Source organism: Pinus tabuliformis, chromosome 8, assembly GCF_031772625.1.
Source record: "Pinus tabuliformis cultivar Carrire ecotype Pingquan chromosome 8, CPIR1, whole genome shotgun sequence".
NCBI classification, from domain to species: domain Eukaryota; kingdom Viridiplantae; phylum Streptophyta; class Pinopsida; order Pinales; family Pinaceae; genus Pinus; species Pinus tabuliformis.
In genome coordinates, this window is record NC_142294.1 from 755,743,252 (window position 1) to 755,887,430 (window position 144,179).

Below are 144,179 nucleotides of genomic sequence, written 5' to 3' on the forward strand. Positions count from 1 at the left end.
TTGTGTGTATGGTTACTTGTTATAAACAAGTTACACCACTGATAATAATTTCATTGCTAGAATTCAATGTTAAGCTTAGGCAACATGCCATAAGGCAACTCTCAAACCTCAACTAATACGACAACATAAAAGAGTGCACACTTCACCTATGAAGCAACATAGTGTAGCTATAAAAAAAAAAGAATAAATACACAGTTACCAGCCTCGAGGCACATTGAAAGACACAAACACATACAAGGAAGACTGAATATGCACAATCAATAATTCAATTATGCATTCTTGACATTGGCATGGCATTTAAAAATATTTTGGCATCCAACTAAGATTATGATGGAAATCCCTGACCCTACGAATGACGACAATTTGGCATTTAGTGACTAGAATGAGGAATTTGTTGCACCCATATGTGGTTACAAACATTGAGATCAACCACAATTTACTCCCTTGGTCTTTCATGAATTATTGTGGCCTATTATTGGTGGCTATTGAATTCATTTTCAGCTTGGAATTAGGACCTTACACAAACTTTCACACTGGATCAATATCAGGACAAGCCATGGTGCAAATAGTGAACTCCTCACTGAAGAGGAAGTAAAAGTAGTTGGAGGGAAATAAATCTCCACAAGGATGGAAGACATTTGGCAAGGTAACGAAATGGTTGTTACGAAAATCATTTTAACTCGAGCATAAGCATAATAACTTAGACAAAAAAACCAGTTGCTAAAGTTCAAGCCAAACTTTGTTGCAGTGCCCTACTCCTACCACCATACTAGCATTCAAAACAAAACAAGTCACTTGATTTCATGATTCAAGCCAAAATTTGGTTCAAACCCTTGTTCCTACCATCATTTTAGGATCTATAAAACACGGTGTTGATACCCAAGCATATTGTATATACAATCTTGTTACATAACTGCACCCAACACATTATACACATGTATATACATGTCATACATACACAAGTAAGAGCACATCCACATTTCAACATACAAATCATGAGTTTCTCATTACCCATACTTGATTTAGTATGAATGGACTTAGAAAGAACTCATTGTTTACATGATTATATTTCCTTAAATATACATGGGAAATTGAGCTTGGGATAGTACTCACCTCCCAACATTAGATAAGTTTCCGTTAGACTTCTCATGCAGTTCTCACCCTCGAGCTTACTTCCAGGACTTGATAAAACTATTTTGGGCCAACCTATTTACAAGCAGTCCAGAAAATCTAGAGGTCAGAGCCTCTCCCCTTAATCAGTACCAGGGTCTCCATAGTTTTAACCTCCACCCCAAATGTTACATAGGTTTATCTTGCCTTCTTCAACGTATAAGGCACACTGTTAAGTTCCTTGTGCCTCCATCTCCCTAGTGTAAACACACTCCCTCTTCTGCTTTTTGAATACCTTTTACCCTCTCCTCCCTTTTTTGTTGTCTGAATTCAGGTTGTGGTTAGTTAGAACCCAGTATGGCCCAACCCCTTTAGACCAACCAAAAGTATCCCACCTTTCCTTTGTATAAATATTTTGTGGTGGTTGGACCAGTCATGACTGGTTAATCTTGCAAGCCAATCAAGCTCATTCTATTGGCATTTTTCCCCTTTGCTTGTCATTTGTCATCATTCGAGGCTTGTTCATGTAGAAAAATCTTCTCAATTCCTAGAATCAATTGTCACATTGTCATGCGCAGGTGCCTATGTTTTTCTTTCAAATATTTTCCATATCTACAAGGGTAAAAGTGGCTAGGGATATCATACACAACCACTCCCAAATACTCGAACAAAGATCTTTGCAAAGATAGTAATTGGTTTAGGCCTTAGACATTCAACAAAGTAGGAGCGCAACCACTCCCAAAGACTCAAACATATGAAACATAGGATGTGATATCACCCTCTTAGTCCCTTCTCACCTCTAGTATATATTATAGACAAAACATTGAATGAAAAATGTGTCCTTCCAACCTTCTAGTAGTCTACAGTGACATCTAGTATATTTCCCAAGTAGGGAAGACTAACAACTTTTAGGTTGTGGACACATCAAAATTTTAGGCCCTTCATCTTCAATCCTCTATTTGTGATAGAGCCCATTAGGTCCAAGTGTTGAACCTGGGGCTCTGATACTACTTTGTAACACACCCCTTTGTTTGGCCGTAGGTGGTTATCGTGATATCCAACTCTCATCGTGTAGTTACAAGAGTGGGGTAATATTTTTGTTTTGTTTTAGTTATAAACACATAATTGATAGTTCTCAAATATTATATTTTTACTAAATGTAGATAATCTAATTAAATTAAATAAAACTTGGTTTGGAACCCACAACTTCCTTTTTTCTTCACAACACAAACCAAAACAACAATGATTTTATGGAGAGAATAGGAATAGAAGGTTTGAAGACAATCAAATACTTACAACACCACTGGAGAATTTGCAAGTCGAGTATACAAAGAGTGGAGTATGAATTTAATGTACTCTAAGTTGCTCTCATAAAGAAAGCATGGTTTTGGCATGAAGTGTTGAGCATCTTACAAGGTGAATATTTCAAAATTATAGAAAAGGGAAGATATATATAGAGTTATTATATGTGAGAAGGGATGGAGCTCCTACTGCAGACAAGACTACACATTGAGGCGGGTTAGGGTTAGGGTTATGCTACATTTTTTCCATTCACCATATGTTATGGTCACGCATCCACCTGCTCATCGTCGCCGTTACTGGCTACCATTAGCGATATCGTGACGGTCCCTACTATCCGTTTACCTTTCTACGGCAACGACTCCCCAGTATAACGGCCTTCCCTAGTGTATCTGGCAGCTGGTGCGGACTTTTCATGACTGTCAACTACGGACATGGATATTGACCAGGTTGCTTACTCAGAGGATCCCTTTGCCTCAATCCCCATCTGGACGACTACACCTCCCCCAATACCGGATGTGTCATTTTCTCTGAAACCTGCCTCCTTTGACATTTTCCCCCATACAGTTACCTTGCCCTCGCTTACTGAACCAGGAATTTCATGTCTGGCTAAACCCTTTCCTGATGGCCCCCTCTAATGTCTGGTTTCCGCTACCCCTCCCTCGTCGCCGACATCCCTACATTTCTTGACCCCCTGTATTAACCCGGAGCCCTCTTTTTACCCTTTGAGTTTTACATTGACCCCTCTGGTTGGTATATTTCAACCCATATTCCATCCTCTGTACCAGATATAAACCCTCTGGATCTGCCCCCCAGTCCATCGCACTCCCCATATCTTCTCCTGATCCAAAATGGATCTAACATAGACTTCTAAGTCTATGAATTTTCCTCACAGAGGAAAAATGAAAGTCAAAGGATTCTCTTGAAAATAGTCTCATTACATAGATCTCTTCTCCTGAATCTAACGCAATTTGAATGGGAAAAAATAGACTTTGGATGAAGAAGTTATTGTAAAAAGAAATTTGCCCATTTTCCTTTGAAAAGGAGGCAATTTCTTATAAGTGGGACTTAATGGAGAATATGTGTTCCTTAAGGAAATGTCGCATCGAAAAGGTTCCAAGAGATGACTTAGACCAAAGGCCTTAAGAAACCCAATTAGTGATCTCTGATATATCACATCGAAGGAAGGCCTGCATGCGATATCGGAACCCCGGGCAGAGCCGATTGCAATTGCGATGAAGTGGGTCGGTGATTTGCGAATCGGAAATATCTATATATCGCATCGGAACAATGCATCGGACATGGTACAGGCCTCAGGCTGTTGGACAAAGCGATTGTGATGGGCCGATAGAGATACACCGCTGCGATCGACGATCGGCGATCGGATCGCAACAATGCAGAGGGGAGCACCATACCATGCGACAATGCGATTGCGATATGCGATCAAAGCACAGTCCCGATAGAGTTATAGACGCGATTGCATAAATTTTGAAATCTGGAATTGCGGATTTTCTGTGTATTTTCCTTGTATTGGGTGTTTTGGCCATACACAACACGATATGCGACATGCGATGGAAAGGAGAACCCGATAATATTTTAAGCGCGATTACATATTATTTGAAGTCTGGTTAAACGACTCATGATGTGTTTTTCGTGTGTTTCCTATGTATTCCGGTATATTGATATTTTTGGGATTATGGCAAGGGGAAGGCCAAATGATCGGGTTCCCGTGCCTGCCAGTTCCTTTCCAATTACAAGCTGATTCTTTTGGGAAACAGTCGAGGTTCCAGGCATTAGAGGACTGTAACCAAATGGTTACAAATACACAGAGAATAGAATTAACAGGGATTCACGTAGAGGCCGAGCAAAACACAGAAATCATAGAGAAAGAAGATTCTCGGAGGCTCAAGCAGATTAATGCTCAGAGGAAGCTCGGAGAAGCCCAGAGAAGATTGACATATCCACCAGAGGTTGGAGACAGAGCCTCAGAGACAAAGAGCTCAAAGCTAACTTCTAAGAGCCATGATGCTATAGTGAAGTCGCAAAACAACAAAGAGATCAAATGATCAAGCTATTACTGATGTCTAAAGCGTGTTGAAGACAGAAGGAGGAGTTCCAGAGACAATTAACAGAATTCTGAGGGAGTTGGTGCAAGCTAGAGCTCAAGATAGCTCAGAGCACTGATTGAAGGAGTCTAGTCCAGAGAAGCCTAGATCTGTCTGCAGAGTAAGGACAGCTAGGGGTAAGATGGTATTCTAAGCCCATATGTACAGTTGTAAACCTATGGAGTTAAGTGTGGAACTTGTAAAAGAATTTAAGCCATAATCCCAAAGAGCTTAATCAAGTTGATTAGAGCTCAAGGAGATGTAGCTCAAGATATCAGGGTGAACTCCATATTATATAGTTGTCTCATGTGTTTTCTTATTTGTTGCATTGTATTTACTGTTATGTGTGTTTTACATCAGCATAAGCACTTGAACAGTGTAAAAACAAACACAAGCATACACCTCTTTCAAGCACTTTTAATTCCGCAAATTATCAATCATAAACTAGATCTTGGGAATATATAAGCTTTGGAGTGGGAGAGGTTCTTGTAAGTTTGACAAGAAGCCTTTAGTGCCCCATTTCAAATCAGGTGGTATCAGAGCCTCAGGTTGATTAACCCCACCTTCAAAGAAGGTGATATCAGAGTTAAGTTATACCAGAGCAGGTTATATCATGATGCAGGTGATATCAGATTAGGATGCTTGATTGACAGAGAAATCTATATGCTTGTTTGACTTGAAAGGTGTTCAAACAGTAGCAAGGATTTTGTTGTTTGATTGTTTGTAAACTGACTGTTGTTTGAGTTTGCAGAGGTGAAGGGAAAGCTATTGATAGCTAAGTCCAAGAGAGGACAAGAAGGAAGAAGGGTTGAAGGCATTCTTCTTATCCCAAAGGACCTCAAAGCAATCCTTGAAGCACAAGAGGTTTGTTGCAAAAGGTTGCTTGAATAAGCTCTTTGTTAATCTTGTTTGAAGTTCTTTTGTTCATTTTGATAATGACAACTTCTACAAGTGAGTCCTCAAATTCTCCTTTCTTCACAAGATTCTTTGATGAAGGCATGAAGTAAGACTTGTTCACCATGATGGATATGGTGAGAGAAATGTATGAGGATGAAAGGAAGAGCACCAGACTTAGAGAGTAGTTGAATTCCATGAAGGAAGAGCAACAGTTTCTTTCTAACAAATTGTAGGAAGTGGAAGGCCAACTTCATATTGCAAATATGAACCTGGAAAGGATGCATGAGTTGGAGACACAACTCTTTGTTGCAAAAGAAGCCTTAGTCAAGTATCAGCTTGAAGAAAAGGTAAATAATTCCAATTTGTCTTCAATTTCCTCTAAGAATGTTTATATTGGTTCTTTTAAAAAACATACCACAGGCATAGGGTCCAAGTTAATGTCCAAGATGGGCTATGAAGGAAAAGGCTTGGGCAAACATGCACATGGTATTGTTGAGCCAATAATAGTTGAGGAAAGGCCTAAGTATTTGGGTCTTGGATATGGACAAGCTTATGGAGAAAGTTCCAAAGCTGCTAGGAAGGCCATTGAAACAATCCCAAGAAGGAGTTTCATTTCAAGTCTTCTACCTCAAGAGTGTAAAGATTGTATTCTTGGGGAATGCAATAGTGTGAAGCATACTTTGCAGAAAGAAGGTGTATATCAGCATACACTTGAACCAGAGAGTTATGGAAACTCTAACAGCCTAGAAGAGATTGATGGTGTTCCAAAGGGAGCTACTTCTTCATTCAACTCACCTCCTCATGAAGGCAATAAAGGTGAAAAAGAAAGGTATAAATCTGGTTCTAATCATATTCCTTTTGATTATGTTCATCATGGTAAATTTCCATATAAGTATGGGAAAAGAATTGCATGTTTCTTTTGTGGTTTGAATAACCATAATGTTTCTAGATGTTGGAAGAGAATGGCCACATACAGGAAACTTTTGAAGGAAAAGAAGCAAAGAGCCAAAGGTCCACTGGACAAGGCAAATCATGATGTCAAGAGGATGCACATGTGTTGCACTTACTGCCATAAGCAAGGACATATTGCTGCAAAATGTTGGACTCTGAATCCAACAATGCTTCCATGAAACTTGAAGAAGGTGGAAAGAGAAAATGGTAGAAATGGAAAGAAAGATTCAATGATTGATGTGTTTCAAGATGATTCACATGTTGATGCTGGCGTGCAGACAAAGGAAGGACCTTTGAAATGGATTGGTAAGAAATGGTTAGAGTTCTTATCCAATTAAGATTGCATCTCTATTGATATAATGCATCTATTTGCATTTCTTTTTTAATGAGATGCAAGTTGCAGGTTTTTACCAAGAAGGTGAATGGAAAAAATTGAGTAGACAGACTCACTTTATTGCTGCAACATTATATTCATTTCAGCTTCGAAAGTACAGTGTACTTAAGCGAAATATGAAAGGTGAAATGCATGTATAAGCATGATATGCATGAACATAGGGATGTTGAATATTTCCTTGTATTTGAACATGTATGTGTGATTAACTTGAAGGGTTGATTACTTTGTTGTAAGCATGCATGTAATGTTAATATTGACTTGGAAAAAGTTGATTTGGTCTCCAAGATGGAAATAATGATGAAGTGTTTCATCTTTGAAAGAGAATCCTAAAGTTCTTTTTTTACATGCTTGACTTGAAGGGTCAATTGTTTTAGAGGCATGTTTTATTGGCTTGTTATCTAGTCAATCATTTGTATGCAAATGTAGGACATGGAGGTAATTCACAAGATGTGAAATCTATTTCTTTTGTTGAAGCAGGAGTTTAGGCCATCTAGTTGTTGTCTGTAATCCTATTGTTGTTAACAGTTGTTGTTGACAATATGTCAAACAGGTACAAATGAAAATTTTGTGAAGCAGATGTAACTTCATATTGGTTTGAGCCACCTTGGATCAATGATCAAGGCAGAGAAGTTCAAACTACTTTCTATGACCTTCTCAGCAGGAGTTCTGCAAGAAGTCACGGAGCAAGACAGTGCTTCCCAAGAGGACAAGCACATCCAGGAAGGGAGTGTTCAAAGGCTTTTGTTCAGAGGCACTATGCAAGGCAAGTTTATGGAGGCTGAAAGAAGAGGGTGAGGTACTCTCATTTACTATTCAGATCAGTATATCAGTCTTTTGGAGTTCAAAAGCTTTTTAGTGGGAAGGCGTGATCCAAAATGGATCTAACATAGACTTCTAAGTCTATGAATTTTCCTCACAGAGGAAAAATGAAATTCAAAGGATGCCTTGAAAATAGTCTCATTGCATATATCTCTTCATTCTGAAACTAATGCAATTTGAATGGGCGAAAACAAACTTCGGATGAAGAAGTTATTGTAAAAAGAAATTTGCCCATTTTCCTTTGAAAAGGAGGCAATTTCTTATAAATGGGACTTAATGGATAATATGCGTTCCTTAAGGAAATGTTGCATCGGAAAGGTTCCAAGGGAGGACTTAGACCAAATGCCTTAAGAACCCTTGATTAGCGATCTCCGGTATATCACATCGAAGGAAGGCCTGCATGCGATATCGGAACCCTGGGCAGAGCCGATTGCGATTGCGATGAAGCGGGTCGACGAACGACGAATTGGCGATATCTATATATCGCATCGAAACAATGCATCAGATGTGGTACAGGCCTCAGGCCATTGGACAAAACGATTGTAATGGGCCGATAGCGATACACCAATGTGATCGGTGATCAACGATCGGATCGCAACAATGCAGAGGGGAGCACCATACCATGTGACAATGCGATTGCGATATGCGATTGGAGCGCGAACCCGATAGAGTTATAGACGTGATTGCATAAATTTTGAAATCCAAAATTTTGGATCTTCTATGTATTTTCCATGTATTGGGTTTTTTGGCCATACGCAGCACGATATGCGACATGCAATGGAAAGGCGGACCCGATCGGATTTTAAGCACGATTACATATTATTTGAAGTTCGGTTAAACGGCTCATGATGTGTTTTTTGTGTGTTTCCTGTGTATTCTGATATATTGCTATTTTCGGGATTATGGCAGGGGGAAGGCCAAATGATCGAGTTCCCGTGCCCGCCAGTTCCTTTCCAATTGCAAACTGATTCTTTTGGGAAACAATCAGGGTTCCAGGCATTAGAGGACTGTAACCAAATGGTTACAAATACACAGAGAACAAAATTGACTGGATTCGTGCATAGGCCAAGCAAAACACAAAAAGCATAGAGAAAGAGGATTATCATAGGCTTAGACAGAGTAATGCTCAGAGGAAGCTTGGAGAAGCTCAAAGAAGCTCAACATAGCCACCAGAGGTTGGACGTAGAGCCTCACAGCCAAAGAGCTCAAAGCAGACTTCTAAGAGCCATGATGCTATAGTGAAGTTGCAGAATAGCGAAGAGATCAAATGATCAAGCTATTGCTGATGTCCAAAGCGTGTTGAAGACAGAAGAAGGAGTTCCAGAGATAGTTAACAGAATTCTGAGGGAGTTGGTGCAAGCTAGAGCTCAAGATAGCTAAGAGCGTTGTCTAGTCCAGAGAAGCCTAGATCTGTCTGCAGAGTAAGGACAGCCAGAGGTAAGATGGTATTCTAAGCCCATAGGTATATTTGTAAACCTATGGAGTTAAGTGTGGAACTTGTAAAAGAATTTAAGCCATAATCCCAAAGAACCTAATTGAGTTTATTAGAACTCAAGGAGACATACCCCAAGATATCAGGGTGAACTCCATATTATATTGTTGTCTCATGTGTTTGCTTATTTGTTGCATTGTATTTACTGTTATGTGTGTTTTACATCAGCATAAGCAAATGTACATAAGCACTTGAACAGTGTAAAAACAAACACAAGCATACACCTCTTTCAAGCACTTTTAATTCCGCAAATTATCAATCATAAGCTAGATCTTGGGAATATATAAGCTTTGGAGTGGGAGAGGTTCTTGTAAGTTTGAAAAGAAGCCTTTAGTGCCCCATTTCAGATCGTCTCCTCCCTCATTTGGTTACTTCAAAGGGACACCAACGGGTCTGGAGGCTGACACTTCAAAGAATCACGTTGATGAATAGGAGCCCCCTCTTGAATCCTCCCATGACGTCTAAAATGAAAAGATACCCCAACAAGGCAAGAAATCCAGGTGTGTGAAAGAAAATATCAGGACATTTCCCTTCGTTTCGGTGAAGGCATCAAAATGGGAGATGTGATTGATACAACCGATAGGGTTTTGGTCAGCTGCGTGCAGGGTTAGACTTATTCATCGATCGGGCTCAAACAGTGGATATCAGAGATCTGGGGTCACATTTTGACTAACCTTACGATTGTTCAATCACTGGCTCGGGGATGGTTCACTCTACGTTTCTTGAGGACAGACTACACATCCTAGGTTCTATCTAAATTTTGGCACATTGAACACACCCCAATGTTGCTAAAGAGATGGAGTCCCTTGTTCGATCCGGAACGGGAACAACTTGGTGCAGGGCTCCTATGGGTAAGGCTCCCTGATTTACCCCTACATTTTTGGTCAAAGGATATCTTTCAACGCACCAGGAACGCCCTTGGCACATATCTAAAGCATGACAATTCATACTTATCATCGGGCAACATTTCTTTGGCATGGATACTGGTTCATTTGGACACCAGTTAAGGTTTAGAGGAACACATCACTCTTCATTGGAAGCATTATACGCGCACTCAGATACTGGACTATGAGGGTGTACCCTTTCGTTGTAGGCGTTGTCACAAAGTCAGGCATCTATACAAGGAATGCCCTTTGGTCAAGAAATCCTCTAAACTGGAGCACCAGACGGAGGTTCCTAAAGCCGTCCCTGGGCACCTGAACATCTGATGACCGCTAGCATAGTACTGATCAATGCTGCAAAAGTGACTCAAAAGAAACGCAACAATGCACACTCACAGCCTCCCTCACCTCCTATGACCAGGGCTCGGGCAGCTGTGGTGGATGCGCTCTCTTTGGGTAATTCTAACCCTAGCTCTTTTTTTATTTCCCTCTCTTCCTTTGCTTCTGTATTGGTCACTTATGCATCACAATGCATTTTAACATTTTTCTCGATTCCACACTCTTTAGCTTGCCCCTTGAATCCCCCCCTCTGACTATCTCCTGCACTCCACCCTCCTTCCCGGGTCATTCCTCCTCTGGTGAACAGTCAAAGGCTTCAGACTCTGCTAATCGATCCCACTCCTATAATATTCGATCCATTAATCGCACCTTTCCACCAAATTCTTTGGGTATTGGTTTCATCTCCTCCCCCATACCTGCGAAACCACCTCGGGGTTGACCCTCCTCTATATCCAAGGCCAAGATTCAGGCTGGCATGGATGTTGTTGCTGGCCATCAACTTTCCATTGACCAGGTTCTTAGAGCACAGAACACCCTGGTGTCCTCCCCCTCATGAAGCTACTCTCCTTCAATTTCCGAGGGTTGGCTAGTCCCGCCAAAAAACTAGCTTTTCACAGACTCTTGAATCTTGAAATAGTGGAAGTTATTTTTCTTCAGGAGACTCTTGGATTAGCTGAGCCCACCACTGTTAGGGAAAAGTGTCTATTTAGAACTGCTCTATCCCACTAAGGTGTGACACCTGCCTTAGAAACAAACAGAGAAAAACTACTTTTGTATTTCCTTTATGAATTATAGATAGAGAGGAATAGAAAGAACCAACCTGTGTCTTGCGCTAATCCTTTGATCCAATCCCTCTCTTCTTTGATAGTCTCCAGCTACCTGCTCCCTTGCATGCCCAGCTTCACAAAGTACCTGTAAGATCACAGAAGGAGAGCACTATACAAAGACATGGATCTATATTCATAAACAACTTAAGATCAGATTTAAGTTAACCATACAAATGTAACAAGCATCAATGATACAAAAGCATGGAGGAGAACTCAAATAGCTTTTATTGATAAACAAGAAAAGATCCAGGAGGAGTTACAACCAGTGGTTCCGACCCAGCATCAACCTCCCAGCAAAGAAGCCCCTCTTCACCTCAAACAAAGCATAAATCACCCAACAATTTGATGTTTGTCTCTAGAAACCAACAACAATTCCTTACAATATGCAAAATTCCAGCCTCTGGATCTCTGGGATGAGGGATCCATATATAGATATGTGTAAGGAGGATGAGTCAGCTTGTGATTTGATTAGTGTCTTCTCTCTGTCAGTTCTTGCTTCCACTTGGAGACTGAGGGCCTCTTACTCATCCTTGTTCGAATTCAGTGAGGCAAGTGTCACATGAGAAGATTCTGGAAGCTTCCATTGCCTCTCCACCTCGCGGAATGACACTGCCATTTGTCATTTCTCGCCCATCGCACCCTACAGAAGGGAGTTTTGAAATGCAACGCACCCTCACAGTGCATTTGGGTGAGATGCAACGCACCTAGCCAGTGGAGCAGCTGCAATGATCCTGTTTTGACCAATTCTGACCAGTTTCTGGTGGAGAACTTCTAGGAGAAGCTGTAATATGTTGACCTTGTTCCTTTAGGGGTTAGAACAACACTTTTAGGGACTTAGGAGCCCTTGGTTTATGGACATTTCATGCTTGGTGTTGTAGGGCACAAAAATGTCTATAACAATCACCCTATTACTTGAAGCAATGATATCTGGATGGAATTTCCATGCCTTGGATGTGAATGGGAGATCAGGTGGAATTGCTTTGGGATATAATCCAAAGATGATCAAATTAAACAACATATGGGGTGGATATGGATATATTGGGGCTGGATTTTTTTCATTTCTACTTTGTCTAGATATTAGGATGATCAATGTTTACGGTCCCTTTCAAACCAGGTAACATTTTGGGAACATCTCCCTCAATCTAGACTCCTCCAAGTGGAAAACCTCATATTGGGAGGTGATCTAAACTTCTCTATAGGATATGTTGAATCATGGGGACATAATTCTCAAATTGATTCCCTATCCGACAATTTTAACACTCTGCTCGAGGAGCATGGGTTAATTGATATCCCCTTGGCTCGGCTACAACCAACCTGGAGGAACAGGAGGACTGGGGACGCGATGCTGGCACGAAGATTGGACCGCTTCCTTATCAAGGAATGATTATTAGGACATGGATATATCTACAGACAATGGGTTGGTTCGGGGGGCCTGTCTGATCACTCGCCCATTTATCTTGAATTCAGTGGATGAGTGAATAAGCCCAAAGCACCTTTCAAATTCAATGCTTCATGGTTAAAATACCCTGAGTATATCAGGCTTGTCTCAGACTACTAGAAGGCCCACCCTCCTAGTGCAAGAAGTAACATATCAGAAGGGTTTGCTCATAATCTAATCATCCTTAAGCGCCTCTCTATGAATTGGGCACATAACAAGAGACTGTGCAATGATGAAACCCTTAGTAACATTGAATTAGAGATTGCAAGTTTGGAAGATGAGCATGGGCGTGGCTACCTGTCAGCTGACCATAAGGAACATCTCACATCCCTTGTTACACAAAGGGACAAAATTCTAAAGGAAAGAGAAGAATCGTGGAGGCTCCGGAGCAGAGCAATTTGGCTTCAAGAAGGAGATGACAACACTAAGTTCTATCATAAATTTGCCAATGGACGCAGAGCAATCAACATTATCTGGAAAATGACAAATGAGCAGGGAATCCGGGTTCATTCTTTCCAAAATATGGCCTCTCTTGGTACTACTCATTTTAGGAATCTCTACAAGGCCCCCCGCAATGCTTCCTTAGCAGAAATCATAAGAGTGGCCTGTCTATTCCCTCGTTTCATTGAATAGGAGGATTCAGAGGACCTAAACAAGCCTATATCGATGGGGGAGCTTGAATATACTCTAAAATGGTTCAAGAAGGACAAGAGCCCCGAACCAGATGGTTGGCCTGTGGAGTTTTATACAACCTTCTTTGATATTCTTGATGAGGACCTCCTCAAAATCATTGAAGAATGTTGATCTATGGGAAGCATGTACAGGTTTTCAACTCCACCTTTATATATCTCATTTCGAAATCTGATAATCTGGAATCCTTCAATGGTTTTCGACCAATATCACTATGCAGCTGTACTTACAAAATCATTGCTAAAATCATTGCAAATCACCTCTACCCCATCCTCTCTACACACATATCATCTGAACAATTTTTTTTTCTCAAGTATTGACAGATACATGAAGCTATTAGAATAGCTCAGGAGGTCATGCACTCCATCAAGACTAAAAAACTAAAAGGTTTGACTCTCAAGGTAGATGTCTCAAAATATGTTGATCGTGCTAGCTGGTTATACCTAAGAATGATTTTAACCCATTTGGGTTTTCCTCCGAAATTCATCATTTGGATTATGTGTTGTATAACTAAATTTTCTTTCATTGTTCTCATAAATGGCTCGACCTCTCCATTCTTTCACTCGGAAAGGGGACTCAGACAAGGATGTCCCCTCTCCCCATTACTTTTTTTGCTCATTATGGAAGGTCTAAGCAAACTAATATTGGAAGAATGTAGATTGGGCCGACTACAAGGCATTAAGATTACCAACAACTACATATTGACTCACTTACTTTTTGTAGATGATGTCCTGCTCTTTCTTAATGGTGGTATTGGGGGTTTTTCTGGGTTACACTTTTTGATGACATTATTCAGTATTGCCATGGGAATGGAGATCAACAACAATAAATCTACCATCACTACATCGAGTTTTTTCCCTCATGAAATAAATTTTTCCCTCCATAGGTTCCCCTTCACTTTACACACTATGGATGAAGGCCTAAAATATCTTGGTTATCGGCTAAAACCACAACACTACATAATTGCGGACTGGATATGGTTGGTTGCTAAGATCGAGTGAAGGCTCAACATATGGCATCACAAATATCTCTCCAGAGTTGGTCGACTGGTCCTCATAAAATCTGTACTGGAGGCTACACCTGTCTACTGGATGTCCCTAGCATGGATCCCTAGGGGTATACTCTCAATAATTCAAAATCTATGCTGCAGATTCCTTTGGAAAGGTAGAAAAGAAGGCAGGTTATTTGATTGGGCTCGATAGGATTTGATTGTGCTACCCAAGGAATGGGGAGGATGTGGTATTAAAATTTTGTCACACTTCTATTCTGCCCTTGCTACTAAATTAGGGTGGAAACTTCTCACAACTCGAAGCTTATGGACTATGGTAGTCTCCAAAAAATACATACAACCTCATGGCATTTTGGACTGGATCAGACTACCCACTTGGAATAGAACAGGCATCTCTATTATATGGAAAGTTGTCCTCAACTCTCTTCCCTATATATGGGAAGGGATTACATGGAGAATAAATTCAGGTACTTTGATTAGAGTTGGGTTGGATTCATGGATTGGAAGTGGCAACGCTTACAGGCTCCCACAGGAATTAATCGCACACATCACCAATTCGGGCATCTCTCATCTTGAACATATCGTGGATCCTGAGAACACCACTCTATTCTCACAAGCTTGGAAATATGCTATTCGATCAAATCTCCTCGATATATGGCATCAAGGTTGGGAATCATATATAAATGCACTCTCATAAACACATATCAAGATCACTATAGGCAAAGATGAATTGATTTGGGCATTGGCAAAAAACAGGAAGTATACCCCAAGGAAGGATACCTTAACATTTTCTCGGAGTATTGACCATCAGTACTAGAGAAGTGGTGGAGCCTGGTATGGAAAATTAAAGAACCTCCACGATCTCGATTGTTCATGTGGATTGTGCTTAGGAACAAGGCCCCCACCGGGGACAATCTCATGAAACACTCTTTCAATGGTCCATCTTGGTGTTGTTTATGTAGGAATAGCTCAGAATCTACAGATCATCTCTTTCTTCATTTCCCTGTCATATTGGAACTGTGGAATATGCTTCTTTCATCTATCCCCATACCCCTCTGATGGTAGGGCAATACTGTACTGGACGCATGGCACAACTGGTGGGTGACGGTCAAGCCACACAAGGCCATGAACATCCCTATACTCATTTGTTGGGCCATTTGGTTAGCCAGGAACTAGATCATCTTCTGTAACCATCTTCCTAACTGGCACCTTATCTCTGCCCATGTACAATCCACCTATAATCTTATTCCTGATGATGATCCTACTCCCACTACTCGTCCTGTTATCCCTGAACCTATCGACAAAGACATTCCTTGGGCATACTTCGACGGGTCCGCACAAGAGGAGGGTTGTGGGGGGGGGGGGGGGGGGGGGGGGGGTGAGGAGTTGTACTTTACCTATCTAATTCCCATCTATTCAAAATACAGATGGTGGTGGGGAATGGAACCAACAATTTTGCTGAGCTTATCACCCTCAGACATCTACTCCAATTTGCATTAGAAAAACAGTGTAGAAATTTACAAATTTTTGGGGATTCCAAGATCATAATCAATTGGTTCAACAATACATCTAATTGTCATGCTTTTTCTCTAAGGCATATATTGGATGAGGCACTTAGACTTAAGGCACATTTTGACTCCATTGTTTGTCGTCACATATACAGGAACGCAACCAGATTTCTGATCAGCTATCCAAGGAAGCTGCGATCCGACCTAGAGGTACATGGATGATACAGGAACAGAGGGATGGTGAACACTACCAGTACTACCATAGACCTTATATGGACATCAGAGCATAGGGGCCCGATGGGCCTATTTTATTTGTGTTTATTTTTTATTACCTACTAGTACATATTACTGTTTATAACATCATGATGTATATATTGACAGATACACTATCAACACTCCCACTGGGAGATTTTTTGTACTCAGTTATTTTTTGAAGGGCGAGTCACCCCAACTTACAGCATATGCTATATAGCATCTACAACATGTAATTTTCTTAATATCAATGAAAATTACGATTTTTCCTTAGGGGAAAAAATAGAGTTAGAATATGGAGAAGAGGTGTAAAGGATGTATTTAAATCAATCATTTTTAACTGTTCTAAGAGAGCACTAGCACTCGAGAAGCATAAGCCACGGTGGACTAAGAATTACACCTAGATTAACTAAATACAAACAAATAAAATGTAGGAATCATGTAAGAATATTTGGCCAACTTTAGACCTTAGTGTATATAGTAATTCTAATTGGAACAATTTGATATCACAATGTGAATACTCAATACACATGAGTAATTTTTCATGGATTATATAGTATATTGTGAGATATCAAGGCAAAGTATTTTGTACATTACACAGGAGAAATTAAATTAGAGTAGAATGAAGATATTAACAGGTTTCATCATATATCTTCACCCAAAAGAAATGGAGGGTAGTAAAAGAAAAACTTAAAATCAGAACCATGGCCAAAATAATGCATTAAAACTATGGACACGTAATTAGTGGTTCACTGGTTTCTTTTGGACTTAGTAGGTGTTGAGCCTCAAACCTGCACCTTCCTATACACCCTCTCAGCCTTCTTTTTCCACTTACTTCATCCATCAAGCTGTTAAATCATTGCATTATAGTCTAAAAAGAGCTTCTGACATGGTTTTCTAACTATGCTTATGACTGTTGTTTGGTTTAGATTTTTGTTCAGGCAGCTGCGGAAACTTGTCAATTTTCGCAGCCAGCACAGGTTTCCGCAGCCATTTTGTTAAAGGCTATGCTACAGGTGTCCTATGAAGAAACGAGCCACATGGGCAAGCTACAGGTGACGTGTACATGGAACGTGTCCCTTCAGATCAGCCAAATCATCCATAAACGGTCACGGTCAACAAGGGTCAAAGGCAAAGCCAACCAAGGAATTTAGCGGTGGCACGTCTCTGTTTTGAGCACGTGAAGGTTTACGTGGCACAGTCCTCAGCTCACGGAGATATCGGCACACCTGGAGATCAACCCCGTAACCTGAATCCAGCAGCTACCACTCCGAGGATTTAATGGACATGATGACCATTACGCTAGATCTCGGGCTGAGGAGATCTACGTGTCTTTGGCAACGCAGTTAACAGCATAGGATTTAGGAGTTAGTTACAACACTTTTCATTATAAATAACGCGTTGATAAACGTTGTGTGGTTAAGCTTTTGAGATGTAATTTTGACTGTTGTTATCACCCCACTGTACTCTGTTTTACGTGTTTTGTTGTTGCTTTAATACATGAGAAGACTACTTTCCTGAGCTCGTTTTTGTGACTGTTCATTGACTGGCCGAGGTTGCAGAGGGCCCCTGTACACCAGAGCCTTGTATAGTTTCTACTTGCTTTCATTTACTGTTTTCTTTCAATCATTGCTTGTATATATAGTGTGTTGTTCTAATGATCATTGCTGTCTATATTTCCTTTATGTTTCTTTTCTAACTGTTAGCTGATCAGTGCTTCTTTTACAGGTTTTGTTGTAGGTAGCCCGGGCAGATTTACATATTTTTTTAGATAACTACTGACATATGAGATCATCTTGTCCTTCCTGCTAATTTTCATTTTCTGAAGTTTAATTCCAGCACTGTCATTTTTCAAATTGTGTTTTGCTTATTTATTTTTCTGCTACTTAGACATCATACTACTCATTTGTTTATGGTTTCTTTCTATAGTCAAGTGACTCTATTAGTAAGGAATCAGAATATTACTTATTGTAGTGTGATTTAGTTTGCTTTCTTGCAATTTAGATATCATATTGCTTAACTTGTTCATGATTGCTTCCCATAAGGCAGATTGAGTTGAAGGGTAAAGGATCAGAAGAGTTGAAGTAGTGTGATTAGTTTCCTTTATGCAATTTAATTTCCTGCAATTTAGATATCATATTGCTTAACTTGTTCATGATTGCTTCCCATAAGGCAGATTGAGTTGAAGGGTAAAGGATCAGAAAAGTTGAAGTAGTGTGAATTAGTTGCTTTGCTTTCAGCCTTTGAGTTGCTTTAAGTTTAGTTTTTACTTTCTTTTTCATACAACAGTAAGGATACTGGGCCATTGTCATTAGTCCACTATTTGATACATTTACTTCCTCTTAAGAATTGATTTCATTACAGTTATTTTAGAGCTTTCTTTTTGAACACTTTTAAGTTTGGAAAATCACTGTAGAAATCACCATTACCATCCATACTTAACTTTCATTTTTGCCATCACACACTAGGGAATCCATAAAAGATAAATCCAAAAACAAACTAAAAACTCAAAAACGACAAAAGACTAAGAAAATGGTTATCTTGTACATATAGTACACTTCACTTCGTCAGTTTGCGAATCCCAGATTGACATTTTAATCAGCAATTTAGGACACACTAAATTGACCAAACAGTAGGGGCATCAAATTTTGCAATGATATTCCAAACAACTGATAATGAGAAGGTTAGGATAAGTGTTTCCAAAATTAATGCATGCCTCACCAGGATCATCCACATTTCCAATCAGCCTTACATTTGTATAAGATGATTGAGATGTAGTCTAGTTCTTTTTCCAAAATATATGAGAATTAAATATAATTTGACCTAGAGACAACCACTTTCTTGGCCTGATGCCCTTCTTCATCCTAAGCTCCTAATAGGCAGGCACTATGTCTGATTCATTGAGAGTTCCATGGCACATTTATGCCTGACCATTAATGGCTAATGAGGTAATGTTCTAACGACTTAAGCGTTTTGTTTGATTATGCTCAAGGAATGAGCCCACATCGATAGTTAACTTTAGCACCATTAGTGAGTCCAGATGTAGGTGTCTGATTCCTATCTGTGACCCGAATAGGGGTGGCCTTATTTTATCATGCCCTGCAGAAGTTATGATTGCCCCATTAGCACATGAATAGTTGAATGACTACAGATAGATGGCTTGTAGTTTTTGAAGGTGGGAAAAGACTATGTCAAATGGCCACTGCATTATAGGTCATCATTTAATTCCCTCAGGATTTCAAACAATAGACTGACAATTTTGTTATTTAAAGACTTCTAGGAAAATGTCATCTTGGAAGGGAGTTGTTGTCAGTAACTTCCCTACCTATCCTAGGATAACTGGTGAGTTCAACAAGTATCTAAAAATTGTCAAATATTGCCCATTCTGCTGCAAAAAATTGCACCATTATATATAATGTGGATCCATAGATATGTCCACTGAAAGAAAGTGAGGCCTACGATACATCATTATGAAGTTATTCATGTTCCTCGAAGAATCTCATTTCATTAAACAAATGAAGAATTAAAAGTGTATAGAGGATGGTACAACCACTTATTTGAACTATGTTTTACAAAAAAATCCTTGTAATAGAGAGAGTACAAACAACTATCTTCTAAGTTATATCCTAACATTGTGAGTTCTAAATTATTAACTCAAGAATGTGATACTCCCTCTAGGCAGGCCCAGGCCCTAAGACTGGTTTATGACTCATATACTTCACCATAATCCATAACAGATGTCATACACAGTTTCATGGACATAACAAAAACTACATACATAACATTATAACCTCTGCACCCTGTTATTTCAACATCACATTACTTAACCTGGTAATCACTTTCCAGACATGTATAACAAACAAGATAGATCATAGTTGCATATGACAATGACACACACACAATATGAGCAACCCATTATTCATAATGGATAAGGGTGAACTCATTTAGCAAGGAAACTTATTTTACACATTGTCATGCATGCAGATGGGAAATTGAGTTTGGGAAAGTACTCACCTCCCAACCGCAAGCTAATTGCAATCAAACCTTTTATGTAGTTGCCTCCTCTGAGCCAAATTCCAGGGTGTAAAGGGAATACTCAAGGCCAACAAAATACTATAAGTTAAAATAATATCAGTTGGGTTAGAGAGTTCCAGATACCAAAGAGGTTGCATAGTAGGTTCGAGTCACCTATTTACTCTTGTCTCTACGTGTTGCCTATGTTGCCTTAAGCATAGCCAAGATCCTTGCAGCAATTGGGCCTCCTCTTTGTCTGTGTTGATCCCTTAAACTTGACTATCATCAACACTCGTGTGACTTAAGAAATATGTAAGGGCCAACTCCCATTCTTCATTGGAGATGCACCAACCTGTCATATACTCCCCTCTTCCCTCCATAATATTCCAGCTTCTCATTTCCTTCTCCTCAGTTTTCAAATATTTGTTTAGGGCAGTTATATTTTTTCCAACCTATCTAATCCTCTGGACCAATTAGCCTTCCTCCATCTGTCCCTCAAATGTCAGATTTTTTATTAGTTGGCCTAGTCATCCTTGGTTGGTTTTTTGGTTTTCCTGCCAATTGTTGTAGGGAAATCGTTTGAATGCCACATCATATCTCTCCCCTTTGCTTGCCATCTATTCCAAGTAGCATGTCCTCCTCAGCCTTGTAATCAACTGTCCCTTTGACTCAACCCATGTGCATATATATGTAAATATATATATATATATATATATATATATATATATATATATATATATATGCCAAAATATTACAATATCTAAAAGTGGTAAGGGATATCATAAACAATATCTTGTGTTGGGAATCCATGATGAGTTATAAGGAGATTCTGTTAAATTCTAATTGTACTTTGGGTGGGGAGGGAGGGATTTCAACATTACTATTGACCATTGGGAAAAAAAAAGAGGCAACATTTTTAGAGACCATTTTTATGAAAATATGAAAGGTCTAATCTCTAATTTGGATATCATTGACATAAATCTAAAAAGTTCAAAATATAATTGGAGCAATAAAAGGTTGGGACCAAATATTTTCTAGCCTTGATATTCTTTTTTTTGTGAGTGCCACCTTCCTTGACCAATGCTTTAATCTCTTTGTCTCTCACTTAGTTTAGAGTGGATCCAATCATTGTCCCATCAAGATTTCGGCTACTCCAAAGGAGGATCTTGACCCCTTTCCATTTTCCTTCAGCCTTTTCCAGCTCACTGAATCATACTTTATCAAGGTTTTCTCTTTAGATTGCTCTATTGGGTGCTCCAATATATATTTGGGAACAAAAAATTAAAAGAGTGATGGAGGGGCTTATAAAATGGATAAAAGAAAAGTAGAAGCCAAAGAAAAGAAGGATTGAAGAGAACAAATCTGATCTGGAATATATCCTCCAAGAGATGAGTACAATCCAGTAACAAAAGAAGTGTTAGCAGAGGAAAATAAAAATAAAAATAAAAAATATTGAGTTGCACAAGGTGCTTCAGAAAGAGAAAGAAACATGGAGACTTGAAGCAACAAGCTTACGGCTTAATCTGGGGAGACAAAAACAAAAAAAAAAAATCATATACAAGCAAAAATGAGAGAATGGAGGAATAAGGTAAAATCCATAGAGATAAATGGAGAAACCATCTCTTCCATAGATAAAATTAAGGAAGTAGCCTTCAACCATTTCAATGATATTTACATGGAACAAGGGTAGGTTCCCAATGTAGTCAAATAAGGTTTCTTATCCCATATCCCAAGGTTGGTCACAAAGGAGGAAAATGAAATCCTTATGAGGCCAATTTTAGAGGAAGAAATTAAAAAAACTATATGGTCCTTTGATCCTGAAAAAACGTCGAAATTGGATGGGTTCATGGGACATTTCTTTCAAAAGTGTTGGAATATAATAAAATTTGACTTATGCAGGATGGTTGATTGCATTCAAAAAACATGATTAATGGAGGGTTGCTTCAATTCCTCCTTCTTGGTTTTGGTGCCAAAAGAAATAAGTCCTTCCTCCTTTTTCTAAGGGGACATGAGTCCCTCCTTTTTCCAAGGGTTTGGCCACCAAATCCCAAGCTATGAACAAAAATATAGAGATTTGATAGTCTTCCAAAGGTAAATATCTTTTATTGGACCCTATCTCATAAAAAAAATAAAAAAAATAAAAAAATGTAGAAAAAATCTAATGAAAAAGGGGGATGGCAGGTTCGTCTAGATGTTCATTATGTTTGTGAGCCCAAGAATCCTCCGATAACCTCTTTCTCAGTTGCATCTTTTCTGCAACTAGTGTTTGGGAAGAAGTCCTCTATTCTCTAAGTTGCAAATTTCCCTAGCCAACCTCTATACAATAAATGTTTGGTAATTGGGGAAGGTGTTACCAAGGGTCTTTTATAGGTAAGAAAATATTCAATATAATTTGGGAAGCTCTACCTAAATTTATATGTTGGAAAATTTGGTCAGTGAGAAATAAATCCATAATCCAAGATGAAAAAAGCATATTTTTTAAAGATAGCAGTAAAAGTGTTGGTCCTCCTCATTGAAACTTTCAAGGCAAATGATTTAAGAGGTAATGAAGATCGCAACTTGGATGATGCAAAACAATGTTGGATTAAGTCCCTCCAAGTTTTTGCTGGCCCCGAAAACAAGTCCAAGATTGAGAATTGGCACATAAGACTATCAAGAGAAGAGTTCATTAGATGGATCTCAAAGCAGAAGAACCATGTCCTTGTTTTCATGGGGTTGCTAAGAACAACCCAAGGGTGGAAAGAGTGGAGGGAGGTGTGGGGGGAGGTGATTTTTCACCCTGAGAATCAAGTAGAATATAAAATATGCATGGGCATTGGTTCATTCTACAAAAAAATGTGGCTCAAGCTTACGCCCTCTTTCAAGGCTTGCATCAAGTGGTGTCATTAAAAATTCACAATCTCTTATCATAGGAGATTCAACAAATATAAAATATCACTTATATTTTGGATCTCTTCCTTTGGATGCAACTCTCAAAAACATCTTCCTAAGAATCTTCTCCTTGGTTGAAATCATTTTGAATAAAAAGATATTCCATGTGTTAAGGACAAACAACCAAAGCACTGACCTTATGGAAAATGAAGCATCCAGGTTTGTCAAAGGAGAATTTCTTGTGAATGGCTCTAAGATCTATCCACCCATACCTTAGTTTTGTTATGAAGGGGATTATAAAATTAAAATGGTGTCCCCCCTCCTCATTACAAGGAGAGGCCACATAACCCAATCATGCAGGTGTATTCTATTAAGAACAAGGTGAAGTGGGAGGTCTTGTAAGGAAGCAAATCAACATGTGGATGTGAAGGCAGGTTTGAAGCTCATAATTGATGCATTATGGAAAGGAGTGTGTCGATTAGATTTACGCAACTGGCCATCAGACTTATTCAACATTCCTCTAGCCTTTCAATGGCCATTGATATTTTTATAGATATGCAAGACAAATTCTACCAAATGGAGGATGAAATAGGGGATATGGGCCTAAAATTGGAGGGTATTGCAAAAATATTAGGTATGGATGATGAATCACTAGAAAAAGGCAAATCAATGATTTCCAATGCTAGGATCTTTGCAAATAAAAAAGGAAATAATACTCAGAAGCATGTGGATCTCCCTCCTTTTGGAGGCCAATATTTTATGTAATCATGAAACGCAATTTTTTCTTTTTACTAGGCATGTATTCGTGGTTGTGTAAAAAAATAAATCTAGACTACTAAATCCCCTCATGGGAAAAACTAGATTATATGTTTGTGATTGTACATGACTGTTATGCATTCCATGCATCTAAATTTTTGAGTTCCATATTAATCTAAAATAAATTTGGCACTTTGGTGTGTTCCCAACACAACCCTTTAATGCAAATATATTCTCTCAATTTGGGTCAAAAAAAAATTAATGACGGTTCTCCATTGTTTAATCAAACCTTTCAAATTATTTTTAACATACTTCTCTATATAATCAATTTCTTTTTATTTAGATTTTTTTTAAACAAAATATTTGAATGGACATATTTATTCATATAAAAAAAAAAATTGAGGTGTAAAATAGTTGATTTATTTATTTGGGTTTTAGTCTCAAGTTCAAATCTCATGGGGAGGGGTCGAGGATGAGAACTAATTGTGGGGGATAAAACTATCCCAATGGATGTTCATGCTTGATAAAGTCTCAGTGGGTAGAGTATTCAACTTCTAGTGTTAGACCATACACAACAAAATACTTGATTATTTGTCATGAAAATATTGTGCCCTTTCACTCTATGCATATTTTAGGGTTTGAGCAAGGGATGAGAGAGGGACAATGCCCCATTCTAAAAATACTCACCCACATACAAAGAGAGAATACATAACAAATTACTTATTATTTGTCATGAAAAACTTGTGTCCTTTCAATATATGAATATTTATGAAAACACTCACCCACATACATGAGAGCATACACAACAAATTACTTGATTATTTGTCATGAAAATCTTGTTTCCTTTCACTATATGCATATTTATGAAAACAATCACCCACATACAAAGACAACATACACAACAAATTACTTGATTATCTGACATGAAAATCTTATGTCCTTTCACTATATATGCACATTTTAGAGTTTGAGTAAGGGATGGGAGAGGGGTGATTCCCAATTGTAAATACTCACCCATGTACAAAGAGAGGAGTGTAAGATGCAATAGGAGGGTATGTGGCCTCATAAGGGAGTCACCTTGTTGACCAATACTTTATTGTATTCATGCATAAAGAGAGTTTTAAAATTTTGAAAATTATAGTCAATATATACATATAGGAGGTAGGTGAAATGGGGTAAGGTGGGTTTATATGTTTTGGGTTGGTAAAAAGGGACATATTTAGTAAAATTAAGGGATGTCAAGTAAGAGATTGCCTATAAAGACTTTTATGTGTCTTTATCCAAGGAAATGATATAGCTTTGGCACTAATAATGAAGATTAAAAATACACTACCATGCTCTTATTTCTCATCTATTATTATTTAGATTTATATATTTTAAAGATAAAAATATTTTATTATTATTATTTTAAAACTTTGATGACTTTATATATATATATATATGACATTTTCCCCTTAAAATTAATTTCATTATCTAAGATAATGATGCAATAATTTAAAATGGTAGTTTATTTCACATGAATCTGGTAATATAATTTCAAGAAAAATTGTGATTTTTTTGTTGTTTAAAATACATTTTTGAATGCATAAAAAGATTCACACCTTGAATAACCCATGGGGCGCCCCAATTCTAAAAAATAAACAACCTAAACTCAAGTTTTTGGTTAAAATTAACTAGAAAAAATGCCCTAAAAAAAGGTTATTTCGTTTATAAATTAGACTACGCCTTTTAAAATTGTATTTATTATTTTTAATTTTTTAATACAATTTAAAATCATTTTTCTTTATCATCATTATTTTCTATTTTATGTCAATGCTATTTTAAAAATATGTATTAATAATTTTAAATATTATTTTATATATATATATATATATATATATATATATATATATATATATATATAATCAAAAAATAAATACAAATAATTAATATATTTATAAATAATAAGAAACACTTCGCACTCTATAACCATGTGAAAACATCTACTACATAATGAATTTTAATCACAGAACATAATATGAAATTGGCATGATGATATCTCTTCTTATTATTTGTAATAATGATACTTCTAGCCATAAAATTAAAGTTTAATAGATTTTCATTTATTAAATATATTTAACACTAGCATAGTTATATAAATTAAATAGTTGGTAAATGTGGATACACATCCATTCATAATAAGTATTAAAATATTTTTTTCATAATACATTTCACAATACCCCGATTAAAAAAAACATAAAATTTAATTAAATTATTATTATTACAATATAAAAAATTAACATATAAGTTAAATATATAGGCACTTAGAAATATGTAAATGACTCTTGACCGTGGAGATTTGTTTTTTAATAATAACTGAGAATTTTATATTAAAAGGCTAAGATTTAAACCCAAAAGTTACATGACATTGGTTTGAGGAGAGACTCTCTCCATGGTTCTTGGTTCAAAATGTCTACCAAAATTTCCTTTCTACATTTCTATTTCTTATTAGGCTACAACAACTTTTGTAGCATCTCCAAAAACTATCTATTAGGAAACAAAAAGAGCAATACATTTAAAGGCTGAAGAGAAATTGGACCCCATATTAGGCGTTGTCTTCTTTAGTAGTTTCCCACGGTCGTTGATTCAAATGCCTATTTGTGCCATTTACCAAATGAACCTCCATGATTTTGACATATTTCCTAGTTTCCAAGTTATGATTGAGCTAACTTTTTGTATAGAAAGATATCTTCTAATATCACTTATCAAAGCAAATATTTACTTCAACTGATAAATCCTTATAGGCCATGTTTACCAATAAGACCACTAAGCTTGGGAAATTACTCATAGAGGGTACCCGGAGTTTGAATTGCACAAAGTTTTCCAAACGGGATACTTCCAAACCTTTATGAGAAGTTGGAGCTCAAAGCGAGTTCTATCAAGGTCTAAATTTCGATCACAATAAGACATAGAAGCCAAATAAAATGATTAAGGAAGGCCACGTGTGTGCCACTCTCACTAGGAACCCAGAAGTGCCTTAGACCAACAAACACAACAAAACTAGAAGCACGAATAACAACAGATTTCCATGGAGGGTCCTAAAAATATAACATGATGCAAAGACACGTTTGAATGTAAAACATGAAGGGCTTAGGTTTACCTCTGAATCGTAGGTCCAAAATCCCAATAACCGAGACAATTGAGCTCACAAAGCTAATTACATGTCCATTAATAGTTTCTCCTCTCGAACAGATGTCATTCTTCACTAGCCACCACCTCTTTACCATATCATATCCCTCTATACTATCTTCCCCCTTCATAATTATGGAATTAACATTGCTCTTCACATAATAATCGAACTCTCTCGCCTTATGAATAACAATCGGATTCTCCATGTTCAATATTGATTCAATGCACTAGTTCGTCCTTTCAAGAGAATGAGGAATGATGATATACAAAACTTTCCTTAACATGATTGTTACATACCCTTTAACAGTGACATCAAAACTTCTAGAAGTTGTCTCCAAATAAAGGCACATGTATGTGCCTTCGAAGTCCATGGAACATGCAGAGAGGGGATCCTGAAGCCACCTTTTTATGAAAGCCATTAGATAGGTTAGGGGAGGGACTCATATACTAGCCGACCATCCCACTCAAGGCTTCCCTTTGGGAGAAAAGTCCCATGATTGACTTATTCATCAGTTTTGGAGTTATTTACTCTCAACACATGATAGAAATGGGATCTTGGGATATGGTTCAAGATCTTGAAAATTCTTGTGATTATTTGAGCAAATCTTACATTCTGCGACAGAGTATTTTTTATTATCCTTGATTGATAAGGAGGGAATCTCCTATCACAATAATTTCTTGAGAATTCATTTTCACAACTTGTTTAATCCCTTGAAACATCCTGGGGTAGAGTAATTTTTTATTATCCTTGATATGATAAGGAGGGAATCTCATATCACAGTGGTTTCCTAAGAATTCATTTTCACAACTTGCTTACTCCCTTGAAAGACAACATAGGCTTCGACAACATTATTGGTTGGTTGTCCTAATCCGCAAGCATATTTGTATTCCAGTTGATTCTTGAGATAAAAGAACGCCCTCGTGCTACTGCCACCCCTTATATCTTTAAACCTTCAATATAACAATAATTATATTGATACAATGTTTTATATTCAAAATATTATAATTCTAAATAAATAAGGATTCTTGAACATGGAGAATGGAGTTTTTTAACCTGTAAATAAGATTTTTAAAAATACCATGGCTTATCAATACCACATATCCAAAAAATTATAGCTCTTCTTGATATTTTTTAATTAATCAATTTAATTAAAAAAACATAAAGGACATAAGTACAATTGAAATAAATCTTGACCTTTAATTTGTGAATACTACTAAAAATATTTTAGAATATTCCATGGAGATTAAACCCATACCATTCACCTAATAATTATTAATAATTAAATTTAAAATATGCACACCTATTAACACAAAAAAAACTAATATCAATATAATAAATTATCATTATTGAACATATTTAACATACAAATTTTCATTATCAAACATACTTAACATTAAATTGGAATGAATATAATAAATTTACTTATAAAGCATATAATGAATTCACTTTAAAAATATTTAACATAATTAATGGTTTATATATACTATTCAACATTTATTTTAAATTAAAAACATGTCTTTAAACCTACAATATAACAATAATTATATTGATACAATGTTTTATATTCGAAATATTATAATTCTAAATAAGTCAGCAGAATATCAAGCCTAGGACTTTATGTATTCTAGGCTAAACATAATGGTCATGAGGATAATATTACTTTGAAATTAAAGTACCTGAAGATCCATGTGCACATATGGGAGCGAAAGAAGAAGGTCAATTTATATAAGGAATTGAAGGCTTTGATAGAGGAAATCCGAGAAGTTTGGGAGAATTTGACAAGTGCGCCACCCACTCCACATACTTTAGAAAGATTGAAGGCATTAGAAGAAAGAAAAAAGTGCATTCTGTTGATTCAAGAAAACACTTGGAGATTAAAGAGCAGGGCCATTTGGTTATGTGAGGGGGATTGCAACACAAAATTCTTTCACTGCTATGCATGCCATCGGAATAATATCAACACAATATGGAGCATAAGAGGGGCAGATGGAAATTATGTATATTCCAATGCAAAGATTCAGAAGAAGTGGTATGTTATTTTCAAAACCTATTCAAGGCCAGAGATGGGTTGCTCATCGAAAACCAACTATGGGGCGCAGAGGAATATCCTTGAATGTTCGATATTGAATCAAATGCTGCACTTTTTAGACCGATCACAAAAAAGGAAATTCTCTCGGTACTGAAATCTTTTGCCAGGGACAAATTCCCTGTCCCCGATGGCTGGACAGTTGAGATTTTCTTGCATTTTTTTGAGCTCAAGATTCGTTGTATATGGTTGAATAATCCCGAAACATGAGGTTCATTCCAAGATTTATAGAGTCTACTTTCATTTCCCTTATTCTGAAAGTCACTTCCCCTTCCTCTTTCTTAGATTTCATATCAATTTCTCTATGCAATATTATATACAAGTTCATCTCAAAGATCATTGCGGAGCGGATCAAGGGGACTCTCTCTGTTCACATTTCTAGGGAGCAGTTTGGCTTTCTCCACGATAGGTCTATCCACGATGAAATTGTTATTTCCCAGGAGTGTATTCATTCCATTCAGACTAAAAAGATGGAAGCAGTGGTTATGAAGGTCAACCTACAAAGGGGATACAATTGCATTGACTGGGCTTTCCTCAAGATTATACTTCAGAAGACAGGGTTGGAGATTCAAAACGTTGAATGAATTATGGCATGCGTGACAAAGGCATGGCTTGTTGTTCTTATTGATGGATATCCCACAAAAATTTTCCAAGTGGGCAAAGCCCTGAGGTAGGGATGCTCCTTATCGCCCCTCCTAGTCATTCTTGTTATGGATGGCATCAATAGGAAGATAAACTCGGCAAAGGCTTTGGGGATGTTCAAGGGATTGAAAATGACTCAAGAGGTTATTTAACTCACCTTTTATTTGTTGATGATATTATTACATTTGGGATGATTTCTAGGGCACAATGACAGGCATTACACTACATCTTCCACCGTTTTGAAGAGGCTTCTATAATTACTTCAAATGGTCAAAAGTCTATTTATATCTTCTCATGTGGGAGCCCCACAGATATAAACTATATTGTTGGTTATTTTGGGGTGGGCACCAAGCCCCTATAGGAAGGTTTACCTATTTGGGCTTTAGGTTGAAGCTGACAAACTACCGTTTGGAGGACTGGTCATGGTTGGTCACTAAATTTGATAACAAGATCAAATGATGGACACATCATTAGCTCACACTTGGCGAGAGATTCACTCTGATACAATCGGTACTACAACAATTGGCTATATATTGAATGCATTTATTTGCTTTTTTTTTTTCTCATATTATTTCCAAGATTCGATCTACATTGGCCCATTTCTTATGGTCTGGGGCCGATAGGGATCACAAATTTCACTTAGTTAAGTGGATTTATATATCCATACCAAAATAACTTGGTGGCTAGGGTATCTTTAACACCCCGGTTTTTCGTTGGTCACTGTTAATTAAATCCATTTGGAAAACACTATTTGGTGATGGCATATGGAATGAAATGATTACAACAAAATATCATATGAGAAGGCCCATCATTGATTGGATCGGAATGGGAGAAATTGGGAAAAGGAAGGGATCTTACATCTAGTCGAGTTTTGATAAGATTAAAAGTTGTTTCATTCAACAGATTAAATGGTCATTCGGGAGGGGAAACATGTTGATCATTGGGTGAGACAACATAGTGGGTGTTTCAAATACCACTCGGCTTTCTGAAGGCACATTTGTGGCATTACATCAAAGATGTATTTTCCTTTTGGATCAAGTGATCAGTAGATGGAATGGAATTCATCTGACTTGGTAAGAGGTTATGCATATTGGACTATCTGGGCATGTTGCAATAGAGTAGAACAGTTACACCATAGCGCTAAAAAGTGTTGGTATATGCGGGAATGCGAGAGGAGACACACTTTCAAGGGTTGGAACTCTTAGAAAAGGTTTTGTGGTGGTAGCGAATAATTACAAGTACATCATGAACCTAACATAGGATTCTACTTTGACGCATGGTTTCACTCTATCTGGAAATCGAAATCCCCTCTGAAAATTATTCTTTTCATATGGTTGGTTTGGGAAAATAGAATCTTAACTTCGGACAACCTTTGAAAGCGAGGTTTCCATGGTCCAAGATGGTGTCCTCTGTGTGGTGTCTGTTATGAATATGTTTTGCATATTTTTCTATATTGCACACCACTCTTAAAATTTGGTTTATGATTCTCTCATTTTGCAAGATCTCGTTCAGACAATTTACCTCTATGGAGCAGTGTTTGCGGTGGGGCTTGACCGGAGATGGACTACATCGAAACATTCCACTGTTTATATTCTGGGAAACTTGGAAAGCCCGGAATCATTTCATTTTTCGAGGGCTACAAGTTAATGTTTATAGGATATGTTCAAAAATTCTTGCTTGGTTGGAGTTTATGGAACCTCGTATGTTGACTCCCAAGGACTTGTCTTCGAGGTATATGTCTCCTTAAATTATCTTGTCGACGAGAATTTTTTACAGAGCAGCACAGTAGGGGCGATGTGGTTGTGGAGCATGGTTGTGCATCAATGGTAACTCATACTACAAGTTACATTGGCTTGGAGGGATGGGCACAAACTCCAAGGCAAAAATGGTGGCCCTGTGGGGACTTCTCTGGTTTGCAAAGGAAAAATAAATCCAGGACACCAATGTTTATAGTGACTCAAAGACTATCATAGATGGCATGTTGGGTACAATATCGTTTGATCCTCCAGATCTCATAGGATGGCAGGACCAAATCAGTGCTTTCATCCAAACTTTCCAGAGTTTTGACATTCAACATATCTTCAGGGAATCAAATGGGACAACCAACTCTCTATCCAAAATTGATTTAAATGATGCAAAAGGATACATATATTTTAGCTTTGTCTCTGATGGTGTAGTTCGAGAGGAAGGGCACACTGCTCTCCCATAGCGATGCTCGTGTCTGAACTGTTTAATGTTTTCTTTCATCTTATATGTAGGGTCTTTTTCCTCTTTTTGGTTGTATATCAATGTGAATATTCTAGATTAAAACTATTTTGAAATGTTTTTGGTAGGTGGTGATTTGCATAGTGCTAAACTAATATTGTGATCACCTTGATGAGTGATATGACAGTGTTTTTCTCAATGATTAAGAGTAGAGCTTTATCATTTAATGATCAATACAAAATGTAATTGGTTTTAAGTTTTTAATAAAAATCTAGTCAATTTTTTCGTTAAAAAAAAAAGAAGGAAGGAAGAAGAAAAAAAGAAAGAAAGAAAGTCATGAAAAAGAAAACAGTTCGTATAAAGTAAATTTATTATTTAAAAATTATATTTTTGAGATTTTTAATATATTATAAAAAAAACCTAATATGTAAAATATTAAATTTTAAAAAATATTATAATTTATTTATTTTTAATTTAAATTAATAATAAATTCTAAATTAAATTTAAAGTAATAAATCTTTTCTTTTATTTCAATAAAAATATATTTATATCAATTTTAGTTTATAAAATAAAAATAAAATATTAATATATTTCTTTATTTTTAAGAAATAGAATGTATATAACGTTTTAAAATTATTTAATTTGTTTTGAACTTATGATATTATAAGATATTTGTGAAAGTAAAGTTTAAAGTATATAAATATCATGCTTTTATAATTATTTTAATATTTGAAATTATAAATAATTGATTAAATTAAAATTGAGATTTTATTTTAAAAATATTATTAATAATTTAATATAATATATTTTAAAATTGTAATCATAAAAAGTTGATGAAAGTAATTCTAATTCAACTTATAGGTACATGAAAAAGCATATCACTCGTCAAAACATACTCAAATGTTTTGATAACTTATTTCTCTCCATATTTGAAGCTTCATGAAACTCAGAACATATTGAATCAATTGTAGAAAGTCACTTTTATATTAATTGTCATTTTTATTTCTATGTGGTTCATGGATCAGAGATGGGAGTACTACATCCACGAATATTTGTACCACATTTATTAATATTTGCAATTACATTGACAAGACAAAAATCTCGAAATATTATGTCCAACATTCCCCACTTTAAGTTGAAGGGATGTTTGTAAGCCCAAGCATCATTCTGAATTTTTCAAACTTCAAGATCCTCTACAACCTAGTATCTCAACACAGTTGTATGTCCAGTGTTTCTTATGTAGCTTGCGTCATGCTTCCTATGATAATTATTATCATTTATTATACATGGTATATGTGCTTCTCCTCTTCTCCCCATGACAAGCCAAATATGTTAATTATTAAAATCCATGAAAGTAGTGTCTAAGAAGGAGGAAAGTTATGAATGAAGATGAAATCAAACTCTTTGACGTTTTTATAAATGGATAGTGAAATGACTGATAATGGATGAAGAAAGAAAAGTTGGAAAGGCGGTGATGTTGAATGAACTGTGCTCACGACCTTCCTTGATTAAGTCACCAATGGTCACTGATGCCAAGTGCATCGCTAGAACTATATATGATCCTTCAACAACATGTCCTACCTCTAGGGACAAACAATTTCTAGTGTATCCACTTGTAATTCCCTTTGAGATTCCCTTTCCCAAGGTATGTTAAGTTTTGTCATTATGGATGAGAGTGTATTTTGGTCTTGTTTTAAATCTAATTGCTCTCCGTCTCCCTTCGATTGGTAATCAATAAACCAGAACATCCTAAATAGCTTATTTAGCTGTAGTGAAACTTTTATATATTTTGGCTCTTGTTCAAGCATATTTTCTTATTATTTTTTCTTGAAATCCAATAGAGATTTGTTTGAATCACAACATTGAGTGTTTAATCTACATAATCCAAGTGTCCAAGGGATTTTTCAAGGCATTGAATCTTTATGCATTCAAGAACGCATTTGAAACTGTAAAAAATCACATCCTCGCTCAAAATTGTATTGCTTGATTCCAACCAAAATAGAAAATACTTGGGAGATTTAAACAATGACATTTTTTCAATGTTAACCACATCAAGATGATGGATAGTGCTTTAAACCTCAATCTAAGATACTCTCATTGCTCAAGAATGATGCAATTTATGTTTATGTCATTCAAAAACGTATTAAAAATTATAAAAAATCAGAACCTCGCTCAAAATTGTATCGCTTGATTCGAACCAAAATAGCCAGAATTTAGGAGATTTAAACAACAAGATTTTTTCAATGTTAACCAAGATGATGGATATTTCTTTGAACCTCAATCTAAGATACTCTCCTCGCTCAAGAATGATGTGATTTATGTTTCTATCATTCAAAAATACATTTGAAACTATAAAAAATCACAACCTCACTCAAAATTGTATCACTTGATTCCAGCCAAAATAGACAAAACTTGAGAGATTTAAACGACAACATTTTTTCAATGTTAATCACATCAAGATGATGAATAGTACTTTGAACCTCAATCTAAATTACTTTTCTTTTATTTTTTTCCCAAAAAGACTAAAAAATCAAATTACAATTTATTAAAAAAAACTAAAAAATAAATTACAATTTATTATAGATATTAAATTATAAAATATATTTTCATTATAAGATCAATATCATGCCATCAACTTAGACTATTATTATTAATATAAAAACATATTTATTTAAATCTCATTAAACAACTTTGATATATAACATTTTTGTTATAAAATCAAAAAACACTTTTACATCTTTAATTTCTTATAAAAACACATAGTAAACTAACATATTTAATTTCTTATAAAAATACATAGATATATAACATTTTTGTTATAAAATCAAAAAACATTTTTACATCATTAATTTCTTATAAAAACACATATTAATGACAGAGTCATTCACCTTAGACACTATAATAAAGAAAAAGAAAATTATCCCTTACCCTGAAGGACACAACGGACTGGCATTATGCTTTTTTTGCAGAGGTAGTTATGCGTTTTAGCAGAGGTGGCAGTCAAGTAAAGTGCTTTTTCGCAGAGCTGTCAGTCCAAGAAAAGCAGGACCGTTGAATCCAACAAATATTTATTTGCAACTCTGGTCTGAATCTTTGCCTTTTTCATTCCCTCTCCTCCTCCTCCCATGGTCGCCTATGTTGTATGTGTCGTCTTGTCTGTATGACTCTTGGAGCTCCATGTCATGTCATGTTTGTGTGTGTCTAGTTTGGTCTGTCTGAATTTTGCCTGGTCTGGTTTTGTATGTGTTGTGTTGTGCGGTTTAGTATGTGGTCTGTATGTGTTGTATGTGTTGTGTTGTGCGGTTTGGTATGTGGTCTGTATGTGTTGTGCGGGAGGTGAAGGCAGACATCACATTAATTGAATTTTTAATCAGCAGGGACCAAAGAATTCAATTACAGCTATATATATATATATATTCGAGGAGATATCCACTCACATCCTTCTCAATCCCAGGTATGCAAATGTTTGTACATGTAATCTCATCTCTTTTTATTGGGTTAACCTTCATACAGATTTTAGATTGGCTTGGTAAGTGATATACATTACAGTATTTAATATGTATTTTGTAATTTGAAGCTATTGGCTCGCTCTGCTCAAGTGTTATTGAAATGCCAGGATAAACTTAAATATGAATTGGTACAACATTAGTTTGCGAATCCACAGGCATGCACAAGGATTGAATCCAAGTAGGATTTCTTTGCGTCTCTCTGTTTTTCTGGTTACATATGTTCGAATTTATATCAGTCTAATGAGTGAGATGAGCAGGAACAAATTTGATTTGGAATCGGCCTTTTTCAAGCTGTTAACTGGGTTGCATAAGCTATGGCTATGGCAAACAGAGACTACCCATGTCTTGGTATGGTGCCATAGGATTATTGCCTCTTGCAACTGCTGCAAACTTCACAAGCCCTGATTGGCACAGAATTAAGAAGGTGTTATTCAATCCTCATCCTCTTCACTTGTGGTAAAATCTTGTGTAGTCTCTGTGTGTCTTCTTTTGTTGTTTTTCTGATAACAAATTAATTCAATTTTGTTAAATGCATACAACTAGCTATGCAATTCTGGATGAATTCACATGCCTATTTTTTCTAAAGTTGCAGCGTCTGGTTTGTAGATTTTCTCTAATGGAGGAATACTGGATTATCCCCAATTCGTTTCATAGAAAGATTTGCTGCTCTGTAATAAGGCTGTGTAATAAGACGGAGACTCCACCTCTCTGGTCTACAATACCAGACCAGAGGTTTCACAAATACCAGCGTTGTCGCCTCTGTTATCTATGCTTGTAATATGTCGCGAGGGGAGGGAATGTCGTAAGTATTGGAAGGGAATCTTTCAGAATGTTCATTTTCAAACCCAGCAGAGCAGAGCAGAATGAATCTTAATCTTATTCGTTGTGTGGTTGCATATATGCAGGTCTCTGTGGTGGCTCCCAACGTCCCTGAAATGCATTTCGCAGTTCCAATGGCAGGGGCCGTTATTGTTCTTAACACAATGCCTGCTCTGCTCGATTCAATTCCTGCCTCTTGTCACGGACGGAACCAACCATAAGCTCAACCTCAGCCTGGTACTCAGAGTTAGATCCATCCGTCACAAAGTCTTGACCTCTGCCCGCTGTTGTGTTGCTGAAAATTGAAGCGCTTCAATTCTCTGTTACCCATGCGCGTTGTTGCGCTTCAATTCTCTGTTACCCATGGTTACATGCGCTGGGAAATGTACTTTGACTGGCAGCCCACCAAATGAAAGCTAGACAGGGCATCAGGTCTCTAAGGGTCAAGGATGCGGGTAACATGGGTAGAGATTGGGCGAGATTATGTTATTCGCAGGCTGTGTTGCTGGTTAATCTGTTAATTCTTTTTTTCATATTTTTATGTGCATGACCATGCATCTTGGATTTTACAGGCCATTTTCTCTTTAAATTTTGTTTGTAGTTGTGGGGTTGATTTCTTATTTTTATATTTTTGTATGTGCACATTCTTTTGTTTGGCCGATTAGTTTTTTTTGGCAGGATTTAAAGAAATGGATGCTTAGAAGGGGTTCCTCTGATTTGGATTCTTTTTAGCACTAATCACTAGAATGGCCACGCAGGTATGCTTATTTTATGATTTGTTTTCTTTAATTTGAATATATGTACTATTTAAATAATTCTTTATTAATAAATATTTGCATAATGGGATGTCTTATTTGCTGATAATGGGATTTGCTGATAAGGGGATTGGGTGCATATAGTTCTTGGAGGAGTTTAGCTGTGGTTGGGCCTTTCAACAAAATGAAAGCTATTCAACTTAAAGTTCACACTAAACGAGCCTATGGATTTAATTTTCTTTGGTCGGCAGTTTTGATTAATTAGGGTTTTTTCTATCCAGAGGTTTTTCATCTTTGAAATGGCAGTTTTGATTATTTAGGGTTTTTTCTATCCAGAGGTTTTTCATCTTTGAAATGGCAATTGGTTTTTTCCCAATTTTTTTTCAATTCATCCATAATTTCATTTATAAGAAATGTTTTCAGCGTGAAGTAGCATTGCAGTGCTCTATGTTCCATTATGAACCCATGTTACATTTATGAATCTCTAAATTGGTGGGTGCGGTAAATTGCAGCGGCCCCAGATTAAATTGGCGGGTACGGTAAATTGTAGCAACTCTGGTTGGTACATCGTCGGCTGCAACTACAGCCTCAACTTCAACCCAACACTTCGCTGCAGGTACGGACAATTTCGTCGTCCTTTTCCATAATTAATATCAGTGTCTGAACTTTTAATTTTGGCGTGGGGATATAGAGTTTGTAGGGAAGCCGACATAGGTACTGGTGTTCCAGATATTCTTAGGTTTTAAATTCATTTCTCTTTTATTTGTTCTTTTAATGGACAAGTTTGAGATATCCTGGATTTAGGTTATTAAAAACAGATTAAATTTATAGTTTAAATAATATAGGAACAAAGGATATTTACATTTTAAATGATATATATGTGTGTCTCTGTTCAGGTCTTCTTACCTTTTGAATTCCTGTCTCTTTTTTTAGTTTTTTTATTCAGAGAGTTTGAGATGTGTTTGAAGCGGATTTAAGTTATTAAAACAATTTAAATTTACATTTTAAAGGATATATATGGATATGGTAAGGTAGATGATATGTTTGATTTGATTGGTTATATTTTTAATATTTTTGTTTGTGTTATTATATTGCTGGTAGCTTTGATATTTTTAGGGATTTTCCTTTTCTGATATATTTTTGTTTTAATTGTAAAAGTATTTTTTAATTAAAAATAAACATTTTAAAATCCTTGAGTCTTTAAAATTTAGTTATCAACCATGTTTGACAGCTTTTCAGAAAAACAAGAACAATGACAACATGATAAATTTGAAAATATAATAATATGATTCACACCACAAAAATATTTACGAGAGGATTTTATATTTGAAACAACTGAAATTATAGTGTGATGGAAACAATTATATCGTCTCTCATATAAAGGATATCTGAGCACAGAAGACTTATCATTCATTTGTATCAACATGAGTGCCCACCTTCTTTTCTTGTAAGATTCCCTTCAAAAAGAACGTCCTCTAAAGATATTGGGAATGCTCTAATTAGGTAATGGCTTCTCATTCTGATTGTATTCAACATCTATTTTTTTCAAACCCATTGCCTAGATTAAAGAAGCTATGGTAATCCGATCAAACACAACATGTATAACTTCTTCTGGAGGATGACGTAGAAGAACCTGGGGTTTTCTCCCTTCTTTCTTGGGAAGGTTTGTCTCCATTGCCTCTTTTGATGATTGAGCATATAAATACATCTTATACCAAGGATTTCCTATTACATTAGATGTTCAATCATGAATAGTTTTTCAAGATCAATGTGCATGTTTGGTTACAATGGCATGTTGAGTACTTTGAGCTGTCATGTCAGATTCACTAGCTCCATGGCTGGTTGCATTGTCATCTAAGTATATTGATCATTTTCGGTCATGTTTGGTTAGTTTAGGATCTTAGGTTAGGTCCGGGTTAATATTTGTTAAGTTGTAGTTGGTCATGTTTGGTTAGTTTAGGATCTTAGGTTAGGTCCGGGTTAATATTTGTTAAGTTGTAGTTTTTCCTTTTAGAGTTTTGGTTTTCAACGTGTCTTGGGATACCATAGGTTGATGGGATGAGTCTGAATCATGTGGTTGGAGTTGACTTGGGAACAAGGTTTGTTTTAGGGCTGTGTCATATGTCACTGGTCTTGGAATCCAGAATTTGTGTTTGACGGGTTGATTTGAGTCCTTCACTTGTTTTCAAGTTGCCACTTTTCAAGTTTCTCTAGCATCTGGAGTTCTGGGAATCTCAGCGTCCTGTAGGGATGCTGCCCCAAGTTGGAGTAATTGTTAACCTTTGAATACACACTTAGAAACAAAGACAAAGCCCAGATTTCCAAATCAGCATTTTAAGATCATATTGGTGGAGATGTTTCAGACTTTTACTGGCTGAATTTTGGTATAGATTTCAAGGTGGCTTCATGCTGACTTTGAGGGCCTTTTCTAGCATTTTGGGTCCTCTATTCAAGGTAGATTTGATGGTATCGTTACAAGAGTGGGTAGCATAGGAGGTGAGCTACAACAACTCTCAAATGTGCACTTTCCAAGGAAATATAAGCAACCTCCTTAGGTGAATAATGGACAGAGTAAGGGTGCACTGATGATGGCTGTTACAGGGTACAACCTATTCTGAAAACGGATGGCTACAGCCTATTCTAAAAATGGATTTCATAAGTATGTCAGCGTTTATGATAGCACTAGGGTACAGTCCTGTAGCAGTCAGAAAGGCATAGCTTCTGGTAGTTTCTAATCCTATTTTGGGCAGTATCTTAACAGAATTATATGACAGTCTGACAGCTGATTTGAAAATCTATTTGAGGTGTTGATTTTAGCAGGTTGTGGCAGCCTGGAGGGTGCCAGTATGATAGCAGTCTAGCAGCAATTTCTTTCAAGTTTTCATGTAGTCTTCATGCCTTCATGATGACAGTTAAATGCTTTATGCTTGACTAGAGTGGAGGGTGCATTCCTCTAGAGTTATATTCACCCTTCACTCACCTATTTTAGGCATTGGCATCCTGTCGGATTTGGCAGAAATATGGCAACCAGCTGACAGAGCTGATCTGCAATTATTATGACAGCATTCTGCCAGTTAGTGAGTCATTAGACAAGTTACTTTACCTTTTCTGGGCAGCAATAAAGGGCCACCTTTCATCCTTTTGTGGGCAGCACTTTCACCTTATTTCCTGGAAACACATTGTTAGCATGAAGGTGAGTGAATGCGGAGGTACTCATGCACCATAGGCACCCCATTCGAGGGAGTTGCTTCATTTTTTCTTAGCATATGTAAGGGCGCCTTGACTAAGTTATTTTCCTATTTTTGAGAGAGACATTAATTGTAACTTACCCTTGCTCATTCTATAAGAGAGGGAAGGATAGTGAGACATTTTTTTCATATTTGCCCTTTGATCTTTTTTTGACATCTTTCAACACTTCTTCCTCTCCACTCATTATTCTAGAGACATTGCATGCAGCATAGGAGAGTGATCTTTTATGAGTTTCAAAGAATTGATGACAAATAGATGTCTATTTTTGGTTGTCATAATTAATCTTCTATGTGGAATTGCTTGATCAATTAAATAGCTTTTCAGTTTTCTAATATTTCTTCCAAGCAATCTGTAATTTTAGGGTGAGAATAGAGAAATGTACAATTAGTATGAAAGCCATAGGTTGCTATAGCCTACTTTGGGTTCTTTGAAATTTTTTTAGCTTTTAAATTTATGTCTCTTTTATTTGGTCTTTCTATTATTATGTTTGAAATGTATTGGATTCAGGTTATTTAAATATTTTAACAATATTTAAAACCAATTAAATTTTTTAGGGTGATAATAGAGAGATACACAAATAGTATGGAAGCCATGGGTTGCTATAGCCTAGTTTGTTACTAGTTCTTGAATTTTTTTTAGCTTTTAAATTCATCTCTCTTTTATTTGGATTTTCTATTGTTATGTTTGAACATAATGAATTTAGGTTATTTAAAACAAATTAAATTTACATTTTAAAGAATACATAAGGTATAGCAAGGCAAATAATACATTGAAATCTTCTTTAATTTTTAGCTCACATCTTGGTTATCTATTTGTTGCAGATGGTTTGTTTCATTGAGCACCGATAAGTGGAATAGAAAGTGGATTGTCCGTCTTTATAAAACAAACTCCATCAGAGGTGCTTATTGGTTTTGAAATATATTTATCATTACTATCTCTATCTATGTGTATTTCAACCTAATACTCCCTAATTTCTTTTCCTTGCAGCGAAGAAGAGCACATTACAAGAAAGATGAGTTGTAGAGGGAGCATATGCAATTTTTTGTTTGTTGTTGTCTACATATTTTTGTTTTGTTGAGTTTGAGCATGGCCATGCTTTGTGTTGTTTATTGTGTGTTGTACTTGTGTTCCTTTATTTTTCTTTTTTTCCTCGATTTTTTTAGTTTGGTCTTGGTTTGGAGAGAAATGAAGGCAACATGATGGGGGTTATTGTTCATAAATCAAGGTAATTCACCTTACTTATATGCATTGCATTTTACTTACTTTACTTAAAATAACCTATGGATAATTTGTCACTCAATTTGTTTGTTATTTAATTTATTATATGTTTTATTTGTGTTCTCATGCTCAACTATATAGATCTTCTTTGTGTAGTTACCAACTATAGCTCTACAACTCTACAATATAGGAAGGTCAAATGGTGAAGATACCCTTGACAATACAAACGCGGAACAGGGGATGGGTGAGCAATGCTTTTCTCCTACAAAATAATGTTGTCCTTTAATTTCTTGTTGTAATGTTGATTAACATATAATGATTCCATAAGTGTTGGCACTAGGAAAGGGCGGGCAGGTATGTGTATGGTTAATTCATCACTTTGTTTATTTATTATTTAGTTTTTTCCATGGTTTATTCATGATCTTGTATAAAAATTTAATTTGTGCAGTGAGTGACTAAAATGTAGAGTCTAAAAAGGTTAAGTGGAGAAGATACCTTAGGCAATGTAGAAGCAACACAGAGGTATGTTTGCTATTATGAATAATTATTGTGTTTAATTCTAAAGTTTAACTTTTTATAACGATTCTAATATTTTATTATGTATTTGTTGTAGATGGCTTATTCCATTGATCATCAATAAGTGGTACAAAGTGGATTGTCCATCTTTATAAAATAAACTGCATGGGAGGTATTTATTGGTTTTGAAATATGTGTATTTCAACCTAATTCGCTCCATTTTTTTTCCTTTTAACGAAGTAGAGCACACTATAGGAACAATGATGCGTAGAGCAGATGTTTACAATTTTTTGTTTGTTGTTGTCTACATATTTTTGTTTTGAGCATGGTCATACTTTCTATTGTTTGTCGTGTGTCATACTTGTTTTCTTTTGTTTTGCATTTTTCTCATTTTTTGTAATTTGGTCTGAGTTTGGATTGTTGGATGTGAAAGAGGAAAGGAAGATAGCATGCAAAGAAACTGAAAGAGGTGAGATGGAAGTTATTGTTAATAAATGAAGGTGATTCACCTTACCTATATGTAGTGCACTTTACTTAAAATTACCTATGGCTATTTTGTGACTCAATTTGCTTGCTTTTTAATTTATTATGTTTTATTTGTGTTCTCATGTTCAATTTTATAGATCTGCTTTGTGTAGTCACCAAATACAACTCTACAGTATAGGAAGGTCAAATGTTGGAGATACTCTAGACACTACAAATGTGGAACATGGCATGGGTGAGCAATGCTTTTCTCCTACAAAATAATTCTTTCATTTAATTCCCTATTATATTGTTGATCAAAATATGAATATTCCATAGGAGTTGGCACTGGGCAAGGGCGGGGTAGGTATGTGTATGGTTAATTCATCACTCCTTTTATGTTTTATTTAGTTTCTTCCATCGTTTATGGATGATCTCATATAAAATATTACTTTGTGCAGTGAGTGACTGTAGATGTAGTCTAAGAAAGTTGAGTTGAAAAGATACCTTAGGTAATATAGATACAACACAGAGGTATGTTTGCTATTATGAATAATTATTGTGTTTAACTCTACGGTTTAACTTCTATAACAATGCTAATATTTTGTTATGTATTTGTTGCAGATGGGTTGTTCCATTGAGCACTGTTAAGTGAAATAAAAAGTGGATTGTTTTATAAAACATACTCCATGGGAGGTACTTATTGGTTTTGACATATGTTTATCATTACTATTACTATCTTTGTGTGTTTCAACCTAATTCTCCCCAATTTTTTTCCTTGCAGTGAAGGAGAAAAACAAGGAGAGCACATTGCAAGAAAGATGATTTGTAGAGAGGGTGTTCGCAATTTTTTGTTTGTTGTTATCTACAGTTTTTTGTTTTTTTTTGTTTTTAGTTTGAGCATGGCCATGCTTTTTTTTATTTATTGTGTGTTGTACTTGTGTTCCTTTGTTTTGGTTATTTTTTTTTTTTGGTCTTGGTTTGGATTGTTGGGTGTGGGAGAGAAAAAGATGGTAGCATGTAAATAAATTGAAAGAGATGAGATGGAGGTTCTTGTTCATAAATGAAGGTAATTCACTTGACTTACATGCAATGGACTTTACTTATCAGTTATGGCTAATTTTCTATTGAATTTGATTATTTAATTTATTATATGTTTTATTTGTGTTCTCATGCTCAAATATATAGATATTCTTTTTGTAGTCACCAATTGCAGCTCCACAATATAGGAATGCCAAATGGTGAAGATACCCTAGACACTACAAACGTGGAACAAGTGATGGGTGAGCAATGTTTTTGCCCTACAAAATAATGTTGTCATTTAATTCCCTGTTATAATGTTTATCAATATATGATGATTCCATGAGAAAGGGCGAACATGTGTATGGTTAATTCATCGCTCTGTTTATTTTTTATTTAGTTTTTTCCATTATTTATTCATGATTTCATATAAAATTTTACTTTGTGCATTGAGTGACTGTAGATGTAGTGTCTAGGAAGATTGAGTGGAGAAGATACTTTAGAGAATGTAGATGTAACACAGAGGTATGTTTGTTATTATGAATAATTATTGTGTTTGATTCTAAAGTTTAACTTTTATAATGATTTTGATGCTTTATTATGTATGTGTTGTAGATAACTTGTTATTGATGGGGAATACAAAGTAGATTGTCTTTTTTTATGAAATAAACTCCATGGGAGGTACTTACTGGTTTTGAAATATGTTTATCATTACTATCACTATTTATGTGTATTTCAAACTAACTAACCCTAATATCTTTTCTCCTTTTAACGAAGGAGAGTACAATGCAGGAACAATGATGCATGGAGCGAATGTTTGCAAACTTTTGTTTGTTGTTGTTTACATATTTTTGTTTTGTTCAGTTTGAGCATCACCTTGTTGATTTTTTTGTCGCGTGTCTTACTTGTTTTCTTTTGTTGCAGATGGGTTGTTCCATTGCAAGAAAGATGATTTGTAGAGAGGGTGTTCGCAATTTTTTGTTTGTTGTTATCTACAGTTTTTTGTTTTATTGAGTTTGAGCATGGCCATGCTTTACGTTGTTTATTGTGTGTTGTACTTGTTTTCCTTTGTTTTGGTTTTTTTGTTCATTTTTTTTTTGGGTCTTGGTTTGGATTGTTGGGTGTGGGAGAGAAAATGATGGTAGCATGTAAATAAATTGAAAGAGATGAGATGGAGGTTCTTGTTCATAAATGAAGGTAATTCACTTGACTTACATGCAATGCACTTTACTTAAAATCAGTTATGGCTAATTTTCTATTGAATTTGATCACTATTGAATTTATTTATGTTTTATTTGTGTTCTCATGCTCAAATATATAGATATTCTTTCTGTAGTCACCAATTGCAGCTCTACAATATAGGAATGCCAAATGGTGAAGATACCCTAGACACTACAAACGTGGAACAAGTGATGGGTGAGCAATGTTTTTGCCCTACAAAATAATGTTGGCATTTAATTCCCTATTATAATGTTTATCAATATATGATGATTCCATGAGAAAGGGTGAACATGTGTATGGTTAATTCATTGCTCTGTTTATTTTTTATTTAGTTTTTTCCATTATTTATTCATGATTTCATATAAAATTTTACTTTGTGCATTGAGTGACTGTAGATGTAGTGTCTAGGAAGATTGAGTGGAGAAGATACTTTAGAGAATGTAGGTGTAACATAGAGGTATGTTTGTTATTATGAATAATTATTGTGTTTGATTATAAAGTTTAACTTTTGTACTGATTTTGATGCTTAATTATGTATGTGTTGTAGATAACTTGTTATTGATGGGGAATACAAAGTAGATTGTCTTTTTTTTATAAAATAAACTCCATGGGAGGTACTTACTGGTTTTGAAATATGTTTATCATTACTATCACTATTTATGTGTATTTCAAACTAACTAACCCTAATATCTTTTCTCCTTTTAACGAAGGAGAGTACAATGCAGGAACAATGATGCATGGAGCGAATGTTTGCAAATTTTTATTTGTTGTTTACTACATATTTTTGTTTTGTTCAGTTTGAGCATGACCTTGTTGGGTTTTTTGTCGTGTGTCTTACTTGTTTTCTTTTGTTGCAGATGGGTTGTTCCATTGCAAGAAAGATGATTTGTAGAGAGGGTGTTTGCAATTTTTTGTTTGTTGTTATCTACAGTTTTTTGTTTTATTGAGTTTGAGCATGGCCATGCTTTACGTTGTTTATTGTGTGTTGTACTTGTTTTCCTTTGTTTTGGTTTTTTTGTTCATTTTTTTTTTGGGTCTTGGTTTGGATTGTTGGGTGTGGGAGAGAAACGGATGGTAGCATGTAAATAAATTGAAAGAGATGAGATGGAGGTTCTTGTTCATAAATGAAGGTAATTCACTTGACTTACATGCAATGCACTTTACTTAAAATCAGTTATGGCTAATTTTCTATTGAATTTGATCGCTATTTAATTTATTTATGTTTTATTTGTGTTCTCATGCTCAAATATATAGATATTCTTTCTGTAGTCACCAATTGCAACTCTACAATATAGGAATGCCAAATGGTGAAGATACCCTAGACACTACAAACATGGAACAGGTGATGGGTGAGCAATGTTTTTGCCCTACAAAATAATGTTGTCATTTAATTCCCTGTTATAATGTTTATCAATATATGATGATTCCATGAGAAAGGGCGAACATGTGTATGGTCAATTCATCGCTCTGTTTATTTTTTATTTAGTTTTTTCCATTATTTATTCATGATTTCATATAAAATTTTACTTTGTGCATTGAGTGACTGTAGATGTAGTGTCTAGGAAGATTGAGTGGAGAAGATACTTTAGAGAATGTAGAAGTAACACAGAGGTATGTTTGTTATTATGAATAATTATTGTGTTTGATTATAAACTTTAACTTTTATACTGATTTTGATGCTTTATTATGTATGTGTTGTAGATAACTTGTTATTGATGGGGAATACAAAGTAGATTGTCTTTTTTTTATAAAATAAACTCCATGGGAGGTACTTACTGGTTTTGAAATATGTTTATCATTACTATCACTATTTATGTGTATTTCAAACTAACTAACCCTAATATCTTTTCTCCTTTTAACGAAGGAGAGCACAATGCAGGAACAATGATGCATGGAGCGAATGTTTGCAAATTTTTGTTTGTTGTTGTTTACATATTTTTGTTTTGTTCAGTTTGAGCATCACCTTGTTGGGTTGTTTGTCGTGTGTCTTACTTGTTTTCTTTTGTTGCAAATGGGTTGTTCCATTGCAAGAAAGATGATTTGTAGAGAGGGTGTTCGCAATTTTTTGTTTGCTGTTATCTACAGTTTTTTGTTTGTTTGAGTTTGAGCATGGCCATGCTTTATGTTGTTTATTGTGTGTTGTACTTGTTTTCCTTTGTTTTGGTTTTTTTTTTCATTTTTTTTTGGGTCTTGGTTTGGATTGTTGGGTGTGGGAGAGAAAAGGATGGTAGCATGTAAATAAATTGAAAGAGATGAGGTGGAGGTTCTTGTTCATAAATGAAGGTAATTCACTTGACTTACATGCAATGCACTTTACTTAAAATCAGTTATGGCTAATTTTCTATTGAATTTGATCGCTATTTAATTTATTTATGTTTTATTTGTGTTCTCATGCTCAAATATATAGATATTCTTTCTGTGGTCACCAATTGCAGCTCTACAATATAGGAATGCCAAATGGTGAAGATACCCTAGACACTACAAACATGGAACAGGTGATGGGTGAGCAATGTTTTTGCCCTACAAAATAATGTTGTCATTTAATTCCCTGTTATAATGTTTATCAATATATGATGATTCCATGAGAAAGATCGAACATGTGTATGGTTAATTCATCGCTTTGTTTATTTTTTATTTAGTTTTTTCCATTATTTATTCATGATTTCATATAAAATTTTACTTTGTGCATTGAGTGACTGTAGATGTAGTGTCTAGGAAGATTGAGTGGAGAAGATACTTTAGAGAATGTAGTTGTAACACAGAGGTATGTTTGTTATTATGAATAATTATTGTGTTTGATTCTAAAGTTTAACTTTTATAATGATTTTGATGCTTTATTATGTATGTGTTGTAGATAACTTGTTATTGATGGAATACAAAGTAGATTGTCTTTTTTTTTATAAAATAAACTCCATGGGAGGTACTTACTGGTTTTGAAATATGTTTATCATTACTATCACTATTTATGTGTATCTCAAACTAATTAACCCTAATATCTTTTCTCCTTTTAATGAAGGAGAGTACAATGCAGGAACAATGATGCATGGAGCGAACGTTTGCAAATTTTTGTTTGTTGTTGTTTACATATTTTTGTTTTGTTCAGTTTGAGCATGACCTTGTTGCGTTGTTTGTCGCGTGTCTTACTTGTTTTCTTTTGTTTTTCATTTTTTCCTCATTTTTTGTAGTTTGGTCCTAGTGGATGTGGGAGAGGGAATGAAGGCAACATGGAGAGAAAATGAAAGAGATGAGATGGGAGTTATTGTTCATAAATGAAGGTGATTCATCTTACTAGTGCACTTTACTTAAAAATACCTATGGCTTATTTGTCACTCAATTTGCATGTTGTTTAATTTATTATATGTTTTATTTGTGTTCTCATAATCAACTCTATATTTGTTTTGTGTAGTCACCAAATACAACTCTACAATATAGGAAAGTCAAATGTTGAAGATACCCTAGACACTACAAATATGGAAGATGAGATGGGTGAGTAATGCATTTCTCCTACAAAATATTGTTATCCTTTAATTTCATGTTATATTGTTGCTCAGCATATGATGATTCCATAAGAGTTGGCACTAGGCAAGGGCGGGCAGGTATGTGTATGGTTAATTCATTGCTTTGTTTATTTGTTATTTAGTTTCTTCCATCATTTTCATGATTTTATAACTGAGTGACTGTAGATATAAAGTCTAAGAAAGTTGAGTTAAAAAGATACCGTAAGCAATATAGATGCAATGCAAAGGTATGTTTTCTATTATGAATAATTATTGCGTCTAACTCTAAGCTTTAATTTCCATAACAATTCTAATGTTTTATTATGTATCTGTTGCAAATGGCTTATTGCATTTAGCATTGATAAGTGGAATAGAAAGTGGACAATATGTCTTTATAAAAACAAAGTCCATGGGAGGTCTTTATTGGTTTTCAAATATGTTTATGCTTACTATCACTATATATGTGTATTTCAACCTAATCCTCTCCAATTTCTTTTGTTTGCAGCGAAGGAAAGCAGGAGGAAGGAGAGAACATTGCAAGAAAGATGATTTGTGGAGTGGGCGTTTGCAATTTTTTGTTTGTTGTTGTCTACATATTTTTGTTTTGTTGAGTTTGAGCATGGCCATGCTTTATGTTGTTTGTCGTGTGTCGTATTTATTTTCCTTTGTTTTGCTTTTTTTTTCCTCTTTTTTTTTTAGTTTTGTCTTGGTTTGAATTGTTGGGTGTGGGAGAGGAAAGGAAGGCAACATGTAGAGAAATTGAAAGAGATGAGATGGAGGAGATGGACGTTATTGTTCATAAATGAAGGTAATTCACCTTACATATGTGTAGTGCACTTTAGTTAAAATTACATATGGCTAATTTGTGACTCAATTTGCTTTCTATTTAATATATTATATGTTTTATTTGTGTTCTCATGCTCAATGATATAGATCTGTTTTTTGTAGTCACAAATTACAACTCTATAACTCTACAATATGTTGATTTTTCAAAATTTTCTAGATTGATAATTACTTTCAATGATTTCTTCATTAGTTTAACTTATGTGACATTCATTATTAAGAAATTACACAAATTCTTTAACAATAAACAATAAAACTAGTAGGATCCTAAAGAGAGCCAAACAAGAGACAAAATTTATCCTGGGAAAACCCTAACCAGGGAAAAACCCAACAACCTTTTCTTAGAGAAATTGTCCAATTCAACAAGAGATACAATCTAATTTCCCAATCAAAAGCAAAGTCAAACTGACCAGTAACCAAACCCAGGTCAAACTTGGTCAAATAGAGACAAATTTGGCTTCTTGAAATTTCAGCCTCCTGCACTTTCCTCAGAAATTTTGGTCTACTACCTCAAAAATCGTCCTTCTTGATGCCTTAGATTCGTTCTTATTCTACCTTATATGGTGATCTGAATTCCTCTCAAATGGAGGAGGACGAGTGTGAATTTATAGTGATCAAAGATGCCCCTAAGTGGTGTGTCTCTTGGGTTGGGTCGACTTATACATTTGGGGCTGACTTGACTTAGAGGAGACAAATAATTTAAATTTCAAAAATTGATTTTCCCTATATTGAAACGGGGACTTGAGATTCAAATTATATTTATCATTTTCCTTCATATGAGGACTAACCATAGCTACAAAAATTCAACACTCCCTCTTAGGGAGGTATTCATAATGACTTCTTCAAATGTTTTCTTGTTGAAAAATATTTATACCAAGAAAAGGTTGAACGAGCTCAACTATGTTGATGAATCCATCCACCTCATGTTCTATACTAAAACCATGTGGAAAGCATCCCCGCATCAACATCAAATAAAGGAATTAGCTACCCACTAGTCCTTAGGTCACCAATCTACCAAGTCGACACTTGGAGTCTTGTTAGGAACCCACTTGACCCATAGTGAAGTCACCAATCTACCAAGTCATCACTTAGAGTCTTGTCAAGAACCCACTTGACCCATGGTGACAACTGGGGCCCATTTACCATTCCCACATGTTGTCACATGCAATTGAATGATAAAAAAAATCACCCGATGCAATAAGGCACAAGCTCAACCCACTAGCCAAACCCCATGGAAATATGGTCAGATAACCCTTGACCGAGGGAGTAATCCATGCCTCTATGCTAACTAGGCCAATCTTCCCAACCATAAACCATGGCTTCCAGGTCAATACCCTTGACCTAAAGGAGATTATGCCCCTTGATGCTACAACATCAACACTCCCTTCAACCAAGGGAAGCATTCTCAATCGCTCCAATCTTGTCCCAAAAGTATGCAAACGCCATCCAAGGACAGAGGCTTTGAGAATGTCAACAACAAGCTCAATTACATAATACATAGGAGCCTCGCTATTCCTTTTGTATCATGTGCTTTAACCTATCATCACATTTGTCTCCCGCATAGTCCTGCGAGTAGCTTCTAAAGCCACATTGCTTCACAACTTGCCCAACAAACTACAATATACTCTGCTTCAGTAGTGCTAACAACTTCCTGCTCATTATAGCAAACCCCAAGCTAAATTTGTGAATCCTTGTAACTATATGAGATATATCTCAATCCATATCCAATTGTACCATGCCCATACTTCAATGCATGTTGTGCCACATGCCTTGGCTCAACCATAAACTGACCAGCTTCAATCCATCACCACAGTTGTTTTCCGATCACCTTGACTGGGTGCTCCCTTTAATGCTGAAACAAATTTTGCTGAGACAATCCAGACTACTCCCTTTGCCACTCAGCTTCATCAGATTGGATACCATGGGAATGACCATGGACATGTTGTCCATCATCCTAAATCTTTGAAGGATCATAATAATACAATTCCTTTTGAGCCAGGAAGATCTCATCTGGCTTCTGCCACACTTCTAGTCCCAAGAAGTAATATATCCAACCAAGATCCTTCATCTTGATCCTAGAGATCAACTTCCTTTGTCATGACTGCTCCCTCTATCATGGAAGAAAATCTTCATACAACTGTCGCTCCCTCTGACAAGTGAGTCCATCCACTCTCATTAGAAACAAGATCAACCAAGCTTTCTCAAATATCCATACCAAGCTCGAGGTTCGTACAAAGCTTTCTCCAGTTTGCAAACATGTACCTCAAAGTCCAAAGGTTTTTCCTTGTACACTTCTTCTTGACAACTGGAGAAAATGTCTCTTCATAGTCCTCTTCCTCTTCCTAGGAGAATCCTCGATTTATGCTACCATCTACCAAATGCTTGATCTTATAAATCCACTTTCAACTCATCACTAACTTTCCATAAATCTCGACACAATGACATCCTTCAAACTTGTTGGCCTGCTTTCTCCTTTTGTACTAGCAGCTCTTCTAGTCATCAGGTATGATTATAGATGTCAATACAATTTCTCCCTCTTGAACATGAATCACTCCAGAGAGAATCCTCTTGCCACAAATCTTGCTTTGTTCTTCTAAAAACTTTACATTTGTTACCAGAGCCTTGGCAGTCTTCACGGTGTACCTGCAATCCTCACTAGGAGGCCATAGAAGAACGATTATAACCCAACAAAAGGAAACAAAGACAAGAGGCTAACAAATAGTAAAACAATAATAAATAATAAACAAAGAAGAGAGATATAAAGTACTTATCTTTTGAAGATTGTAGGGAATTCGTTGACTCCCTCTTGCTCCTTGCCTTATTGCAAACATCCTTATCTTCATCATTAGCAATGTTGCGGACATCCTGATTTTATCGCAAAATCACGATTTTTTGGCCTAGCCGATGTTTGCCGACGTTTAAAGATATTTTTATGGTATCTTAGTTTTGCTGATGTTTGTCGATTTTTTGCCGATATTTTCCCCATTTTTACAATTTTTTGGTTTTCCATACCCTTGCCGATTTTATCTCTATGCCGATGTTCGCAACATTGATCATTAGCACGTTGTTTTCCTTTCCTTTCCTTATGGGAGCTAGGGTTTCTCCATTCAAGGTAATCATCGATCTAGTTCCAACTCTAGGATTTTATCCACAGACCCTAGGGCTTTCACATCCAAGACTTTAAGTCTTCTACAGTTTACAAACCCTAGATTTACAATTTTCATTTACACCTTTTGTAAGTCCAACAGATTTTGTCATATGCAAATTTTCTTTCCATATCCAAATGTCCAAATTCATAGAGTCCCAATGCCTCAGTATATGTGATCAATTCCATCATGTCATCAAACAATCAAGGATGTTCCATCTTGATATCAATATAAGTAAATGTATCAAGATTAATGGTAGGTCGACTTATAGATACAAATTGCCAAGGAATACTTCATGAAAGTAAGTGTCTTCAAGGGAGGGAATGACATTCCATTGTCCTCTATAGCATTTTACAAGAGAACTTGCACCATCAACCAACTCTTAATAAATGGGCAAGTAACAGTCTTCAAATGATCTAGACTTCCTTTATAGAAGTGTTGTCCTCATAATAGTACAAACTATTTGGCAGATCTCAGATGATTACTCTCGGTCCTTCCAAATTAAGTTGTTGGAGAATGTAACTAGTTTCGGTCTTCACAATGATCTTTGTAACCATGACATCGTATATTTTGTATATAAAAAGAGAAAAATATTTTTTATTTGTCAAAGCATGGGCTTCATGCTCAATTCTAGGTCAAAGCATGTTCTTCATGCTTCTAGGACTTTCTAGGTCAAAGAAGAAGTTTTGTCATGTATTATAGTCACATTTGGACTCATTGCAACAAAAGAAAATAATAATTTTTGAGTCAAGAAAGCTAATTTATCCTCCAAGACCAAGTCGGCCTAGTCATGATGAAGTCGGCCTAAAGAGGGCTATTCAACCCCTCAAGAAGGCTATAAATAAGAGGGACTTTGACTCACTTGATACACCAATTCACTCAAGTTCGATTTGCGATAGCCAAGGAAGAAGAGGAGCAAGGAAGACAAGAAGAAGAGGAAGAAGTCGAAGGAAGGAAGTTCAACTTAATCATAAGAATTAAGTTGGTAAACATCAACGCTATGTGAAACTCAATGGAAAATAGCACCTACTCAAAAGATCTCAATATTGTGATAAACCAATGTATTTGGCATACTAAAACATTGTCTTTGCTTTGATGATGTTTTGTGCTCCATTCCAGTCAAAACGTGTCAATCTCATATAATGCAATTGATTTGGCAGTTAGTCAGCGATGTTGTACACAATGACCAAGTTTGGACATACCAGAATGCATTCAAGAATTAATAAGCCTAAGGGAGCAAAGAATATAATTGATTTGGCAGTTAGTCAGCGATGTTGTACACAATGACCAAGTTTGGACATACCATAATGCATTCAAGAATTAATAAGCCTAAGGGAGCAAAGAATATAGTGCTTATAAAGGGGAAGAGTCGAAGTGGATTGAATTGATTGATATTAATATATATTATTATTCTCTACAAATCTGGTATTCAAGAAGCACGACCAAATCACAATTCCGCTTTTAATATAGTTTTACAAAACACTATGAGTATTTTGTAATCCCAGACACATTCCTGAGAGAAAATCTGGTCATATGCCTTTGTTTTTCAAGCTGTTTCGCTCGCCTACTTTTTACATTTTTTGGGATATTATTTTAATAAGCTAGAATTCTAACGTTTAGCACATTCTCTTACCAGGAATGGCTTAGCAGAGCCACAAATTGGGCAAAGTTCAGTGTTACCGTTGGTTTAGGTGTCATTCACAGGGGTCACCTTCAACAAGGTCGATCTTTGATGGCTCCTTATCTTCGTCAAATGGTTCATCTGGGGGTGGAAGCCCATATTCGAAATGTATAGCTTTGTATGGTTTAGGGCTTATCCATGCAAACCATGGGGAAGGCATTAAAGTGTTTCTTCATGAAAGTTTGCATAATACAAGTGTTGAAGTGAGTGTCCACCTAACTTTCAGCCACTGGTATCAATTCATGTATAGAACCTTTAATGAAAAATGTGTTGCTCAAATCAATTGTTTGTTTTCAAAGCACTTATAACAAATTTGTGGTGATTGCAAAAGATAATTCAACATGATGCATGTTTGGGACTGGGTTTGGCTGCTTTGGGAACTGCTGAACGTTCTTTACTTTGATAGTGCAGTTGCTGGAGAGGCTGTTGCCATAAGTATGGGCTTGCTTTTAGTTGGAAATGCAAGTGGAAAGGCCAGTGAGATGCTTGCATATGCACATGATACTCAACATGAAAAGACTATCAGGTATTGTTGGTTACTTACGTTTGAACTTTAAAAAGTATTTCATGTGAAAATATCATTCGAAGATTTATTTTTCCTTGACTAATTGTACTCAAGTTGAAACTTCCCACCAGATTTTAATATGTCTATTTGTAAACAATTGTGTAGAGATCTGGCCCTTGAAATATCATTAACTCTCTATGGAAGAGAAGAAGAGGCTGATACAGTTATAGAGCAAAATTTCATGTGAAAATATCATTCGAAGGTTTATTTTTCCTTGACTAATTGTACTCAAGTTGAAACTTCCCACCAGATTTTAATATGTCTATTTGTAAACAATTGTGTAGAGATCTGGCCCTTGAAATATCATTAATTCTCTATGGAAGAGAAGAAGAGGCTGATACAGTTATAGAGCAAATGCCTCGTGATTAGGATCCAATTCTATGCTATGGTGGGATTTATGCTCTGGCCCTCATATACAAGGGCACATCCAATAACAAATCCATTCGTCGGCTGTTGCACTTCGTTGTTTCCGATGTTAGTGATGATGTGAGAAGAACTGCGGTGCTAGCACTTGGATTTGTTTCATACTCTGAACCTAATCAGGTTTATGTGCTATCTTACAGTGTACCATGTTTTTATTATTAAATCAATTTTGGACTTGATTTATTATAACTTTTGTGCTACATCTTGATGGAGCATTTGGCTTAATATTTAACGAATAATATCAAGGGGGTCAGTGTATGTTGTGTTGGTCCTTTATGTTGGTGATAAATCAAACTCTTTAAATTTAACGGACCCACTAATAGTTTCTTTACTGTCCGAATCATATCATCCACATGTCAGATATGGAGCAGCCTTGGCAGTAGGTCTCTTGTACAGGCAGAGCATTAAGTGAGGCCATTTTGCTGTTGGAACCATTAACATCAAATATGGTAGATTTTGTTCGTCAAGGTTCCCTTATAGCCATGGATAGGGTTCTTGTGCAAACAAATGAGGCATGTGAACCTCATGGTAGGTAGCTTCAGGTATGCTATTATACAAAGTTGTAAGCTTTTATTTAGCAAACAAATGTTCATTGGTGCCATTATAGTTGCACTTCTATTGTTAATTTTTAATGCAAAGTTTCCAATTGAAAGAATAACTTCCAAATGTTGGCATTTAAAGGTAGAATTATATCCTATAGAGACTGATGGTGCTATTATATTGCATTCAAACTCCAGGTTTTTCTGCAATAGATCTTTTTATCACCCTGACATCGTTTTTATTTCGTACTTCAGGTGTCAACTTGAGAAGATCATTCTTGACAAGCATGAAGACACCATGAGCAAGATGGGTGCAATTTTAGCTTCTGGTATTTTAGATGCAGGTGGGCAGAATGTCTCAATTAAGTTTTCATCGAGGACTAAGCATGACAATGTCATTGTTGTTGGTATGGAAGTATTTAGTCAATTTTGGTATTGGTATCCACTTGTATATTTTTTCTGAGCCTCCGTTTTGCACCTACTGCTTTGATTGGGCTCAATTATAAACTGAAGGCCACAAAATTAGAGTTTCTTTCACATGCCAAAACCTCATTATTTGAGTATCCACATCCTACAACACCTCCAAAAACAACTTCTGCAGTAAAATTGCCAACTGTTGTTTTGTCTACATCAGCAAGGGCTAAAGTGAAAGCAAAGAAGGAAACATATCAGAAAACTACTATGGATGAGGGAAACATTTCTGGTTAGCAGGACCCATGAAAGGCCCAAAATCTAGTGATAAGGAGGGGAAAACAATGCAGGTAATTGCCACCTGCAACAAGGTAGATCTTTGATGGCTCCTTATCTTCCTCAGAATGGTTCATCTGGTGGTGGAAGCCCATATTCGGAAGGTGGAGCTTTGTATGTTTTAGGGCTTATCCATGCAAACCATGGGGAAGGCATTAAAGAGTTTCTTCGTGAAAGCTTGCACAGTACAAGTGTTGAAGTGAGTGTCCACCTAACTTTCAGCCACTGGTATCATTTGATGTATAGAACTTTTAATGAAAAATGTGTTGTTCAAATCAGATATTTGTTTTCAAAGCACTTACAACAAATTTGTGGTGATTACAAAAGATAATTCAACATGGTGCATGTTTGGCACTGGATTTGGCTGCTTTGGCAACTGCTGATGAAGAGATTTATGAGGATGTCAAGACGTTCTTTACTTAGATAGTGCAGTTGTTGGAGAGGCTTTAGGCACAAGTATGGGCTTGCTTATGGTTGGAACTGCAAGTGAAAAGGCCAGTGACATGCTTGCATATGCACATGATACTCACCATGAAAAGATTATAACCAGCATATGCACATGATACTCACCATGAAAAGATTATCAGGTATTGTTGGTTACATACGTTTGAACTTAGAAAAGTATGTCATGTGATATGAAAATATCATTTGAAGATTTATTTTTCCTCGACTAATTCTATTCAAGTTTACACTTTCCACTAGATTTTAATATGTCTATTTGTAAACAATTGTGTATAGAGGTCTGGCACTTGAAATAGCATCAACTGTCCATGGAAGAGAAAAATAGGCTGATACACTTACAGAGAAAATGACTCGTGATCAGGATCCAATTCTATGCTATGGTTGGATGTATGCTCTGGCCCTCACATACAGGGGCACATCCAATAACAAAGTCATTCGTCCTCTGTTGCACTTTGTTGTTTCCGTTGTTAGTGATGATCTGAGAAGAATTGCGGTGCTAGCACTTGGATTTATTTTATCCTCCGAACCTCAGCAGGTTTTTATGCTATCCTACAGTGTACTATGTTTTTGTTATTTGATCAATTTTAGACTTGAATTGTTATAACTTTTGTGCTACATCTTGATGGAGCATTTGGCTCAATATTTTAAGAATAATATCAAGGGGGTCAGTGTATTGTGTCTTGGTCCGTTATGTTGGTGCTAAATCAAACTCTGAAAATTTAACAGATCACACCAATACTTTCTTTATTTCAGAGTAATATAATCCACATGTCAGATATGGAGAAGACTTAGCAGTGGGTATCTCTTGTGCAGGCACAGCAATAAGTGAGGCCATTTGGCTGGTGGAACCATTAACATCAAATGTGGTAGATTTTGTTCGTCAAGGTGCCCTTATAGCCATGGTTATGGTTCTTGTGCAAACAAATGAGGCACGTGAACCTCGTGTAAAGGTGAAATTATATCCTAAGAGACTGATGATGCTATTATATTGCATTCAAACTCCAGGTTTTGCCTTAATAGATCTTTTATCATTCTCACATTTTTTTTTATTTCTTACTTCAGGTGTCAACTTGAAAAGATCATTCTTGACAAGCATGAAGACACCATGAGCAAGATGGGTGCAATTTTAGTATTTTAGACGCAGGTGGTCGGAATGTCTCAATTAAGTTGTCATGCTCAGTGTTTTTGGTATGGCATCTACTTGAATATTTTTCAGAGCCTCTGTTTTGCACCCATTGCTTTGATTGGGCTCATCTATGAACTGAAGGTCCCAAAATTTGAGTTTCTTCGACCTGCCAAGTCCTCATTATTTGAGTATCCTCATCCCACAACACCAGATGTCAACCCCTCATTATTTGAGTATCCTTGTCCTACAACACCTCCAACAACTTCTGCAGTAAAATTGCTAATTGTTGTTTTGTATACATCAGCAAAGGCTAAAGTAGCAAAGAAAGAAACATACAAAAAACTGATACGGATGAGGGAAACATTTCTGGTGAAGCAAGACCCATGAAAGGCCCAAAATCTAGTGATAAGGAGGGGAAGCAATGCAGGTAATTGCCACTATAACTTTATTCCATACTTTGAGTATTTCAGAGTTTAGATTTCTGTGATGTGAATTATTTATTCCATACTTTGAGTATTTCAGAGTTTAGATTTCTGTGATGTGAATTATTTAGCTTAAACAGAGTTTTAGACTTCTGTGATGTGAATTATTTAGCTTAAACATTTTCCAGATTCCAAAAATTTTCCATACTTTTGAGTATTTCAGAGTTTAGATTTCTGTGATGTGAATTATTTAGCTTAAACAGAGTTTAGACTTCTGTGATGTGAATTAAGCTATTTAGACTTCTGTGATGTGAATTATATAGCTTAAACATTTTCCAGATTCCAAAATTTTTCAATACTTTGAGTATTTCAGAGTTTAGATTTCTGTGATGTGAATTTGTTTAGCTTAAACAGAGTTTAGGCTTCTGTGATGTGAATTATATAGCTTAAACATTTTCCGGATTCCAAAAATTTGTGTGATGGATCCGGAAAAGTTTAATCCAAGTAAATGGAGGTATTTTAATTAAAAGGTCGTTCTTGAGTCAACATCTCGTCCTGGCTTTTGTAGAGCTCCTCTGTTATTATAGTTAAAGGGTTATTTGTCAGATATCATATCATAGCTATTTTGGTCTTGCCACCACTTATTTGGTTATTTCCCATTTTATGATATTTGTGTCTTATTGCCACCTTAGTATATGTAATAAATTTTTCTCCAGTGAAAATGGGCACAAAGGTTCTGTAGGGAATATTGTAGTTGAAATCTAGGAATGGAGTGTATCTTATGGTCATGACTCTAATGAGAAAATTAGGGTCAATTTAACACCGTTGTTTAATGCGTTTCGTTGCTTAACTTTATGATCTTGGGTTTCGTTTAGATTTGTCCATTTACATAACCTACTCTGCCTTTATTCTTATTCAGGTTAATTTCACTATTGCAGGGGGTAATGCATCTGCCTTTATTCTTATTCAGGTTAATTTCACTTTTGCAGGGGGTAATGCATCTGAAAAGAAAGCTGAAGCCGTGCCATCTTGTGGAATTCTCTCCAATCCTGCTCGAGTTCTTCCAGTGCAGGAAGAGTATATTAAATTTTTTGAAAAAAGTAGATATGTGCCCATTAAATTAATGCCTTCAGGGTTTGTTTTGTTTTACTGAGGGACACCAAGTCATCAGAACCAGAAGCGTTTGTTTTTAGCGTCATCTGGGAATTCGTCAATATCCCAAACACCTGCAGTGTCTGTTGAGGATGGAGAACCTCAACCACCACGACCTTTTGAATATACACATGATCCAACTGATGGGACAGTTTTTTCACTGGAAGAAATCGTTCCTTGAAAGAACGACAGGCCTTCCAAAAGGTCCTCTTTCTTTCTATTTTTCAGAAGTCATTACGTGGGCTTGTTTAGTTTTAGCCGTGTCATCTTGTAAGATCTGCACCCCTTGCTTTCCGCATTCTTGCTATTAGTGACTCGGGTTGAAAATCTACTGAAGGGAGCTCTTAGCCGTCAAGCCCATTCCATATAAGATTATGTTTGGGATGTTGTAATTCATATGAATTGAAACTATGTTTTCTGTAAACTTTCCAAAAAGAGGCATTTAATAACCCTGTTGGCAGAACTTCTATTGATATTATGGTCATGATTCAAGTGTTTGTATGTGCCTCTGAAGTAAGGAAGTTTGTATCTGATCCGATGAATGATAAATTAGTGAAATTAGTGAGTTTGGAATGTAATAAAATTAGTGAGTTTGGAATCTAATAAAAGTTTGGAATATAATTTTTATGGTGGCTTTGCATATTATTTTTTCACGAGTATTATTGCTCTGATATGTGGGTGAGAAATTAGATGGGTTTGATTGAGAAATTTTACCCTTAAAGTCTTTGATCAGCTACATCTGAATCATAAATTAGTGAGTTTGGAGTGTAATTTTTATGGTGGCTTTGCATATTACTTTTTCTACAGGCATTATTGCTCTGATATGTGGGTGAGCAATTATGTGGGTTTGATTGAAGGACTTAACTTTGAAGTCCTGGATCAGCTACAACTTGTATGAAGATTCAAATATTTCAAACGTACAGGGATAAAAATGACTTGTAACAAGTTATCCCTATTATTCATATATTTCAAACATACAGGGATAAAAATGACTTGTAACAAGTTATCCCTATTATTCATATATGAAGATTCAAATATTTCAAACATACAGAGATAAAAAAAAAATGACTTGTAACAAGTTATCCGTATTATTCATATTTAGTTAATAGAAGTTATAATATTATATTAATTAATAGCTATAAAATTCAAAAATCAAATTCAAATTCAATTATAAATTGTAATTGAGAAACGTTTTGAGGAGAGGCCCAATTATTGGACCAGGAAATCTCATTACCAACAAAGAGGTTAAGTGTTTTGAAGAAAAACATTCTCTTCTCAAATAAATCGTACCAAGTCATCTAGTCTCACTACAATATAGACTGAATTAGATGAGTGTGGTGGCATCTTTCTCTGTTATATGTTGATTTGGAATTTAGTCCATAGACAAATAGTTATAGTGAAGGGTACAAGTATATAGTATTATGAAGGGTACGACTATATGGTATTAGGGCAGCCCATTTTTACACTTTATATCTAGTGTTGTGGGGTTAAGGGATAGGGGGTTATTTTTGGGGTTGGTTAGTTGTTAAATGGATATTATGGGCTTTTTATTTTGACTTGTTTCATCTTCAAAAGACCATTCTAACATATAGTAACACTAGATATTTGTGTTTTCTTTAGCTTGACAGAATTCCAAACCTTGTTTTAAGAATATCTAATGTAGCATATTTTATTGTTGTTAATTGAAGCTTTGACTTAATACACATTGATAAACAAAAAGCTTTCTTCATCTACATATGAAAGTTTTCCCTTAAATAAATTGAGGACTAACTTTAAAGAAAAATAGGAGATGTCACTGCAATATGGAACACAAAAACTACATTAAAGCAAACCACTAGGAACACAAAGTTAAACTACATTTAAGACAAACCACACACAAGTCAGCTGGCTCATAACATGCGATGCACTCTTATACCCAAGGTCCTCTCACATTATTAACATACACTCAATCTCTCATATTATCATATTATTAAGAGACTATCATTGTTACTCATGTTCATGCTTGAGGTATACAAGCATGAAATAGTTTATTTAAAGAAAAAAAAATACACCCCAAAAGTCAACAATGAAATAGTTCCTACATTCTAGCTAAACAGTTGGTTATTAAGCTTGAGGTAATTTTGAGGTAGACAAACATGAACTTTTATATGAAGTTGAAGATGATAATTGAGTATTGAGCTTAAAGTAATTTCGAGATAGACAAACATGAGCTTTAACATTCAATCTCATATTATTAACAACATATTCACCTTTTATATATATATATAAATCACAAAATATAACATTAAAGACAAAAAAATTACTCTTTTAACATTAAAATTATAAAAAAATATTTTTATAATATAAAAATATTATTTTTAAAGTGATTTTTTTTTCAATTAGGTTAAATTTTAGTTGAAGTTAGACTATGTGTTAAAATTATTTTTACTTTACATAAAGCTCATCTTCATCCAACCTAAGCAAATAAATTAATGAGCCAAGACTTAGAGAGATCTAATCACCAATAAAGTAATTCTAACGAAAGTAATTCTAAATAAGATGGTTTTCCTTGAGAGATTGTGATGAATCAACCAATAACAACTAATAATAGTTATTCCTACTTCTAATTTATCAACTAAATTATAATAAAATTTCATATCAAAACAATCTCAATAAAAAAACAATATACCTAAAAAAATACTACTACCAAGGTTACATAAAATCCTATCAAAACTAAATATTCAAAATAATATCATAACAATAATTATTTTCACTTAATCGCCTCAAACTCTTACATTTCATAATCAATATCTTAATGAAAAAAGTTTACAACAAAAATAATTTATAAAATATGACCCACAATAATATTAATTTTAAAATTTTCCTAAAATACCTAAACATAAAACATGACAGATTCACTAACAATGATATTTATATTAAATTTTCCAATAAAAAATTTCAAAATGACTTGGCATTATTAGTCCCTGCATTATAGGCTACAATAAGATGAATATTAAATCTTTGTACAAACTTCAGACTGGCTTGGCTTTGGCTTTGGCTTTATTAGTCCCCTGCATTTCTGGCTCGGCTTTGGCTTGGCCCTGGCTTTATTAGTCCCTGCATTTCTGGCTTGGCTTTGGCTTTGGCTTTATTAGTCCCCCTGCATTTCTGGCTTGGCTTTGGCTTTGGATTTATTAGTCCCCCTGCATTTCTGGCTTGGCTTTGGCTTTATTTGTCCCTACATTTCACGCTGCAGGGACTGTAGTTGGTTGAGTTTCCATAATAATTGAATTCCCTTTTTCCAGTTCCCGTGATATCAGCATTTCATAACAAGCCATAAGGGTCTAATTCAGATTGAAAAGCTACTCAATTTCCTTGAAACATTAATAATAAAATTTAGGATTTCATTGTCTAGTTTCCTGCCATAACACCGAACGTTCAAGTTCCCAAAATTTCCAAAAATTTGATGAATTCCACAGGTTCCTGCAAACACATGCCGGCAACCCTAATTCGACAATATACTCTGAGCCTACATTCTAACCCTAAAACAGAATTGGCCATCAAATATAAAACGCTTTCTGAAAGAATCGCATTGCAGAAATTCTTTTGCTGTAGCTCCGCCGATTGACCTTGAATTAGGGTTAAAAAATCTTCAAGCTGACACCAATTTCATCAATTTTAACAGAGGAAATAGCATTCTACCCAAAATGGTTCCAACAGAGGACACGAGCGCGATTTTAACAGAGGAAATAGCATTCTACCCAAAATGGTTCCAACAGAGGACACGAGCGCGAGTGGCTCTCTATTACCCAATTCGTCACAGGTGGCGGCCACTCTCATCAGTTGTATATAAGTACTTCAGTAATATCTCGATCGCCATTGTTGGAGCAGGCGTCGATTGCCTGTAGCTCTGCGTTACAGTTTGATGAAAAGGGGATGGCTTGCAGGAATCATAACGCTGGAAATAGTGGCAGGGATTAGTGCACGATGCTGCTGGTGTGGACCAGATTTGCCTGTATCGGGCCGTCAGATCGCGGAAATTTGTCCTTCGGATCTTGGCAAATCTGGGTCATCAGATTTGGAATATCTTTACCGTTGGATATCGCCAGATCTCATCCGTCGGATCTTGGGCAATCTAGACCATCGGATCCGACATATTTCGGCCGTAGGATCTAACAAATATGGTCCGTCTGATCTGCATAGATCTGAACCATCGGATCTCTGGTAATCTTGGCCGTCAGATCCCGATAGATCTGGGCCGTCGGATTGCACAAATTTCGGCTGTTGGATATCAGCCAATCTAGGCCGTTAGATAAGGTAGATCTAAGCCGTCGGATATTAATAGATTTGGACCGTCAGATCTAGAGTGATTTGGCTCGTCGGATCTTGGGAAATCTTGGCCATCGGATCTGACATATCTTGGCCGTTGGATCTGGAAAGTCTGGGTCGTCGGATCTCGAGTGATCTGGACCGTCGGATATGAGCCAATCTAGGCCGTTAGATCTAGCAGATCTTAGCCGTCAGATCTTGGGTGATCTGGGTCGTCGGATCTTCCCAGATCTGGACCGTCGGATCTGACATATCTCAGCCGTCAGATCTCGAAGATCTGGGCCGTTGGACTTCAGTCGATCCTGGCCGTCGAATTTAGCCAGATCTGGGCGGTCGGATTTCAGTCGATCCTGGCCGTCGAATTTCGCCAGATCTGGGCCGTTGGATTTCGGTCGATCCTAGCCGTCAGATCTGGAAGATCTGGGCCGTTGGATTTTAGTCGATCCTAGCCGCCAGATTTGGAAGATCTGGGCCGTTGGATTTTGGTCGATCCTGGCCGTTGGATCTCGTCAGATCTGGAAGATCTGGGCCGTTGGATTTTGGTCGATCCTGGCCGTTGGATCTCGTCAGATCTGGAAGATCTAGGCCATTGGATTTTGGTCAATCATGGCCGTTGGATCTCGTCAGATCTGAGCAGATTTGGACCGTCGAATCTCGTCCCCATTTGCTTCGGCTGCTTAAGCAGATAAGCTCATAACAGAAGACGTTATTTGCCAGTGGCTTTATCCGCTTATAAATTGATAGCTTATAAACTAATAACTTCACCTGGTTATAAATTGAGAAGCATATCTTCTTATAACTTGATAACTTATAAACTGATACTCCAATTGTCTTATAAAATTATGAGTTCACCGGATTATAAATGGATAAGTATATGGGATTATAAATTGATAATCTTATCTGTATTGAGAAGCATATCTTCTTATAACTTGATAACTTATAAACTGATACTCCAATTGTCTTATAAAATTATGAGTTCACCGGATTATAAATGGATAAGTATATTGGATTATAAATTGATAATCTTATCTGTTTATAAGATGATAAGCTTATAAAGTTATAATTACTTCTGGTTATAATATTATAAGCCTATCTGATTATAAATTGATAAGCTCTTTGACTTATAACCGATAAGCTCCGATTCTTATGATTTGATAAACTATTAGATTATAAACTGTGGCTTATAAATTGATAAGGTTATCGGCTTATAAAATTATAAGCCATCGTGCTTATAAACTAATAAGCCCCTTGCACTTATGAACTGATAAGTTTCTATGCTTATAATTTAATAAGCTATTATCTTATAGACTAATAAGCTCTAGTAGTTATAAGCTGATACGTTGAACTGTTTATAAGAAGATAAGAATCTGCACTTATAATTTTATAAGCCCAAGGGCTTATAAACTGATAAGCTTATCTAGTTATTAGACATAAGCATATCTGGTTATCAACTTATAGGCAGATACGCATATAAACTAATAAGCTTGTAAGCGGATAAGCACAAGAGGTTTTAAGTTTATAAGCAGATAGCCTACCAAATTTTCTAAGCCGTTAGATCTAGCAAATATTAGCCGTCAGATCTGACATAACTCAACCATCAGATTTGGAATATCTGGGCCGTTGGATTTTGGTGGATCCTGGCCGTTGAGTCTCGCCCAATCTGGGCGGTTGGATCTCCCTAAATCTGAACCGTCCGACCTGGCCGAGGCGTAAGGCCGCCACAGCGGCTAAGGCTCCACGTGGAAGGCGCCACATTGGCTATGGATCCACGGGAGGGTGCCACATCGGTGGGAAAAGCTCCATGTGGGAAAATTTGGGACTGCCGCTTGGCGCATCTGAAATCGGTTCCAGCTCGTCAGCGCACAAATCGATTCCAGTGGGTGCTCATTACTTATTCATTATTTAAATCAATTCCAAATTTGTCTGGTCAGCGCAACCAGATAAATATCTGATTCATCGAACGAATTTATGGGCTACTAACTACAGAGTTATCTCCCTGTTAATAGTCCTGCTCTCAAAAAAAACTGAGCAGCTGCGCAGGCCAGTGCTGGGAGGGTTTCAAAACCCTAATTTTGACAGGGCCTGCTCTATAAATTTTGTGTAGGGGTCATCCAAATCATTATGAACAGTTTGCAGCAATCATTTTTGTGGATTGATGCTCAAAGTGGAGTAGCTTTGGTGCTTAATATAATATTTCCATTGGCTGTCTGTATTTTACTGCATTCGCGGCACCATTATTCCTGACGTGACTCTTATTAAAGGAGTTGTCTATAATGCGACTTTTTGGAGATTCCGGTGACGGAATCCAGTGGAAGAAATTGAGGTTAAATCTTGATTTGTTGCAGTTAAAATGGTTTTTTAACTGCATATTTGGATTCGGCACCCTGAAAAACCCCTAGGACGCTTTCATTGTGCAGAAACTAGCTATCAAACTTGCGATTCCAATAAATTCCTGCCGGATTTTGACCGGAAAAACCCGCCAGAAAGACTTTCAAAAAGTCGCTTTATAAACAACTGCCTTATTAAAGTGTTGTTATCTGTGGAAGTTAATAACCCTCCCTAGGGTTATTGGCTCATATTTATAAATGGTTGGTATGGGCGGTGCTGTTTTGGATTATTAGTGGTTCACTCTGGAAAATGTGTAGTTAAAATATAGTTTTGTTTAAAAGTTTTAAATTTATGATTTAAATGTTTATTTAAAAAAAATTTAAGCAATTTTTATTTTCTGATTAATTACAATAACTAAAAAATAATTAAATTATTTTTAACTATCAATTTTAATGTATAAATTATTTTAAATTAAAAATAAAATTTTAAAATAAAAAACAAAAATATTAAAATAAATCAATAAACAAAATTATAAAATAACAAAAAAGTGAAAAATATATTTTTTATTTATTAAAAAAAAATCCATGTGTTTTTAGGGGCTGACTTGGCTTTGGAGTATAATACTTTATTTATTAAAAAAATGAAAAATAAACCGCTATTCTATTTAAACATATAGTCTAGCTTGGCTTTGATCAGCTATACCATTTATTAAAAGAAAAACAAACAAAATTACATTATGGTAGTTGAACAAATACATTATAAAAAAAATTAGAAAAAAAAGGTTTAAACCAGATTATACCATCATCACAGTTTGGAATTGGAAACAAACGGATATTATAAAAAATTGAAAAAAAAAATAGCCAAATTAGATCGCAGTAGCAGTAGCAGTTTGGAATTAGAAGTAGCAAATGGAAAATTTGGAATCGGAAACAAAAGGAGTTGGAAAGAAGTACAAGGAGTTGGATAAGCCCCAAAATATTCTACATAATAAATAAAATACTATCCATTATTTGCTCATCCAAGTAAAATCAAACCAAGAAGTACAAGAGGTTGGATAAATTTTGTTTGTTAATGGTTTGATTTTACTTTGGGATGAGTAAATAGTATTTTATTTATAAGAAAAGTTTAAATTTAATTTATAGTTTTAGATACATTCCAAAAAAAATAGTGAAATAGTTCTTATGTTTTAGTGACTTTGACATAATTTTGAGGTAAACAAGCATGTATTTTTATATAAAGTTAAACAAGTAACAAGATCAAGAGTCACAATAATTCACAATAAAGATGATAATTGAGTTTAGAGTTATTTTGAGATAGATAATTTTATATAAATTTAAAGAAACAACAAGATGATTTTTTTCACACTCATTGGCAGATGATTTTTTCCGAAATCATTAATTATAACTTTCTCAAAAGTAGTTTTACTTATTGATTCTTATTTCATTAACCTTTTTAAAATATAGTCAAAATCATTAATTGGAACTTTCTCAAAAGTAAACAATAATAAAATATGCTACACTAGACATTCTTAAAACAAGGTCTATAACTATATTGAACTAAGAAAAACACAAATCTCTAGTATTACTATATGTTAGAATGGTGTTAAACAAGTTAAAACAAAAACACCATAATATCTCTTAACTAACCAACTTCAAACATATAATTCCCCTGTGCTCCTTCCCCTCTGCCCTACAAGGTACAAAATGTAAAATTGGACTGCCCTAATTCCTATGGTCTAGATTCCACATCAACATATAACAAAAAAAGGATGCCACTACTTCCACATCAACATATAACAAAAAAAAATGCCACTACACTCATAGAACTAGAACTATTATATAACTATTTCCCTATGGACTAGATTCCATGTCAACATATAACAAACAAAAATACCACCACAATCTTCTAATTTACCACAATCTTCTAATTTAATCTATATTATTTTGAGACTAGATGACTCGTATTACTATAATACCTTTATGAAAAACATTTTGTCTAAGTGGTAATGAAGCTTCATCTTAATTGAGCTTCTCAAAAGATTTATCAAATTCTCTATTACATATACGAATTTTATAATTATAAATTAATATAACTATAAATTAATATGATATTATAATTCATATTCTCAACAAAATTTTAAAATATTTAATATAATATTATAATTCACATTCTCAACAAAATTGTATTTCAATTTTGTAATATGATATTATAACTCACATTTTCAAATAAAAATTCTCAACTAAAAAGATATGAAAAATAGTAAGTCATCATTCTTATTTTTAGGCCGATAGGCCTTTCCTATGCATCAACTTTTCGTCAACACTTTTACTCTGATCCGTTAGATCAGATGAAACACTTTCAACCGTTGATCTGAACCAGAAAACAAAACAATGGAAAATAAAAAAAGCACGGAAAGTCAAGAAAGCACAAAAGCTCAAAAAAGATTCTATGCAAAAAAAATCAAGAAAGCACGAAAAAGATCATAAAAATCAAAGATCGAAAGAAAAAAGCTCAGAAAAGCAAAGATTTTTGAGGATTTTTATTTTTATTTTTATTTTAAATGCAATGTATTATTAATTTATTTTTATAATTTAATTGAAATATAAATTTTAAATTTTAAATTTAAAAATTAGTTTAGATTTATTTTTAGTTGTAAGTTTATTATGTGTTAAGAGGGATTTTTTTTTTGAGGTATTGATTTTTTAAGAGTGAAAAGAGATTTGATTTTTTTTTGCATTTGGTAGATGTAGAGTTAAAATGAATTTAGATTAGTTTAAATATTAACCTTTAAATAACTCACATTAGAGAAAAATACCATGGGAAAAAACCATAGATTAAAAATATAATAAGGAAAAACCATGGGTTGGAAAATTTTATATTTTATATTTTAATTTTAATTTGACTAAGTCAAAATGTTAAACATTGTAACATCTCTCTAAAATAAGTAAATTCAATTTAAGTCCATGCTAGCTCCCATCATTTTCCTGCTCAAAAGATAGGCATTCTCAACACCTTAGCTACTTCGGCGGGCGTTGCAAGTTTATGACGAAAATCACCTTGAAGATGAGAAAACTGACCTCCTGGAAGTTTTTAATAAGAATGGTTATAGTAGGTCTCAAGGTCTTAAGGCTTTTCAAAATGCTGAAAAGGGTCCTAAGAGTAAGATTGACCCCAAGGATTGGTCTTCCGGTGTTCATCTTCCCTTTATTCAAGGGACCACGGATAAAATCGCTAGGATCTTGAGGAAGCATAAGATTCATTCTTCTTTTAGACCTCTTATATGAAGTTCTCTTCATTTTGTTAAGGACCCGATTAACCCCAAGGATTAGAAGGGTGTTTATATCATCCCCTGTTCTTGTCGAGCTCCTTATATTGGTGAGACCGGTTTATCCATTAACCAAAGGATTTGTGAACATGTTGCCGACATCAGGCATGGAAGGTCTCGCTCCTCCGCTTTGGTAGAGCATGCAGAAAAAACCAATCATCACATCTCCATTGAAGAGGCTAAGGTCATTGCGAGGATTGACCATTTTCATTATCATAAATTTAGAGAGGCCTTAGAAATTTAAAAAAAAGGACTTGTTAATTTAAATAGAGATGATGGCTGGAGTATCAACAGATGCTAGATTCCTACGCTTTCTTCCTAAACAATTATTTTTATTTATTTATAGATTAATTAATTAATTTTTTTTTGTTAATCCCCATATTGCTTAGTTTATGACTCTCTTAAATTATTTTTGGTAATATGAATAGGATTAAACCTTAATGTTAATATAATAATATTCATTAATAAGATTATATAGGGTTATGAATCCTTTCTGAAAAAGAGAGCGATGAGGGTTCCGTCGGCAGGAGGACTCGAACCAGGGCAGCCTAGGCCTCATTTTGGATGACGAAGACTAGGAGGTACGGGGTGGGTCAACAGGTTTTCTGTGGAGATGGTCCATACAATGGCCATGTAGGCTATGGGTTGGATCCAGGGTGCTCAATCTGCAAGGATCCCAAGGAATATGTTTACTGGGACAAATTTCATCCAACTGAGAGGGTACAGTGGATGATTGCAGAGGAGGTTTTGGATGGGGATTCTTCCTTCGTTTCTCCCATGAATCTCAGAGGCTTGATCCAGTACACAAACCCCACCCCTTCCCCCTTTGGTCCTTTGTTTACGTAATAGATTATACCCTAAATTATTCATTAATCGAGCATGTCCAAAGGTATGAATCAACAATCCAACTGTATATATTTGTGATGCTTACTGGTGCAAGTTTTCGTTTTTCACAAACGCGTAATAGCGAATAGATTTACCTTAAATTATTCAACGTCCAAAGATATCAATCAACAATCCAACTGTATAGGTATATGTGTGATGTTTACTGGTGCAAATTTTAATTTTTCACAAAAGCAGAATCGTTGTCAGGGTTTACCGGGAAGAGTTGTGGCAGTGTAGGCGACTAGGCTGATTGAACCAATATCTCTTCTAAAAAATTCAACAATTCCAATTTAATAATCCTATCGGCCTCTCTTTGTACCTTTTGGGACAATTGCTAGTTATATGTTTAAATAAAAATTCTAATCTTCACACAAGAATCTCAACAAAATATTCACAATTCTTATTTTTATATGCTTAAATAAAATTTCTAATCAACAAAATATTGACAATTCTTATTTTTATTTGCTTAAATAAAAATTCTAATCTTCACACAAGATATTGCCAATTTGATTTTACAAGTCATTTTTATCGCATAATATTGACAATTTGCAATATTTTATCTTCTATAAAGATAATAAAATATTATAAGTCATTTTTATCTTTATATAGAGATAATAAAATATTTATCTTTATATAGAGATAATAAAATATTGACAATTTGATTTTATAAATGATTTTTATAAAAATTCTCCATTAAGAATTTGTTTTTATAAGTCATTAAAAAAAAAATTCACAATGTGTTTTTACACATCAATTTAATTAACAAAATACTTAACAAAATACTGCCAATTTGCTTTTACACATCAATTTTATTAACAAAATACTGCCAATTTGCTTTTATAAGTCTTTTACTTTTACAAGTCTTTTTTATTTTTATATATTCACAATTTGATTTTATAAATAATTTTTATAAAAATTTTCCATTAAGAATTTGTTTTTATAAATCATTAAAAAAAATTCACAATTTGCTTTTACACATCCATTTTATTAACAAATTCACAATTTGCTTTTACACATCCATTTTATTAACGAAATACTGCCAATTTGCTTTTACACATCCATTTTATTAACGAAATACTGCCAAATACTGCCAATTTGCTTTTACAAGTCTTTTTTATTTTTATATAAAAAAATATTAAACATTTTTATATTTGCTTTTACAAGTCTTTTTTATTTTTATATATAAAAAAATATTAAAAATGGCTAAAATATTAAGTCATGGTATTAATCATTAAAATATTAATCATTTGAATTTTGAATTTGAATCTTCTAATATGATATTATAACTCACATTTTTATCTTTTATAAAAATGTAATAAAATATTGCCCATTTGATTTTGACAAGTCATTTTTATCAAAAAAAAATATTGACAAAATTAGATATTCTTTTTATCAAAAAAAAATATTGACAAAATTAGATATTATAACTCACATTTTTATCTTTTATCTTTTATAAAAATGAAATAAAATATTGCCAATTTGATTAATATCTAACTCACATTTTTATCTTTTATAAAAATGAAATAAAATATTGCCAAATGAAATAAAATATTGCCAGTTTGATTAATATCTAACTCACATTTTTATCTTTTATAAAAATGAAATAAAATATTGCCAATTTGATTTTGACAAGTCATTTTTATATAGTCATTTTTATCTTTATATAAAAATGACTTAATAAGTCATAATGACTAAAATATTAAGTAATATTGCCAATTTGATTAATATCTAACTCACATTTTTATCTTTTATAAAAATGAAATAAAATATTGCCAATTTGATTTTGACAAGTCATTTTTATCTTTATATAAAAATGACTTAATATAATATTAAGTCATAATGACTAAAATATTAAGTCATAATATTAAGCATTTGAATCTTATTTGAAAATAAAAATGACTAAAATATTAAGTCATAATATTAAGCATTTGAATCTTGTAATATGATATTATAACTCACATTCTGGCATATCAATCTTGTAATATGATATTATAACTCACATTCTGGCATATCAAAAATAGTGATTAAGCTGGTCATTTTTATCTTTATATAATTGAAATATTAAGAATTCATACAAAATGTAGCTCGTTAAAGACTTCTTCATACAAGATGAACCTCATCAGGTACTCGGAGCTTCAAAGATGCTGGTGAAAAACTAAGATAATACGTGCAAGTCTAAAAGGCCACCACAAAAATTACACTCCAAACTCACACTAACTTATAATTTATATGCTCAGATACAAAATTGAAATATTAAGAATTCATACAAAATGTAGCTCGTTAAAGACTTCTTCATACAAGATGAAGCTCATCAGGTACTCGGAGCTTCAAAGATGCTGGTGAAAAACTAAGATAATACGTGCAAGTCTAAAAGGCCACCACAAAAATTACACTCCAAACTCACACTAACTTATAATTTATATGCTCAGATACAAACTTCTGAGCTTCAGAGGCACATACAAACTTCAAATGGTGTCACAAAAATTACACTCCAAACTCACATTAACTTATAATTTAACGATAGAAGATCTACCAACAGGATTATTAAGTGCCTCTCTTTGGAGAAGAGAAAGAGATGGGTAAAACTAAATAAAGCCCAACACTCCAAACTCACACTAACTTATAATTTATATGCTCAGATACAAACTTCTGAGCTTCAGAGGCACATACAAACTTCAAATGGTGTCACAAAAATTACACTCCAAACTCACATTAACTTATAATTTAACGATAGAAGATCTACCAACAGGATTATTAAGTGCCTCTCTTTGGAGAAGAGAAAGACATGGGTAAAACTAAATAAAGCCACATAATCACTTCTGAAAAATGGAAATAAAGACGACCTTTTGGAAGGTCTGTCGTTTCGAAACACTTTCAAGAAACGATTTCTTCCGGTAAAAAACTGTCCCATCAGTTGGATCATGTGTTATATTCAAAAGGTTGTGGTGGTTGAGGTTCTCCATCCTCAACAGACAACCGTTGGATGTGCTCGGGGGATTGACTAATTTCCAAATTTCCAGATGAAGCTAATGATAAAGGTGAATCAGTCAAAATACACTTCTGGTTCTGATGGGTTGGTGACCCTTAGTGAAACAAAGGGTAAAGGCATTAATTAAATGGGTAAATATCTACTCCCCAAAAAAACTTAATCTACTTTTCCTGCGCTGGAACAACTCGAGTAGGATTTGAGAGAATTTCACAAGATGGCTCGGCTTCAACTTTCTTTTCAGATGCATTATCCCCTGCAAAAATGAAATTAACTTGCAACTTTCTTTTCAGATGCATTATCCACCTGCAAAAATGAAATTAACTTGAATAAGAATAAAGGCATAGCAGGTTATTTAGATGAGGAAATCCAGAAGAAGCCCAAGATCATTAAGTTAAGCAGCAAAAAACTTTAAACAATAGTGTTAACTTGACCTTGATTTTCTCATTACAACCATGAGAATAAACAACAGTGATGTGATACACTCCATTCCTAGATTTCAACTGCAATATGCTCAGCTTCAACTTTCTTTCAGATGCATTATCCACCTACAAAAATGAAATTAACTTGAATAAGAATAAAGGCAGAGTAGGTTATGTAGATGAGCAAATCTAGAAGAAGCCCAAGATCATAAAGTTAAGCAGCAAAAAGCTTTTAAACAACAGTGTATTGCTTTCTTTCAGATGCATTATCCACCTGAAAAAATGAAATTAACTTGAATAAGAATAAAGGCAGAAAACAACAGTGTATTGCTTTCTTTCAGATGCATTATCCACCTGCAAAAATGAAATTAACTTGAATAAGAATAAAGGCAGAGTAGCTTATGTAGATGAGCAAATCTAGAAGAAGCCCAAGATCCTAAAGTTAAGCAGCAAAAAGCTTTAAACAACAGTGTACTGACCTTGATTTTCTCATGATTTTCTCATTACAACCATGATCATAATGACCATAAACAACAGTGGTGTGATACTCTCCATTCGTAGATCTCAACTACAATATTCCCTACAGAACCTTTGTGCCCATTTTCACTGAAGAAAAATTCATTACATATAATAAGATGGCAATAAGACAGATAACATAGATATGAAATGGGAAATAACCAATAAGTGGTGACAAGACCAAAATAGCTATAATATGAAATTTGACAAATAACCTTCTAGGCTTCTAACTATAATAACCGGTCAATGAATGCTAAAGGAGTTCTACAAAAGCCAAAAAGAGATGTTGACTTCAGAACTGCCATTTAGTAGAAATACCCAATTTACGTCGAGAACTTGTAAAAGTATGGAATCAACTTGCAGGTGGCAATTACCTGCATTGCCTCCCTCCTTATCACTAGATTTTGGGCCGCTCATGGATCCTGCTTCACCAGAAATGTTTCCCTCATCCATAGCAGTTTTCTGATTTATTTTTTCTTTGCTCTAGTTTTAGCCTTTGCTGATGTAGACAAACAACAGTTGGGAATTTTACTGCAGAAGTTGCTGTTGGAGGTGTTGTAGGACAAGGGTACTCGAATAATGACGGCTTGGCAAGTGAAAGAAGCCCAAATTTTGGGACCTTCAGTTCATAATTGAGCCCAATCAAAGCATTAAGTGCAAAAGAGAGGCTCAGAAAATATATAAGTGGACACCAATACCAAAATTGACTAAATACTGCCACACCAGAAACAACAATAATTCTGTAATGCTTTGTTCTGGATTTCGACCACCTACATCTAAAATACCAGAAGCTAAAATTGCACATAGTGTCTTCGTCTTGCTCATGGTGTCTTCGTCTTCATGCTTGTCAAAGAATGCTCTTCTCAGATTGACACCTTAAGTAAGAAATAAAACAATGTGAGGATGATAAAAAGGTTTATTGCGGTAAAACCTGGAGTTTGAATATAATGTAATAGCACCATCAGTCTCTATAGTATATAATTCTATATAAGAAATGTCAAAATTTAGTTGTTATTTCAACTGGAAACTTTGAATTAAAAAATGACAATATAAGTGCAACTACAACAATGAACATTTGTTTGCTAAATAAAATCTTACAACATTGTATAATAGGATACCTGAAGCTACCTACACGAGGTTTACGTGCCTCATTTGTTTGCACAAGAACCATAGCCATGGCTGTAAGAGCACCTTGACGGACAAAATCTACCACATCTGATGTTAAAGGTTCCAGCAGCAAAATGCCCTCACTTAATGCCGTGCCTGTACAAGAGATGCCCACTACCAAGGCTGCTCCATATCTGGCATGTGGATTATATGACTCGAACAACAACAAAACACTATTCGTGGGGTCTGTAAAATTTACAGAGTTTGATTTAGCACCAGCATAAAGGATGAAGACAAAATGCACTGACCCCCTTGATATTATTCTTAAAATATTGAGCCAAATGTCATCAAAAAGTAGCACAAAAGTTATAACAAATCAAGTCTAAAAATTGATCAAATAGTAAAAACATGGTACACAGTAGGATAGCATAAAAACCTGCTCAGGTTCGGAGTATAGAACAAATCCAAGTGCCAGCACCGCAGTTCTTTTCACATCATCACCAACATCCGAAACAGCAAAGTGCAACAAATGACGAATTGCTTTGTTATTGGATATGCCCCTGTATGCGAAGGGCAGACCATACATCCCGCCTTTGTTATTGGATGTGCCCCTGTATGCGAAGGGCAGACCATACATCCCACCATAGCATAGAATTGGATCCTGATCACGAGTCATTTGCTCTATAAGTGTATCAGCCTCTTCTTTTCCATAGAGAGTTAGTGCTATTCCAAGGGCCAGACCTCTGTACACACAATTGTTTACAAATAGACATATTAAAATCTGGTGGAAAGTCTAAATTGATCAAATAATAAAAACATGGGATAGCATATAAACCTGCTCAGGTTCTGAGTACAAAACAAATCCAAGTGCCAGCACTACAGTTCTTCTCACATCATCACTAACATCCGAAACAGCAAAGTGCAACAGATGACGAATGGCTTTGTTATTGGATGTGCCCCTGTATGCGAAGGGCAGAGCATACATCCCACCATAGCATAGAATTGGATCCTGATCACTAGCCATTTGCTCTACAAGTGTATCACCCTCTTCCTCTCTTTCATATAGAGTTAGTGCTATTCCAAAGGCCAGACCTCTGTACACAATTGTTTATAGATAGACATATTAAAATCTGGTGGAGAGTTTAAACTTGAATAAGTCAAGAAAACATAAATCTTCGAATGGTATTTTGACATTGAAATACTTTTCAAAGTTCAAACGTAAGTAACCAACAATACCTGATCATCTTTTCATGTTGAGTATCAAGTCCATAGGCAAGCATTTCACTGGCCTTTTCACTTGTAGTTCCAACCATAAGCAAGCCCATACTTATGCCTGCAGCCTCTTCAACACCTGCGCTAAGTAAAGAACGTTCTTGAGATGCTCATAAATCTCTTCATCGGCAGTTCCCAAAGTAGCCAAACCTAGTGCCAAGCATGCACCAAGTTGAATTATCTTTTGCAATCACCACAAATTTGTTTTAAGTGCTTTGAAAACAAATATTTGATTTGAACAACACATTTTTCATTAAAGGTTCTATACATCAAATGATACCAGTGGCTGAAAGTTAGGAGGACACTCACTTCAACACTTGAACTGCGCAATCTTTCACGAAGAAACTCTTTAATGCCTTCCCCATGGTTTGCATGGATAAACCATGAAGTACACAAGGCTCCACCTTCCAAATATGGGTTTCCACCCCCAGATGAACCATTCTGAGGAAGATAAGGAGCCATCAAAGATCGCATTGTTGAATGTGACCCCTATGAATGACACCTAAACCAGCGGTAACACTTAACTTTGCCCAATTTGTGGCTCTGCTAAGCCATTCCTGGTAAGAGGATGTGCTAGAAGTTAGAATTCTAGCTGATTAAAATAGTATCCCAAAAAATGCAATAAGTAGGTTAGCCAAACAGCCTGAAAAAGAAAGGCATATGACCAGATTTTCTCTCATAAATGTGTCTACAGTGGTTCCAGCATGCATGAGTGCATTTGCATATATGGTAGCACAGTGGCAGACACTGAACATCTCAGCTGATTGCTTTATTGTCTTCAATATCAGAGGTTTTGCCCTGCAACATTGAAAATATTGTTACAAGTCGTAATCACTCCCGACTGTCAGGCTCATTCTGATGGTGTTCAAAGTAGTTGGACAAAAAATTTATACATAAATGTCACAATGTTATTTTTGGAATGAAAAGAACATGAGATATTGTTCCCTGAATCATCCGACGAATTAATATATAATCTTAGACATTGAAACTAACGAATTAATATATAATCTTAGACATTCAAACTAAGCCACGGGCTTATCAGTTCTTGAATGGCTTCTGATATGTCCAAGCTCAGTCATTGTGTACAACATAGCTGACTAACTTCCAAATCAATTGCATTATATGAGATTGACACGTTTTGACTCAACAACCTCTTCATAAATGGTTGTAAAAGTATGTACATACTGATTGTGATGCATTGAATCTGCGTACCGAGCGTGGGACAAACATCAAACATCAAACATCTTTTGGTCTAAATTCGTGCTACCAACCATATTGGAATGGAGCGTAAAACATCATCAAAGCAAAGAAAATGTTTTAGCACGCCAAATACATTTGTTTATCACGATAAAGAGATCTTTTGAGTAGGTGCCATTTTCCATTGATTTTCACATTTCATTGATGTTTACCAACTTATCTCTCATGTTTAAGTTGAACTCTCTTAGTGTTTGTGTTTGTAAATTGTTTTATATGAAATTAGAAAATTGGTTATCCTCGTAGCAGGAGAAACAAAACCAATCATAAACTCGGTTTTGTAGCAAAGTTGGATCTAAAAAATCAGAATCCAACCATTTCTGAATCTAACAAAGGTAACCCACCTGCCCCTAAAATCAAAATTTAAGCTATATCTTTCAGAGCACTGTAATTCCTGCTGGGATTGAACTAAAGTGACTTTCCACGAGCTTCTCCACATTCATTTTGTTATCTCTTTTTATGGGAGAGGTTAGAAACGCAGATTCTTCTATCTACTTTAACTCTGAATGTTAGAAGTATATTTGTACCACTTATCTAGAAAAATCTTAGTACCATTTATCGTTGATTAGACATTTTGAAACAGATCTTTAGGTTGGGATGCAAGATAGCGTTCTTGCATGGGGGCCTGAAAGAGAACATTTATATCAGACAGCCTGAGGGTTTTGCATTGATAGGTGCAGAGGAATAGTTGGGTCTAAACTTTTCTTTTCAAATTGGATTCGATTCCTGGCCTGGAACAAGCCATTTCCAGCTATATAGAAGAGAGATAATAAAACATTAGAATCATTATAGAAGTTAAACTTTAGAATTAAACACAATAATTATTCATAATAGCAAATATACCTATGTGTTGCATCTATATTTCCCAAGATATCTTCCCCACTCAACTTTCTCAGAAAGTACAGTCACACACTGCACAAAATAAAATTTTATACAAGATCATGAATAAACCATGGAAAAAACTAAATAACAAATAAATAAACCAAAAACTAAATAACAAATAAACAATTAACCATACACATACCTGCCCGCACTTACCAAGTGCCAACTCCTATGGAATCATCATATGTTGATCAACATTATAACAGAGATATAAAGGGAAACATTATCTTGTAGGAGAAAAACATCATTCACCCATCCCCTGTTGCACGTTTGTAGTGTCTAGGGTATCTTCACCCTTTCATATTCTTACATTCTTATACTGTCGAGTTATAGAATTGCAAGATTTATATAATTGAACATGAGAACACAAATAGAACATATAATAAATTAAATAACAAATAAATTGAATCACAAATTAGCCATAGGTAATTTTAAGGTGAATTACCTTCATTTATGAAGCATAACCTTCATCCCATCTCTTTCAATTTCTCTACATGTTTTTCTTTCCTCTCTCACACATAACAATCCAAACCAACACCAAACTAAAAAACAGAAGAAGAAAAAATAAAACAAAGAAAAAAAATGAAAAACACAAAACAAAGAAAAACAAGTATGACACACACGACAAAGCATGGCCATGCTCAAACTCAACAAAAACAAAAATAAGTAGACAACAACAAAAAACAAAAAATTGAAAACGTTCATTCCACAAACCATCTTTACTGCAATGTGTTCTCCTTCACTGCAAGGAAAAGAAATTGGGGAGAATTAAGTTGAAATACACATAGTAATTGTAATCATAAACTGATTCAAAACCAAGTAGTATCTCCCATGGACTTTTTTTATAAAGACGGATTTTCCATTTTCTATTCCACTTATTGGTGCTCAATGCAATAATGCAACTAGCCATCCACAACATATACATTGCAACAAGCCATCCACAACAGATGCATAACAAAATTTTAGAATCATCATGGAAATTACACCTTAAAGTTAAACGCAATAATTATTCATAATCACAAACATGTATCTGTGTTGCATCTACATTGCCTAAGGTATCTTCTCAACTCAGTTTTCTTAGATTCTACATTTATATGCAACAAGCCATCCATGATAGCAAACATACCTCTGCATTGCATCTACATTGCCACATGTATCTTCTCAACTCAACTTTCTTAGATTCGAAATTTATAATCACTCACCACACAAAGTATCAACTTTCTTAGACTCAACATTTATAATCACTCACTACACAAAGTAAACTTATTTTACGTGAGATCATGAATAAACGATGGAAGAAACTAAATAACAAATAAGCAAAGCAATGAATTAGTTATACACATACCTATCTGCCCTATGTCGATCAACAATATAACAAGGAATTAAAGGACAACAATATTTTGTAGGAGAAAAACATTTCTATCATATGTCAATCAACAATATAACAAAGAATTAAAGGACGACAATATTTTGTAGGAGGAAAACATTTCTAGGAGAAAAACTCTTGGGGATGGTTTCAACTCTGGGGCATTGTTTCTGCTCCTCAAATTTGGACAAAGATCTTCTGCTCCTAAATGTCTGTGCTCCCCAACAAGACAAAATTCATTTTTGGGACGCTCTTGTTAAATCCTCGTTTCTCACAACCAATAATCTTATTATAGGTGGTGACTTTAATTTCTCTATTGTGCTTGCAGAAAACTGGGGTTGAAAGCACATGTTGATCCTAATTCGCCCTTTTTCTCTGACTATATAAGGGCTCACCAACTTACTGATGTTGCTCCTACATGGAGAAACAACAAGACCGATCTCGCCAAAATCACCACAAGGTTGGATCAATTCCTTCATTTTGAATAGATTGTGGATGGTTGCCCCTTATTCGGCAATGGATTGGTGAGGGTGGAGGTTCAAATCATTCTCCTATTTATTTGGATCTTAAAAGACATGGCAGGAAACCCTCGGGCCCTTTCAAGCTCAGTGCTACATGGCTCACAGATGAGTCCTATATTGAGCTTGCCAAATCCACTTGGCATGTTTTCAATCCTTTAAAGGGATCTTCTACAGCGGTAGAGTTCCCAACGAGTCTCAAAGTTGTCAAACAAGCTTATGATTTCGTGGTTGGTTGTCAAAAGAACTCAAGATTCACTTCAGCTCAAGGCTATTGAAGAGGCTCTCAAAGATATCTCTAAGGAAGAGAGAGATGGTTATGAAGTGGAGGTAGCCAAAGCTAGAGTTGGAAGGCCATAGAAGGAAGTTGTTAAATGACCAAGAGGAAACCTGGTGTCTAAAAAGTCGGGTTGTCCGACTTAAGGCAGGGGATGAGAACTCCAAGTTCTTTCAAAACTACACAAAAGGTAGAAGAATGGATAATACCCTCTGGAAGTTAAAAAATCAAGAAAACAATTATGTTTCATGTTTCATCTTTTTTTATTTGGCAAATTTGGGTTGTTCACAAATCAAGGAAACAATTATGTTTCATCTTTTTTGATCTCACAAATTTAGGTTGTTCACAAATCAAGAAAACAATTATGTTTCATCTTTTTTGATCTAGCAAATTTGGGTTGTTCACATTTCAGTGGCTTATTCATGTCTCCACAAGGTGACTCTATTGCTGAAGTCGTCAAGACAGCTATGATCTTCCCTTGTTATGCATATGAAGTTTATAACGAGCATTTTATGGCAATGGTCACCAAAGAAGAACTTTTGGCCATTTATCCAATTTTCAAAAGGACAAGAGTCTTGGCTCGAACGGTTGGTCAGTTGAGTTCTTTATTGGTCTTTTTGACATCATTGGTGTTGATCTTATAAGGGTGGTTGAGGAGTCCAGAGCTATAGGTAGGACCCATCAGTCCTTCAACTCGACATTCATCGCACTAATCCCCAAGGTGGACTCTCCTGACACATTTGACAATTTTTGCTCTATATCCCTCAACTACATTTATAAGGTTATTGCAAAATTCATTGTCCACAGACTTAAGCCCACCCTCTCCCTCTCCAATGTGATCTTTGGGGAACAATTTGCATTTTTACAAGGAAGATAAATACATGAGGCCATAAGGGTGGCTCCCTAAGGGCTCCATAGTATGAATATTTGTCGTTTAAAAGGGGCTATACTAAAAAGAGACCTCTCTAAGGCCTTTGATAGGGCTAACTAGCTATATATCTGGCTGCTCCTCACACATTTGGGGTTTGATTTAGCTTTCATCAATTGGATTATGAGTTGTATTTCCTCGGTCTCATTCTCTATTCTAATAAATGGGTCAACATCCCCTTTCTTCACAAGTTGCATTTCCTTAGTCTCATTCTCTATTCTAATAAATGAGTCAGCATCCCCTTTCTTCACTATTGACTGCAGTTTGAGACAGGGGTTTCCACTATCCCCACTACTATTTCTCTTTATTGTTGAAGGTCTCAGCAAGTCATTGGCGGATTTTAAAAGCAGAGGCTTACTGGTAGGCATTTTTGTGGCTCCAAGTCACAACATTACCCATCTATTATTTGTAGATGGTATGCTTATCTTCTGTAATGGTTCACATAGAGATATCTCGACTATTAAGGATGCCCTTACCCTCTTTGAAGTTGCCACGGGTATGATAATTAACCAGAAGAATCTTTCGTTATCTCCTTTCAAACTAAATGCAGAAGAGTTAACATACATTCAAAATTTATTCCCATTTGAACTAACAGCTATGGATGGTGGTCTTAAGTATCTCGAATTCTATCTCCAAATTGGATTTTAGCCAATTTGGAGAGGTGACTCAGCAACTGGAGCCTTTGTTGGCTATCTAGAGCTGGAAGGTTGGTTCTTGTCGAGTCAGTGCTGGAGGCCATTCCGGTCTATTGGATGGCTTTATCTTGGATCCCCAAGAGCATTTTAACAAATAAGGAGAATCTGCTATAAGTTCCTTTTGGTTGGGTCATTGGAAAACTATTCCTTCCCTTGGTGGGTCAAATGAGATCATATTGCCCTCCCAAAGGCCTAGGGGGTTGGTGGTTAAAGCATTTACCTCTCTTCTTACAATCTTTGGCTACTAGATCGGCTTAGAGACTCATCTTCTCAACAAATCTCTAGTCGGCTGTGGTTTCTCGAAAGTACATACACCCTCTCTCCATTGAAGGTTGGATCTAGTCACCGATCAAATTGACACACAACTGTTCATTAATATGGAAAGTTGTTATCTCTTCATTTCCCACTAATGAAAATGGTCTGGTTTGGAAGATGGGGAACATATCACCCCTCAGGCTTGGTATCGATCCATAGTTTAGATGTTATGAGGCTTTCTGATTACCTGTGGATCTTATCATTTGGCTCCAAGATAGGGGTCTCTATTCCTTGGCACAGATTGGGAGGAGGGCTATAAATTTATTAAGTCCACAGGGATGGCTCTTGCCTCAACAACTCCGCTTACAACTAGTGTTTTTGTGCTATATGGACATATTATATAACGGCATCAGTTGCTAGCAACATTAAACTTAATGATGAGGAGGATGGGATGAGAACATTGAATGCCAGTGATCTTATGTGACAATAATGTATGAAATGGCTCAACTATGATATAAACTTGTGATCTATATGACAGTGAGGTGTGTGGCAACATTTCTTATAGCGGTAACCTTGATGTATTGTTGTGTATGACAATGACCCTTGAAAGTATCTCTATGTTAGCATCATTGACAATATCATACAACAGTTATTGTTTCATTGATCAATTTGTAACAAAGTTCTATAGATATTTATCTCTAGAAGTACCTTGAAGGCATCAACAAGTAAAAGGTAGGAGAGGTACATCAACATCCTAAAGGCATCCTTGAGAATTTTGTGTAGTATGAGCTTGCAGTTGGATCAAGTTTTACCAATGATATAACAATGAGACCTGTACATGTTGATTTGAGAAGTATATGACATAAGATTGATGGCAGATCATTGGCAGAATAAATGTTTGCAAGAGGAGATTGTCATGTGAAGTTTGTAGGAAGTATGGACATTTGATTTGACTAACCAAGGCAGAGTGTTGTGCTTGACAATGACCGCAATGATTGACAGTGACAGTGATTTACTTACAGAGACCTTGTTGCATGTAGCAGTGGTGGTTGCATCACTGATATTGGACAACACCAACTAGGGTTTGGATTGTTGAGACAATGACTCATGACATCTATGATTATTGAGACTTGATAGCAATGATGACAGCGATAACTGTGATGGCGATGATGTTGTGATGACAGTAATGATTGTGACGTGATGACATATGCTTATGACAGTGTCTCTTTGACAATGATGTTTGAACAGTGAGAGTGTTGAGAGCAGTGATAGATAGCAGTCGTGGTAGCAGTGGACGACATGGACAACAGTAATCAAAAGTGGGCAGCAGTGGCAGTGGTAGTAGTAGCAACAATTTCAGCGAGAGTGGAAAGAGTGTTGGAGCAGTGGCAGTGAGAGTGGAGTCTAGATAGTAGTGGGAAGCATTGGAAACAGTGGCAGAAGTGGTGGTAGCAATGGACAACAGTGGCAGTGAAATGCAGCAACAGAGGTTGCAGCTTGATTGTAATTGGGCCATTATCCCTGGTATGGGAGCCCAAACTCATTCAAGGAGCATTTGCTTCCTTCCAACTTTGTAGGTAAAACCCTTAGGGAGTCTTGTACTTCATTCCAGTTCAACTGGTAAACTTGTACGTAAACCATACATAACTAAAGCTTGTTGAGTAAATCTCTTATGTACTGATGCAGTGATGTTTCTTGTTTATTTGATGCTCTAAATGTCTAAAAGATAATCTAACCAATTGTGAAAATTTAGGGAAATATTGATTCACCCCCCTCTCAGTGTTTCCAACATAGGTTCTATTTTCCATTGAGTTTCAAACATCTTTTGGTCTAAATTTGTGCTACCATACTAGAATGGAGTATAAAACATCATCAAAGCAAAGAAAATGTTTTAGCACACCAAATACATTGGTTTATCACAATAAAGAGATCTTTTCGTAGGTGCTATTTTCCAACTTATTTCTCATGTTTAAGTAGAACTCTCTTAGTGTTTGTGTAATTTTTCTTCTCATTAAAAGGAAAATTGTTTTAAACAAAACTAGAAAATTTGTTATCCAAGTAGCAGGAGAAACTACACCAATTACAAACTTCATTTTGTATCAAATTTAGATCTAAAAAATCAAAATCCAACCATTTTTTAATATAATAAAGGTAAGCCGCATGCCCCTTAAACCAAAATTTAAGCTACCAAATTTCAAAGCCCCGTAACTCTTGCTTGGGTTGAACTAAAGTGACTTTCCACGAGCTTCTCCATACTCATTTTGTTGTCCCTTTTTATGGGAGAGGTTTGAAAGGTAGATTCTTCTAACTATTTTAACTCTTAAACTTAGAAGTATATCTTTGTACCACTTATTGTTGATCAATGGAACAAATCATCTTCAACAGAGAGATAATAAAACAAAGAATCATTATAGAAGTTAAACTTTAAAATTAAACACAGTAATTATTCATAATAGCAAAGATATGTATGCCTATGCATTGCATCTACATTTCCTAAGGTGTCTTCTGTTGAGAAATCTAGGGCATCAATAGATAGGTGATTTCTCTATTATGATAATTGCTTGTGAGTTTCATTTTACTTCTTGATTATGATCTTCTCTTCTTATGTTATTATTGTGTTCTTTTCATCAAGACAATTACCAAACTCATGAACAATACAAAGACAAGAGACATAGTATATAGGTTGTCAGCCTTAGTACATAGTACATAGTATACTCGTCCTGGTCCCCCTTGCGCCCCTCCAGATGATACCAGCGACAGGTTTTCTTTCCGTGTGAAAGGTGGGTTGGTAATCGAGTTGTGTTTTCGCGTGTGCCTAAAGGATGGCCTTGGGTCATTTGTAGGGTTGCCGATTTTCGTCTTCTCTCCATCCCCACTCGGTAGCGCATGAGCGGTAATGTTGGCCACGCTCGTCTTGGGAGGCATATGTGAACAATTCCCCTTCTGCTCTCCAAGTTCTTGGAGTTGTATGGGCTGTTGTGGTGTGGCTCCCTGGCTCGTCCTGGTCCCCGCGTGCCCCTCCAGATGATACCAGCGACAGGTTTTCTTTCCGTGTGAAAGGTGGGTTGGTAATCAAGTTGTGTTTTCGGGTTTTCCTCTCACTCTTTGAAAGGAAAACCCAAACAAATTCTTCTTATAGAACCTTCAATTGACGAGTACCAAGACCATGACAAAGACCCTTGACACTAGATCCATTCCAAGACCAAGTCACAAACCTCCTCTTCAACATTGCTCTTCTTCTTCGTCTTCTCGGCTTCGTTCAGAGTTTCAGCCTCTCCTTGTAGTTCTGTGACTCCTTTTTTGACAGCAGAAACCCTAGATCAGATTTGCCTCTTGAATAGTCTCCTTGAAGGAGATTCTTTCCTCTCTTACTCGGCTTCCTTCAGCGAAGTTCTTCACCCAAACAAGGTCACCTTTATGTGACTGCAATCTTTGATCTTCCCTTGCCTACTTCGGACCTGCAATTCTCGCACGTGTGAGGGTAGACTTAGCCCAAAACATACCTCCAATGATGACCCTCTCCTTCGCTATCCTTCCTTCCTTCTTTGCTAGCTTTAACGCTCTTTCTAAGATGATTTGCGCACTTGATGTTGGAGACTTGCTTCACCGAATTGATTGTCTCCAAATGAGGCCGACCACTGCTATATATAGTTGTTTGTCCCTGCCCATTAGACTGACATGATCTCTACAGTAGGTCGACTTCATCTTTCTCGAATCATCCTTACGTGTAGGCCGACTTGAGCGAGGGCTAATGACAAGGTCTTGGAGAGTGACTTTACAAAGACAAATTTGACTTCTTACATGGTGTAACATGCCTTCATTACTTGACAATGACTCTTTAGACTTTTATGACTAGATGACAATATCCCTAAGGGCTCACAATGGAAGCCTTAACTAAAAATAAAATCTCTTACTTACAAAACCCATGATGCAAGCATTACAATAATTTTATTTTTCTTCTTTACATATTTTACATAAAAATCACAATTACATGTCATTATGAAGACAGAACCTAGTTACACTTTTCAACATCTTCTTCACTCAACCTTCTTAGACACTACATTTGTAGTCACTCATTGCACAAAATAAAATTTATAGGAGATCATGAATAAACCATGGAAAAAACTAAATAACAAATAAACAAAGCAATGAATTGATGATACATAGGCTTGTCCGCACTTACCAAGTGCCAACTCCTATGGAACTGTCATATGTAGATCAACATTATAACAAAGAATTAAAGGACATCACTATTTTGTTGGAGAAAAACATTGCTTACCCATCCCTTGTTGCACATTTGTAGTGTGTAGAGTACCTTCACCATTTGACATTCCTATACTGTTGAGTTATAGAGTTGCAGTTTGTGACTACACAAAGCAGATTTATATCACAAATAAAACATATAATAAATTAAATAGTAAGCAAATTGAGTCACAAATTAGCCATAGGTAATTTTAAATAAAGTGTATTGCATATAAGTAAAGTGAATTACCTTCAGTTATGATTAATAACCTTCATCTCATCTCTTTCACATTTTCTACATGCTACCTTATTTTCCTCTCCCACACCCAAAAAAATCCAACCCAATACCAAACTATAAAATAAAAAACATTAAAAAAAAGAGAAAAAAACACAACAATGGAAAGCAAGAATGACAAAGCATGGCCATGCTCAAACTCAACCAAACAAACAAAAATATGTAGACAACAAAAAACAAAAAATTGAAAACGCCCACACCAAAAATCATCTTTACTTCAATCTTCTCTCCTTGCTAATCTCCTTTGCTGCAAGGAAAAGAAATTGGGGAGAATTAGGCTGAAATACACATAGATAGTGATAATAATCATGAACATATTTCAAAACCAATAAGTACCTCCCATGAACATTGTTTTATAAAGACAAATTGTCCACTTTCTTTTCTACTTATCGGTGCTCAATGCAACCAACCATTTGCAACAGATACATCACAAAATATAAAAGCATTAAAAAAGTTAAACCTTAGAGTTAAATTCAATAACTATTCATAATAGCAAACATACCTCTGTTTTGCATCTACATTGCCTAAGGTATCTTCTCAACTCAATTTTCTTGGACTCTACATTTATAGTCACTCTGCACAAAATAAACTTATATGTGAAATCATGAATAAACAATGGAAGAAATTAAATAACAAATAAATAAAGCAATGAATTAGCTATACACATACCTGCTTGCCTCTCCCAGTGCCAACTCCTATGGAATCATCATACGTTGATCAACAATATAGAATTAAACACAATAATTATTCATAATAGCAAACATACCTATGCATTGCATCTACATTTTTTGAGGCATCTTCTTCACTTAATCAACCTTCTACATTTGTAGTCACTCACTGCACAATATAAAATTCTATGCGAGATCATAAATAGACCATCGAAAAAACTAAATAACAAATAAACAAAGAAATGAATTAACCAACACATACCTGCCCACTTACCAAGTGCCAACTCGTATGGAATCGTCATATGTAAATCAACATTAAAACAGAGAATTAAAGGACAACACTATTTTGTAGGAGAAAAGCATTACTAACCATCCCTTTTGCATGTTTGTAGTGTCTAAAGTATCTTCACCATTTGTCCTTTCTATACTGTTGAGTTATAGAGATGTAGTTCGTGACTACACAAAGCAAATCTATATTTCAAATAAAACATATAATAAATTAAATAGTAAGCAAATTGAGTCACCAATTTACCATATGTAATTTTGAATAAAGTGTACTAAAAGTGAATTACCTTCATTTATGAATAATAACTTTGATCTCATCTCTTTCATATTCTCTACATGCTACCTTCATTTCCTCTCCCACACCCAACCATCCAAACCAATACCAAACTATAAAAAAAGGAAAACAATAAAAAAAAAACAATGGAAAACAAGTACGACACAAGACAAAGCATGGCCATGCTCAAACTCAACCAAACAAAAATATGTAGACAACAAAAAACAAAAAAATTAAAAAAACCCACTCCACAAATCATCTTTATTGCAATGTGCTCTCCTTCTTGTTACTCTCCGTTGCTACAAGGAAAAGAAATTGGGGATAATTAGGCTGAAATGCACATAAATAGTGAGAGTAATCATGAACATATTTAAAAACCAATAAGCACCTCCCATGAACATTGTTTTATAAAGACAGATTGTCCACTTTCCCTTCAACTTATCGGTGCTCAATGCAACATGTCATTTGTAGCAGATACATAACAAAATATAGAATCATTAAGGAAGTTAAACCTTAGAGTTAAATGCAATTAATTCATAATAGCAAACATGCCTCTACGTTGCTTCTACATTACTTAAGGTATCTTCTCAACTCAACTTTCTTGGACTCTACATTTATAGTCACTCTGCACAAAATAAACTTATGTGTGAGATCTTGAATAAACAATGGAAGAAACTAAATAACAAATAAACAAAGTAATGAATTAGCTATACACATACCTGCTCGCCCCCTCCCAGTGCCAACTCCTATGGAATCATCATATGTTGATCGACAATATAAGAAGGAATTAAAGGACAACAATGTTTTGTAGGAGAAACGCATTGCTCACCTATCCCATGTTCTACATTTGTAGTGTCTAGGGTATAGATAATAAAACATTAGAATCATTATAGAAGTCAAACTTTAGAATTAAACACAATAATTATTCATACCTATGCGTTGCATCTACATTTCCTGAGGTATCTTCTTCACTCAACCTTCTTAGACACTACATTTTGTAGTCACTCACCGCACAAAATAAAATTTTATACGAAATCATGAATAGACCATGGAAAAACTAATAACAAATAAACAAAGCAATGAATTAACCATACACATGCCTGTCTGCACTTACCAAGTGCAAATTCCTATGGAATCATCATATGTAGATGAACAATTATAGCAAAGAATTAAAGGATAACACTATTTTGTAGGAGAAAAGCATTGCTTACCCATCCCTTGTTGCATCATTTGACATTCCTATACTATTGAGTTATAGAGTTGCAATCGTGACTACACAAAGCAGATCTCTATTACAAATAAAAGTTACATATAATAAAATAAATAGTAAGCAAATTGAGTCACAAATTAGCCATAGGTAATTTTAAATAACATGTACTGCATATAGGTAAAGTAAATTACCTTTAGTTATGAACAATAACCTTTATCTCATCTCTTTCATATTTTCTACATGCTACCTTCCTTTCCTCTCCCACACTCAACAATCCAAACCAATGCCAAAATATTAAAAATAAAACAATGGAAAACATTAAAAAAAGAGATAAAAACAAAACAATGGAAAACAAGTACAACACATGACAAAGCATGGCCATGCTCAAACTCAACCAAACAAAAATATGTAGACAAGAAAAAAACAACAAAAAATGAGAACACCCACTCCAGAAATCATCTTTACTGCAATGTGCTATCCTTCTTGCTCCTTTTCTTTGCTGCAAGTAAAAGAAATTGGGGAGAATAAGGTTGAAATACAAATAGATTGTGATAGTAATCATGAATATATTTTAAACCAATAAGTACCTCCCATGACAGATTCTCCACTTCTTTTTCTACATATCAGCGTTCAATGCAACAAGCCATCTACAACAGATACATAACAAAATATAAAATGAACAAGGAAGTTAAACCGAGTTAAATGCAATAACTATTCATAATAGCAAACATACCTTTATGTTTCATCTCTATTGCCTAAGGTATCTTCTCAACTCAACTTTCTTATACTCTAGAATTATAGTCACACTACACAAAATAAACTTATATGTGAGATCATGAATACACAATGGAAAAAACTAAACAAAAAATAAACAAAGCAATGAATTAGCTATACACATATCTCTCTCTCCCAGTGCCAACTCCTATGGAATCATCATATGTTGATCAAAAATATAACAAGGAATTAAAGGAAACATCATATGTTGGTAATTAAAGAACAACAATATTTTGTAGGAGAAAGCACTGTTCACCTATCCCATGTTCCACATTTCTAGTGTCTAGAGTATAGATAATAAAACATTAGAATCATTATAGAAGTTAAACTTTAGAATTAAACACAATAATTATTCATAATAACAAAGATACTGATACGTTGCATCTACATTTCTTGAGGTATCTTCTTCACTCAATCAACCTTTTATATTTGTAGTCATTGATTGCACAAAATAAAATTTTATATGAGATCATGAATAAACCATGGAAAAAACTAAATAACAAATAAACAAAGCAATGAATTAACCATACACATACCTGTCCGGACTTACCAAATACCAACTCCTATGGAATCATCATATCTAGATCAACATTATAACAAAGAATTAAAAGACAACACTATTTTGAAGGAGAAAAACATTTGCTTACCCATTCCTTGTTGCATGTTTGTAGTGCCTAGAGGATCTTCACCATTTGACCTTCCTATACTATTGAGATATACAGTGGTAGTTCGTGACTACACAAAGCAGATCTATATCACAAATAAAACATATAATAAATTTAATAGTAAGCAAATTGAGTCACAATTTAGCAAAAGGTCATTTTAAATAAAATATATTGCATATAGGTAAAGTGAATTACCTTCATTTATGAATGTAACCTTCATCTCATCTCTTTCATTTTATCCACATGTTATCGTCATTTCCTCTCCCACACCCAACAACCCAAACCAATACCAAACTATTAAAAAAAAACAATGGAAAACAATTTAAAAAAAACAAGGGAAAACAATAAAAAAAAGAGAGAGAGAAAAAACAAAACAATGGAAAACAAGTATGAAACACGACAAAGCATGGCCATGCTCAATCTCAACCAAACAAAAATATGTAGACAACAAAAACAAAAAATTGAAAACGCCCACTCCACAAATCATCTTTATTGCAATGTGTTCTCCTTCTTGTTACTCTTCTTTGCTGCAAGAAAAAAGAAATTGGGCAGAATTAGGTTGAAATACACATAGATAGTGATAGTAATCATGAACATATTTCAAAACCAATAAATACTTCCCATGAAATTTGTTTTATAAAGACAGATTGTCCACTTTATTTCTACTTATAAGTGCTCAATGCAACAAATGTGTCCTCCTTGTTACTCTCCTTTGCTGCAAGAAAAGAAATTGGAGTGAATTAGGTTGAAATACACATAGATAGTGATAGTAATCATGAACATATTTGAAAACCAATAAATACTCCCATGAACTTTGTTTTATAAAGACAGATTGTCCACTTTCTTTTCTACTTATCGATGCTCAATGCAACAAGTCATCTGCAACAGATACAAAACAAAACATAGAATTGTTAAGGAAGTCAAAGCTTAGATTTAAATGCAATAACCATCCATAATAGCAAACATACCTCTGTGTTGCATCTACATTGCCTAAGGCATCTTCTCAACTCAACTTTCTTAAACTCTAAATTTATAGTCACTCTGCACAAAATAAACTTATATGTGAGATTATGAATAAACAATGGAAGAAACTAAATAACAAAAAAACAAAACAAGGAATCGTCATATGTAGATCAACATTATAATATAGAATTAAAGGACAACCTTATTTTGTAGGAGAAAAACATTCTTTACCCATCCCTTGTTGCATGTTTGTAGTGTCTATAGTATCTTCCCCATTTCACCTTCCCATATTGTTGAGTTATAAAGTTGTAGTTTGTGACTACACAAAGCAGATCTATATCACAAATAAACCATATAATAAATTAAATAGTAAGCAAATTTAGTCACAAATTACCCATAGGTAATTTTAAATAAAGTGTTTTGCATATAGGTAAAGTGAATTACCTTCATTTATGAACAATAACCTTTATCTCATCTCTTTCATATTTTCTACATGCTACCTTCCTTTCCTCTCCCACACCCAACAATCCAAACCAATACCAAACTATTAGAAAATCAAACAAACAAACAAAAATTTGAAATTTGAAATGTAAAACAACTAAAAATAAATAAAAACAAAACAATGGAAAACGAGTACGACACACAACAAAGCATGGCCATGCTCAAACTCAACCAAACAAAAATATGTAAAAAAAAAAAAAAATTGAAAATGCCCACTCCAATAATCCTCTTTAGTGCAATGTGCTCTCCTTCTTGCTACTCTTCTTTGCTGCAAGTAAAAGAAATTGGGGAGAATAAGGTTGAAATACACATACACATAGATAGTTATAGTAATCGTGAATATATTTCAAACCAATAAGTACCTCCCATGAACTTTGTTTTATAAAGGCAAATTGTCCACTTTCTTTTCTACATATTGGTGTTCAATGCAACAAGCCATCTACAACAGATACATAACAAAATATAAAGTCATTAAGGAAGTTAAAACCAATAACTATTCATTATAGCAAACATACCTTTACGTTGCATCTATATTTCCTAAGGTATCTTCTCAATTCAACTTTCTTATGCTCTACAATTAGAGTCACTCTGCACAAAATAAACTTATATTTGAGATCATGAATAAACAATGGAAAAAACTAAATAACAAATATACAAAGAAAATAATTAGCTATACACATACCTTCCCGCCCTCTCCCAGTGCCAACTCCTATGGAATCATCATATGTTGATCAACACTATAATAAGGAATTAAAGGAAACATCATATGTTGGGAATTAAAGGACAACAATATTTTGTAGGAGAAAGCATTGCTCACCTATCCCATGTTCCACGTTTCTCGTGTTTATAGTATAGATAATAAAACATTAGAATCATTATAAAAGTTAAACTTCAGAATTAAACATTAATTATTCATAATAGCAAACATACCTACACGTTGCATCTACATTTCTTGAGGTATCTTCTTCACTCAATCAACCTTTTACATTTGTAGTCACTCATTGCACAAAATAAAATTTTATACGAGATCATGAATAAACCATGGAAAAAACTAAATAACAAATAAACAAAGCAATGAATTAACCATACACATACCTGCCCGCACTTACCAAGTGCCAACTCCTATGGAATCGTCATATCTACATCAACATTATAACAAAGAATTAAAGGACAACACTATTTCATAGGAGAAAAGTGTTGCTTACCCATCCCTTGTTGCATGTTTGTAGTGTCTAGAGTATCTTCACCATTTGACATCCTTATATTGTTGAGTTATAGAGTTGCAGTTCGTGACTACACAAAGCAGATCTATATCACAAATAAAACATATAATAAATTAAATAGTAAGCAAATTGAGTCACAAATTAGCCATAGGTAATTTTAAATAAAAAGTATTGCTTATTGGTAAAGTGAATTACCTTCATTTATGAACAATAGCTTTCATTTCAACTCTTTCATTTTCTCTAAATGCTATCTCCATTTCATCTCCCACACCCAACAATCCAAACCAATACCAAACTAGAAAAATAAATAAAAATAAAAATAAACAAAACAATGGAAAACAATTAAAAACAAAACAAAACAAAACAATAAAAAAGAGAGAAAAAAGGAAAACAAGTACAAAACACGACAAAGCATGGCCATGCTCAAACTCAACCAAACGAAAATATGTAGACAACAAAAAATTGAAAAATCCCACTACACAAATCATCTTTATTTCAATGTGTTCTCCTTCTTGTTACTCTCCTTTGCTACAAGCAAAAGAAATCGAGGAGATTTAGGTTGAAATACACATAGATAGTGATAGTAATCATGAACATATTTCAAAACCAATAAATACTTCCCATGAAATTTGTTTTATAAAGACAAATTGTCCACTTTCTTTTCTACTTATCGATGCTCAATGCAACAAGCCATCTGCAGTAGATACATAACAAAACATAGAATCATTAAGAAATTCAAACTTTAGATTTAAATGCAATAACTATCTATAATAGCAAACATACCTCTATGTTGCATCTACATTGCCTAAGATATCTTCTCAACTCAACTTTCTTGGACTCTAAATTTATAGCTACTCTGCACAAAATAAACTTATATGTGAGATTATGAATAAACAATGGAAGAAACTAAACAACAAATAAACAAAACAATGAATTAGCTATACACATACCTGCTCACCCCCTCCCAGTGCCAACTCCTATGGAATCATCATATGCTGATCAACAATATAACAAGGAATTAAAGGACAATAATGTTTTGTAGGAGAAAAGCATTGCTCACCTATCCCATGTTCCACATTTGTAGTGTCTAGGGTATAGATAATAGTGTCTAGGGTATAGATAATAAAACATTAGAATCATTATAGAATTCAAACTTTAGAATTAAACACAATAATTATTCATAATAGTAAACATACCTATGTGTTGCATCTACATTTGCATCTATATTTCCTGAAGTATCTTCTTCACTCAACCTTCTTAGACACTACATTTGTAGTCACTCACTGCACAAAATAAAATTTTATACGAGATCATGAATAGACCATGGAAAAAACTAATAACAAATAAACAAAGCAATGAATTAACCATACACATGCCTGTGTGCACTTACCAAGTGCAAACTCCTATGGAATCATTAATGTAGATCAACAATTATAACAGAGAATTAAATGATAACACTATTTTGTAGGAGAAAAGCATTGCTTACCCATCCCTTGTTGTATGTTTGTAGTGTCTAAAGTATCTTCACCATTTGACATTCCTATGCTATTGAGTTATAGAGTTGCAATTTGTGACTACACAAAGCAGATCTCTATTACAAATAAAACATATAATAAAATAAATAGTAAGCAAATTGAGTCACAAATTAGCCATAGGTAATTTTAAATAAAATGTACTGCATATAGGTAAAGTAAATTACCTTTAGTTATGAAAAATAACCTTTATCTCATCTCCTTCATATTTTCTACATGCTACTTTCCTTTCCTCTCCCACACTAAACAATCCAAACCAATACCAAACTATTAAAAATAAAACAATGGAAACCAATACAAAAAGAGATAAAAACAAAACAATGGAAAACAAGCACAACACACGACAAAGCATGGCCATGCTCAAACTCAACCAAACAAAAATATGTAGACAAAACAAAAAAATGAGAACACCCACTCCAGAAATCATCTTAACTGCAATGTGCTATCCTTCTTGCTCCTTTTCTTTGCTGCAAGTAAAAGAAATTATGGAGAATAAGGGTGAAATGCAAATAGATTGTGATAGTAATCATGAATATATTTCAAACCAATAAGTACCTCCCATGACAGATTCTCCACTTTCTTTTCTACATATCAGTGCTCAATGCAACAAGAGCAACAAGCCATCTACAACAAATACATAACAAAATATAAAATCATCAAGGAAGTTAAACCAAATGCAATAACTATTCATAATAGCAAACATACCTTTAAGTTGCATCTCTATTGCCTAAGGTAGCTTCTCAACTCAACTTTCTTATACTATACAGTTATAGTCACACTACACAAAATAAACTTATATGTGAGATCATGAATAAACAATGGAAAAAACTAAACAACAAATAAACAAAGCAATGAATTAGCTATACACATACATCTCTCTCCCAGTGCCAAGTCCTATGGAATCATCATATGTTGATCAACAATATAATAGGGAATTGAAGGAAACATCATATGTTGGTAATTAAAGAACAACAATATTTTGTAGGAGAAAGCATTGTTCACCTATCCCATGTTGCACATTTCTAGTGTCTAGAGTATAGATAATAAAACATTAGAATCATTATAGAAGTTAAACTTCAAAATTAAACACAATAATTATCCATAATAACAAACATACTTATGCATTGCATCTACATTTCTTGAGGTATCTTCTTCACTCAATCAACCTTTTACATTTGTAAGCACAAATTGCACAAAATAAAAATTTATATGAGATCATGAATAAACCATGGAAAAAACTAAATAACAAATAAACAACACAATGAATTAACCATACACATACCTGTCCGGACTTACCAAGTACCAACTCCTATGGAATCGTCATATCTAGATCAACATTATAACAAAGAATTAAAAGACAACACTATTTTGTAGGAGAAAAACATTTGCTTACTCATTCCTTGTTGCATGTAACAAAGAATTAAAAGACAACACTATTTTGTAGGAGAAAAACATTTGCTTACCCATTCCTTGTTGCATGTTTGTAGTGTCTAATCTATATTACAAATAGAACATATAATAAATTAAATAGTAAACAAATTGAGTCACAAATTAGCAAAAGGTAATTTTAAATAAAATATACTGCATATAGGAAAGTGAATTACCTTCATTTATGAATGTAACCTTCATCTCATCTCTTTCATTTTCTCTACATGTTATTTTCATTTCCTCTCCCACACCCAACAATCCAAACCAATAGCAAACTATTAAAAAAAAACAATGGAAAACAATTTAAAAAAAAAACAGGAGAAAACAATAATAAAAAAAAAAAGAGAGAAAAAAACAAAACAATGGAAAACAAGTATGAAACACGACAAAGCATGGCCATGCTCAATCTCAACCAAACGAAAATATGTAGACAACAAAAACAAAAAATTGAAAACGCCCACTCCACAAACCATCTTTATTGCAATGTGTTCTCCTTCTGGTTACTCTCCTTAGCTGCAAGAAAAATAAATTGGGGGAGAATTAGGTTGAAATACACATAGATAGTGATAGTAATCATGAACATACTTCAAAACCAGTAAATACTTCCCATGAAATTTGTTTTATAAAGACAGATTGTCCACTTTCTTTTCTACTTATCGATGCTCAATGCAACAAATGTGTTCTCCTTCTTGTTACTCTCCTTTGCTACAAGAAAAATAAATTGGGGAGAATTAGGTTGAAATACACATAGATAGTGATAGTAATCATGAACATATTTGAAAACCAATAAATACTTCCCATGAACTTTGTTTTATAAAGACAGATTGTCCACTTTCTTTTCTACTTATCGATGCTCAATGCAACAAGTCATCTTCAACAGATACAAAACAAAACATCAACTTGTTAAGGAAGACAAAGCTTAGATTTAAATGTAATAACTATCCATAATAGCAAGCATACCTTTGTATTGCATCTACATTGCCTAAGGCATCTTCTCAACTCAACTTTCTTGGACTCTAAATTTATAGTCACTGCACAAAATAAACTTATATGTGAGATTATGAATAAACAATGGAAGAAACTAAATAACAAATAAACAAAGTACGGAATCGTCATATGTAGATCAACATTATAACAGAGAATTAAAAGACAACTTTATTTTGTAGGAGAAAAACATTCTTTACCCATCCCTTGTTGCATGTTTGTAGTGTCTATAGTATCTTCACCATTTCACCTTCCTATACTGTTGAGATATAAAGTTGTGGTTTGTGACTACAAAAGCATATCTATATCACAAATAAAACATATAATAAATTAAATAGTAATCAAATTTAGTCACAAATTAGCCATAGGTAATTTTAAATAAAGTGTTTTGCATATAGGTAAAGTGAATTACCTTCATTTATGAACAATAACCTTTATCTCATCTCTTTCATATTTTCTACATGCTACCTTCCTTTCCTCTCCCACACCCAACAATCCAAACCAATACCAAACTATTAAAAAAAGAAAAAACAAAAAACAATTAAAAATAAATAAAAACAAAACAATGGAAAACAAGTACGACACGCAACAAAGCATGGCCACACTCAAACTCAACCAAACAAAAATATGTAGACAACAAAAAATTGAAAACGCCCACTCCAAAAATCATCTTTAGTGCAATGTGCTCTCCTTCTTCCTACTCTTCTTTGCTGCAAGTAAAAGAAATTGGGGAGAATAAGGTTGAAATACACATAGATAGTGATAGTAATCGTGAATATATTTCAAACCAATAAGTACCTCCCATGAACTTTGTTTTATAAAGGCAAATTGTCCACTTTCTTTTCTACATATTAGTATTCAATGCAACAAGCCATCTACATCAGATACATAACAAAATATAGTCATTAAGGAAGTTAAAAGTTAGAGTTAAATGCAATAACTATTCATAATAGCAAACATACCTTTATGTTGCATCTATACTACCTAAGGTATCTTCTCAATTCAACTTTCTTATGCTCTACAATTATAGTCACTCTGCACAAAATAAACTTATATTTGAGATCATGAATAAAAAATGGAAAAAACTAAATAACAAATAAACAAAAAAAATAATTAGCTATACACATACCTGCTCGCCCTCTCCCAGTGCCAACTCCTATGGAATCATCATATGTTGATCAACACTATAACAAGGAATTAAAGGAAACATCATATGTTGGGAATTAAAGGACAACAATATTTTGTAGGAGAAAGCATTGCTCACCTATCCCATGTTCCACATATCTAGTGTTTATAGTATAGATAATAAAACATTAGAATCATTATAAAAGTTAAACTTCAGAATTAAACATTAATTATTCATAATAGAAAACATACCTATACGTTGCATCTACATTTCTTAAGGTATCTTCTTCACTCAATCAACCTTTTACATTTGTAGTCACTCATTGCACAAAATAAAATTTTATATGAGATCATGAATAAACCATGGTAAAAACTAAATAACAAATAAACAAAGCAATGAATTAACCATACACATACCTGCCGCTCTTACCAAGTGCCAACTCCTATGGAATCGTCATATCTACATCAACATTATAACAAAGAATTAAAGTACAACGCTATTTCGTAGGGAGAAAAGTGCTGCTTACCCATCCCTTGTTGCATGTTTGTAGTGTCTAGAGTATCTTCACCATTTGACCTTGTTGAGTCATAGAGTTGCAGTTCGTGACTACAAAAAACAAATCTATATCACAAATAAAACATATAATAAATTAAATAGTAAGCAAATTTAGTCACAAATTAGAAATAGGTAATTTTAAATAAAAAGTATTGCTTATAGGTAAAGTGAATTACCTTCATTTATGAACAATAACCTTCTTTTCAACTCTTTCCTTTTCTCTACATGCTATCTCAATTTCGTCTCCCACACCCAACAATCCAAACCAATACCAAACTAGAAAAATAAATAAAAATAAAAATAAACAAAACAATGGAAAACAATAAAAAAAAGAGAGAAAAAAAAAAACAAACAAACAAACAAAACAAAACAATAAAAAAGAGAGAAAAAAAGAAAACAAGTACGAAACACGACAAAGCATGGCCATGCTCAAACTCAACCAAACGAAAATATGTAGACAACAAAAAATTGAAAAAGCCCACTCCACAAATCATCTTTATTGCAATGCGTTCACCTTCTTGTTACTCTCCTTTGCTGCAAGAAAAAGAAATGGAGGAGATTTAGGTTGAAATACACATAGATAGTGATAGTAATCATGAACATATTTCAAAACCAATAAATACTTCCCATGAAATTTGTTTTATAAAGACAAATTGTCCACTTTATTTTCTACTTATCGATGCTCAATGCAACAAGCCATCTGCAGTAAATACATAACAAAACATAGAATCATTAAGGAAGTCAAACTTTAGATTTAAATGCAATAACTATCTATAATAGCACACATAACTCTGTGTTGCATCTACATTGCCTAAGATATCTTCTCAAATCAACTTTCTTGGACTCTAAATTTATAGTTGCTCTGTTATATGTGAGATTATGAATAAACAATGGAAGAAACTAAACAACAAATAAACAAAACAATGAATTAGCTATACACATACATGCTCACCCTCTCTCAGTGCCAACTCCTATGGAATAATCATCATATGTTGATCAAAATATAACAGGGAATTAAAGGAAACATCATGTTTTGATCAGCGATATAACAGAGAATTAAAGGACAACAATATTTTGTAGGAAAAAAGAATTGCTCACCTATCTCATGTTCCACATTTCTAGTGTTTAGGGTAAAGATAATAAAATATTAGAATTATTATAGAAGTTAAACTTTAGAATTAAACACAATAATTATTCATAGTAGCAAACATACCTATGTGTTGCATCTACATTTCTTGAGGTATCTTCTTCAGTCAATCAACCTTCTACATTCATAAGTCATTCACTACACAAAATAAACTTTTAAACAAGAACATGAATAGACCATGGAAAAAACTAAATAACAAATAAAGAAAGCAATGAATTAATCGTACACATACCTACCCTCACTTACCAAGTGCCAACTCCTATGGAATCATCATATGTAGATCAACATTATAATAGAGAATTAACGGACAACATTATTTTGTAGGAGAAAAGCATTATTTACCCATTCCTTGTTGCATGTTTGTAGTGTCTATAGTATCTTCACCATTTGACCTTCCTATATTGTTGAGTTATAGAGTTGCAGTTCGTGACTACAAAAAGCAAATCTATATCACAAAAAAAACATATAATAAATTAAATAGTAAGCAAATTGAGTCACAAATTAGCCACAAGTAATTTTAAATAAAGTGTATATAGGTAAAGTGAATTACCTTCATTTATGAACAATAACCTTTATCTCATCTCAATACAGGTAAAGTGAATTACCTTCATTTATGAACAATAACCTTTATCTCATCTCAATACAGGTAAAGTGAATTACCTTCATTTTTGAACAATAACCTTTATCTCATCTCTTACATATTTTCTACATGCTACCTTCCTTTCCTCTCCCACACCAATCAAACTAAACCAATACCAAACTATTAAAAAGAACAATGGAAAACAAGTATGACAGGTTATTTTGATCAAAAGAGGGATGCATGCGACTTGCGATATTTCTTAGAGGACTTGCTTGACAAGTAATTTCCACATTTATTTATTCTTGGGTGGTTCGCTTTCCTTGCACTCCAAGTTTTCTCCAAAGTGACCTGCACACCATGCAAGTTGTTTTAGGTTGGCTTATGTTGCAAGCAACTTTCTATTCTAGGGTTGTGCACATTACTTGTGGATGCATGCTACTCGTGATAATTCTTGGAGGACTTGCTTTACAAGTAATTCCATGTTTATCTATTCTTAGTTAGTTCACTCAACTTGAGTGTTTCGCTTTCCTTGCACTCCAAGTTTTTTCCAAAGTGACCTGCACACCATGCAAGTTGTTTAAGGAATTGTTGAAATTTCTAAGTCTATCTGTTAGAAATTTAGTTTGTATTCTTTTGGTTTATTTCTTCTACTTGTTAAATTCGAACAAGTTATTTAAAACATATAAATAACGAAATAAACACAATACAGTCTCAACATCTACAAATCATTCGCTGAAAGAAAACAAACACACAAGTGACACCGTTATTTTTGGACAAATGTCCCTAGAAAAACCCAATGCAAGAAAACCAGTGCAGCTATTCTAAGGGTTTATTATTATGCAGTATTTCCTTGAGTACAATTAGGTGCCAAATTGGCTCACCCAACAAAGAAAAATAATTGGCAGCAATACCTCTCTATTCGAGAACAGGTATTCAGAAAACCAATCCCACGAAACCCTCTCCAGCAACTCTAAATCACTGCGCTGGCCCTTCTGGCCTCTACGTCAACCCCAAACCCCTCTGCGCCAGCCCTCTAAGGCACTGCACAGCCTCTGGGACCCTCTACGTCAATCCAGTTGCTCTCTGCATGGATGACGCAGTCCCTCTGGCCTCTGCGCTATCTCTGTTGGGCTTTGCATGGCCTGCTCTAGCTGTTGCTTCTCACTGTCTGCTTCTGCGCCGGTCTCTTAGCACTGTCTCTGCCTCTCTGTCCAGTACTCACTGCCCCTCGCTACTGATCACTGATTCGACTTTGCTTAGCAACCCCACTCTAGCAAACCAAATGACTGATCACTCTGGTGTGTTCTCCAACTGACCCTCAAACCTCCTCTTATACTTTTCCTGTTGATCCTTCAACAACCGAGATTAAATCCCTAATCAACGGCTAAGATTAGATTTGGCTTGATCCATGACTTTTGGAACATTCTAGCCCAATTTTATATTAATACCCATTTATATTTTATTTTTCCTAAGTTTGGACTTAGGAACTTTATTAAAAATATTAATTATTTTAATATCTCCCAAACCAGGTACAATCTGTCCAAACCATTTCTGGGCCTTAGAGATCTCATGTGCTTTAGCCTCTCCACCAATTTTCATGGCTAGAGCATATCCGATGCTACCCCAAATCAACACTCCCTCTTAGCGAGGATTGTGCTCTAGTAATACTCCACATTGAGCATCACTCTGATTATACAGCATCGGTACCTGTGCTGATGCTAGGCCTCTCCACCCAACATCCTCTGCACTGATGCATCTTGTACTGCTTCCCATGGCCCTACCACTACCACTGTCACATCTATATGGCAGCTCCCTCTGCATCTGTGCTACCGCTGGTCTATCCTCCCAACACTGCATCTACATTGCATCCCCCTCTCATCATGTTGCATCGTGCTACTACTTACTGCTACTGCACTACAACTCAGTTACTGAGAAGTAAGTAACTGATCCACCCAACTTCTGACATCCCTGTCAGGCTAGAAACACTCCCAATGCTGAAGCTCCCTCTGCCGCTAACAAGTGCTCCCTCTACTGACCTCTGCGCTACTGCAACAACTCCCTGCATCTCGCACCGCTGCAAACCTCTTTGTGCCATATTGCGTCGTTGCAACACTCCCGTGTCTCTTGCACTGTTGCAGCCTGCTAGCCTAACACTGCCCAGGGACTCCTACACTGTAGCAGTCTCTGCCGCTTCATCCGCATTCGTCTCTACCGACATCCGCCAGTCTTGCTACTCTCTTCGGGGTTCCCATAGCAAGGTATAATCCAAGAGGTTGGGTACCTTAAGGATCCTGCCCCTCATCGCTTGTAGTCTTCTTGACTACAGCTCAATGTCTCCCCACCTCTTCTCTAGAGGTACGTGAGCACTCATGGCACAATCGTCATCCTCCTCGACTTCCTTCTCCGCCTTTGCTGGCGCTGCCTTAGAGTCAGACGCCTCTCCCTTGTTCTTCTTCCTCGAACACTGGTTCGCATAATGACCTAGTTCCCCACAGTGGAAGCACTTGACCTTAGAGAGGTCCTTCTTCTTCCTCTTCTCCTGCTTTCCCGCAGATGCCAGAGCTGCATCCTCTTCCTTCTTGATCCGAACTCCTTTGCTACTACTTCTCGCTTTGCTCAACCGCCTAATCTCCTCTTGACGAAGAGTCGCCCACAATTCTTCCCAATCTGGAAGATCCGCCCTGCCTAGTATGCTCTAGACAAATGTCTCCCACTCCTCGGAGACTGCGTTAAGTGCGGTCCTTACCATCATCTCTTCATCTGGCGTGGCCCCTATGGAAGTCAGTTGGTCCCGGATCTCCTTCAACCGACCAAGGAAGAGATCTATCTGCTCCCCCTTCTGCATCTAGTATGACCATAGCTAATTCTCAAGTAACATCTTCCTCTACACAGAAGTATGCTGGTACAACGTCTTCAAGGTGTCCCACATTTCCTTTGTCGTCTCCTTCTTGGCAATATGTTGGACCACATGATCCTTGACCCCATCAAGGATGATGCATTTTGCCTTGGCCATTGCCTCCTCGTACTTCTCATTAGCTACTGGGTCAACTGGGATAGCCATTGTTCTCAAGGCGAAGCCCTTGATGTAATGTCTATCTAGAATGGACAGGATCCTGGCCTTCCAGACCACAAAGTTGGATGCCCCATCCAGCATGTCCTGATCCCTCAGCCCATTCACGACCATCTCGCTCCTCTTCTATCGACTCCTCTATAATGTTCCTAAACAGGAATTTAAGTGATAAACAAATTAAACAAACAATGCAACAGTGGAAACTTAAAAATATTTAGCAAACACCCATGAAACATTGTAATACTGGAACTGTTGAGCCATATATTATGAAATATGAGAGCATGAGTACAATATATAAATGGAGTAGTGCACCTAGGCTTGTAAGGACAAGATGGACGAAACTTAGGTGGTAGAATAGCTGGAAAGATGGTCGTTCAGCTGCTACTCTACTATGCTCTTCGTTGTCCTAGTAAACTATTGATCTGCTGACTTCGGCCTGCTGAAAAGTGCCAAAAAAACTGCCCAGAAAATTCTATCATTTTAGCCTTAGACTCCTTGGACAAAACCCAGAAAAACCCAGAAGGGAATTTCTCTGATTTTGACTTTGGATTTTCAGCCTCTTGGCTACATCTACTGACTTTCAACCTGCTAGAAAGTGCCCAAAACTGCTCAGAAAAATTGTCTTTTCACCTTAGACTCCTTGGACAAAACCCAAAAAAAACCTAGAAGGGAATTTCTCTGATTTTGAATCTAGATTTTCGGCCTTTTGGGCGCTGCTCTCCGGCCACATCTACTAACTTTCGGCCTGATGGAAAGTGCCCAAAAACTGCCCAGAAAATTTTGTCCTTTTTCCCTTAGACTCCTTGGACAAAACCCAGAAAAATCCATAAAGGAATTTCTCTGATTTTGACTTTGGATTTTCGGCCTTTTGGGAGCTGCTCTCCGACTACATCTGCTGACTTTCGGCCTGCTGGAAAGTGCCCAAAAACTGCCCAGAAAATTTTTCCCTTTTAGCCTTAGACTCCTTGGACAAAACCTAGAAAAAACCAGAAGGGAATTTCTCTGATTTTGACTTTGGATTTTCGGCCTCTTGGGTGGCTAAATCAACCTCTGCGTATTTCTGGCTGCCCAGAAAACACGCAGTCCCTTCCTCTGCGTGGTTGGATGAGCTATGAATTGCTTTTGAAAACTCCTGCAATCTCTGTATAACAGCCTCCCTAGGGCGGAAACGGATGGTCCCCTAAAGTAGAGGTTGAATCTACCTTGCGGAAGACTCGTGGCTAAATAGTCGGTAGACTCGCTAAGCAGCAGAGCATACAAGAGTGAGTTTGTTTGTCAAATATTCAGAATGAATACAAAATGAGAGTTGTTCTCTCTTTATAACTCCTTGGGCCCCTTTAGCCTCATGTGGGCCCCTCCATCCACCCATTCGATTTTCCCTCCAAGCATATCGAATGGCTAATTCAAACTCCTATGTGGGTCACCCCCACATTCTACTAGCAGCTAAATAAATTCGATTTGGCCCCTAAGTCCCTAAGTCGAAAGTGTGGGGCCCTCTTCCTTAGTCAAAAATGTGTAAAATTGTCTGGCAGCACCCTATTACTAATGTGTTTGAGAAGGGACATGACAGTCCTCCCCTCCCAAATGTTGTTTGTGCTCAAGCAACCTCAAAGTTGGGTGCTCCAAAATATGCTCACCCTCCCAGGTGGCATCCTCATCTGGCAAGTTCTTCCAATGCACCAAACATCGCTTGTCCTCAAGCAATGCCTAAACAAACACCCTCTCTGACTGTGGACCCCCACTATCACTGCAAACTTCACCAGGGTCCCAAATGTGCCATTGGATCGTCCCTGATTGTTGTACTATCCTATAGTGAAGGAGTCCCTCGATACCAAGATCCCAAGCCAACCTGATCAACGTGAAGCCCCCCTTGCTCCACTCACTATCTTGCCATATATGGGCATTAGAACCCCTGTGTCTATCACCAATAAGTAGAGCATCCTGACGATGTAAAACTTTACCCAAATCCTCATGAAGTTGCTCTACCGAATAGTCCATCTCATGCACTACAAGAGTAAACTCCTAAAGATGCAATCCAATCTTGGTGAAATTGAACCCTCGTCTACCCAGGCCTCCCCTGATCTCCTCCTGTCGATCACCCTGCCACACCAGTGAAGTTCCCCACACCATCAATGAATCACTAAAACCAAATGGAAGATCTGCATGACGTTCCCCTGTAGAAACCAACTCACCTCTACAGGAAGTTGAACTGATCAGCCCTGTTATGCTAGAATCCCCTGCCCATCGTAGAAGGAACCTGTCCTACTGACATCATGACACTCTGGTCATCAATGACTGCCTAGCATGCTCGTACCAGAACCTCATTTCCCATAACTCTCGGCCATAATTTATGGGATGATCGAGGCTAGGCCAACTTGCCAAAGCGACTCAACAATACCAGCGCCTATCACTCCATGGCTAGCCCAAATCCTGAGCAACAATCTGCCTTGTCCTGTAGTGAGGACTTCGGTGATCGCCCATGTGTCCGCCTGTGAACGAATCAATCCGCTTGTTATCCTGACCATGCTCACTGAGGAGTGAAGTATCCCACCAATCCATTGGGTCCCTGGATCCCATAACCATATTGGAGGTCCACAAGCATAGTTGCAGGAATCGCCCCCCCCCCCCGGATCCTAAGCCGGAATCGCGTCCTGTACGGAAGCGTTCCGGAACCTCCAGGCGAAGCGCGATTCCGGTTTTTCTAAAGCGCGATTCCTATTTTTTGAAACGATTCCTGGAATATCCGCTTACCATCCGCTATGAGTTTATTTTATTTATGGTGACGCACAAGTCTTATTTAAAGTTTTGTTGTAATGCTAATGGGGGTAAGGATTGGTGGAGCCCCGCCAACCTAGCAGCCCCGCTAAACCATTAGACAATGTTATCAATGCTCCAAACTCATGGATAGCAGCAACTCAGCGCGCAGTCAATATGGCGGAGTATGTCTAAACTTTGGTTTATATGTCCGCTGGTTCATTGTATTTGGCATTCCGGAGTTGGTTAGCAGCGCTCCAAATATCGCAGGAGTCTCCACCAAACTCGGCGTGGAGAAATCTTATGACAACGCCATATTCCAAAGTCAAATCGTATATCACGAATATTCCGCAGGGAGCTATGTCAAACTTTGGTTATATTTGATATATGCCACGGGTCGGAGTAATATTCCACCGTCAATGTTTGCCACACCACCGAGGGGAGTTACATAACTATCGGAGTTCATGCGCTCATATGCCAAGGTTACATTTGTTATAAATGTCCTATCCAATCACGGATGGCGCACCGTCGGACTTTGGTTATAATGCATATGCCAAAGTTATCAAATATATGCCATGCAGAACTCAAACATATCATCTGTCGGTTCAATTGAGCTTATGTTTATCCTATGGTTACGACTATATCATATCTGATGCCACAAGGTCTTGTCACTGTCGGGTCTTTGTTATACCATATGTAGTATATGGTTGCACCAAAGCGAAGTGTTAAGTGCAAACTTCGGTTTTTTAACCAAAATGTGCCACAGAGATTCGTATATCCGCTTAAAAATTTGATGTATGTTTGTAATAGCTAGAATATAGATGATTGTTGTACATACTAGTAACTACAATGGAATCATGGATGCCATATCTATCTTGATTTATGCAAAAATATGCATGTTTTCATGTCTTCTACAATTAATTTGGTATTTGGGATGTTTGTTTTGAGTATAAATGCAAAAAAATATAAAAAATATATATATATAGCAGACGCTTCCGCGGACGCTTCGCTTCCTAGATTTTTGGAAAATGACGCTTCCGCGCTTCCGCTTCGCTCCCGCTTCGTGCAACATTGTCCACAAGTGCCAATCCTCTCTGTCTGTTGTTGTGATATGCTGCTAGTTGTTGGGACCCCTTTGTGCCCCGTCTCTACCTCCTGTAGGTATCTACTAGGTAGGCACTGAGCATCAAGAACCCGTGTCGTGAATATCCAGCTATCCCAGCTCCTAATGATGTGCTCGGGCACTGCCAGAAGCCTAGGTTTCATCCCGCCAACAAAGACTATTGTCCTTCGCACCTCATGCTCCCCTAACGCCTCAAGCTCTCCAACTGAAAAAGCACCATGTAACTCCCTCTCGGTCACCTCCCAAGTGTGAACCTAGGGGTGGAAAATATGCTACGTCGACAATCAACCATGCCAACCCTAAGTCTATAACCGTCAACTCGTGCACCTACCAAGTGTCTCAACTGGAGAGTCTCCTCTCGATTCATGACACATGGTGTCTCATCCAAGTGCCTAGGGTGAGTCCCCCATGCCCTGTTGCCTGAATGGAGAGTGTCAAAGTGAAACAACCAAACTCTCCGCAACTGTAAGCAACACTAGAGGATGATGGATGGGTATGTCCCAAAGAGTGATCAAAAGTTTACCGGAATGCTCAAGAGTAATCCTATGGACGACCCTCTCTCCGCCTCGGATCTGCTGATAACTCCCTCGAGGCCCTGCCTCCACTAAACATGGTGTCCCCAAATGCTCGACAATGTCCTCATCGATCCTAAGTGAGTTGCATCCAATGGTACACCTACTATCCCTATCCATAAGTCTCCCTGGAGGCAAAGCTCCAAGAGCCCGTTGCACCACATCATGTGTCACTGCATACCACCAAGTACCACCGCACTCCATGAAATGCCATTGTATGCCGCAACCTATCCCTGTACACCACTGGATACCCTCGACTACGGCTATACCATCTTGTACCCTCCTGTGTCCTGCCTATGTCACTGCACCTGTCACTCCCCACACGTCCTCAATGTGATGTGAGTCACTCCTCCTACCCCATAGTGTAAATCGGCATGCTATGGTATACCACCATGTATCTCCATGCTCCTCTGCAGACCACTGCTCCTCGCTGCATAGCCCTGCACACCACTAGGTGTTATGGCCTAGAATTGGGTCTGTATGCATCAGGCCACATCCCTCTATATAACACTGAATGCTACGACCTAACTCTGTGTAGTCTTGTGTACCACTGCCTACTATCATACCACCCTATAACATATGGTATCCTGCATGTGCCAAAGTGTTTGCCACTCTGATAGTGACCCCACCATGACATGCGTCATGTCCCCTCATCCATCCTAGTAGACTTGAGCACCCTAACTCCACTCCTGCTAGGGGGGATATCTCTGTTGTGCCGATCGTCTATGACCCCTGAGTCCTAAACCTCAATGGGAGAACATCGTCTCCATACAATATCCGATCTGGTGGCCTACCCATGCCACCTCCTCGAACCAGCTCCTGCCAGAGAATGTTAATCATCCTGCACCCCCATGCGCAACCAACATGCCAAAACAACCAATGGATTCTGCTCACAAACCACCTGGCCACTAGTGTCAACTAGAGCTCCCCTAAGGAATGCATGCGCTCAGGCATGGGGTTAACTACCTCATCAATGCCATAGCCATCCCGCATGTCTGATATCGAATAGGAAGCCCCACCCGGATCCTAATGCCAACTTGGGCCTCCAACACCCTCAATGTCTGAGAGCTCCCACTGAGCTTTACTCCAAACTACAACCATCTCCATGAGTCTAGCCCACTCCACTGGCTACCAACTCAGAATCTCTCGCCACCCAATGCCAAGAGAGGGATTGAATGCACAAACTCTAGCACATAGAACAAGCCTGACATGCGGATGTTGCATCTTGTGCAATTCTGACTGTCTCATCCCACTACCCAAGTCAACACATGAGATCTAACTAGGTAGCTCTGTCTCTCTCTCTCCAATGGGCAAAGGTGACCCAACAATGTTGCTAACCTAGTCATCCCCTTTGGTATGTCTAGACAACTCCGCCTCTCTCAATCCAATGCGTAAGGATGGGCTTATAATGCTGTAGATCCTGTCAGTGTGCCTCTGAAGCGAACTGGTTGAAATCCCAATGTGTGGTCTCTATGTTGTCCCTCATCAATGGCTAGCCCAAGGGATGGCTGCAGATCCTCCTCCATCATGGCTCGACATGAGCTTTCGACTGCTCCTCCATAGACGACCCAATATGCACGATATGCTCACCAGTTAGTTGTAGGCGACTGTCGTCTGGAAACTCCATCATAGATCTGGAGGCCTCTGTACCTATTGGCTCCTCAACAACAATGGAGTTGTCTTCTGGCACCTCACCAACCTGTGGTGCATTGTTATCACCTGAGAACTCGGTCACAACCCTGAATACCTCATCAATGGATGACGCCTCATCAATGGGTGTATGCTCAACTATCTCTTTGCCAACCATGGCCCCTTCAACTACTCTTTCATCTTTTTTCTTAATACTCCTCATCATCCTTACAAAATCCCATTGAATCTCCATTGGTTTGTGCATACCCCTTGGTTCATAGAATTCCCAAAAAGAGAGGGACGCCTGAATGCCATGACCCAATGATTGGTATGCCCTCCAGTTTTCCCCCAATAACTCCACATCAGTTGCAATCATGTTCGGATTCCCAACTAAGGAATGAATCAACTTCTTCCCCACATCAATCATCATTTGTTTTATCCACACCACCTCATTCCAGGTGACCGCCATGTTGTTTGATTCTAATCTTTGCCACAGGCTGAGCCAAGATTATGGCTCTAATACCACTGTAATGTTCCTAAACAGGAATTTAAGTGATAAACCAATTAAACAAACAATGCAATAGTGGAAAATTAAAAACATTTAGCAAAAACCCATGAAACACTATAATATTGGAACTGTTGAGCCATATATTATGAAATATGAGAGCATGAGTACAATATATAAATGGAGTAGTGCACCTGGGCTTGTCTCAGGGACAAGCTAGACCAAACGCAGGTGATAGTATAACTAGAAAGATGGTTGTTCAGCTGTTGATCTACTATGCTCTGCGTTGTCCTACTAAACTGCTAATCTGTTGACTTCGGCCTGCTGGAAAGTGCCAAAAAAATACCCAGAAAATTTTGCCCTTTTAGCCTTAGACTCCTTGGACAAAACCCAAAAGGGAATTTCTTTGATTTTGACTTTGGATTTTCGGCATCTTGGGCGCTGCTCTTCGGCTACATCTACTGACTTTTGGCCTGTTGGAAAGTGCCCAAAAACTGCCCAGAAAATTCTGTCCCTATAACCTTAGACTCCTTGGACAAAACCCAGAAAAACCCAGAAGGGAATTTCTCTGATTTTGACTTTGGATTTCCGGTCTTTTGGGAGCTGCTCTCTAGCTACATCTGCTGACTTTCAGCTTGATGGAAAGTGCCCAAAAACTGCCCAGAACATTTTGTCCTTTTGACATTAGACTCCTTCGACAAAACCCAAAAAAACCCAGAAGGAAATTTCTCTAATTTTGACTTTGGATTTTCAGCCTTTTGGGAGCTGCTCTCCGACTACATCTGCTGACTTTCGACCTGCTGGAAAGTGCCCAAAAATTGCCCAGAAAATCTGCCCCTTTGGCCTTAGACTCCTTGGACAAAACCCAGAAAAACCCAAAAGCGAATTTCTCTAATTTTGACTTTGGATTTTCGGCCTCTTGGGTGGCTAAATCAACCTCTGTGTATTTCTGGCTGCCCAGAAAAAACGCAGTCCCTTCCTCTGCGTGGCTGGATGAGCTATGAATCGCTACTGGAAATTCCTGCAATCTCTGTGGAACAACCTCCCTAGGGTGGGCACGGATGGTCCCCCGAAGTAGAGTTTGAATCTTCTCTGCAGAATACTCGTGGCTAAACAGCGGGTAGACTCGCTACGCAGCAGAGCATACAAGAGTGAGTTTGTTTGTCAAATATTCTGAATGAATACAAAATGAGAGTTGTTCTCTCTTTATAACTCCTTGGGCCCCTTTAGCCTCATGTGGGCCCCCCCATCCACCCATTTGATTTTCCCTCCAAGCATATTGAATGGCTAAGTCGAACTCCTATGTGGGTGGCCCCCACATTCTACTAGCAACTAAATAAAGTCGATTTGGCCCCTAAGTCCCTAAGTCGAAAGTGTGGGGCCCTCTTCTTTAGTCAAAAATGTGCAAAATTGTGTAGCAACACCCTGTTACTAATGTGTTTGAGAAGGGACATGACATCCTTTAAGTCTCTCTACTTCCAGACTGGAAGTTCTCTGTTGGACTCCCTTTGAGTCCCGATTTCCCTCCTGGAAAGCCTTTTGCCAATCGTCAAGTAGCCCCTCTCCGATCGTCTGTGCACCCGCAACACTGATCTGAATTCCTTGGTTAGAAATCTGCCTCGGTAGCAACTCCCTCTACCTTGGTTTTTCCTTGTTAGGTATTGTTCTGACCACAGTACCCCACCAGCTTCACTCCCGCAAACTGACTATAGCATCCTATGCCCCAGCAACTGAAGGATTGAGCCTCTAGGCTCTGCGCAATCCTGGCACTAGAAAAAACAGCTCCCTCAGCCACTGCGTCAACCCTCCTGGTCTCTGAGTGGCTCTGCGTGTGCCTCTCTCTGCCTTCCTCGGCCTCTATGCTGGCCTCTCTCTGGCCCGGACTGATGACGCAGTCCCTCTGCGTCAACCTTCCTCTGTCGCTTCTGCAAGGATCGGATTATGTCACTCGGGACAGCTGATTCTGCTGCAAATGCTCTGCTTAGCTAATGCCTTCAGCGTTCCTGTGATCTGCAACCACACTTTGATACCATGTTGAAATTTCGAAGTCTATATGTTAGAAATTTATTCTGTATTTCTCTGGTTTATTTATTCTACTTGTTAGATTCGAACAAGTTATTTAAAACATATAAATAACGAAATGAACACAATATAGTCTCAAGTTTCAACATCTACAGATCATCAGCTGAAAGAAAACAAGCACGCAAGTGACACCACTATTTTTGGACAAGTGTCCCCAGAAAAATCCAATGCAGGAAAACTGGTGCAGCTATTCTGAGGGTTTATTATTATGCAGTATTTCCTTGAGTACAACTAGGTGCCAAACTGGCTCACCCGACAGAGAAAAATAATTGGCAGCAATACCTCTCTATTCGGAAACAGGTATTCAGAAAACTTGTCCCTCAAAACCCTCTCCAGCAACTCTAAAGCACTACGCTGGCCCTTCTAGCCTCCGTCAGCCCTATGAGGCACTGCGCAGCCTCTGGGACCCTCTGCGTCAATCCAACTACTCGTGGATGACGCAGTCCTTCTAGCCTCTGTGTTGTCTCTGCTGGGCTCTACGTGGCCTGCTCTGGCTGCTGCTTCTCGCTCTCTACTTCTGCGCTGGTCTCTTGGCACTATCTCTACCTCTCTATCCAGTACTCACTACCCCTCGCTGCTGATCACTGATTCGACTTTGCTTAGCAACCCCGCTCTAGCAAATTAAATGACTGATCACTCTAGTGTGTTCTCCAACTGACCCTCAAGCCTCCTCTTATACTTTTCATGTTGGTCCTTCAACGACCGAGATTAAATCTCTAATCAATGGCTAAGATTAGATTTGGCTTGATCCATGACTTTTGGAACCTTATAACCCAATTTTATATTAATACCCATTAATATTTTATTTTTCCTAAGTTTAGACTTAGGAACTCCATTAAAAATATTAATTATTTTAATATCTCCCAAACCAGGTACAATTTGTCCAAACCATTTCTGGGTCTTGGAAATCTCATGTGTTTTAGCCTTTCCACCAATTTTCATGGCTAGAGCACATTCGGTGCTACCCCAAATCAACAGGTTTGACTTATGTTACATGCAACTTTCTATTCTAGGGTTGTGCACATTACTTGTGGAGGTTACGTACCCACTAGTTTTGAGTTCAATTGGTCTATTATGTGTTGGGGAACACTATAAAACAAAGTATCCGGTTATCCAGAGGTTTTCTCCTTTGGAGAAGCATGTTTGAAGAGTTTTTTTGGCATAGACATGGCCCTACAAAATGGGAACCATGTGCCTTGCATTCATGGAGTTTAGCATAAGAGATGAAGTATTAATTCCTTTCAATGGCAATTCAATGACAACCTTGAAAATGGGTATGATAACGTGCATACTCGAATCATGAATGGGAATTACTTTATTTTACTACTCGAATCAAGTGGTGTACGCATGAAGATGAAAATCCCAAAGAAAGTATGAATGGTAGATTGGCACTTGGCCATCCATTGGTTGTCATTTTGTGGATGAAAATTCTGACAAACCAAACAATTCTTACATGTCTTCATGCACAGTGAGAAAGCTTACTAATATTGCGACAATACAGAATAAATTGAAATCAATGGAGCAGACTACGTCAATAAGTTCAATGTCACCAAGTTATTCTGCTGAATAGATGAACAATATTGGGACTTTACTGGCTTCAATGCCATTATAACATGATCACATGTACGGAGATTTTCACAACCTAGGCTTTAGATACAAAAATACAAGTTCTTCAGACACTTGGAATTTTATCAATGGGAATCATGAGCTAGCTGTCAGACCACTAAAATATCTCATCTCTTTGGCACACTTGCAATCTGTAGGATCCCTCAGCAATTTGAATACGTGTTCACTCTTCCTTCTCATAAATATATACAATCACAATTGACAAACTCAATCATTTCCTTATTTTCTGAAGTAACCTTGTTAATCCCTATATTCTTAAGTTTGCTTTTCAATTAGAAGTTGGGAATAGGAATTATTGGAGCTGCAACTATGTTGGATATAGATTTGTGGATCCCTTTGATTGGCCTGTTTTTCTATATGGTTTCTGAGGGTTGTCATCACACATGGAAAGGATTCTCATGAGATGTATTTTCAGATCTCTAAAGCTTCATCAAACTATTTGTTGCTTGCAGACTCTACGAAACATTCCTTTCCTTGCTCAGCGATATTCAATAATGATATGCTTGCAGACTCTACGAAACATTCCTTTCCTTGCTCAGCGATATTCAATAATGATATGCTTGCAGACTCTACGAAACATTCCTTTCCTTGCTCAGCGATATTCAATAAGGGGTGAAGGACGTATTCTTTCCAAAAAGAGAGGGAGGTCTCACCTATTTGACTATATTAGAGACAACTGGTGGCTCTATAATTAGAAAGAACATAAACCTCTACAATTGAATTCACCTAGGAGTCAAAGTTAAAGACTCAATTTTCAAGTCCAAATGAATACTCTACATTAATGAGAAATTTCTTCACAAATACAAGAACAACTACCATTACACCTAATACAATATGCTAGTATAACAGTTGAGAGTGTCATAGTCTGCAAGTGGATTTTCACTTGGTTATAAAAAGTGATTCATGAAGGCTTGACAAAGAAAGTGAGATAAGCGGAGGTTACGTACCCACTAGTTTTGAGTTCAACTGGTCTATTATGTGTTGGGGAACACCATAAAACAAAGTATCTGGTTATCCAGAGGTTTTCTCCTTTGGAGAAGCATGTTTTGAAGAGTGTTTTTGGCATAGACATGGCCCTACAAAGTGGGAACCATGTGCCTTACATTCATGGAGTTTAGCATAAGAGATGAAGTATTAATTCCTTTCAATGGCAATTCAATAACAACCTTGAAAATGGGTATGACAACATGCATACTCGAATCATGAATGGGAATTACTTTATTTTACTACTCGAATCAAGTGTTGTACGCATGAAGATGAAAATCCCAAAGAAAGTATGAATGGTAGATTGGCACTTGGCCATCCATTGGTTGTCATTTTGTGGATGAAAATTCTGACAAACTAAACATTTCTTACATGTCTTCATGCACAGTAAGAAAGCTTACTAATATTGCGACAATACAGAATAAATTGAAATCAATGGAGCAAACTACGTCAATAAGTTCAATGTCACCAAGTTATTCTGCTGAATAGATGACCAATCTTGGGACTTTACTGGCTTCAATGCCATTATAACATGATCACATGTACGGAAATTTTCACAACCTAGGCTTTAGATACAAAAATACAAGTTCTTCAGACACTTGGAATTTTATCAATGGGAATCATGAGCTAGCTGTCAGACCACTAAAATATCTCATCTCTTTGGCACACTTGCAATCTGTATGATCCCTCAGCATTTTGAATATGTGTTCACTCTTCCTTCTCATAAATATATACAATCACAATTGACAAACTCAATCATTTCCTTATTTTCTGAAGTAACCTTGTTAATCCCTATATTCTTAAGTTTGCTTTTCAATTAGAAGTTGGGAATAGGAATTATTGGAGCTGCAATTATGTTGGATATAGATTTGAGGATCCCTTTGATTGGCCTGTTTTTCTATATGGTTTCTGAGGGTTGTCGTCGCACATGGAAAGGATTCTCATGAGATGTATTTTCAGATCTCTAGAGCTTCGTCAAACTATTTGTGCTTCTGTCATAATAATATGCTTGCAGACTCTACGAAACATTCCTTTCCTCGCTTGGCCATATTCAATAGGGGGTGAAGGATGTATTCTTTCCAAAAAGAGAGGGAGGTCTCACCTATTTGACTATATTAGATACAACTGGTGGCTCTATTTGACTGTATTAGATACAACTGGTGGCTCTATAATTAGAAAGAACATAAACCTCTACAATTGAATTCACCTAGGAGTCAAAGTTAAAGACTCAATTTTCAAGTCCAAATGAATACTCTACATTAATGAGAAATTTCTTCACAAATACAAGAACAACTACCATTACACCTAATATAATATGCTAGTATAACAATTGAGAGTGTCATAGTCTGCAAGTGGATTTTCACTTGGTTATAAAAAGTGATTCATGAAGACTTGACAAAGAAAGTGAGATAAGCATAAAATAATTTATTTTTGAAGAAAGGACAACTGGCAGGTTACCTTGATAACAAAGATTAGTTGGAAAGATAGTAATATTTTTGTTTTACTAAAATAAGTTTACAAGGACACTTAAAGAGGTCAAACTACTTCAAGTTGCCTCAACCCTAATCTAAATTTAGAATTCAGTTGCACAACAGGAGGCAAGAAATCATTATTAGGTAAAATGATAAAACACAAGAGTATTAAGGGGTTTGATTCTGTGCATTAGAGAGGCTGAAATGTTCAAGAGCACATAGGGCCATTATTTTTGCAATAGATCACGAAACCAACCATTGCATTCATCATCCATTTTGCAGATTCTATATTCTTCTCTGTTGATGTATTCTGCACTTGAAAATCATAAACTCCTCTTTTCTAAGCAGTTGCAAACTCTTCTATTGTTTTGTTTCAGCCATAAATAGTTGTATTGCAAACCCATTTTCATTATTTTCTTTATGACCTTCTTGAATATTTTCTCAAGCAATAACCAATGAAATATACATTTTCTCCTATGTTTGTATTGGCTGATATTCAATGTTTTGAGTGAGTATTTGTCTTTAAAAGTTTTAACAATGGGTATAGCATACATGGCTGTCTATAAGTAATGAAAATTGCATTTCTCAAAAATCAAGATTCTACAAGGGTTTATAGGTGTTGCTGAGCTATTGGATTTACGTGAAGATGATTTCATCCAGATTTACCCAATATGCTTTCTTTTTTATCAAGAAGTTTAAGGACTTCCACCATCAATAACCATCCTGATACTTGTTCCTCAATGCCAAGGATTGCCATGCTAATCTCATTGGTATCTAAGACATTCTTCTGCATGTTCCATTAATGGATTTTTTTGTATCAGCATTGTGAGATAAAGGTGTCTAGTGGAAGGGCCCTAGTTTAAAGATATACCTTTATCTAGTGGAAGGGCCCTAGTCTGAAGATATCGTTGGAGTCAACTATCATCTCTGGTTATTCATTTATCAATCTTTGAATCTCGCATTTGAGGGTGATTGAAAGAGTTTTTTTGAGGTGATTCTGAATAGCTATCTTTGTGACAATTTGAGGATTACCCCATGGTCCAAGAGACAGTTTGACACCAAAACTAGGAAGGTTTTCCAAAGCCTCCATAGGATGCTTTGGTATTGTTTCCATGCTAGGAACAATTGTAATGATCCAAGGTAATTTTGCCCTAGTTTTTCCCTAGTGTTTTTAACAAATATACCATCTAGAGGCACAGATCAATGACTGCAATTTTGCTTGGGATGAAACTTGCAATCCCTCAATTTCATTCATAAATGACATTACTAAGAGGACAACATTCCATCATAAAAAAAATCAGTTCACCAATTGCAATACTTCAATCAATTACAGTTTAGCCCAAATACAATCTCCACAAAATCTTGATAAACTTCTATTTGTTATAAATTCAAGGTCTAAAAATATTCCAAAACTCCTACTATTCAGTTCGAGTTACTGTCTATTCTGGAAGTCGACTCTACAAACTGCAAACAGAAAACAAACCCTAATCGACCTATATAAACCCTCTCTTCCAACGCAGAGGGAGCGAGCTCTGTGCAACCCAAAATTTGACCTCTGCCATCACTTCAGACCCCAATTTAGGTCTCAATATGCCTGAGGAACCTTCGCAGGACAAACTTGGCTTCAGGGCTAGGATTTGAGCGTATGGTGACACATTTGGAGATCCTCTGAAATCTGAGATCTTCAAAGAGGAACCTGCTCCCACATGTCTGTATATGATCACATGACTGCAAAGAATTCAAGATAAGATAGTTTCGTCCCAAGATGATGCAGCAACAAGATCACGATTAGAGTGCCATTGTGTCACCTGTCACGTAAAAAAATGAGCCTCGATTATGTCCAGATTTGCGCTATGCCGCAACTGAAAATTTATTCTTTAGAGTCCCTTGGTAATGTGCCCGAGGACTACCCAGTTAGTGTCGTTATTATGCTATTGCAGGTTCCGCACCTTCCGTCAAGACTTTAGACGCTACGCAACATTCAACAGATATGCTTCAGGACCCACGTCATGGAATTCTCTCAGCCAAAGAAAAACACATGATTTCCGCTCAAAAGAGTCCACTGTGGATCCGCAACAAATTACCACGAATCCCTTGCCTCACGATATTCCAAACCCAAGGTAGAAGTCAATTGTTACAGGTCTCACTGCTTCTGTGGCCCAGACAAGAAATCAGAGATAGGGAATTTCGTTGCCTCTAAGATAATGTTTTGTGTCAAAACAAATCCTCGTTGTATCTCCAGTGGTTTCCTTATGCTAGAACAGGATTTAGTTGTCTTTCACTGATAATTCCTGTGCCAGAACCCTATCAAAGGGCAAACAAAGACTTCAGTGTCTTTCAAGGGATAATTCTTGTGCCCAGAACAAAGCCTAATTCAATAAAGAATTTCGCTCCTCCTTCAGAAAATTAGTCCTATGCCAAAATAGAGAGAAAAGGAGATTGGTGTCAACTAGGGTGGAATCTTTCACCACCAAAATTGACAAGGGTAAAGGGGTCTTAAAACCCTCAGAGCCTTGGGCTCAAGAAAAACAGAGATAAATTGATCCAAAATGATGATTCCAAATGACTTCAATCCATCTTTATTTATAGACTTCTAGCTTCATCTTTCTTGAGTGATTGAGTAATCCTTACTCCAAACCCCAACTTTTGGGTTTTTTAAAGCCCAGCTGCCCCAAAACTTGCGCAGTGATGGCTATTTTGGGGTTTTCCCCTTTTTGATGGATTATAGCCTGCGAGGATAGATAGGCTAATGAGTCCCTTTTGACCTCAATTTGTAAAGGACGTTACAACAATACTGGGTAGGATCATTTCCTATATATTGCTCTTAAAATGTGTGGTAGATGCCTTACTTCCATGTCTCTCTACTAAAAAAATTGAGTCAACGACATCTAGCATCTTCTACAATTAAATCCCTTAGATTTGGGATTTTATGGATCTCCTATTCATTTCTACAACCTCTCCTCAAAGTTTCACGGATTTGCATGTGTCACATTCAATATCTATGGGTTCTGACCTCAAAGTTTCAAGGGTCTTCATGTCATGGTTTACTTGATTGCTCAGTAGCTACTCTCATTTAGCAATATCATAGTGTGATGACCAAATCTAACATAGCAACATCTGCAATAATAATTCCTCAATCCTTGTTCAACAGGTTGTATATGATAAGGAAAGGGTGCACTAGAGGATCCTTTAGGGATACAACAATAATTACTAGGCATCCAAGAGTGAGTGAGGGACATCCATGGAGATTACATGCATGCATCATCATTAAACTTTCTATTTATAGATATGTAAGCACCAACCTCAATGCTTGAGGTGAGGGTGTGTGCAAGAACTATTATAGGAAGGCACAAATCCCTAGGAGGCACATGAATGCTTTGTATCCAATTTGGAGGTGTAGTGTATGCATTCACACATTCAATCTTCTCCAGTAGGGTGCACTATTACAAGGAGAGTTATCCATTCAGTGGGGTGCACTTATCCTTGAACACATTATGGTAAGGGTTGCCATGGTAAGGGTTGCCTCTATCAACTCGATCACATCACTAGATGTCTAGATTGTTGGACATTGGATAAACCAACACTCCCCATGTGTTTTGCGACATGGACTAACCACCTCTCGTGGATCCTCATCTTTGGCATGCGATCGTTGACTAACACCTGCGGGTTTTGGTCTAACGACAATCGTGATTCCTAACAAGTGGTATCAAAGCGTAGGTCACGAGTTCAATACACACGCAGCTCACATTGGGGGGGAGATTGTTGGACATTGGATAAACCAACGCTCCCCGTGTGTTTTGCAACATGGACTAACCGCGTCTCTCCTCATCTCTGGGGATGCAATCGTTGACTAACACCTGCGGGTTTTGGTCTAACGACAATCATGATTCCCAACATCACCCAATTTGGGGCAAGTACCTAGAGCGATCTTTCTTTCCTTTATTTTTTTAAACCTTGACCCGACCTTCTGAAGGCAGGTTTATCAAAGAAATTTGAAGATTATCTTTGCATGCTAAAGGAGAATCCTCGTTAGAATCTGAAGAAGCTGAGTCATGAGATCGCTTCAATGAGCCAGAAGAAGCACTAATATTTACTATCTTTGTGCTTACCGAGGGACCATGGTTCACAATACGATCCTTAGGAGACTATTGAACTTTTTCCATCAAATGCATTTCATCATTAGATCCTTCATCATCCTGGTCTGAATCAAAGGAAACCTCGCTCTCCATAGGAGGCAGGTCACAAGGCATCAAGATTTTAGCTCTGTAATTACAAATGTTCTGCTTCTAGTGAAACTGGAGCGAAGAGCAAGAATTTTGTAAGTGACCTATTTGATGACAGAGGCGGCAATGAAAAGCAATATTCTCATAGTCCAAACCCTGGGTCCAATTAAATTCTCCTGTTTTTAAATTGATCTAATTTGGAAGCCCTTTATTGATATTGATTTCAACACAGATTCTGCCAAAGGTGTAAATGTCAAGCTTCCCACGAGAAGCATCAATTGTAAGGAAGCTCCCAGGGAGTTTCCAATGCCCTCAAAGACTGAGAAGTGCCACAAGTGAGCAGACAGATTAGGAAGTCGGACCCAAATTGGCAGCTTGGTAACGACTTCTGTAGAAGGTCAAAATATAGAAACCAAGGAGTTAGGAAAAGTCCAGCATTGCCCTAGAACCAAGGCACTTTAAATACAGGTAGTCTTTTGATTCGGCAAACAACACAATGAAGAAGCCTTTGGAGCATAAAATAACCTTGCAATTCTTGATCCATGAAGAATGGATCCATTAGGGGAGGCAAGAACAAGAGGCGTTATTCTTCACCTCGATGAAAAAATCAAGTCTCAATATGCTTGGGGATTGGTCATTGCGACCAACAATCAAGCTGAGTATTTAGCACTTTGAAAGGGTTTGGAATTAGCACTTGCCAAGAACATTCATAAACTCACCATGTTTGGAGACTCAATGTTAGTCATTAATCAATTGGCAAGGGCTAAGGTAAAGAAAAGCTCAAATCACCCACCTATTCTCCAAAGGATTATTCTGCTCTCACAACAGTTTGATCAGATTGAATTTTTTCATATATATAGGCATTTGAATTCAATGGCAGATGTAAATGGGCAACACTAGAACAAGGGGAAATAGAACTTGATTCTAGGACAATTAGCCATACATTCATACCTTAGTCATGAAGGAGAATCAAAAGTATTTTAATATGGCCTTTGTTGGCCTAGGAAAAAAGCGAATGACCAAAATAGTATGGCAAACCCAACTCGCACTCCACTTCTCTCTTGGATTTCAGCTCGCAAATTGGAGCACAAGCATGCCGATATGAAGTGTGCATTGAATCTTCAATTACAAAGACTCCAAGCATTAATACATAGCATTAAACACTGCGACAAATGGCAATCTCATGTAGCTAACACTTCCAACAGGTAGAAATTGGCATCATGGTGTCAGGATCAGGTGATAATACAAAGGACCTTGATTATGAAATTTTATTCTTTGTAGGTTGATGGGGTTAATTCTGGGATCCCATCATACTCCTCAATTGTCCCTACGTTGTCGCCAACAAGATCTTGGCTTGGATACGGTGAATTCGCATCACTTAAGTATTATGCGATGGCCATGGTGTATTTATATAAGGAACGGTCTTTGCATTCCATGCCACAGTGCACAGTTGGCTCAAGAAAATTCTAGAGAACTGTGGTGGATTGTTCTCTTGACTAATCATGGCGAAGCGAGGATCGCATCTTCAATGGCAGAATCTTCGTCCGATTCGGAGTGCACTAAAGTCTAAAACAAATATTATGCTGGAAAGACTTTTGGAATCTGTTGAAGGGCTCATGATGGTAATACAACAACAAGGTGAGACAGTGGAGCAGAAACGACAATCCTTCTAGTTGCTAATGGAAACAAAGGTGGCATTGCAACAGAGCAATTTGGAGCACTTCAAGGTCTAAACTCGATCAAAGATTACGGCGTTGGACTTAAGGGTCTTGGAATTAGAAGAACGAAATACTAGAGATGATCTACAGAATGTGGCAATGGCGGGGACCTAGGAGAAAGAGACCCCGTCAAACTCGTGCTAGTGGTAATTCTAGATAGTTGAGTCCTCAGCCTAGTATTTTGTCTAAAACGGTTAACTAGTTGTAGTAGCATTGTCCTTTGGTATAGAATTATGTTATGTAAATACAACCTAATCTTAGGGGTCTTTTATTGAGTCTATAGTATGCATGTTTTTAGAACAGGAAGGAAAAGTTGTCATAAGATCGGACTCCATTTTGTGGATCAATGAAAACATTGAATATTTGGTCAGTGAAGAATATTATAAGGGTTCTAGCCCAAATTCCAACATATTTAATAGATAAAGCTCAATACCCATTCCTTTAAGAAAAAAAAGGATCCATTGGTAAAGATTGACCAAACGAGGCCATAAACTGTTGAAATTACAGATAAGGGTTCACTCTGCATAGAGCTAATGGAGATCCTCAAGACTAGGGTGAGAGATTTCTGAGGAGGGAACTTCCTCTGATTTTTTGACCAGAAACGACCCAGGAACCACTTGGGACTGAGCTGCCTTTGGTGAGGATTGAGCATGGGCAACATCTTTTAAGAAAAAGCCCGAGAGGAGGAAGGCTTTCCCACAGCTCCACTCCCTCCCCCTTAAACGAAGGGCCATAAAAACAATGGCATATTTACCAATATTATAGACAGAAAGAGGGGAAGAATCATCCAATTGCTTACCTTTGAAAAGTAGGTGTTGCATGGCAGAGGGAATATGCACCCCGGAGCACCAAGGAAATCTTGAGATCCCATACCAGATCTATGGAACAAACCCCAAGGAGCAACGAATGTTGGCAAAGGGTCTCCTAGCTGTGCATGAGCAAGGAGAGATATGGAGATTCCTCGACCTGCCACTACCCAAGCTAGGGCCTGCCTAAGCAGCAACAACTCTCTCTTCTAAACTCTAGTGCATAGTTGCCAAACCATGCCCATAACAGCTTCTAGATTGCACAAGATCAAGATTATTGTGAGGGCACTTAGCAGCAAAGGCAAGAACCACAGCGCAACTATCCCTCCCAATTGTGGATCCGGTCCAGCAGGTTTTTTCGACAGTGACAGTATGAAAACCTAGCGGCCACCCTCAATGAGATGATATGAAAAGCATCCCCAAAGTCCTGCCAGAAGTGTTCCATGACAAGCCTCCAACAAAACAACGATATTTTGGGGCGTCTGACATGGCTCAAAATTCTTCAAAACCCTAAGAGCGAACAAACTTGCAGAACACAAAATTAAAAAAATATATTCGTGTTATAAAATTTAATAAATTAAAAAAAATCATATTAATATAATCAAATAAATTATACAAATTAAACCTATAAAAAATATATTCACGTTATAAAATATAATAAATTAAAAAAATATATATATATATATATATATATATATATCTATATCTATATCTATATCTATATCTATATCTATATATAGATATATTAATATAATCAAATAAATTATACAAATTTAACCTAATATATTGTAAAATTAAGCTAAAAATAAAGAACTGTAAATATCAAAAAATCAATTATTAAAAACTAATCATAAAATTAAAAACACAAAATATAAAAAAATAAATGAAAGAAATATAAATTTAAGTTAAAATTTGGAAAGGGGTAAAAATATTATCAAATCCTCAATAAACATTTAACATTAAATTTTGGTTGCCCCCGGGGGTAGGTCACTTGGCAAACCCGTGAAAAATATAAAGTAAATGTGAGTGAAATGTCTCATGTTCAATCACCCGGAGCATTAAACCATGTCACAGTTGCTTGGAGGTAGGGATAATGCATCTAGGTGGTTATAGTGCTAGCAGTGGCAGCGGCCAGAATCGCCTGTTTCATGCGAATATGAATTGGGGGTAGGGACAGTGCATCTAGGTGGTTATAGTGCTAGTAGTGGTAGCAGCCAGAATCGACCTGTTTCATGCAAGTATGAAGCCTGCAAATTCCCTTATAGCATAAATAAATATATTTTGGTTAAAAACAATAAATAAGTATTAAATTTAAATTTTGATTAAAAATAATAGATGAATATTAAATAAAATAAAATATAAAAATAGACAATATTTATTCAATTTAGGAGGAGTACAACTTTTTTCTTTCTGAAACTGGAGCCCTAGCCGAGTGCTTTCTTCGCTCGCTTCATAAAACCAAGGAGATAAGAACTTGGGCCAGTGTAGTATTCTAATCTATTAACCCCACCCTTGGCTCATTGGAGTTTATGGGATCGAGCTTTGCCAAGCGCTCTCATATTGGGTAGACCTCCCCTGGTATAACGTAGTTGAGAAAGGAGGATGGTGGGAAGATTTGACCGGATTTGATAGGAAGAGAGGAATGATATTCATGGAGGACAAGCTCCAGGAAACAATCAAAGACTATCACAGACTGAGCCCTGTTTCACTCTGCTCTACGCAGTCATCTGTTTAGTTGTATATATGGTTGTTGTTATGGCCTTTGGGCTTCGAATTTGTCATTGTTACCATCGCTAGATGCTGGATTTGGTACATGGATGTAAAAAATGTTCTATGTGTGTAACCTATATGTAGAAAGCGCGGTTCAGCACAAAATTTAAGTATCAATTATGATGGGCTGTCTGAGGTTTTCCCTAATATAATATATTGTCTAATAATCTATATATGGCATTACATGAGGGAAGGGAATGACATGCCACAATGCCAGGGCAGCGAAGGTGCACAGTTTTGATCTCAAGGTAGCAACAAGTATTAACAGCTAGGTGTCTAACGTGGTCAAGGCAAAGGTCTGAGGGATGGTGGATGACTGACGCAATGGGCTTTGCGTTGGTCATCCATTTTAGTTTGGATTCAACTCTATGATATATTCGCTAACAATAAATTTATTCACATTATTTTATAACAAAAAAGAAAATGGAGGAATGAACCCTAAATTACTCATCAACTACAGTGACTAATTCTTTTACCAGTATTGAATTATCAAAAATCGATATATAAAAGCATGAGTACCTGAATGTTGTCGCCTGATATGTAAAAGCATGAGTACCTGAATGTTGTGGCCTATCACAAATTGAGAACTGGAAAGAGGTTCAACATTGCAAAAGTAAATGCGGAGGACGTATATCCTAGGCTTGCAAAGTAGAATTTCTGAAACAGAGTTGTCCTGCAATTGTATTTAAGACAATGGGTATCCCATAATTAGTGAGATAATTAAGCAATAGTCTGCAGCAGTTGTAGAGGGCTTCACTCCCCACTTATCAACAAAGTGCAAGCGAAAAAATCCACCAGAAGATGGTACAACTACTGTGACTAATTCTTTTACCAGTATGGAATGATCAAAAATTGATATATATCTATACATATAAAAGCATGAGTACCTGAATGTTGTGGCCATCACAAATTGAGAACTAGAACGAGGTAAATATGGAGGAGGAAGTATATTGAGGCTTGCAAAGTCGAATTTCTTCTAAAACAGAGAGGTGTCCTGCAATTGCATTTAACGTAATGGGTATCCCACGATTAGTGAGATGATCAAGCAATAGAGTCTGCAGAAGTTGTAGAGGGCTTCACTCCCCACTTAACCACAAAGTGCAAGCACAACAGTATGCCAGAAGATGGTAGAAGTCATTACCTGAATGTTGTGGCCATCACAAATTGAGAACTAGAACGGGGTAAATGTAAGGAGGAAGTAAATCTGAGGCTTGCAAAGTCGAATTTCTTCTAAAACAGAGAGGTGTCCTGCAATTGCATTTGCATTTAACTTAATGGGTATCCCACAATTAGTGAGATGATCAAGCAACAGAGTCTGCAGAAGTTGTAGAGGGTTTCACTCCCCACTTAACCATAAAGTGCAAGCACAATAGTATGCCAGAAGATGGCAGAAGTCATTACCTGAATGTTGTGGCCATCACAAATTGAGAACTAGGAGGAGGTAAATGTGGAGGAAGTATATCTAAAACAGAGTGGCGTCCTGCAATTGCATTTAATGTAATGGGTACACCATGATTAGTGAGATGCTCAAGCAACAACAGAGTCTGCAGAAGTTGTAGAGGGCTTCACTCCCCACTTAACCACAAAGTGCAAGCACAACAATCTGCCAGAAGATGGCAGAAGCCATCAGTTTCTGTAAAAATATATATGAAACACTAAAAATATATGAATTAAAATTGCAGAAATTCAAATCTATAATCCAAGCCTTATTAAGGATGACAATGGACAGGTAAAATGTGAATGAATGCAAACCAAGCCAGTCACCAGAATCGTAAAAGAGCCCAAGGAATTCATTGAGCAAGGAATTTACCTGCGAGTATCGAGAGCCCATCGGTGCAAGCAGAACCTTCAGAATTTCGTTTCAAAATTTCTTGTAAGGAACTTGGATTTCAGGGAGATTTCGAATCCCAGCCCTGCAGATCCTTTCCTTTCATCCTCTTCTCTCCCGCTCTGCTGTTTTTCTTGGCACAGTGAAAGCGACCTCTGCTCTCCCACTCCTCACAAGATGCAAGCACAAATGTGAAAATATACAAGTCATTGCGAGTCATTTGTTTCTGCAAGTCATTGAAAAAAAACGAATCACATTGGCAGAAATTCAAAGTCAAATTTCTTCTAAGACAAAGAGGTGTCCTGCAATTGCATTTAACGTATTGGGTTATCTCATAATTAGTGAGATGATCAAGCAACAGAGTCTGCATAAGTTGTGAGAAGTTGTGAGGGCTTTACTCCCCACTTAACCACAAAGTGCAAGCACAACAGTCTGCCAGAAGATGGTAGAAGTCATTACCTGAATGTTGTGGTCGTCACATATTGAGAACTAGAACGAGGTAAATGTGGAGGAAGACGAGGTAAATGTGGAGGAAGTATATCTGAGGCGTGCAAAGTCAAATTTCTTCTAAAACAAAGAGGAGTCCTGAAATTGCATTTAATGTAATGGGCATCCCATGATTAGTGAGATGATCAAGTAACAGAGTCTACAGAAGTTGTAGAGAGCTTCACACCCCACTTAACCACAAAGTGCAAGCACATAGTGTCTGCCAGAAGATGGTAGAAGTCATTACTTGAATGTTGTGGCCATCACAAATTGAGAACTAGACGAGATAAATGTGGTGGAAGTATATCTGAGGCTTGCAGAATCGATTTTCTTCTAAAACAGAGGGGTGTCCTGCAGTTGCATTTAATGTTATGGGTATCCCATGATTAGTGAGATGATCAAGCAACAGAATCTGCAGAAGTTGTAGAGGGCTTCACTCCCCACTTAACCACAAAGTGCAATCACAACAGTTTGCCAGAAGATGTTATAAGTCATTACGGGTCGTCCGTTTCTGTGAAATTCAATTTGCAGAAATTCAAATCTATAATCCAAGTCTTATTAAGGATGACAATGGACAGGTAAAATGTGAGTGAATGCAAACCAAGCCAGTCACCAGAATCGTAAAAGAACCCAAGGAATTCAGTCATGAGAATCGTAAAAGAACCTAAGGAATTCATTGAGCAAGGAATTTACCTGTCATTATAGAGAGCCCAGCCCATCGATGCAAGCAGAAACTTCAGAATTTCTTGTATGAATTTGGATTTCAAAGAGATTTCGACTCCCAGACCTGTAGATCATTTCCTTTCGTCCTCTTCTCTCCCGTGCTGCTGCTTTTCTTGGCACAGTGACAGCAACCTCTCCTGTCCCACTCCCCACAAGGTGCTAGCACTAAAATCTGCCGAAATAATGTACATGTCATTGCGAGTCATTTGTTTCTTCAAGACATTGAAAAATACCAAATACGAATCACATTGGCAGAAATTCAAATTTATGTTATGTTACCTGTCAGTACCTGTATATTATGTTACATATTAGTACAGAACGCCCACCAGCTCAAGCAAAACCTTAACAATCATACAAACGTTTAGCTCCAGGACTCTACAGGGTAGCTTGGCTCAGGACCATCCCTGGAACATAATTGCATTTAAAGTTTGAATGGGTTCTCTTCTCTCCCACTCCGCTGCTTTTCTTGGCACGGTGCACATCCTCTCCCAAGCTGCTTTTCCCACTCCCACGTCCGCCTTCTACGCTGACACCGGTGCTTTTTTTCCCACTCCCACGTCCACCTTCTACGCTGACACCGGTGCTTTTTTATGGCACAGTGCCCAATGACCTCCCGCTCCCACGTTCTATCTTTTGATACATTAACAAACAATAATAACGCCGTTGTATAAGGAGGCGATTTTTTCAGGGAAATTTAGGCATGGTTATGATAAAATCTGGTGAAAAAAGGAGTTGTCTATAATGCGACTTTTTGGAGATTCCGATGACGGAATCCGGCGGAAGAAATTGAGGTTAAATCTTGATTTCTTACAGTTAAAATGGTTTTTTAACTGCATATTTGGATTCAGCACCCTCGAAAACCCCTGGGACGCTTTCATTGTGCAGAAACTAGCTATCAAACTTGCGATTCCAATAAATTCCTGCCGGATTTCGACCGGAAAAACTCGCCGAAAAGACTTTCAAAAAGTCGCGTTATAGACAACTGCGTGAAAAAAATTGGAAATTGGAGTTATAGTCGTTAAATTTTAGGATTTTTGGTGTTTAAAACGTTTTTCAATGTGATGAGTTTATTTCTACCATCGAAAAAAAATAATCTAAAGATTACATCATAACATGTCAGAAAACAATTTTTTGCCCATGTAATCTTCATAACATGTCACCAAACAATTTTTTTGCCCACCTTCCATTTTTTGAGATTTGAGATTTTGGGATTCTCAAGTGTTTTGAGATAACATTTGTCTTTATGTAGAGGTTATATGTCATTCATTAGATTGTGAATAACATTTTGAATCACAATCATATGTGTTTCTAACTTACAAAAGATAGAAAAAGGAAACTTTTGAACTTGTTATCCAACATTTATAAATGTTATGAGAACACTCTTGACTTCAAGCATTAGAGATTCAAGATCAAATTGTACATGTAGTGTTTGGTGACATGGATTGAAACACATGAATTTGAATGATGGTTAAGCATTTAATATAAGGCTAATTGATTCAAAATTATGAAGGTTATATTTGGTTTTTTAATCTTGTTTCCAAATAAGTTTGATCCAAATGAAAGGTTGATTGGATCATTTGATAATACAAATTGTCATAAAACTTGAGCAAAATTGTCAAAAGCATCATGAAGCATATTGGAAATGGAGTTGAGCCCAAAGATGACCTAATTGTATCAAATTACTTATTATAGTTGGGAACACATGATGAAACCTTTTCCGAGGGTGAGGTTTTTTCACAAATTGATGTATGGTGGTATGAATTATATCCAAAAGCAACAATCTAAACAATGTACTAATTACCAAGAGAGCATGAAAGTTGATGGCATGAATTATTTTAGTCCTCGAGATGGTGAACAACATTATGTAGTCTTGGGATTTGTTTATAATGGGATATTTGATGTCTCAAGAGAGTATTTCTATGAAGCATGGGATGAACGAAAATTTATGAAAATAAAGTTATAAATGAGGCTTGGTTTGTCACACTAGACCTTTTTACACATACTCTTCCTAAAAATAGTATGTATGGCTCTATTGTTGAAGTTGATGATCACAACACAACTTTGAATGAGGATTCAAGGATTAAAAATGACAGAGTTTTCAATCCAAACCTACCATCTAGTCCCAAGCAAACCGGTAATGCAATATGTACTATATAGTCCAATAACATGAGTTGCTTTTTTATTCCTTGAATGTGAGAATAATGGGTATCTTGTTGGTGGTATGAATTTGAAACTATTCCAAAGGGAATAGTTCAACTAATTTTTAGTCTGGAAAGTGAAAAAATCTATGTGCAACAATTCTATGCAGAAAAACCATATTTCTATGAACAAAACCACCATTATTTATACCCAATTGACTATAGCATGAGAATTGTTGCTTTGGAAATTGATTTATGGCCTCGAAGGTTTTGTGATAGCTCTCTTCAAATATAGATAGACATGGCTAGTATTGGGAAATTTCCCTACTCACCTAAGGTCATTCTCTAGTCACAAGTATCCATACATTGCTTCAACTTGAGAGATAAACCATCCACTATGAAGATCCTAGCAAAATGGGCCATGCTTTAATGTGTTATTGTTTAACATGGCAATTAAACATAGGGGAAAGGGAAATTGTACCCTTGAGATGATGAAATGGTTGCACTAGATCATTGATTTTGCCTTTGCAACTATATTCTTGACATGTTGAGATTTTGGGGTTCTCAAGTGCCCCCAAGGACTCTTGTCCCCAGATTGAAGCTAAAATGTTACCCACAATCTTGTTGGGTAACCATAAGGGTGTCTTAGAGATATTTTAAAAGCATGATGAAGACACTTATTGTGATACCAAATGAGGAGTGAAGTTGAATAAAGTATGGATAGTCATTCATGAACAACCATGATGATGTACTTTAGGACTTACCTAGTGGTCCCAAATTAGAGTAGTTATCTTGGTCACATACTTTTTTTTTCATATGAGAGTGATCTATGTGCAATAATTGTTATCATGGCTTTGATGGAGAAAGGTTAACTTTGACTTGGTTGTAACTTATAAGTAGGGTTTATATGCTTGACATGGATGTGGCCAACCTCTATCATTGTTTAATATGAAATTTGGACATAGTTGAAGGTATTGTTGGAATTATAAGACAATAGACCGAGTTCCAATATGAGTAAGATTAAGGCTACTATCAAGATCCAATGTGCATAAAAAATATCACTTATTCAGTCAAAATTTTATAGTTTAAGGTATGCTATAATCTAGGTTTAGAGCTATTGGCATGATTACTTAGTCAAAAATAAATTTGGTAGTTGCCACTATGATTTTGAGTTGGTATTGCAACTATAGATGTTGTAGCTAGTATAAGATGATGTGGTAGGGTGGAATAGAACCTAGTTGAGATATTTTAAGGGAAATTGGTTAAGTGCAAAGAAACAAGAATGAATACCAACGTTGATGTGGATCTATAAATTACTCATGCAACTTGGAGATCCAATGATGTGGTATGTCTCTCGACAAAAGAATGATTGTTTTCCAAATTAAAATAGCAAATGGAAGTTTCTACTCAACAAACTAAATGAAATAAGTGAGGTCAACTTGAGTATTTATATACCTTATGCATGGTAAAAAATTTGAATGCTAAGTTGACCTAAGCATGGTATTTGGAAACCCACAACTGACCTCAATAAGACATGAATTTGATTGGATATACTTTAACCATTATCCCTAAATTTCTAACCCTTATGTCCTTGACCACTATAACCTTAAACATGTAACATGTAAAAACCATAATCTTTATAGCCACATAACATAAATCACCCTTAATACTAAACCCTTAACTCCTTGAACCTCAAACCCAAAGAAATCCCCCCATACTTCTCCTCATTTTGAGGATGATACCCAGGGTAAACATTAGAGTCTTTAGGGTGTAAGGTCAATTCGACAACATAGCTCAAATACTATACTCATTATGGTCTCAACATGTCATTTACAACAATAGAACTTGGATGGAGAGGATAACACTCCATTCCACGACCACTAGGGATATACACACACAGCTCAATGAAAACCCAAATATCCAATGCAAAAGTTATCAAGAGGTTGTGGGATCAATTCCTTAGAGTCTTCCTATGTTATTTGTGATTGTAAATTGATAACACCCTTCATTTTAAAATTTTAACTAAAAAAGAGAGAATCCTTTGAAATGTTTCTTCTTTAAAAGAAAAATATTTGATATTTATTTATTATTATATTTTAATATTTTTATTGAAAGGGAAAATATATATTTCTATCCCATAGAGAAAAAGGAGATTTTTTAAAGTGATATTGCACATAAAATTCTATCATAAAGTGGACAAAAAATTCCAAAGCCTTATAGGAAATATGTATATAAGAAAAGAGTTTCTAGCCCAATTAAAAAAAAAAACAAAACAAAACAAAACACACAAACCGCCCACACACACATATAGTTGTGGGGTGGGGGATTTGCTTAAACTACAACAATGTTGTTAAAAAATGTCAAAAGAGACAAATTATTGCAACACAATAAACTACCCCCATGAAAGTTTGATAAACCAACAAAAAGAGTGTCTGCACCAAAAAATTGAAATATGATCTAAGTGGTATTAAAGCTTGAAAGTCTTCAAATTGAACTATAAACGCTTGGTGACTACTAGTCAATCCAAATGTTATCTTCATAAAACATTCCTCAAATCCAACTATATGTTGTGCCTAAATAACATGAAACTCTGAAAGCTAAATTTCTACAATCAAAACATATATAAATCACACATAAATGCTTAAACTTCATAAACTACAATTTCTTTGAAACCTTCATGCAACAATATTGAAAGTAAATCCTATAAATATCTTTGAATGGTTGGAGCCAAAGTCCTAACAATGGATTTCTAAGTGAGCAAAACGCCAACCACCAAGTCATTACCCTATTACAAGAGAATCTATAATAAAATATTATTCCCTAAAAGCATGTGAAGGATATCAATAGATTGAACCTAGATTCAAAAATCTTAACTTTCGCAAAGAGACGGGATAAGTTTAGATTTTGAAGCAATGCATTTAGCTTTGAGTCTCTATAATTTTGAAGTTGAGAAATATTTAATTATAAAACTAGTCTCATATGTAACATTAAAGACCAAAACTCATCCAAATTATTAGATCCATCACTCAAGGTACCTTTGAAACTCAAATAATGAGAATTCGATGTGAAAAGAATCCCCTCTGCTCCACAAATCCCTAGGGTTCCCTCACAAACTCCATAAAAATGTTGGTGAGCATAGTGCATGCATATTTCTAGCATACAATGCACTTGTTATTCATGTTTAGCTAGTTGTTTGCTTTAGTTTACTTTGGTCCAACTTTAGCACTTTAATGCACATGCAACAATTAAGCTTACTTATTTGTTTACATTTTCCTTGCTTTAAGGTAGGATTCATGGCATACCATTGCATGGTCTTCTTTCCCAAATATTTCCCTAGTAGGCATTGCATTTGCATGGGTTTGGCCTTAATTCATTGGTTGGGTTAATTAACTAATGAGCATTGGCAATATCTTGTATAGGTTTGTGTTTTTCCCTTTTTGATCTTTGATTCTTCTCTTCAAACTTTGCATCTTGGGTGGCTTTGTAGGCAAGCTACAAATCTTGGTTCAATGGTCAAATCTCAAATGGTATTAAAGCCTAGGATAATCTATAAGGAAATTTCACTAGAAGATCAAATTAGAGTCTAGCAGGGTTTTCATGTGACTCGATTTGTTGGTATGCACATGTCTTTGTGGATTTACATGCACAAATTACGTTGGAAACTAGGTTAATACTAGGGGGTGAATCAGTATTAAGGCCAACTTTAACAATCATTACCATATTGAACCATTTAACCATTCAATAACATATCGTGTAAGAAACAATATAAATCAATACATGAACTACACAACAATGCCATAATCAACATACGTAAATATGACAAATATTTTTACATGTAAACTCATAAATGGAGAAAACCACCAATTTTGTTTTGTTATGATGTAAACTTAAAGCCACCACTTTTGATTACATGAAGTTTGTGAACACCCACTCACAGGAAGTAATAACTCCCTAATTTTTTTTGTTGGCCCCAACCAGTAGGAAGCCCCAATTGCCTAATTTGCAAGAACCCACTTGTAGGAGGTACTGACCCCTTATTTGTTTCACAAGCACCAACCATTAGGAAGCACCAACTCCGTATTTGTAAGCACCCATTTGTAGGAGGCATCGACCCCCTATTTTTTTTCTCAGGCACTAACTTCCTGATGTGTAGGCAACAACCATGCGAACCCCTATTTCGTCCATTTTCAAGCTTGGATCCATAGGTGTTATATTCAATTAATCTTGTTTTTATTTATGCTTTAGCTCTCTCTCAACCTGATATCACACAATACAACTCAACATCATGTAACTCTGACTCTGATCTATAACTTCCCTCACATTAAGATATGAGCACAACTTTTCAAATATGCCTTATTACTTTTGTGTCTATGTAGAAATTCCTTGTAGATTCAAATTTCTCATGTAATTTTCTATAACAAAAGACTTGAATATACTCTACTCATCAGCTGAAACAATTAACCGATCAAGGAATCACGAAGGATACAAGAGAAAGAATTCAATCAACACATTACACAATGATTTCCTAAGGAAAGCCACAGCTAAAAACCCCTACTATCTGTATATTGCATTAGTAAGAAAATATGAGAAGATTACAGTGCTTTGTTGCCCAAGAAACCTTTGCACTATCTCTATTTGTCTCACAACTTCATAAACAAGCCTAGGCCAATACTTAACCAAAATTTGGCTTTCCCAAGTCCCTATTTCCTTGTGTTGCTTCCTTGGTAATTAGCCCCCTATTAATTAGGTAAAATCCTCAATATGAATTACGCAATCCTCATAGGCATTCCTCTAACTTTTTTCCCGTGGAGAAAAATCGTAATTTTCATTAATTTCATAAGATTACATGTTGTAGATGCTTGAAGCATATGCAGAAATGTGGGCAGAGCCACTTACAAAACAATACTCCAAATGAAGTATTCCAGAAAAGCCCTCAGACAGGGCAGCAAACAAATGGGTATGTAAACCCCAGCAAATCTGCAGAAACAGTGCCCAAAAAAACCCCAAAAGGCCAATATTGAGCCCCGAAAACAGACCTGTAGAGGATACCCATACCCATTACAAAAAACAACAAATAAGAGTAGAGGTGCAACACCAAGAAAGAAGCATCTGACAGCTCAGACCCGACACCGAACCACCACATGCGGATAAAGGCTCCTAAGGAGGGAAAACGAGAATGGTAGGCTCTAGATTTGGCGGCCCAGACAAGTAGGAGAGGCACGAAATGAGGAAGAGAGCAGCCAGGGTAGCCACTCCTCCCCTGCTCCCTCAAAACTCTCCTCCTGAGGCAGACGAAACCAAAGGTAGAACAATTTCCCCATACTTCCTCAGCAGCCTGCAGAAACCTCAGCGAACCCAGCCATGTTGTTGCGGCACGAAACAATGCAGAGACAGACACCTCCACACCCCTGTTCCCTCAACGCTCCAAATAACGGTAGTGGATAAACCAGCGAATGCCCAAAACAGCACCATCTGCTGCAACAAAGGAACGCATCCGGTCCCAACCAGAGCAGAGGCGAGACCGGGGGTAGAGGTGGCTAGGGCAGCCTCCTCGCCCTCGCACAGTGTAAAACATAAAGACCAGTAATGAAAAAATTTCCTCGCTCCTGCTTCGCAACTCCTCCAAGTCCAGGCATTCCTCTAACTGCATGCACCACCTGTACAATTTGGATGATTATACAACCGATAATACACTGCCCTTGAACTCCAATCTCAATTGGGTAACTCTCATATTTGACATGCATGAGTTATTTATGAGTGAATCATCAATTAATTGGTTGAACACATGAAGCAACACCCCACTGTCTAGCCTCCTAGTAGTTCCTCCATTAGTTGGAACTAGTTTAATTGACTTTAACTTAGTTAAACTGAATTAATTAATTACAACTCAAAATAAACTCAACCAAGGCTCCTATAAAGTAGGAGACGCTCTACTGACTCAAGTTAGACCCTTGACTAAAATTAATTGAGCCAACTAAGTCAAATTAACTTAGTTAACTCGTACAAGTTGTCTTGTGGTTTGGAATTACAATTTTATTCCTAATTTAATTCAAGGACAAAATTAAATCAGGATTTTCTTGTTGAATTTTCAAGACTCCCTCTCAACAAGATACCCCAATCCTGCCTCTATGGAACTCGAATTTGCCTCTTGACAATGCCTTAGTCAAGATGCATGCATCATGTTCCTCTATAGGAATGTACTACAGCAACATGATTCTCATTTGCACACAATCTCATAGATGGTGATACTAGATGTCAATATGCTTGGACCGATCATGAAAACCTAAATTCTCAAAGATTATGATATAACTCTGGTTGTCACAATAAATCACTGTATGATCCATCTACTAAACAAATAAACCAACAAGGATCTTTTTCATCCAAATAGCCTCACAAGTTGCTTGACTAGCAGCCATGTACTTTGTTTTTTCTCTGAACTGAGTGCAACTGATCTCTGCTTCCTATTGTACTGAGAAACTATTGCTAACCCAATACTGAAGATTCCCCCTGATGTGCTCTTCCTATCGGATGGACTCCTTGCCCAATCTACGTCTGTGAAGCCTTGAAGCTTCACTCCCTCTGTCCATATGTACCAAAGAACAAACTGAGTGGTGCCTCTAAGATATCTCAACACATATTTAGCTGCCTTCCAATAGAGTTTGATTGGCTTAATCATTGCTTGACTAAGACGATTAACTACAAAACATATGTATGGTTGTGTGTTCACCAAATACATAAGTGAACCCACTGTTGGAAAATGTAACTATGTACGTTCTTCATTAATGTACATTAGTCATCATGTAATGTACTTGTCAAAAGAATAAAGAAAATAATAATTATTATTATTATTATGACTTATTTAAGCATGGGTTTCATGCTTGGGTCACCATGTTTTAGGTAAAATTCCCCATTGATGACTTCTAGGATTTATTATGAGTCAATAGAGTCATTTTACTTTTAAAGAGACCCTTCTTGGGCTTTTGAATCATGTACAAAGGTTAAGTATTGAGTCAAATATGATTTATGTAACCTCCACACCATGTTGGCCTAGAAGAAGATCAAGTCGGCCTAAGGAACCTATTCGACCTCACATGGAGCCTATAAAAGCAAGCTCATTGAATTCAATTGAAGCATCATTCTTACACACAAGTTCGATTTCTATTGTAGCTGGGAAGAAGTGCTAAATTCTCTTGTAGCTAGGAAGAAGTGTGAAATTCTCTTATAGCTGGGAAGAAGTGTAAAGTTCTCTTGTAGCTGGAAAAAGGTGCGAAGTCTATTGTTGGGAAGTTGAAGTGAATGTGAGTTTGGGGAAGTTTGAGGAGAAAAGGAAAATCAATATTTTGTTGTTTCTCTTTTTCTGTTTCGTGCTCTGGATTGGGAGATCGAAGTCTTCCAAGTTTGTTTGCTGTCGGAAGCTGCTAGTTGTCGTAAGTTGCTGCCTAGTTGAAGTTGCTGGAAAGAGGTCAAAATTCTGGGAGACTAACTTGGTTTGGAGGGAAGGTCTTGTCTTGGTCTAGGGTGGAGAGTCTCAAAGGATACTATTGAAAGGAAGAATTTATTGACTAGGTTTTCCCCTTGAGGGGGGTTTTGCCCTAGCATAGTGCCTACATCTGGTGTCTATTGTTTTATGCGTTGCTGCTTTGGTAATTGCTTGATGAACTAAAGGAAATAAGATATAAGGAATTGTAATAATAAGAAACATCACAAGTAATCATCATCAGTTAGAAAATCTTTTTTCCTTTTTTATTTTCTAACATGGTTTCAGAGCTTTGGTGAAGAAGGAAGAAAAAGGTAGTCTCAAGCACTTGATCAAGGAACTAGTCAAAGGGACTATCTCAGGGAAGGGATTTATTATATTCAAGGAAGATATATAGCACAATCAAGGGAGAGAAAAAACTTGAAGGGGCCTCTAACTTCAGGTCATGGAAGAAGAGGATTGATATAATCCTTGAAAAGAACAACGTACTGGACTTGGTAAGAGGAAAAGTAAAGAAGCCTACAGAGGATTCTAGTGATACTGACAAAGTGAAATACATGGAATTAGAAATCGTGGCCATGACTTTAATAGTAGAAGGAATAAAGGAAAATATTTTCCCATTCATAGCTAACATCGATCATGCTCAGGAAATGTATGAAGCCTTGTCGAAGGTATTTACTATTAAGAACATTGGTCAAGTAGCAGGTTTGAAGAATGAGTTAAGGGCCACAAAGATGACTAAAGAAGATATTTCAACCTTCTTTGTGAAGATATCTAGACTCAAGGATGATCTCTTTGCCACTTGTGAAATTGTTATAGACAAAGAACTCATGATCACTACTCTATTAGGATTGCCACCTTCTTGGGGTGCATTTGTTGCAGGTCTCAATAGTTGGAAGGTAGCTCCCACCTTTGAAGAATTATGGACTGCCTGTAGTCAATAATAACTAAGGATCTCAATGTTTGCCAATCATGAATGAGCATCAAATGCTTACGTTTCTCAACATAAAGGAAAGAGATTGAATGGCCTAAGGAAGAAAGTTGGCACGTCCAAGATAGAATGTTATCAATGTCATAAGAAGGGTCACTGCAAGATTGATTGTCCCGAAAATCCAAAGAATAAGAAGAGAAGAAGGGGTCAAGCCAACTTTGTTGAAGAAGGAGACTCAAAGAAAGTCAAGCCTGAAGAATACAACATTAGGGACTTACAATACTAAGTCCTTTACTTGAAGCTTTATATATCTTGTTTTATATGTTTTAGAATTTATAGGTTTTTAACATATTTTGGAAAAGACATTTTATTGTTTTTATAAGTTTTGTAGGCATACCTCAAGCTTTGGAGGGAGCCCAAAAGAACTTCCAAAGGTAAGTATCTCATTTCCCTTCAATTTTGGATTCATGTATTCATTCAGTTTTGATTATATTAAATACTAATCACCATTCTCCCTCTATTGTCTTGATTAGGGAAAACATATGCAAGGAGTATGAAAGAGGATCTCTTAAGACAAGGCTGGTCAAGGAACAAAGGTATGCTTTAAATACATTGATTGAAAGGATGATTCATTTGATAATCTATTATTAACATTGTTATGTATAGCTATATTGAATCATAGTGATTCTTGTGTTGGCTGATTCATCTCTTCATAAATCTACCCACCCCACTCATATTCTTAACTGATTTTGTAGAAGCTTAGACAGGTTCTGGAAAACCCTAACCAAAGGGTATGCAAATGTGAATGTTTGAATCCCTAAGCTGATTAGGGATATCGTGAAATGTTGTATGAATTTTTTATTGGTGATGTCATGTTTGGGATTTTGGTAGGATCAGGAAAACCTATCTTAGGGTTGAATGATAAGATCTAAAATCTCGAACCTTTGAAGTTTTGGTAATGTTGGTTTTTCTATGTTTCTACATTTAAACCCTAACTCATTAAGGTTCAGTGGAATGTGTGAGAAATAACCTTATGTTGTCTTAAAAATGTTTTCCTTAGTATGGGTGTGTTTGTCTGATCAAACCCTACTGTAATCAAGATTGTTGTGTGTCTAACTCTTATTGATATTTGTGAAGTTGGGTTTGAATAACACCTGATATGAAATGTCTTTGCTTGATGATGAAATAGATATGTCCTTTCGGTTGAAACCCTAGCGTGGTCTAGGTCAAATGTATTAATGTTGTTGGACATATGATATGCTTATGAATGATTATGAATTCCTAGATACATGTGATTGACCTAATTATTGATGGTCATAAGTCTTAGGACTTAATGGAAGTCCTTGTCTGAGATTCTAGGATGTTGATATTTGGAAATCTAGGGTTTTGCAGCTAAACCCTAGTAGTAGTTACTTTGTCTAGTATGTGTGATCTATCTATTTAATGATTGTTGAAAATGAAATTCTAGGGTTTTGGAGTTGAACCTTAGTAGAAGTAAAAATATATGATGTATGATGAAATTATGTTAATTTGAGGTTTGTGTAAGATCGTTATCCGAGTTTTGGTTGGGATTGATGGTTGGTCAGGAAATATAGGGTTTGCAACTAAATCTAGTGGAAGCTAGTCATGTTAATGACTAAGCTGTGATTGGTTTTGATTGACTCTTTTGTATGGAATCTAGGATTTATATAAAACCCTAGTGAGAAGTCTAACATATGGATTTTGAAAGGTTGATAGATGCTTTATATTTGTTTGAATTGCTTCTAAGGTTTTCCATATGTTGTAGGAAGGTATGTCATCCCTTTGGAAGTAAAATTGAAACTCTAGATGGAATGAAAGTTGTTATGAAGTAGTCTAGGGTTTATAAACAAAGTACCTAGCAAGACGTTGAAGAGTATATGTCTCTTGTTTGTAATTAAGTTTGGGTATCTAATATGTATAAAGATGAAATGCTTCTATGATTTTGATATGGCTAACCTCATGCTTCTACAAATTTGGTTGTACTTTCTATCTAAGTTGTGTAGGTACACAATCTTCAATATGGTGAACATGCTCGTCGATGTGATAAGCATGATGAGGATGATGATAACTCTGATGAAATGGTTGGAAGCCTCGAAAGATTCTCCAATGACGAAAAATAAGAAGTTGATCTCCCGAAGTAATCTTGCATAGAAGAGACCTCCCTAAGAATAAGAGGGAGTCAGGATGAAGAGGTGCTTCTTGGTTAAGAGGGAGGGTATATCTTGTTTATGATTGAAGAATGAAGTTCAGAGGATATGTTGTTGCATGAGAAGTAGGAAAGAAAAGTGTATAATTGATGAATCTCCTATCAAATATTTGATTGATAGTCCTACTATGCAAAATTGAGAAGCAACATCTAGACCCCAGAGGTTTGTATTTGATTATGTACATATGAAAGTATATTATTGATTGGGGTTGTGTTTGTACAAGTAAATATCTCAAAGGATTTGATAGCATGCTGGTTACCAATCAGTTTTATTGGGAGATACTGGTCACTCCTGGTCTGCTAGGTCAAGGGGTGTTGAGGCTTTGTGAGTGAAGCATTGCCTGGGAGGACATATCGCTGACACTTTGTGTTGATCTCTAGGTCCCAAAGTTGGAAAAAGTGGTGTTGATTAAAGAGCTCTGCTTTGGATGCACACCTGGATTCCTGGGTTGATGGTTAGCAAGTAAGCCTGATGGTACCTAGAGGGGTTGAAAGCTTGAGTCCATCTTAGTCCCACCTAGATATATTTCCTTGGTCAGGAATCTAGTCCATGGCATTATTGTGCCTAATTATTGAGAGACCACTTGGATAGATTTCCCTAGTTGGGAATCTAGTCCATGGCATTGTCGTGCCTAAAGTTCTTCATGGTTCATATAGTTTGAGATCTTCCATTGTATTTGTACATTATGAATACCTCCCTAGTTAAGAGGGAGTGTTGGAAAATGTATCTACGTTCGGTCTTCATTAATGTACTTGAGTCATCATGTAATGTACTTTTCAAAAGAATAAAGAAAATAATTTTTATTTTTATTATTGTGACTTATTAAAGCATGGGTTTCATGCCTGGGTTACCATGTTTTAGGTCAATAGAGCCATTGTACTTTTAAAGAGAACCTTCTTGGGCTTTTGAATAATGTAAAAGGGTTAAGTATTGAGTCAAATATGATTTATGTAACCTCCACACCATGTCGAACTAGAAGAAGATCAAGTCGGCCTAAGGACCCTATTTGACCTCACATGGAGCCTATAAAAGCAAGCTCATCGAATTCATTTGAAGCATCATTATTACACACAAGTTCGATTTCTATTGTGTTTGGGAAGAAGTGCGAGATTCTCTTGTAGCTACGAAGAAGTGAGAAGTTCTCTTGTAGCTGGAAAAAGGTGCGAAGTCTATTACTGGGAAGCCAAAGTGAATGTGAGTTTGGGGAAGTTTGAGGAGAAAAGTAAAATTGAAATTTTGGTGTTTCTCTTTCTTTATTTCGTGCTCTAGATTGGGAGATCGAAGTCTTCCAAGTTTGTCTGCTGTCGGAAGCTATCAGTTGTCGTAAGTTGCTGCCTATTCGAAGTTGCTGGAAAGAGGTCGAAATTCTGGGAGGTTGACTTGGTGTGGAGGGAAGGTCTTTTCTTGGTATAGGGTGAAGAGTCTCAAAGAATACTATTGAAAGGAATAATTACTTGACTGGGTTTTCCCCTCGAGGGGGGTCTCTCCCTGGCATAGTGCCTACATCTGGTGTCTATTGTTTTATGTGTTGTTGCTTTGGTAATTGCTTGATGAACTTAAGGAAATAAGATATAAAGAATTGTAATAATAAGAAACATCACATGTAATTATCAAGAATAAGAAAATCTTTCTGCCTTTCTAATTTTCTAACACCCACAAGTTGTCTGTAAATAGTAGCCTCCACTACTTCACCTGAAGTAGCATCTTCCTTCCTCTAATTTCTTGCTAAAGGAGCCTCCATGGGTTTGCTTCTCTCCATGTGGAACTTCTTCAGTATCTTGTTGACATACTTTCCTTGAGAGACAAACAATTCCTCATCTCCTTGCCATACTTCCATACCAAGGAAATAATGCATGAGCCCCAGGTCCTTCATCTCGAATCATCTTGCAAGATTTGACCAACTTCTCATCACCTATTAGAATTAAATCATCGACATATAATACTATAATAAATAATTTACCTTCAACCACAATATGGTAAAGGTTTTCATCTGCTTCAATTTTGGTGAAGCCCAACCTGGTGAAATAGTTTTCAATCCTGGTGTACCAAGCACAGGGTGCTTGTTTCAATCCATATAATGCTCGCTTGAGTCTGCACACATGTGAATCTCTATTGAAGGTCTCAAATCCTTCTGGATACTCAATGTACACCACTTCCTCAATCACTCTATTGAGGAATTTTGTCTTCACATCCACATGGTGTATCTTCCATCCCATCTGCGTTGAAAGTGCTAGAATAGATTTGATTGAAGAGTACCTTGCTACTGGAGCAAAGGACTCATCTTAATCAATTCCCTCCACCTGAGAGAACCCTTTGGCCACAAATTTGACCTTGTGTTTATCGACACTCCCATATGTTACTTGCTTTACCTTGTAAATCCATTTGGAACTCACCACTGACTTGTCTGCTGGTCTTGGGACCACTTCCCAAACTCTTTTTCTGATAATGGAGTCATACTCCTCTACCATGGCATCAACCCATATTGGTGTTGGGTCTTGAAAATGTCATTCATTTTCATTACACTTTCACTATTATGTCCATTATATCACCTCCATTTCACATCCATTTCACTACTATGTCACCACATTCATCCCACTCTCATTATCATTGGGCCACATTTATGTTTTTCCAATCTTTATTAATTCTAAGTCTTTTAAGTGAATTTGTGGTTAAAAATTAGGAAATAATGTGCATATGCTTATACCTAACAAGTGGGTTGATATTGTTGACATGTGTAGGTTGAAAGGAGGCTTCTAGAAGACCCTTATGTGGCACTCTAAGGCCAAATTCGAATTTGAGAGGAAAGAATCATGGGATCATGAGGATATGTGTCACATCTCCTAATTGTATTGTAACTCTAAGAAGACGTGTCTTATCAATTCCTATTTTGATTAGGACTCTAGAGGTAGAGGGAGAGATTCATGGACTCTCATTAATGAGATGGTTCTCATCTTTTTGTATAAATATGAGATCTCTCTCCTTCATTTGGGAGTTCTTAAGTCTTAGCTTGTTAGTTCTTAAGCTTGTTAGCTTGTGAGATGGCTTTGGAAAGCTTTGGAGAGCTTTGTTGTACTTTGTAATTTTGAAGAATTTGAATAAAGCTTTGATGTTCTCAACATGGAAGGAGATGTG

The 144,179-nt window shown here is 36.3% G+C and overlaps 1 protein-coding gene, 5 long non-coding RNA genes and 2 pseudogenes across 9 annotated transcripts; 4 read left to right on the plus strand and 4 right to left on the minus strand.

Annotated features, from left to right (window-relative positions):
- The first annotated feature begins 35,329 nt into the window (after positions 1-35,329).
- On the plus strand, positions 35,330-36,074 carry LOC149237788 (uncharacterized). The gene is made up of 3 exons (XR_016245309.1): positions 35,330-35,441; positions 35,521-35,687; positions 35,870-36,074. It is a non-coding gene; the product is annotated as an uncharacterized LOC149237788 (long non-coding RNA).
- A 4,830-nt stretch (positions 36,075-40,904) lies between these two features.
- Positions 40,905-45,226, plus strand: LOC149237789 (uncharacterized). Of its 2 annotated transcripts, none has more exons than XR_016246316.1 (12): positions 40,905-40,984; positions 41,074-41,311; positions 41,461-41,826; positions 41,918-41,992; positions 42,254-42,320; positions 42,444-42,538; positions 42,744-42,816; positions 42,907-42,978; positions 43,067-43,351; positions 43,486-44,499; positions 44,624-44,718; positions 44,919-45,226. It is a non-coding gene; the product is annotated as an uncharacterized LOC149237789 (long non-coding RNA). The 2 variants fall into 2 exon arrangements; XR_016246315.1 differs by having other exon boundaries at positions 44,639-44,718.
- Positions 45,227-46,800: 1,574 nt separating this feature from the next.
- Positions 46,801-56,140, plus strand: LOC149237790 (26S proteasome non-ATPase regulatory subunit 1 homolog A-like; annotated as a pseudogene). The gene is made up of 7 exons (XR_016245926.1): positions 46,801-46,806; positions 46,959-47,018; positions 53,646-53,893; positions 54,022-54,216; positions 54,540-54,800; positions 54,991-55,220; positions 55,473-56,140. The product of XR_016245926.1 is annotated as a 26S proteasome non-ATPase regulatory subunit 1 homolog A-like (transcript).
- A 564-nt stretch (positions 56,141-56,704) lies between these two features.
- On the plus strand, positions 56,705-57,752 carry LOC149237791 (26S proteasome non-ATPase regulatory subunit 1 homolog B-like). The gene is made up of 3 exons (XM_089372798.1): positions 56,705-56,961; positions 57,240-57,376; positions 57,489-57,752. Exons 1-2 carry the CDS (start codon positions 56,773-56,775, stop codon positions 57,249-57,251), a joined length of 201 nt encoding a protein of 66 aa, XP_089228924.1. The 5' UTR covers positions 56,705-56,772; the 3' UTR covers positions 57,252-57,376; positions 57,489-57,752.
- Positions 57,753-73,895: 16,143 nt separating this feature from the next.
- Positions 73,896-76,749, minus strand: LOC149237792 (26S proteasome non-ATPase regulatory subunit 1 homolog B-like; annotated as a pseudogene). The gene is made up of 8 exons (XR_016245927.1): positions 76,585-76,749; positions 76,240-76,456; positions 75,839-76,097; positions 75,440-75,746; positions 75,015-75,249; positions 74,671-74,771; positions 74,271-74,515; positions 73,896-73,986 (listed from the first exon to the last, which is right to left on the minus strand). The product of XR_016245927.1 is annotated as a 26S proteasome non-ATPase regulatory subunit 1 homolog B-like (transcript).
- Positions 76,750-78,890: 2,141 nt separating this feature from the next.
- Positions 78,891-86,822, minus strand: LOC149237793 (uncharacterized). Its single transcript, XR_016246317.1, has 2 exons — positions 86,730-86,822; positions 78,891-79,153 (listed from the first exon to the last, which is right to left on the minus strand). It is a non-coding gene; the product is annotated as an uncharacterized LOC149237793 (long non-coding RNA).
- A 1,528-nt stretch (positions 86,823-88,350) lies between these two features.
- On the minus strand, positions 88,351-93,857 carry LOC149237794 (uncharacterized). Its single transcript, XR_016245310.1, has 13 exons — positions 93,746-93,857; positions 93,258-93,635; positions 93,010-93,064; positions 92,843-92,915; positions 92,690-92,766; positions 92,271-92,595; positions 92,028-92,160; positions 91,832-91,904; positions 91,059-91,742; positions 90,846-90,948; positions 90,158-90,230; positions 90,012-90,071; positions 88,351-89,923 (listed from the first exon to the last, which is right to left on the minus strand). It is a non-coding gene; the product is annotated as an uncharacterized LOC149237794 (long non-coding RNA).
- A 126-nt stretch (positions 93,858-93,983) lies between these two features.
- Positions 93,984-96,396, minus strand: LOC149237795 (uncharacterized). The gene is made up of 9 exons (XR_016245311.1): positions 95,788-96,396; positions 95,638-95,706; positions 95,498-95,549; positions 95,250-95,324; positions 95,037-95,124; positions 94,747-94,833; positions 94,501-94,545; positions 94,334-94,406; positions 93,984-94,244 (listed from the first exon to the last, which is right to left on the minus strand). It is a non-coding gene; the product is annotated as an uncharacterized LOC149237795 (long non-coding RNA).
- Between the last annotated feature and the right edge of the window lie 47,783 nt (positions 96,397-144,179).

Excerpts from the sequence above, each read along its gene's own strand:
- LOC149237791 (XM_089372798.1), top strand. The coding sequence starts at position 56,773 with ATGACTCGTGATCAGGATCCAATTCTATGCTATGGTTGGATGTATGCT.